The sequence below is a fragment of the Ochotona curzoniae genome, unplaced genomic scaffold (genome assembly GCF_017591425.1).
Source record: "Ochotona curzoniae isolate NIBS_2020 unplaced genomic scaffold, NIBS_Ocur_1.0 scaffold_3835, whole genome shotgun sequence".
In the NCBI taxonomy this organism is placed as follows: domain Eukaryota; kingdom Metazoa; phylum Chordata; class Mammalia; order Lagomorpha; family Ochotonidae; genus Ochotona; species Ochotona curzoniae.
The window spans coordinates 1,142,425-1,285,219 of record NW_024467114.1 but is presented as its reverse complement, the minus strand read 5'-3'; the positions used below and the strand labels follow the sequence as shown (position 1 = coordinate 1,285,219).

At 55.2% G+C, this 142,795-nt stretch overlaps 1 protein-coding gene across 1 annotated transcript; it reads right to left on the bottom strand.

Moving 5' to 3' along the window:
• Window positions 1–25,485: 25,485 nt before the first annotated feature.
• On the bottom strand, window positions 25,486–136,372 carry COBL (cordon-bleu WH2 repeat protein). The gene is made up of 19 exons (XM_040964493.1): window positions 136,345–136,372; window positions 134,281–134,480; window positions 134,011–134,138; window positions 87,292–87,483; window positions 83,707–83,917; window positions 82,757–82,985; window positions 78,841–78,935; window positions 75,259–75,333; window positions 71,052–71,222; window positions 57,808–57,940; window positions 55,203–55,373; window positions 35,531–35,819; window positions 31,729–31,823; window positions 30,085–30,282; window positions 29,090–29,787; window positions 28,532–28,786; window positions 27,592–27,711; window positions 26,671–26,895; window positions 25,486–25,503 (listed from the first exon to the last, which is right to left on the bottom strand). The coding sequence occupies exons 1-19, from the start codon at window positions 136,370–136,372 to the stop codon at window positions 25,486–25,488; spliced, it is 3,531 nt and encodes a 1,176-aa protein (XP_040820427.1).
• Window positions 136,373–142,795: the final 6,423 nt, after the last annotated feature.

Genomic DNA, 142,795 nt, shown 5'->3' with positions numbered 1-142,795 from the left:
CATTCCACGCACCAGAGACACATGCTCTGATGGCCTGGAGGCCAGAAGTCCAGAGGGAGGCCTTGGGGCTGGTTCCCGCAGAGGTTGTGAATGAGGCTGTGTGCCAGGCCTGCCTCCTGGCATCCATGCTGAACTGTGTGACCATCGGCCTCAGCATGCACGTGGGGTGGGGCAGGAGAGAACTTGGCATCTGGGTGTGTGTCTCTTCTCTGTGGAGGCTGATCCCTGGAATCACTGGGCACACTGGCACAGAAGGCAGAAGCCGGGGGCTCTGCAGTGCGCTGTGAATGGAGAGCTTGGGGTGGTGCTGTGAGGTGGGGTAGCAGGCAGTGAGCCCTCCTGCTCCCTGTCCCACTGCCATCCAAAATCAGCCTGAGCGCCTTTGTTCTGGTCCGCTGACCTCACACGCTCTCCCACCCAAGACGGTTTTTGGTACTAATAGCCACATGGGGTGATTTCATCTTTTTGCCTCTAGAGTCTCGAGCGAGCTTTGAAAGGATGAAAGGTGCCGGGAGTGGTCGGAGGGCCGCGTGTGTGCCGGGAGCTTGGTCCCAGCACCCCATGGCACTTGGGGCCCTCTGGAGGAGCTGCCCGGCCCAGGGTCTGTTTGTGTTACTTCCCCACCCGACCGCACGCAAATAAGCAGTGTGCGCCCCAGACCTGAGTCATCAGGCGAGGTAAATTACAAACTCCCGGCGCTGCGGCTTTGCAGAGAGCCCACATTCTCCTTGCATAATGAGCCTGCAGTTTGTGGCGGAGAATGACTTAACAACACGTGAACTCACCGTCTAAAGGGAGAGTTTTTATCACTATCAATTGCCCGCTGACTGACAGGCTGTTATTTCGGGGTGTGTGTGGGGAGGGGGGCAAGAGGTGGTGCTCAGAGAAACCCTGCGCCACGCCTGGCCCCGCCCTAGTCCAGGAGTGAGCTCCCGGGCTGGATCGGATGCCTGCACTGCGTCTGCCCCTCTTGAGACAATCTTGGCTCAGGAGACTTCATGACCACGACACCAGCAGCATTTGTAGCAGGAGCTGGGCTGCTGGGGCCACGAGGTCTGAAACAGGACCTCTGTGGAGGGTCAGCCTTGAGCAGGAAGAGGTGGGGACCAGGCTGTGATGGCTCTGTAGCGAGGAAGGAAGGGTCATGAAAGAGCCTTCTGGGAGATGCACTGGGAGGCCAGGGGACTGCCCCTCAAAGGCAGGCAGACTGGGGCCGATCTGGAAGCAGGAGAGGGGAGGGATGGTGGTGGGAAGGAAGGCTGGTGGCAGGGTAGGGGTGCACAGCGGGGAGGGCATGCCTCAGGAGAGAGGTCAGGGCCGGCTGAGGGCACAGCTGCAGCAGGAACATGGAAGGCATGCAGAGGCTGCAGGTGTGGCTGACGGCAGGAGCCTGAGCACAGAGCCCAGCATCGTGCTGAGGCTAAGCTTGGAAGGACAGCGTGTGCGAGCTTCCAGCGTGTGCGAGCTTCCAGCGTGTGCGTGGTTCCAGTGTGTGCGAGGTTCCAGTGTGTGCGAGGTCCCAGCGTGTGCGTGGTTCCAGTGTGTGCGTGGTTCCAGTGTGTGTGAGGTTCCAGCGTGTGTGAGGTTCTAGTGTGTGCGAGGTTCCAGTGTGTGTGAGGTTCCAGTGTGTGTGAGCGTGTGCGAGGTTCCAGCGTGTGCGAGGTTCCAGCTTGTGCGAGGTTCCAGCGTGTGCGAGGTTCCAGCGTGTGCGAGGTTCCAGCGTGTGCGAGGTTCCAGTGTGTGCGTGGTTCCAGCGTGTGTGAGGTTCCAGCGTGTGTGAGGTTCTAGTGTGTGCGAGGTTCCAGTGTGTGTGAGGTTCCAGTGTGTGTGAGCGTGTGCGAGGTTCCAGCGTGTGCGAGGTTCCAGCGTGTGCGAGGTTCCAGCGTGTGTGAGGTTCCAGCGTGTGTGAGGTTCTAGTGTGTGCGAGGTTCCAGCGTGTGCGAGGTTCCAGCGTGTGCGAGGTTCCAGCTTGTGCGAGGTTCCAGCGTGTGCGAGGTTCCAGCGTGTGCGAGGTTCCAGCTTGTGCGAGGTTCCAGTGTGTGCGAGGTTCCAGCGTGTGTGAGGTTCCAGCGTGTGTGAGGTTCTAGTGTGTGCGAGGTTCCAGCGTGTGCGAGGTTCCAGCGTGTGCGAGGTTCCAGTGTGTGCGAGGTTCCAGTGTGTGCGAGGTTCCAGTGTGTGCGTGGTTCCAGCGTGTGTGAGGTTCCAGCGTGTGTGAGGTTCCAGCATGTGTGAGGTTCCAGCGTGTGCGAGGTTCCAGTGCGTGTGAGCTTGCACACTGGCCTCACTGCTCGTTGCGTCTTTGGTAAGATTCTCAGACGCCACAGGAGAACACAGCAGGGGCAACCATGCCCTGGGCCCCTTAACTGTGAGCTCTGCCATGTGAGCACACAAGCTGGGCGCCTGATGCAAAGCCCCATGCATGGAAAGCCACTGCTCAGGTGCTCCTGTCCTGTTCCCAGACACAGAGGAGACAGGCTCCTCCCACCGAGGAGGCCAGGCAACACAGCCTGGCTCCCCTCCTGCCACGCTGCCTAGGAACGGTGGCTTCCATTGCAGGCTGAGGAGAGGGGAACTGAATGCAGAGGTGACAGACCTGCGTGAAGGCAGCAGACTGCGTGCCTGTCTCGGTGCACGTGTGTGAGTGAGTGAGGAAGGTGGAGACGGTTGCCCTACGGGAGGACAGTGACCCTGTCCCAGCGACAAAGGGAGCAAGTGCGCGTTCCCAGCGCAGGTGTGTCCTGCTCGTCTGCTCTCCCCCAGGACAGAGCTCGGGTGCACTCACAGGCGTCTCCGCCGGAAGTGTGCGGTTAGGCCTTTGACAGTCTGCGTCGTAGTGGGACTCAGCCTCGCGGCTGTCCTGATCTCAAGACCGCATGACCCCATCTGAGGCATTCCTCAGGCTGCCCCTGCTGGCCAGGGTTGCCCTGGAGCTGCCTGGATGAGATGGCTGAAGTAGCACAACTGCCTGCCCTCCCGCACACTCCAAAGGCACAGACATGGAGGCAGGACTCTGACCTGTCCTGCCTCTTGCTGCTTTCCTGGTCTTTGCCCCTGCTGCCTGCGCAGGGAAGGGTTTGTCAGTTCCTAAGTTCCCCTAGGAAATGCAACCATGAAGGCCCCTGGTCTTCTGCAATGGAACTCTCCAGGGAGCCTGGCCCAGTCAAGAATTCTCTGCACGTTCTCAGACCACCAGACCCCAGCAGGGCAAGGGACCTTGGGGCTCCAGAAGCCACTAGGCTGCCACAGTGCACGTGAATGACACTGGACATGAGGTGAGGGTCCTGGGTCAGCTCCTTCGCACCTGTTCCCAAGGGTGGGCCACCTTAGACGTGAAGTCACTGCACTGAGTGCAAGTCCACAGCGTCACAGATTGCTTCGCCTGTCTCCCCCCACCCTGTCCTCTCTGCACAGAGCAGGTGGATTCCCAAAGTTAATGGAACTGGAAGATGCATGTATCTTGTGCAAAATAACTGAAATCCACACATAGTTTTTGCATGCTATGCAGTCTCTGTGAACCTGAGTCTTCATATGCATGGACTTCAAAGCTTTTCCACAAAAGTCATCATCTAATCGCTTCATCCACAAGCTTTTTGAAGCCCCCATGTACTGTGACACACTCCTTCCCTTGCTGCCCAGAGTCCTTGCTCAGGGCCACCCTCTCCCAGCCTGCCCTGCCCTACCCACCATCACCAGCTCCTGTGCCCTTTGCTACACTCAGACAGCTGCCCCTGAGTTCCTGTGATTTCTTGGGCCTTAAAAGCTCTGTTAGAGTCGGAGTGGACATTTCTGAGATTTGGGTTTATTTTCACTACTGTTCCCTGGTATACCTGGCACCCTGGCAGCAACCGGAATCTGTCTGAGTGGAATAGCGCATGTTCCGAAATGGGAGAGGCTGTGCGTCCCTGCCTGGCCCAGTCTGTCTAGTTCAAGATAGCTAGTGCTCCAAGTCCGACCACAGCTGAGGAGCCAAGCAGAAGGCTTGGGAAGGTGGTGCAGCCCACTGCCTGTGCTGCCTCGGCTCTCGGGGCAAGGGCAGACCTCAGGCGAAAGCACGGGCTATTCCTGGGGAAGTACACTGTCCTCCTGCCACTGCCGTGTCAAGAAGCCGATGGCGTCATGCACTTGTGGGACACACAGGAGGGATGGGAGTCTGTCCCGGAACAGAAAGCATGATGAGTTAGGAATGGCAGTGTCATCCAGGCAGCCCCCTTGCTGCAGGCCAAGAGACACCTGGGTGCCATTGAAAAACTGGGAGGTGTGGCCTGGGTGGGGTTAGAACCACTTCAGGTCGGGACAGGCTGTTCCCAGAAAGGCCAGGGCTAGCAGATCAGCAAGCAGGAGCTCAGACTCGGCACAGAATAAAGCAGAGTGTGTCTCCGTACTCAAGGACAAGCAGCAGAAACAGCTCAGACAGCCACGGATGGAGCAGGCCACAGCTCATGGCACAGCAACAGGTGGTGAAGCAGAGTGGCAGGAACAGAACGAGGATGCCCACCACAGGGCAACCTTTGGCTTCAGGCACACTGCCCAGCAGAGAGAAGCCGGGCTGTGGTGGGAGGCCAGGGGAGCTACTGACAGTAACCCAAATCCAAGCAGAAAACTGGAGGTCTAAGGATCCACACATTCCTCCTTTGACAATCTTGCATTTTTGGAGTTCTTGGCAGTGTCAGGTGATGGGGCTCTGCTGAACACAGTCCTGCTGGCAGCATCTAAGGGGCCACTGGGCTTGGACACCCAGCCTCCCTCGCACCTGCTGCCCCCATGTGGCCACTGTGGGCATTTGTGACCCAAGAGACCCAGTAAGTGAGGCCTGGAGGGAGTCCCTCCCTGAGTGATTCCCCTGCAGTTCTCAATGGGATAATGAGCACAGAGTTCTGTGAGTCAACCGGCTGACAGAGTCAACACTAGTGTAGACAGCATCTCAGGACGACCCTGTCAAACCTGGCCTAGTCCTTACCGTGCAGCGGCTTGTAGGGACTGAAGAATGTGTCCAGGGGCTGGTGATGGTGTACAGGCTAATCCTCAGCCTGCTGCACCAGCATTCCATATGAGTGCTGGCTCATGTTGCAGCTGGTCCACTTCCAATCTAGCATCCTGCTTATGGTCCAGGAAAGCAGCAGAGGACGGCCCAAGTGTTTGGGACCCTGTACCCATGTGGGGACCTGTACCCATGTGGGGACCCTGTACCCATGTGGGCGACCATGTACCATGTGGGCGACCATGTACCCATGTGGGCGACCATGTACCCATGTGGGAACCCTGCACCCATGTGGGGACCTGGAGGAGGCTCCTGGCTCCTGGCTTCTGGCTTTGGCTCAGCCTGGCTCTGGCCCTTGTCTTTTTAGGCAGCAAACCAGCCAGTGGATGGGAGATCCATCTCTCTATTCTCTCCTTCTCTTCCTGTAACTTTGACCTTCCAAGTAAAATAAATAAGTCTTAAAAAAGAAAAAAAAGGAAAGGAAAGTGTGCCCAGCATAGACCTGGCAGAGAGCTGAGCCTGGCTGTGCCAAACTGAGCTGCTGCACATAAAGCCTGCTGGGCCACCCAGCCTGCAGCTCACTCCTGGTCCTAGGTGTGCTGGGCCACCCAGCCTGCAGCTCACTCCTGGCCCCAGGTGTGCTGGGCCACCCAGCCTGCAGCTCACTCCTGGCCCCAGGCGGGCTGGTAGAGCTCAGCAGGTAGAGCACCCAGCCTGCAGCTCACTCCTGGCCCCAGGCGGGCTGGTAGAGCTCAGCAGGGACAGGCTGCCAGAGAGGCAGGTCCCTCTTCACTTCCTCATTGTAGCTGCAGTGACTAGGGGCTCAGGCCACTGAGGGTATTTTTCAGCTACTGCGCATGTTTGGTTCTGTTTCCCCAAGCTATTCCCATGAGAAACTTCCAGCATGCTGGGACGTTGGAACTGTGAGATGAGTTCCTGCTTGCTAGCCCTGCAATCAGCTATCCAAGAGTTTTCACATTGCACCCATGTGTGCTTCTGGGTGTCACATATGTACAAAACAAGCATCCCACAGCCAACTGCACCCAACAGTGTCCACACCTGCTTCACATGTATGTGCAATGTGCTCTACATTTAGTTGAACAGGATTTGAAGCTGAAGATTCGAGACCAGACAGCCCCACGGGCTGGCCCTTGGTGAGGGCCCCATGGCAGAGGCCCAAGCACTTGGACTGTTTCTGCTGCTTCCCAGGGGCAGTATTAAGCAGCTGGATCAGAAGTCGAGCAGCCAGGAGCCACATTGGTGCGCCTATGGGATGCCCTCACTGCAGGCCAAGGTTTAACGTGTGGCACCACAACCTGGCCCAAAGCATCAGCACATCTGGGGGGACACAGATGTCCCACCCATAGCAGTGGTGCCACCTCCTTTGATCCTCATCATCCAAGGCAGTTGTGGGGCAAGGGTGCTGCTCTTGCTCCTGGCTCTGCTGGGGCTGCCAGACCTCACACTGTCCTCGCATTGCCCACATGCAGTCCAGGACCCTGACTCTCATGGTACCTGCATTGGCACAGGCCAAGTGGACTGGGAAGAACAGCTGGAGTCAAACCTCAGAGTAAATCTGGCGCATGGCACCAGAATTAGCTTATCCTTGAATTCTGCCCATGCGCTTTCTGAAGTACTCAAGTTATCTGGAATTACACATGTCCTCCACTGCCCACAGGAAGGTGTCCTGAGAAAAACCATGGTTGTCATGTGGGGCAGAGTGGTTGGGAGACCGATGGGATAGCAGGTGTGAGCTGGTGGCCTCAGGGCAGCTGGGGGCAGGGCCTGTTTATGATGCTGTTGCCTGAGGCACTTGGATGCTATGGGTGTTGGCAGAGTAACACTCAGGGGATGTTAATGTCCTTATTACTCATTTCAATGCATTGCTAGTTCAGGAAATAACTAGGAAGCACGTTCTGTGATGACACAGCTTTGGGGCTGGCACTGTGCCTGTCGGCAGGTGTGCTAGTGGGACTTTCAAGGGCTCTTTCTGTACAAATTTGCTGTCAGGTCAGTCCTACAAGGAATTTTCCAGGTCCCCAGGGAGCAGCCCTGGAAGGTTCTGATAGATGAGATGAAAGTCTACCCTTTGAATATTTGTTTTGATTTAGAAAAAGCTCGATGTCTCTGACGCCTCCATATTCCCGTTAGGCATCTATTTCCAGGAACAGAAGGTGAGTGCTTATACTTGCTCGGTTTTCCACTGCTGTTGGCAAATGTGACCTGTTGGTCAGTTTGCCTGCTGTGCAGCCTTCACGGTGACCAACCTCTGCGTGCTTCAGGGCACTGTTCCCGGTGAGGAAAGGTCTGTGCTCTGCTGAGAGGCTTGGAGCAGGAATCCCAGCCCCTTAAGACCACACCAACCCTCTGTGTCTGCTTCTGACTGACTCATGTGTTGATGCAGCTCAGGAGTGTTCACTGCACCTGCCAATCCCCACCCGCTCCATTGCCTTTGCCATCCCTGATTCCTGAGAGGGGAGCAGCCACTGGGACACTTGTTCTCCTTCGTCATGGGAACACTGATGCTGCGTCATCACAGGAACACATGCTCCGTCGTCATGGGGACACTGGTTCTCCATCGTCACGGGAACACTCTGGTGCTCCCTTGTCACGGGGACACTGATGCTCCGTCGTCACGGGAACACTGGTTCTCCATCGTCATGGGAACACTCTGATGCTCCATTGTCACCTGGACACTGATACTCCGTTGTCATGGGAATGCTCTGATGCTCTGTCGTCACGGGAACACTGGTTCTCTATTGTCAGGGGGACGCTGATGCTCCCTCGTCATGGGGACACTGATGCTCTGTCGTCATGAACAATCTGTCTTTATTTTTTGATCTGCTGCAGGCTCATTTTCTGTAAGTATGGTTTTTAAAATTGAAGTGATTCTTCCAAAGGTCTCTGTTGCAGCTTGGTAACAAACTTCTCCTGCACAGCATTGTGGACAGACTGTCCTGACCGACCATACTGTGGACCCCGACTCGATGCTCTGGCCATGCTCCACAGTGCCACCTTGTTAGGTCTGCCACACAGGTCTGAAGCCACTTGCTTCAGCTACTCCTAAGAGGGAAGCAGGGGTGGGCTTCAGTGATGCATCCAGTCCTGGTTTTGGGAGGCGGATTGCTGGACCAGGTATTGTTTGGCCCCTTTGGTTGGCTACTGGAGATGTCTCCCTCAGCAGCAATGACAGTAGAGATGGGCTTCCCTCTCTGTTGCCTCATAAGAGTGGTTGTGCCCTTTGCCCAGCTGCGTGCCCTGGGGCATAGTCTGCATGCTCTGGATTCTGTCCATTTTGCACACTGCGTACCCTGCCTACTGACAGGAGAGAGGCACTGGCACATTGTGGCGCACTAAGAAGTGACCTGAGCAGCCCTGCTTCTGCTGCTCACCTTGGAGCGGCATGGATCCTGGTCCTGAGGTTTGTCTCTCTCCCCATGTCCCCAGCAAGAGCTCAGAGAGGGGAGGGGCCCAGAGACTTGGGGGTCCAGCCCAGCTTTGTCAACACAGCAGGGGTCCTAGGAAGATGGTGTCTACGCCCAAAACCACAGCAGGGACCATCACCAGACACTGGTTTGTGGGAATGGCAGGGGGCATGAGGCAGGAGTGTAGGTTAGGGAGTGAGGCTCCAGCAGGTCCCCGTCTGAAAGTGTATGTGTCATGGGCTTATGTCAGGCTGCAGCAGGCTGGGCCCCCATGCTGCAAGGGGGAAGAGAAGGCCTCATCCCTGCCCTCCTCCAGTGGTGTGCTGTGGCTCACTGTGCTTCAAGTGGACTCTCCTCTGACTCCCCCAGCAGCCAGGCAGCATTTCCAGAATTTTCTGGACCCACTGTTTCTGGGAATAGCGGGAGTGGCGGCCAGATCAGGTCAAGAGGTGCCACAAGACCAGAACTGTGTGAGGAGGAATGTAAGAGTCCACCTCTGCCACCCACCGAGATGCAGGGCTGTGAGCTCACGGGCACAGGGAGGGCACGGGGCAGTAGATGCAGGGTTGTGGGGAAATAGGGAGGGCACAGGCCCAGTAGAGGCAGAGTTCTGGGGTAGAGGGGGACATGGGGGATAGTAGAGGCAGGGTTTTGCGTTACAGGGAGGACATAGGCCGGTAGATACAGGGATGTGGGGTAACGGGCACAAGGAGTGCACGGAGCTAACATGCAGTTATTCCAGGGAGGGCTTGTGTCTTTGGATGTCTTACGTGGTTTGTCCTGCAGCTGGCACCTGCAGGAGTCATCTGGTTCCGGGTAGCTGAAGTGGCCCTGTGCATCCTGACATTAACTGGGTCACAGCTATGGGGAAACAGTGGGAAGAAAAGGACATCCAAGAGGAGGAGGGAACCATGGAGGGGAGGGGACCAGCCGTTGGCTTGCCAGGTAGTCAGCTGTGGCCCTTTAAATTGAAGAGCAGCACCCTGCTCCAGCCTCTGCAGCCGTGTGAAGATGTGGAAGGCAATACAGTAAGGCCAAGTCCTTTCTTTCACCAAAAGGGGTTCTGTGCAAGCGGACAGTCATGCTTTCACCATTGCAGACTTCCCAGGATCAGGCTGGCTTCCTCAGGGTCGATGTTGGGAATAGGAGCTGTGGTACAGCCCCATCTCTCACTCCGAGAGCCGACCCTACAGCCTGGAGGACACTCAGGACGCCCCCATCCCTCACTCCGAGAGCCGGCCCTGCAGCCTGGAGGACACTCAGAGGACCCATCATGTGCAGATGCAGGAGGTGTCCAGCACACTCTAGCACCACAAAACAGGTGCCCATGGGTTCTGGATGCTCGGCTCCTCCCTACCCCTGCCCCTCCAGCATGTACAAAGGAGGTGTGTGTGTGAGCCTTGCTACATCAGCATGAAAACAGTGCACAGCGAATCATGTGGGCGGTGGCCAGACACTGTGCCTTTGTTCGGCCATTTAGTGATGTAACCCTTGAAAAATCCTCTCAGATCCTTCTGTTGGGAACAGTTGCCCAGCCATTAAAATGTTATTCTTCCAAGGTCCTCCTTCGTTGGCAACAGAGGGGCGGGCTCTGCGTCATAGCCTTCCTGCAAGCTGTCTGTGCGGCCTTTCCGAAGTCAGACCCCGGCATACAGGGTGACTGACGCGGAGTCAGGTAGGGGCACCTGCTAGGATGCCAGCTGCTGGAGGCATCACAGCTGCAGAGGAGGCACAGATGTTCTCAGCAAACTGGTGCTCTTTCAAAAGAAACATTTGACTGTGAGTCAAGCACTCCTGAGCTATCCCTTCCCACCCATTCCAGAATCCTCTGGGATGCTCCGAGGTTGCCCCCGCTCAGAATGCAGGGCCAGAAGCACAACAGATGCATTTGCCCCATTTTGTAGGAAAAGGGAGACTTGCCTAGGGTCACGGCGATGGCTGTAAGCAGAGCAGAGCAGAGCCCCAAGGGCTGGAGGAGGCCTGGCAGATAATGAAGGCAGAAGGTTCCAAAACAGACCATCAGGCATGATGGAACAAGGGATACCCCAAGGGCCATCCCAGGACAAGTGATTACCAATCAGCATTTTTCATGCACCAAATGCATGCTCTACCTTTGATCTGAACTATGCAAGAGGCTCAAGGTATGAATCTAGAGGCTGGCACGACCATCACGCAGCTTCACAGAGCTGAAACTTCACTTGGTAGCAGATCATTTACCACGTGTGTTCTCTAACAAGAAAACCAGGGGCCTAGGAGTGCTAATCATAACGCAAGAGGACTTTGAGTGTCCTATAGCTGTAGCTCAGGCTCCCCACAAGGCTGTGTGAGCTGACTCAGCAGAGCAGAGGCAAGGCTGTGTGAAGTGACTCAGCAGAACAGGGGCAAGGCTATATGAAGTGACTCAGCAGAGCAGAGGCAAGGCTGTGTGAAGTGACTCAGCAGAACAGGGGCAAGGCTGTGTGAGCTGACTCAGCTGTTTGAAGTGACTCAGCATAACAGAGGTAAGGCTGTGCGAGCTGACTCAGCAGAACTGAGGCAGTTCTGTCCAGTTGAGTAGCTGTGTAGTACCTGCTTCAGTGAGCAGCTGCAGTGCCAGAAGGCTCTGTATAGCCTAGAGCAGGGTAAGAGGAAAGGGAAGGTAGGTTTTGAGCCTGCATTGGGCGCCCTAGAACAAGTGCTCTTGTTTGTGAAGCAGCCTTGGCCCAGGTTATCTCAGCCCACCACACCCTACCAGGTCTCGACTCCGAGTGTCCTGAGGGATACCGGGCCAGCAGCCACCTTCTCAGCCTACATTGCCCTGACAAACGTCAAGAAGCTGGGGCGTGGAGAAGACAGAAGCAGAGGGGGGGCTATCAAATGCCTGGTTGAATTAGAGATTTCTAGAGATTTATTTCAGTAGTGGATTTTTCAGATATGGCCAGTAGTTGAGCTCTCCCAGGGTCCCTTGGTGCTTTGCAGGGTAGGGGGCAGTGCCAGCTGTGCTCCCACCTTCAGGAGTCTCCTCATGTCAGGGCAAGTGAGCGGGCAGCTTGTATCCTGTGGGCAGCCCCAAACACTGCTACTCTTTCTAGCACCTTCTATGTTCACTTGGTGTGGGGGGGTGGGGGGTGGGGAGGCTCACTCAGAGAGTGTGCCACCCAAGGGACCACAGAAAAAGAAGGCAGTGGGGACAGGTGCAAGGCTAGGTGGTCCCCACCAAGGATGTCTAGTTCACAGTCCTGAGCAACCACGAGCCCTGTGCAGAGCACGGAAGAGCCACGTGCCCGGCCTTGCCCTAGGAATCCTGACAGCACAGGCTCACAGAGGAGCTGGTCCTCTGTCAAGGACCAGGATCTGTCCCATGTGATTGCGAGACAAGGCCCAGCAGGTCAGAGGACAAGCTCCATGACAGGATGTCGGCTGGCCGTTCACGGCGATCTGAGTGGCTAAGCCCTCACAGCAGCGCCCAGAGCGCCTTGCAGAACCAGTGCCCGTTCACGGCGATCTGAGTGGCGAAGCCCTCACAGCAGCGCCCAGAGCGCCTTGCAGAACCAGTGCCCAGCGGCTGGCTGGGTGATCCACGGAAAAGCTGCACACATGGCTCGGCAAAGCCACCAAAAGCATCGCTCCTCCGACTGCACTGACCTGGGGCACCACCAGCATTCTGGTCCCTGGATTTGTCTCCTGTTTTCTTGACAGCTGCAACCCTCAAGCCATCAGCAACTCTGAGCACCGAGAACAGCAGGCTGGCTCCTCCTGCAACAATATATGCTATCCTCATGGCCTGGGAGACTCCGTACAGCCGTACCTGTCCACACCTCTGCCATAGAAACTGGCCCCAAAGAGCAATGACGCACTTCCCCCAACGAGAGGGTGTTGAAAAGCTCATGGCAAATCAGATTAAAAGATGAGTTATTGCAGTGGAAAGCAATGGAAATCCTTGCGAATGAGGGGTCTTTGAGATGCACATGAAAAGCACATATTGTGTGCAGCTATCCATGGATTTCAAACACCTTTGGCACCAAAATAGACACATCGTTTGATTCCATACTGCTCACACTGGTGACTGGTAGTGGGATGACTGGTCTAGCTGTGGGAGCTAGGGTCCAGCTCCTTGACCCACTGGCCACTTGATGGAGCAGCTGGGACACTGGCTTCCAGCTCACCGTGGTGAGCAGGGTTGAGCGTCTGGCTGGCAGCAGCGTTAGGCTTTGTCAGTGATGAGCCAACGGCAGCTCATTCCTTTTGCAGTGATTTGCTTTGAATCGCTAATGTTGCTGAACATTTATTTGGACCATCTGTATTTCCTGGCACTCTTCTTTTGTTTCAGCAGAAGCAGCTTATTTCCCACAAAGTGAGAACTCTTGTGAGAACTCACATCTGGCCAGGCACAGACCCTGAGACGGCAGCCGTGGGCGTGCGTGCAGGGGCAAGTCTCCATGAAGGATGCCAGCAGGTGACAGGCTGGCATCTCGGCATCTTCTGCTGTCTTCATGGGAGACAGGCTGGCATCTCAGCATCTTCTGCTCTCTGTCTTCATGGGGAAGGCAGTCTGTCGGCAGAATGGGCTTCACCAAGCAGCATCTGAAACACGGCTGTTATCCTTAGGAAAATATCCTGGCATTTACCTGCTGATAAAACTGTGTACACAACAAAACAGGAGGGAGAGGGACATGGAGGAAGAGAGAAGAGGGGGAAAGAGAGGTAGAGAGGGAGATACAGATGGAAGGAAGAGGGAGAGAGAGAAATAAAGAGAAAAGAGGGAGGGTGAGGAAGAGAGAGAGGTGCAGGCCACTGTCAGGTGCTCCTGTAGAGTGTGTCCCACTGTTGGGGACTTGTGGCTGGTTTCTGAGCCAGAGTGGTCATGACTCTGCACAGGTGGCCTACTTTTGAAAAACATCTGGATTTCTGTGATGGTCCAGCCAAGTACAGGAAACAGAACCAAGTATCACACAGCAGTGTTTCTCTCCAAGGTCTGGCCGTGAGGCTTCTGATTTCAGCACAAGTCCTGTGTGTGTTAGTGCCAACAAACATAAGCACCCAGCTGCTAAGAAGGGATGGAGGCAGTGGGGACTGCCTGGGGTGGCACTGTGGTCCAAGCATAGATGTCTGTGCATGAGGTCCTGGGGGTTCCAGGGTGGGCTTCAGCAGGAACACACTGGGCAAAGCACTGATGGGAATCAGGGGACTGCGTGCTCTATTGGATTAAACGGGCATTTTCCTAACCACCATAGGAGTGAAGGTGCTGTGCAGTTAGCGGGTAGAGGCTGTGCAGTTCTGCAGGTGGCTCCTATGTGGCACGGGGCTGGTGAGTCTTCATGGAGAGTGAAGAGAGGCCTTGGCTACAAATGAGAACTGGTGAGGGACGGAGGGCTCCTCCTGCCTGGCATGGGGAGGTATGCTCAGGGCGCTGACTGTGCCCTTAACCACATGATGGGATGCCAGACCCTGGTGTCTTCTGTCATCTAGACACCATCAGACATGACAGTTACGGGGACAAGGGCAGAGATCATGCCAAACGTGGCTGCTTATATCCTGGTCTTTCCGTATATCCTCCAAAAGTGGTCCATAGCAACCACTGAGATCCACAGCTGCACACCTGGCTCAACAAAGCCATGAAGCCTCAGAAACCACCTCTGCATACCACCTCCGCACAGAACACCCTTCTGCACACAAGGTGGGATCCCCAAAGCTGCCCAGGGGCAGGCATTCTGATGCAGGTAAGTTGCTTTTTGTGATCCCTGCATTCCCAGTTGGAATACTGGTTCAAGTCTCAGTTACTCTGCTTCTGATCAGGCTTCCTGGGCCCCTGCCAGGAGTCCCTGGCCTATGGTTCTGACCTGATCCAGCCAGGCATTTGGGGGTGGACCATCACATGCAGATCTCTCTTTTTGTCTCCTCTGTGTTTCTTTGTCTCACTGCTTCTCAAGTGGATGGAAGTAACTAAACATTAAAAATGAGAGAAAGAAAAGCTGTACAGTGGGGAGCAGAGGAACGCTGACTGACACACAGCTGCTGTCTGAACATTACAATGTAAGTAACACAGACTTCAGAAAACCCAAACAACGGCAACAACAAACAAACAGGACTGGACAGGAGCTCTCACCGTCTCAGGCACAGGACCTCAGATGATCCTGTAAAGGTAACGCTTCTGCCGTCAGACAAAAAGAAAGGAAGACTGAGGTTTTGAAGGCGAAAGAAGCAATGGAGAGTCGGGCTCTGGTAAGATCAAATCAAAGGACATACAACCACTTCCGCCTTGCTTTCCTTAAACGAATGTCAAATAGAAAAAAAAAATCCAACTCACTCATGATAAGAAAACCAAGCTGTTTAGCTGGAGTTATGCGTGCCATAAACCACGGAAACCCCCAGCCTCGTCCGCAGAAGGGGAGAAGCACCAGCACGCTGCACCCTGTTAATGACACTCATAGAAGAGCAGCACTGATGGATGTCCACTTCTCCCTCAACAATTGACTGTGCAGCAGGAAAAGCTGTATGCCAGAACCCCGAGCCACACACGATATCCCCCACGCAGTGCCGAGGACGTACAGGTGGATGCTAAAGAGGGCTGTGTGTGAGGCAGGCACTAGGACTCACATCCCCGGACTCAGAAAGCTAAGACGAAGCTTACAGGAGCTCAGACGCTAATGCGTTTTAATTGTGGCTCCAAATCTAAAACTGAGGTGTGGTGAGAGTGGATGCATAATTCACCAATGTCGCATTCTGGCAAAGTGCAAATGACGCACGAGCAGATGGCTGACACTGGAGCGTGAAGGAAGGGAGTATGATAAGCTCAATGGATGCTGAGTTGATGTTCGCTGAATGATTGATTAAAATCTAATAAACCAGTTGTGACAGCTTAATTGCAGATGTACAAATCATCTTAAGTAACAAAAATATTTATAGAAAAACATGTAAAGGAAACATATGACATAAAGAGGAAAATATCAGACAATGTGTACCAATGTTATGTTAAAGATACTTTACACTCGTCTCACAAAATAAGATATAGTTCTGAGATACAAGAAAGAATCCTACTCCCAAATGGTTAATGAAGCTGAAAGACTAAAAATAAAGGAATGAAAATCTCCCAGAAAAATGGAAACAGAATGAAAGGATGCAGTCATGATGTCAGCAAAGAATGATTCAAGCAAAAAAGAAACCCTATTCTAGAGGCAGCAATGGCACCAAGTCACATGGTGACCAGTAGGGACACCTACGTGCCCAGTCACATGGCGATTGCTAGGGATACCTACACACCAAGTCACATGGTGACCACAAAGGACACCTACGTGCCCAGTCACATGGTGACCTCTACGGACACTTACGTGCCAAGTCACACAGTGACTGCTAAGGACACCTATGCACCAAGTCACGTGGTAACCACTTTTATAAAGCAAAAGCTACAAGGAATGCAGATAATAGTAACACTCTAATGATGAGAGAGTGTGGCAGATCAGAGGACAAGAAACAAATATGGCTATTGTGTGTGCATATTACATACTACACTATATAAATGATACATTCAACAAGTAGGTTAAACATATCTGGGTGAACAGTATCTGGTTAAACAGTTTCATCCAGTTGGTGTTGGCTGAGTCACTCTGGGGTCTTCTGGTATCTGTGCAGGGGCTTCAGGCCCCTCGTGGTTCATGTCCATGTAGTTGACACTGTACTCCTGGGGTCCCCTGCCCTCTCCAGCGAGGACCCTTCCAGAGTGCTGGAACACCACTCACAAGAACAGAAGCACAGTCTTCTGGCTTGAGGACTCTGCACACCTGGGCAAGTGCCCCCTGTGAGCAGTCACTCCTGCCAGCCATGGAAACGTGAGTGGGAACTAGCAGCCTTGAACTACTCCTCATGGTGGACTCAGATTGGGCAGAGAGCATGGGTTATCTGGGGAGAGAGAGAGGAAGGGACACTTTAGGTAGAAGGACCAGTAGGAGACTCAGCTACAGTCACAGGGCAAACTTGATTTACTGCTCTGCAAATGAGAGAGACAGAGAGCAGAGGGCAGGTGGGCAGAGCAAGCTGATTTCCCTTGGGCTGGTTTCGGTTCAACCGCACCAGCTCCAGGGTGGCTGCCGTCAGCCTGAGGTTCTGACTGTCTTCTGGAACCCTGGGCTCCACCTGGACCCTAAGTCCTAAAGACCATGGCCAGGAGGGCTGACCAGCCTGGCTGGGTCTTCGCTGAGGATGCTAAACACGTGGCCTGGCCGAGGAACCTGCCTTTATCACCATCATTCATCATCTCTGGCTCCTGTGGCCCATCCTCTCACGTGCCTCCACGCCGGGCTCAGTTCCCCAGCTGTAGGGAACCTCCAACTCTGTACCTTGCCTGCATGAAAGTCCCTGCACATCCAGAGGATGTGAAGAGCGAGGCACAGTGTGAGAGGGAGCAGGGCAAAGCCCAGCCATGGTCCCTGCAGTCACTTTGGTCCCAGCAGGCACCAACCTTGGGGAGTCTCATTCTACCACATCAATTCGCATCCTCAATTATTCATGCTGGCGATGGAGACACTCAGAGTCCGTCAGCACTCTGATCCTCAGCTCTGCTCTGGAGTGGACAACCACCACCAAACTCTGCCAGGTGGAGAGTGCCCCGCAGGAACTGCAGTGGACTGCCATGTCAGAAGCCTGCATAAGAATCAGAAACTGTTAGCAGTTGCTAGGGAGGAGACACAGAGATGGGGAAACCGTCCAACCACAACACTCAGCGAGGCCTGTTCGCGGCTGGCATCTTCCAGCCTCCTCAGGGTGGGCTGGAGGGCAAGGCCTGGACAAAGCGACCAAGGCTGTGCAGGGCTGCAGAGGGCATCGGTGTTGCTTGGCACGGGGAGGCAGCTCCACACCCAGGGCTTTCTAATTCTGAAGGCGACGAGAGATGGAGCTTCCCACCAGTGCCTCAGTGCAGGAGCTCCTGCGCTCCGAGGCTACAAGGTCAGCCTGTCGGGAACGGCACAGGGCAGCCCCTCTGTCCTGGCACCCGCCTTCAGGACTAGATATGAGGATGGGGCCATTGCTGGGCACCTGCTGTCCCAACCTCCCTGACCTGCTGGCTCTGTTCAGAGCCCTGGGGCTTCCTCTGGGGTCCTGGGAATAAGGCAAGGAGAAAGCTCCGTGCCACCAGGCCCAGGACTCCCTTCTGGCAGGCAAGCTGCCATAAGGCTGAGTTGGGTAACAGGTTCACACGGCCTCAGGGCCATGCCACTGGCATACAACCAGCTGAGATCTGCATGGGTCCCACACTGCTGCCTGGGGTCTTTGGGACCTGCCCCTTTGCAGTACTCTCCTGGGTGACCTTGCGTATGTCATGTCTCTGTGCTTGCCTGAGATTGGATCACAGAGCAAGGGGAAGTGAGGAAGCAGTTCAGATGAAGAGCATATGTTGGAAAGCATTGAGGGGTGAATGTCAGGACGCCCATGATAAAGGTGCCCCGTAACAAAGGGACCCCCATATCAAGGGGACCCCGTAGCAAAGGGGACCTGTAACAAGGGGGCCCCCATAACAAAGGGAACCCCAGTAACAAAGGGAACCCCAGTAACAAGAGGACCCCTCCCAACATAGGAAATTTGTCAGGAAGAGAGCACTTGAGAAGCCAGCATGGCTCCTGTGCCAAAGCTGTTTGTCATCGTGCACTGGCCGTGTTAACCAGAACCTTCTACACACAAGGAAGTCAGCATGCAGAATGCAAAATATCATTCTCTCACCAGATTGCACTTCCAGAGCATAACACAGCAGAGACTGAATATACCCACGGAATGTTTATGAAAACGTGCCATGCTGCAGGCCACGAGGCAAAGCTCGATGGAATTCCAAAACCCAGAAAGGAAATAGCCACATTCTCTGACCTCAGTGCAATAAAACTGAAATTTGAGAAACAAAAGGGAAACCAGTAAACAAACAAGATCTCCCCACTTGGAAATTCAGAAGCCGTGTTCTCAAAGTTCTTGGAACACAGAGGACCTCCCAGTGGTCTTGGGAGAGCAGCGAGGCGTCGTATGTGGAAACCGAAGCCCTGGAAGCAGAAGGGACGGGGTGCACTGGGGCCCTCCTCGCCGGGAGCGTGAAAGGGCCAGGACAGGTCAGTGGCACATCAGCTAGAGGCGCTGCACAAACGGCGCCCTGGGCCTGTCCCCGAGCCTGTGGGCTCATGCCCAGCCACGGCAGCGATTCATGTCCAGCAGCTCATTCAAGAAAGCCACGAGCAGCTTCTTTGAAACACCCCTGGAATAACCACTGCCGGCACAGCTGAAAAAAACTGAAGGTAAGTGAACGTGAATGCAGTTAGGGTCTGGGCGGAAGTTAATGTTAGCAACATGGTCAGATGTCCACACTGGAAGCAGAGCGAGACCAGGCAAGCACACGGGCACCCCACGCACTCCACTGTGACAGTCTGAGTGCCACAATCCTGCAGCACTCCAGGGGTTCGTCTGGCTGGGAGAGCCCGAGAGCTGCAGCCATCACCTGCTTCCTCCTGGGATGCACGAGCAGCTGGACCAGAGGCCAAGCAGCCAGGATGCAGACTCACACCATGCTACTGGAGGAGGTGGGCATCCCAAGCAGTGGCCTAACCTGCCGTGTGGCCTTACCCTTCTAGGTTCTCCAGCAGTTCAGACCCAGTGCAGCAGGCCACAGTGAGAACTCCTCACTGGCTTTCTGTATGCTAAGAATCAGTTCATTAGCAGCTACTTGCTGTGGGGTAACTCTCGGCTCAGGAGGGAAACGCAAAACATTTCACAATGTCTCAAAACAGAAGTCATGAAAACACAACAGATCACCCGTGCTGGGGCATAGTGGGTTAAGCCACATGGGTGCTGGTCCAAGTCCCAGCTGCTCCACTTCTACCCTTGTTAAGGCTCCTAGGAAAGCAGCAAAGGATGGCTCAAACAATTGGGCCCCTGCACCCACACGGGATATTTGAAGAAGTTTCTGGCTCCCGGCTACAGACTGGCACAGCCTCGGCCATCACACCCATTTGGGAAGTGGACCAGTGAGTAGAAGATCTTTGTCTCTCGCTCTCTCAATCTGTAACTCTGTCTTTCAAATAAATTTATCTTAAAAGTAAAATAAAATTCTTGGCAGTAAACACTTAATGAAATAAAAATGAAAATAAATCAATTATTTACCAAGTTGAAAACTACAAGACCAACAAAGTAAACAGAAAGAAGAACCCTAATAACAAAAGCAGATTTTAAAAAAACCCCACACAGAATTAACGAGAAAAATACAGTTTGCTCTCTGAAGAGAGAGCAGCCATGCTGTGCAGCCCCGAGCCGACACTGGCAGGGAGTGACAGGAAAGGCAGTTCAAGTGTAGGGTGCAAGCAGCCAGTCCTGGAGGGAACCCCACGAAGCCAAACCTTAGCGGGTGCCACGCCTACCAACTCCAACAAGATGGCTAAACGCTTCCAGAAGCACAGTGCAGCAAAACCAACCCCGGCAGCCCAGAAGACCACATTAGGATCAATGCCCAAAAAAGAAACCGACCAAGTTGTGGGGACACTTCGTCTCCAGCCACTCGGTGGCATGCGGCTTCCTAGGAGAACCCGACCAAGCAGGTCACACCCTAAACCTCTGGACTATCTGAAACACTCCAGAGCCCAAAGGAGGGACCTGCAGTGAGAATGGCACCAAAGCTTGACATACACAACAGGGAACAGCAAAGACCCATCTCACATGTTATCAACGCAAAAACGTTCAAATCATGGTCAATAGGAGCCAGTGTCTCATTTAAATATGAATGCACCATGAACAAATGCTGCTAATTCCAGAACTGAAAAGGGGATTCGTCACCAGAGAAGCTGTTAATAAAATGGTGCATATTAAAAGTCTCCATATGAAAAATCCTGTTGCCATCTTGATAGATGTCAGAAAAGTGTTTAATAAAATTCAATGATCATTCATGATTTAAAAAAATGTAATGAAAGAAATGTGAAATTATTTTTAAAAAGATGGTATCAATCATACCAGAAAACTGCTTTTAATAGTTGGGGGAAGCTCAAGAGACGGTTCTAACAACAAAACATAGAGGGAAAAGAAGAGCAGAAACTGAAAGGTGAGGGTGTTTGCACTGTACCCTTGGTCGTGGTGTTGGAGGCCTGGCACGTAACAGGTGAGCCCACTGCAGTCTGCAAAGCGTGGAGAGCCAGGGCAGACAACTGCTCCGCTGAGAGACCTGCCAGGCGGCTCTCCGCCCTAACAGCCAGCAGGTGCTCCAGAGGAGCACGCATGAAATCAGCAGCGAGAAGCCACCGCTGGGACCGAGTCCCCAAAGCCCGAGAGCCTCCAACAGACGAATCTCCAGGCGCATGTGTGAACCAGATGTCCGGAGTTCATGCGTCCATTTCTCCAGATCAACCTCTCAAGCTGCTGCCACGTCCATCGCTGCACCACTGCATCCATGAAGCCCAGTGACCCAGCAGGAATCCTGCCAAGGAAGTCAGTTCAGGCCCGTGCACAGGTGCGCTGAGGTGACATCACTAGTGCATCAGGACCACAGCCGGTGTGCAGGGCATCCATGAGGGGCACAGCTGTCTGGGACGGACCCACGAGGCACATGGTACTGTTCTGTGAGGGACCGAGCTGGTGTGTAAGCATGACCAAGTGGAGGAAGGCAGGAAATAGAAGCGTGGGGACATGTGTGGGCATGGTCAGCAGGGTAGCTGGGACAGGGACAGCTAGACAAACCAGCACCTGGGGGGCAGTGGCTTGCCCGAGGGGTGAGGGGGCAGGAAGGTGGCCCAGCATCCCCCTTCCCGCCCCCCTGCCCCGTGAAGGTTCTGGAAGAGTGGGCTGTGCAGAAAGCTCTTTCCAGGCCACAGGAGCAAACTGCTCAAGGACACAGTGCCATCTGCAATGGGCTGGTTGTGCATACTTCCCTGAGGATGGGGGGGGGGCCTGGGCAGGTTGTTTGTATTTTCCTCATCTCACCGGTGCTGGGTTCAATTCCTCATTGAGTGGGACATCCCGGTGGGTTTGTCTGTTCTCAGTTTCAAAAGCTTTCCAGGATTCTACCTCGGGAGCCAGAAGGCCCTGCACCCCTAACTGCCCATCCCTGTCCTGGCCTCTCTAGCTTGGGAGCCAGCAACCATTTCCTCTACTGCTTTCCAAGCTCCCTGGTCTTGGGCTCTCCAGCCACTCCCAGGCAGGGCCAAGTGTCTGAGTCACCTTGGTACTCCTTCCTTTCATTGGTGACCCGGTCTCAGCTGGGGTCCGGTTGGGGGCTTAGGATGCTGAAGGCTCCTGGCTACACACATGCACCTTGCTGGGCTGTCTGCAGGGATGAGTCAGCGTCTCCTCCCTAGGCGATTCTGAGCTCGGCTCTCCCTGCTGCACTGCGCTGTGCACTCTCACCCCAACATCCTCCTGCACCTGTCTCCTCCCTTCAGCTCCCCACTAGGAGGCCCCAAACCCACTCAGCACTGTTCTCAGGAACATGGCCTGGGACTGGCCCACAAAGGCCTTCAGGGTTGCATGCATACGTGGTGTTCCAGGGAGGAGCATGGTGCTTGGCCTGAGGGTCATCCTGCACCTGGAACAAGGCTGAGCCAGTCAGCACTGGGCAGTCTGTCTCATGAGCCCTTCCCTAGTCCTTATTCCATGGAGTTGAACCAGAGAGGGCCCCCAGGGCCACCACTGTTGCTTCAGGTGGCACAGTTACATTTCCATGGCCAGAATGCCCCCTTGGGAGCCTGTGAGGCACTGCCTCCCCAGCCGGAGTCTAGGGTTTACCATGTGCACCTGCAATATGTCAGCAAGGTGACTGCTTGCCAGGGGACTGCCATCTTCCTTGCTTCTCCCTGTCACTACACAGCCTGCAGTCCTCACTGGGGGCCCAAGTAGTCCTGGGAGGTCCCAGGCCAGGGATTGCAGCTGTGTCCCCAACCCTTTGTGATCTCTGCTTCTGCCTGCAATTCCAGCGGCAAAGACTGTCCCCACAGTGGATGCTCAGGACCATGTCCCACCCAGAGCCCAGATGCCTCGGGGAGCCTTTCTGGTGCTGGCTGTGGCTGACAGGAAGCTGGCTGATGCTTCACTCCCGCTGCAACAAAGATGCGAACACTGCTGTCTCCCAGGCAAGGTGGCTGTAGTGTTAGATTTGGAGGTTATGTCAATGAGAGGCTGAACTTAGCTGTGTGATTATAGAGGTCTCTGGGTCTCCACTGAGGCAGGGCAGGTGTCGGATGCCAGGTTTGGGCCTCGGCTGCAGCATCCTGTCCTCTGGGAGGGATGTGGGCTGACCACTCCCAGGAAGCCCTGAGCTGCTCGGCTTGATGAGGTCAGGCACTCTGCTGGCTCTGGGCATACAGGAAAGAGAGCAGAACCTGAGCCAGCAGAGCCTGCCAGCTGCCCCTGTGCCCTTGCAAGCCCAGGGTGTGCTGTGGACTGCTGGGAGGAGGCCCCCTCCCCCAACTTGCTGAGAAACCATGCTTCCAGAGCGGTCATGCTGCTCAGGGTTTGCCTGACCCCCACGTCCACAGCCTCCCCCAGCCCAGGCGGCCAATTGTGGAGAGTGATGTCAATGCCTAGCGCAGGGCCAGAGCTCTGCCAGCAGCTTCATGCGCTGTGGCACGCACACTCTGGGGCGGCCGCTTCCATCTGATTCCCAGGCCAGAGCCTTCATGGTGGCTGACCTGTGTGCTGTGTATCCCCAGAGGCCCCTAGTAGGGACGGGGTGCATTCAGGGGGCCAGCAACAGCGCTGCCCATGGCCACTTGTCCACCCCTCACTCTGAGGCCCTTCCTTGACTGCCTCCTGCTCCTCCCCCCAGGCCTGGGCTTGGCACCCTGGTTGGGCATCCTGCCAGCAGTGCTGTCTTCCTCCTGCTCAGCACCCGGTGCCATCTGGAGTCTGTCCAGGAACTCTGTGCAGCCTCGCAGGGAAGCCCTGGGCATCTGCATCGAGCCCCTGGCACAGCAGGTCCTCGTGTAGATGATCAGAGGCTGGCTGGCAGAGCTGAGTTCATGATGGACTTTGGTCATAAGACTGAGCTGTACCCAGGGCCCAGGGCGCGTGCTGGGTCTCTCCTCCTTCCTCTCCCCCTCCCCAACTGCCCTTGCCTAGTAGCAGTGAGTGATGGCCCAGCCAGTATGGCAGTGTCTGGGACAGTACTACGTGGGGGACGTTTGACTTGGGGCCCTCACAGCTCCCCCAGCATCCCTCCTCCTGCTGGAACCCTGAGGGCTGTCTCCTGAATCCTGCTACTTGGGCTCCCACAGCCCGAGCCATCTTCTGTGCTTCCCTCCCTCCCCGGGCATGGTGCCACAAATCTCCCCCCCCCTCAGCAACGCCCAGCAGTGCCTGCCTCCTGGTCCTGTCTGTTTCCTGTTCTTAGAGTTGGCTGTCAGTCACACCAGGCCAACTCCTGTCCATGTGACAGCACATCCATAGTATTGGGCAGCATCCCCAGGCCTGGAGCTTCCAACTGGGGTAAGATGTGGCTGATAGTGTTCCCCAACACAGATGCTACTGGACACCAGTGGAAGTGACCACGGCAACAGCAAGAGCCATGCCCCATAGGACAGGGGGCGTGGACATGGAGGTTGAGGAGGTGTTCTACAGCAGAGCCTGGAAGAGCCCAGGAGGTTTGGGAAGTGCAGGCAGAGACAGTTTACTCTGTCTGCAGTGGGGGGCATGCTGGGCTTCACAGCTCAGTGGCAGCCTGCCAACATGGCTGCAGGATTTGGGGTGCAGAGTGCTGGTTCACCCGTTGGGATGTGGACCTCACGTGGGTGCTCCAGGGCCAGGTGCTGGGCTGAGGCATGAGCTGGCAACAAGCTTCTGTTGCTGGGTGATTGGAAGAAGCTGCACCCATCAGGAGACACCCAAGGGCCTTTGCTCCAGACACCACACTTTCTCCTGCCTGACAAGGGGAAGTGGGTTTCTACACACGGAGCCTTGGGGTGCTGCCTCTGTTGCCTGTGTCGCCAGTGATGGAGAGCTGACAGCCATGGGTGTGTACTGATTCAGTAAGTGAATCCCTCTTGCCTGTGCGGGAGGAGGCCCCAAGCAGAGGCAGGAGTGACACAGAGCTCCGATCTGATTCATGTTTATTTGTGGCACGAGGGGCAAACCCTGGACAGCTGTGACTCAGAGTATTGGCTGGCGGCTTTGGGCTCCAGAGGCAGTCCAGACGTTATGCCTGTACCCAGGTGGCAGTGAAAGCCCCATCTCACCCATGTGTTTGCAGAATGCTGAGTTCTGCTATTGCAGGTGTGCTCCATGATCTGTGTGCATCTCTCCCATCTATCAGACCCTGAGTGATGCAGACAACATGGCTGTAGAAGCTAAACATCCCCAGAACCCTGGGTAGCCGGGCAGTGGGTGCCATGAACGGATCTCTAGGGTGGCACCCAACTGTGGAAAAGGTGCTAACATGGACTCAGGCCTGCTCCAGCCATGGCCAGCAGGCAGCAGCACCCTGTGGCTCAGCAGGGTTTAGAGGCTCCGTGCATGGCTCCACTGAGGGGAGCGCCACACCTCACAGCCTGCCACCATGGGAGTGGCCACCAACGGAAAGTGGGGATGCCTGCCACGTGGCTGCTTGACTGTAAGTCCGGGTCATCAAGTTATGGCCCTTCACCAGGCATCACACCCTGGTATCTGAGGACTGAGAGCTGGCAGTTCTTCCCCAGGGTGGTGGCCATGGAAAGAGCTTCCCAAATCTCGTGCCGCAGGAGCAGGCTGCACTCGTTGACAGCCGCACGGAGGGCATGGAGGTGGAAGACAGGTCTGTGGCTAGGTGGAGGGAGCATGGGTGGCACTGTGAGCCTAAGGCCTGCAGCGTCTCACTCTGTCCTTTGACGTAGCTGGGCACAAGAGCTGGCTCCTGCAGCACATGCCCAGCAGCCTGGGACAAGGACCATACTTGGCAACGTGAATATTCAGAGGCAAGGCACACTTCCTTGGCACACAGGCTGCACAGCAGCCCCTCCCCTCTGTGGAATCATAGTGCAGCATCAGACTGAGAGTCAGCTGTCTGTGCTTTGGCCCGAAGACAAGGAAGCGACACTGTATCAGGGTGCTCATCACCCCGCGGAACCTGCGAGTGATGATGTGTCTGGCCGATGGGCTTCTGCAACGCTCCGGACTCTCAGCAACTCACACCAGCAGGGGCACCTGCCAGGAGACAGGAATATGCAAAATATTTTGTATGTGCTCAGGGTAAAATACAGGTACCCCATCTTGCTGCTGTGATGTGGCTGTGCTCCCTGCACGCAATGAGTCCTCACAGGGAGTGCTCACTGCACAGTCTAGTCCTCCTCACAGGACTTGGTGATGTGGCAGAGTCTTCCTGGGTGCAAACTGATTCCTGTGCGAGCCAATTCCTGTGCACTAAGGCTGAGTGATTGCATCTTTGAGCTTCATTCACCATATATACATCCTGAGGACACTCCCTGATGTGCACCTCAACACAAAAGCTTTGGCTCTCAGAAAAGAAAACCTTGCTCGGTTTCTTTCACCCACATCATTTCCCAAACCCACCAGCAACAGGCAATGATGGGGTCATTCTATGGCCAGGGTCCCTATAGACTCGAAGCAGATCTCAAAAGCCACTGGGTCCATGTGTTACTGAGACTCAGAAATGCTGCTGCATGAGTCAATAATTCCATTGTCTCTGAGCAGTGGTGATGGATGTGTGGATCAGCAGCAGTACTCACAGAGAAACTGGGAGCATAGGAAAGCGCAGGCTCTAAGGGACTCATATAGTGTGAGTGGATGGATGAGTGAGTGGGTGGGCAGATGGATGGGTGGGTGGATGGATGGATGGGTGGGTGGACGGACGGGTGGGTGGATGGATGGATAGGTGGGTGGGTGGACGGATGGATGGATGGGTGGGTGGATGAATGGATGGATGGATGCAATGAATAGATGGATAATGATATGGATGGATGATGAATGGATAATGGATGAATGGGTGGGTAGGTGGATGGGTAGACAGCACCATAGACAAATGCACATGAAGACAAGAGTTAGGTGGGAGGAAGAGAGGCAGCAGGTGGGAGAGGTGGAGGGAGGTAGTGGTGTCCTGAGGGCTAAGGGACTCATGCAGGATTCTCCCCAGCCTGCGTGGGCCAACCACAGGTTAGGGTGGGAATGCCTTGATGTGGAGTAGAATTTGGGCCCCAGCTCTGAGCAGAGTGGACCTGGTGTGCAAGAAGTGGCTTCCCCTTTTTGAATGGCAGCCTAAATTTACCCCCTACCACCTGTAAGTGTGAGGGATGAGGACTACAGTGCTCTGCCACCCCACTAATGACTCCACTCGTCTCACCCCCACACACTCACCTTCTTCAACCTAGCAGCTCCGGTGCCAGAACGAATGGCAGCCATCAGGGCCTGCCTGGCATCCACTGGGCTGTCGGAGGTGCCTGTGTGGGGTCTGGAGGGTGCTCCTGACCCCGGCGGGGCAGGGGCGAGCAGGACTGGCGGGGGTGGAGGAGCTTCTGGGCCTGGTGTGGAGCGTGCTGCATCCCGGAAGCCCTGGAGCTCCTCAGCGGCCGAGGATGACACCTGGTGGGTCGAGGTCACATGACTGAAATCCTGAGGTCTTGGGAGTGACAGCCTCACAGTGCAAACTGGGGCTTGTGTCTGACCCAGAGTGCCCCTCCCCAGACTGTGCTTGTCCGAACAGCCTCCAGTGGAGAGAGGAGCCCTCTGTCACAGCAGCCGGGTCCAGGGTTCCCACAGCGTGGGCAGCATGCAGCCAGCCCTGTCTCGGTACCAGGACAGTTCGTTTGCAGCAAGCCCAACCCAGGATGGTTTGTTTCCCTGGTGGCTGGGTCACCTGCCCTCAGTCCTGCCAGCAACCGAGCCACGGCTGAAGGGACCAGGATCTGGCAGCTGTGTCCCACCTGGGGACCCTGACGTCAAGCCTTGTCCTGGTGTAGAAGCAGGGTCTGCCCCAGTGACGCTGACCCTGAGACCATCAGCATCTGGACCTGGTACCTGCAGCATGACACACTGTCCTCCCCTGATCAGGTCTGCTGGGGCTGGGACCCCCACATGAGCCCAGAAACTGGGAAAGTGCTGCTCCTGGGAACAGCACGGAGCTGTCTCCATGCTGCGCTGAGTGTTCTGGGGCCAACCCCGTGTGGGAGGTGCTCCAGCCTCCTGGAATGGTGCCATCCCCAATGCCAGAGCTCCTGTGGGCAGGACACGTAATTGAGCACGGGCCCAGACCCTTGTGACGACGAGGCCCCTCCTCACCTTCCTCAGGCTGTGGGTACCACTGTGCCCACGGATGGCTGCCAGCAGCGCTGACCGCTCGCTCTCCGCCTCTGTGTAGGATGGCTTCTTGGGGCCTCGCTCCAAGCCAAGCTCTGCAGTCTAGAACATTCAATGTCAGCACAGTCCTTGGTGAGGGTGTGAGGGCTGGGAGGGCAGTGGAACCCTGCTGTCTACATGAGCACAGGCATGGCCCTGGACCACTAGCTCAGGGGTCAGCACGGCTCAAGGGCTCTAGAACACCTGTAGAAGGTAGCTCCCCATGGGCTGCTGCCAGGACCTGGAGCACATGCAAGCTGGAACACTCGGCATGCATCTGATAGACGTTTCCCACGTGATGAGGCTCCCAGGACAAGGCTGTGATGTAAATGAAGGGGCCACTGTGCTGGACTCTAAGGCTATGCACTTAGGGTCGTACCTACGACAGCCTCTCTGTCCCTCCTGTCACTAGCCCCAGCCCCCTGCAGCGGAGCTGTGCATGCCAGACCTCCTTGGGAATCTTGCACTGTGTCCTTGGCCTTATGTTGGCTCCTCACTTGCTAGACAGAGGAAATGGTTGCTGCTGAGGGAGTTTGGCTTTGGGCCTTAATGCTGACATGCCTGGGCTGCACGGCAAGCACCCAGGGACAGGGAGGGGGCCAGGGTCTTGACAGGCCTGCTGATAACCAACTGTGGGTAGACACACTTGGGCCCAGGAACCCAGGGATGCCCGGCCCTCTCCCGGCCTGCACAGTGGCCCCTTGGGGCTTGAGGGCTGTGGACATGATGAAAACACCCTGACTCCAGTCTCTTTGGCATTCCTGCTCGGTTGTTCTGGACAGAGGAGCTGCCTGGATTGCAGGCAAAACATCCCGTGTGCTCTGCTTCCCTGCTCCACCCCACCCCGTCCACCTGTCCAAGTCCCCCCCATGGGCTGGCTCACCTTGCGCAGCTTCTGTGTACCCCCTGCAGAGTGGATGGCCTCCATCAGCGCGCTGTGCAGGGACGTGTCCTCGGGGGCTGGCCGCTGCACCACAGGTCGGAACTTCTTCTTCGGCCCAAAGATGCTGAGGGGTGTGACCCCATCTGTCTCGCTCGCCCCTGAGGGTAAGGGACCCGGTGCTCCCTCCCTTTCTGGGGTGCTGCCTAGGGCACAGGCAGAGCCGTTCAGCAGCACCGAGCGGGAGCCAGAGGAGGTCTGGGCAGCTGTCAGAGGTGAGGGCAGAGGGCATGTGGGGACAGTCGCTGCGCTGGGCTTCCAGCTGCCTGTACTGGGCCTCCTGGTGGAGTTCTGCTCCACAAAAGCATGGACCCCCTGAGATCCTCTGCTTGGAGGGACCCTGGAGGGGCCATTGCAGGGAGACAGCTTCCTCTGTGGGCTGCAGGTATCCCTATGGGGAGGGGTTCCCACGGCCGATCCCTGCATGCTGCCACCTTCACATTCCCAGGTCCCTGCAGATGAGCTGGGAGTGGGGAGTGGCGGGGTGGCCGGCTTCGGTACTTGGCCTTCTCGGCCCTTCTGGGAAAGGCTGTGCAGCTTCCCAGAAGGGATGGGGGCCTTGGGAGGCCCTATTCGTCTGGTAATGGCATTGGCCACATACTGGCTGGATGTTCTCCTCTGGGGCCGGAGGAAAGTGACCTCCGTACCACCAGCGGCTGGCTCCTTTGTGTGACAAGTGACAGTGGACAGCAGCCGGCCCTGCCCTTCCTCCAGGGTCACCCCTGCTTCCTGGGTGGTAGAGTGTGGCCGTGGTGCTGGCACTGCTGTGGGCATGGGCATTGCTCTCGGCTGATGGTCTGGTTGCTGTTGAGCTGGCCAGGCAGAAGCAAGGGTTGTCAGTGGTCTCGTGGCTGGGTCCAAGGGCTTCTCAGCAGAGCTGGTTCTCCAGAATTCCCTGATTCTCTCCATGGGCTGGGGATCTGTGTCCAGGGTGGTGGGGACTGATGGGAAGGTCCTGCTCATGTTGGTGTGGGGATTCACCAGGTCCCCGAGCTCATTGATCAAGATGGCGCCCGTGGACAAGGAGCCGGCTCTGTCATACTGCCTTGTCTCTGACTTGGAGGGCACAATCTTGTAGGTGGTGAGGCCAGACCGAGGGCCAGAGCTTCCTCCCAGGGTGCGGCCTCGCTGGTGCCAGGCCAGTGTGGCTGAGACAGCACTGCCAGCCCCACTGTCCATCCTGCCCAGCGGCTCTGTACCTGTGCTTTCAGCAGCATGTGCCTTGTTGCCTTGGGCAGCACCATGCACCACTCTTTTTTCCTTCATGCTGGGGGCGTCTGTACAGAGCCTGGATGCAAGAGCTGCTGGTGCGAGCCCGACATCAGCCCGGCGCCAGTCTCCACAAGCATCCCGTGAGGCCAATGGGACATCCTTTCGTGCACTGTGGGAAGGAGCCTGTGGGCCAGGTTCTTCTTCACCTGCTCTGGGGCGGGGTTGGCTGTGCCCAGCCTGGAAAGGGGACAGCCGCACTCCCCTGCCCGTGGCATCTTCCGAACCAAAGGAGCCGGCATTGTTGTTTGTGTTGCACAACACGCCCAGGTCCACAGGATCGTCTGGCACCTCCCCTATGAAGGTCACAGGGATTGTGTCCACATCACCATTGGAGACCAGCATCTCCCGCACATAGTGAGGGGACACACTGTTGCTGGAGCTGGTCAGCGAGCTGCTGTCTGTCCCGTAGCTCTCCTCCATCTCTGCCAGAAAGGAGGAGAAAACAGTCAGTACCTGGCCAATTAGCACCCACTCTGGTCACTGCAGGGATGGAGCTGGGACCCTGGCTCCAGGGCCTCCCTTTTTTTGTTGTTTAAGATTTATTTGTTTTTTCTTGGAAAGTCAGATTTACAGAGAGAAGGAGAGACAGATTTTCCACGTGGGGTTCACTTCCCAAGTGGCTGCAATGGTCAGAGCTGAGCTGTCCAGAACCAGGAGCTTATTTCGGGTCTCCCATGTGGGTGCAGGGTCCCAAGGCCTTGGGCCATCCTCGACTGCTCCCCCAGGCCACAAATAGGGAGCTAGCAGGGAAGTGGAGCAGCCAGGACATGAACCAGCACCCATATGGGATCCTGACACATTAAGGAGAGGACTTTAGCCACTAGACCCCATGCCAGGTCCCCCGGGGCTACTTCTAAAGCACTCGCACATGCTAAGTAACACACAGCCTTGTGAGACCTATATGACCTGCAGCCAGAACCACAACTTTCACAAAGCAGCACAGGCCCTACTCGCAGACAGATGCTGCAGGCCAATGGACTGACACACTGGGCCAGTACCCGTGACACAGGCCATGGATTGCTACGTCGTCTGCATACAGGAAGAGAGTGGAATCCGAACTGGGCCTACAAGGCAGCCTACTCTGTGCTCACTTCTGAGTGAGCCAGGGGACCTCCTCAGGTGGGCCCTGACCTTGCACAGCTCCAAGGGATGCAGTGGCCAGTGGGGAGGGGCTGCTGGACATGGCACAGCTGGGCCTTGCCACCCTGATAGTCACGGTGCTAAGCAGGGCTTTGTATGCAGTTTTCCTTTTGCCTATGTATCTCTGAGACACACAGGCAGGGCTCCTGCAACAGGTGCTCTGAGCGGGGCTGAGGCCTTGCCCTCCTAGGCTGTGTCAGGACCAACTCAAAGAGCAGCCTGGGCCCTGCCATGGTCAAAAGGCCAGGTGGCTCCTAGCTGCTCCACATCCAATCCATCTCCCTCTCTGCTCATGTGCCCAAGTCCTTGGGCCCTGGCACCCACATGGAGATCACATGGGAGCTCTGTGAGTAGCCTCTGGCTTTAGCCTGGTCCAGCCCGGGAGGTTGGGGATTGAACCAGCGGCTGAAAGAGCCCTGGGACTCTGTAACTCTGCCACTCAAGTACGTAAAGCTAAATCTTGAAAAAAGACATGCAGTTCACTCTGTGCCACTCCGCATGTCCCTCTTCATTCGGGTTGTGGACCTTTCTGTGCAAACACATGACATGCAGAGCATGTGGCTCTGGGGGGTCGCTGAGGCCGCTCAGAGTCACCAACTGGGAACCCTGTCTTGAGAGTTCCACCCTTGTTCCTAGCTCCCATGTTGTCCCCTGAAGACCCTCCACCCCCAACCCTGGGCTCAGAAGGGACGCTGCACTCCTGTGCCCATGAGGATGGCAACGCTAACCTTCCAGGTCTCCCTTGAACTCTGGCAGCGTTCTCTGGAACTGTGTGGTAAGGAAGAAGTTGCCGTTGCCTGTGGCTGTGTCCGCTCTTCCAGTTCTAGGGGAGACAGGAGAAAGGCATTGCTTCTTACCATTCTTACTGCACTCTTGCCACCCTCAGAACCACCGCAGCTGAGCTGTGCATGCGTGTATCTGTGTGCATTGTGCACATGCATGCATGCGCAAGTAGGATCTGATGTACACATCATGGGTGTGTGTGCACATGTATTGGATGTGGTCCTGTGAGTAGTGTGGTGTGTGCAAGTAGGATATGATGTACAAGGCTTAGTCTGTGGTGCCTGGAGAGTGGTAGATGAGGTGTATGTGTGTGTTGTGTGCATGCCATGGTGTGTGGGTGTAGACATGTGCTGGATGTAGGTATGTATGATTTACAGTGCCTGTGCACACGTGTGCTCGATGTGGTCTGTCTGTACATGTATTAGACGTAAATACGTATGTGATGCTTGGCATACCCTGCCCACTGCTGTGTGCCCTGCTGTGCCAGGCCCCAGTTGGAAACCTCGCAGAGCCACCAACACACCTGCGTGGTCACCCAGATGAGCTGCACCAGCAGCTGGGGAGGCACTTGCAGCCCCAAGCTGGTGGCCAAGCAGAAGTGTGCAGCTCCCCACAGCGCCTGGCATCCAGGAGAAAGAAGCCAGGCAGCCTGCCCAGGGCCCAGATCTGGCCTGACTTGCGTCATGGCAACAATAGCATCCAGGAGATCACCGCTGCCAGAACAATCTGAGAGCTGTTCTCGCAGGGGCTGCTGAGCGCGCTCTCCCATGGTGCGGCAGCCACAGAGCCACGTCCACGGCTGTGTGTCTGCTGTGCAGGCTGTTAACACCCGCCAACTCTCTCTCCTGCCAACTGTTAACACCAAGGACCCATTTCTATCACCTCTAATCACACCCAGACAGTGATGCCCGGAACACAGCCCACACAGCCCACCCTTGCACAGCAAAGTCCTCATTCCAATTAATGAGGTCCTGCCGAGAGCCAGGAAGTGGCTTCCAGGGCAGCCTTGGCTAATGTCCTGTGACAGGACAGACAAAGGGGCTGGCTGGAGCTGTGTGCATGCAGATCAATGAGCAGGGACCACAGAGGTGCACGCGGCCACTCCTGCCGGGCCTCTAATTACCAAATGCACTCTGCTCAAGTTGTGTTCCTTCTTGCACAGGAGGGCTGCGAGAAATCCACAGTCAGGTGTTTGCATTCTACCACGGGATGAAATGCTACGTCAAGAAGCTGGGAAGTGTTGTGTAGTAGCACTGGACTGTAAAGGGGCTTTTCTCGGAGGCTTGTGCCCAGTCTGGGGGGCAGAGCACTGCCAGGCCAACTGATCCATGCACTCCGACCCCAGAAAGGGCCATTTGTCGAAGCAGGCATGAATGCATCTGTCTCACAGCGTGGGGAAGGGATTCATAAAATGAGAACTGAAGAGAACGATACCAGCGATGTCATCTGTGTGAAAACTAGCCAAAAACATCACCACAACATGAGGAGCCAGAGGGACTCTGAGACACCCACCTGGCAGCTGCTGGGGTTCCCTGGAAAGCAGTGTGGCAATGCTCACCGAGACTCAGAGCAGCCGAGCTGTGCTGTCTTCCTGGGGTTTGCTGTGAGGAAGTGGTGCTGCAGATGCTAAGGCCCACGAATGGCCAAGCTTGTGGCATTCAGGGGGAGGCCTTTCACAGTCTGGCTGTACCATGTGGAATATAGGGCAGGGCCGTGGGGATGCCACATGGGAGGAATCCAGATGTGCAGCTGTCACTGGGCAAGGGGGGGCCCATGGCCAAGGTCAAGGCAGGAATCCAGAGGGACTCAAGAGGAGGGGCTTAAGGTGAGCATTGGAACTCTCTCTTGAACTGCACTTGCCATGGCACACAGCAGCTGGACAGAGCTGCTGGGTCTGCGAGTGAGCAAAGCAAATCACCATGACACATGACTCACATCCTCTTGCACGACACACAGGACGCCGGACTTCCTGGTGTTGCTGGGGGCCTGGCAAGCCCAGCCTGCGGGGTCAGCCTGGCAAGGCTTGGTCCCATAGCAGGCTGCAGTCAGGACGGAGCCACCTTGGCCCCAGGCATCTTCCTCTTGCCCTGGCTGGGGCATAGCTGCCTTGTAGGAAGCATGGGACAGGTCCCCCACACAGCCCTGCTAAGGCCTGATGACATGGTGCTTGGACTGGCTCTCTTGCACCCATGCTTTCTCTCCCACTTCACTCCTTCCCCTTTAAGCCATCTAGGCTGGCCAGGTGCTGTCACTGCATCCCTGGCTGGGCAGCCACATGCCTTCTCTTCCTCAGTCTGGCCCTGCACCCTGGCACCTTCACCTGGTCTGGCTTTGGCTGCCCTGCACGCCGGAAGACAGTGCACGGATGAGAAGCTGTCAGCTGCATGCACTGGGCATGGGGAGGTCTGTTCCGCAGCCCAGGTCTCTGGCTGGCATCATCTGAGAGGCCATGGGAGGAGGCAGTAGCCTGGGGGCTGCTGCATGACTGACTCGCGTGGTAACAGGCAAAGCCCATGGCAGTGAATTGGTCAGTCTCTCTCATTCCAATTTACTCTCTTGCAAAGTGATGACCGCTCCTCCCACCTTGTACAGCGCAGGACGCATGCACACTATGCCCGGGCTGGGAGAGCAACACTGCATCCTGGAGTCCCCAGCGCAGCAAGCAAACGCACACAGGTGCTTGTTTCCCTCAGCCACACTCAGACACGCTTCCCTCAAACAGCCTGTCAAGTCGCGAGACTAAGGGACTAAAAAGCTAGTGCAGCACACACACTTGGCCATCAGGCTGCACATACGAAATGGACATGGAGTTACCCTGTCCTACAGGGTCTACTGCTGTGGAGGAGGTGGGAACGCTGGGTCCATTGGTGTGTAAGTGGGAAGGACAGAGGACAGCGCTGAAGCCAGCCTGTGGGAGCTCCAACGGGCAGGTGCGGGCCCTGCTTGGTCCCAGCGTTCTCCACGACATGGGAGCAGCCACAGCTGAACAGCACTGTGAGAGGTGGGGTCTTTGGGAGGTTTTGGGTTTTATTTGCAAAGAACAAGACAAGGGAAGCAGCCTGAGTGGGGCCTCCTTGGACTCGCACAGCACGCAGGGCTGCCCCGATACTGCTGAGGTTTCAGCAATATGTACCATGGCAGTTTAACATCCCACCTGCTGACAGCGCTGTGTGACAAGCTGATGTGCTCAAGTCGGCAGCCAGGGAAGGCCCCGGGGGATGAGCCACTCAGGCTCAGCTCCCGCTCATCCTGTGTGTGTGTCTGTAGTTGTGACATCCATCCATCCACCCACCATCTAGCTACGCTCTGTGGCATTACACATAATCCATTATCACCCCCACCCACTGTCCCCCAGGTGTTAGTGTTACACAGCATGAAAAGGATCATCAGGATGAGGGCAGCAAAGCTCGTGCACCAGGTGAGGCTTCTCTTCCTCAGTGAGCTGGACACAGCAGCAACAGCAAAGCGAAGAGTCAGGCCAGCAAGGGCTAGCGGCAAGCCATGCTGTTCTCGTGGGATCCATGCCCATCTTAGCATCCAGACAGGGACGCTGGCCCCAAAGCCTCCTGTGGTCACCCCTGGACTGCGCTGACCCAGCATAGCCTAGCCATACACGCCTCCATCTTCTCACCAAGCTGTTCTCTAAGTGTTGGGGACTGTGGGGTTACTGAAAAGTGAAGTGCCTTCTGGGAACCCCCGCTCCCAACAGGGTCACCAGGACAGCCCTCTCTCATTCCCACAACTCACCTGCGGTCCATGCCCCCAGGGCTGTTCCTGCCCCACAGTGGGCTGCTTGGGGGTCCCAGCTCTGGAGTTCCTGCCACGTCCTGGTCACTGCTATCTTCCTGGTCAGTGGCCCACTTGTCTTTGGACTTGAGGCTGTCGTGCTGTGAGTCGAGGGAGATGACATCGGAGGGGGAGCTCAGCACCCCCGAGTCCTCTGTTGTGTCCTCCGAGGCGAAGCAGCTGCCCACAGACACTGTCTCCTCAGCTCCATCCACGCCGCCCTGCCTGCCAGGGCCCAGGGACAGGCTCACTGGAGGAGACACACAGGGCAAGGTCAGTCGAGTGGTGCCAACATCCCAGGCCTCCCAAGGCATAGTGACCCTGGGTTGAACTGGGATTGTTTTAAGTTCAGTTCTTTTAAACAATATTAGGAACCTCTGATGTTTTGAGGACTGTGAGCCTGGAGATGGGCCTGATGCTTCATGGGCATCCCTCCCTGTTGTGTTGCTCACGCTTAGCATGCACGTGTGGGGCAGCAAATCCCACTGAAGGAAGGGGCGCCCGCAGACACATGGCATGCAGGCAGTGTGAGCCCGTCATGTTGCTCTGACCAGGCCAGGGCTCTGAACTCTTCAAGGCTCCATAAGCTGGAGTTTCTAGGTTGATGGCAAGCAGACCGGGGGTCTCTACGGGAACACACAGGTTATAATCAGGAGAATGCTTCCAGACATGGTCTACATGCTGGGCATGACAAGGCAGCAGATGAGGAACCCGGCACTGCAGCTCCAGCATGTCCTAAGGTTATCCCTTTGCCAGCAGTCACTGGGCACCTTTCTTGAAGGGAGCCCCTGGACACAAGGGCAGATAGCATTACCCTCATACGTGGCATCACTCACACTGTCACCAGACAGCTGAGAACACGGAGCACAGAGACCACACAAAATCCCTCCAGACCCCAACAGTAAGATGAAGAACAAGACTGACAAACATACAAGGTGAAGGAGTCAGAAGGGGGGGGGCGGGGGGGGGAGAGAAAGAGAGAGAGAGAGAAAGAGGGAGACGGGGAGAGAAGGCGTGAAGGAGAGGGAGGGAGAGCAGAGGAGGGGCTGAGACCAGTGGAATGCAGTGCTCAGTTTGTCTTGGCTGAGACCTGGAAACAGGGCTGCGGGCAGACAGCCTGCGTGTGGATGACAGCCACCCCGGACACTTCCATCCTGACCTGGCTGCTGGGCTTCCTCCCCAGGCGATCTGCGGGCTGGCAGAGCTGGCGGCATGAGACGGGACTGCCTGCTGCTCCCCGCTTGCCTTTCATTAGCGCTGTTACTAACACACATCTGCTTCCCCCTGGATGTGTGGTAAAACTGCCACTTACCTCTCAGGTCACAGAGACCCTGATTCAAATCTCAGCAGAGCAGGTTAAACCAGGGGGAAGGAATGATGCCGGCTTCAGGGTTGTGGCGATGGGCACCGAGTGTGACAGCCAGGTCTTGGCTGCCAAGGGCTGGCAGGACAGGATCTGGGAACGCAGGCTTTCAGGCCACAACCCTAGGTTCTGTGGTGACTCACAGCTCAGGAGGGGACAGGCATACCAGCAGGGATGACTGCGTCAGGAGTGCTGGCTATGGGCATGTGTCCGTGGGTGCTGGGGCAAACGGAAGTGTTTGCACATAGCAGGCACCACCTAAATGTTGGGCCCAGCCTAGCAGTCAGTCGTTCCATGGGTGGGAGGCCATCCTGAACGGCTGGGCCATGCAGAGGCTAGGACTTCTTCCTCCCCTCCCCTACTCAGCTGCAACTGAATCCACATCAGCCCTTGGTGGATGGTGGTCTCCAAGGACTTCTGGCCACTTGGGGAGGAAACAGCATGCCAAGCTCTCCTGTCCCCATGACTTCTGGCTTGGCTGGCCCCAAGAACTTCACATTTGCTGTCACATCTCTGAGGTCATGGCTCAGGAGCGGTCTTTTGTCTTCACTGGTTCTAACTGGAGGCCCAAGGAGCAGCCAGGCAGCAGGAGCTGCTTTGGTTGTGCCACGACGGCCTCACCAAGAGGGTCCAGCTGCTGCATGTCTCATCTCCCACCCTCAGCACAGACCTAAGGGGTCTAAGGACCCCAGCCTGGCAGCAGCAGGAGGTCTAAGTGGAGCTTCAAATCCACATCCTGTACTGAATCTTACCCTGCTCTTCCTGACAAAGTCTATATCCCTTCTAGATGTAGAATGTCCCATTGCTAATATCACAACCCAGTATGCAGGGTGTGGGCACCCTTCTACAAAACTGCAGAGGATGGCAACCCGTTCTTCCCCATGGAATACACAACCTTTCTGGGTCATCACGGCACGGATTTTGTAAAAGTGACTAACAAATGCTCTTTATCTTCAGCAGAAACCTAACAGAAATTCGTGATTGGATCTCTTTCCAGTGGACACACACAGCCTAAGCAAAAATATAGCCCCCCATCAGCCTACCCTAAATGATGCAGTCCCCTGGTTTAAATGCCATTATATCTGCCAATGGCTCTGAAAGGCTCCAGTTCAAGTGCAAAGATTTGACCGCAGGACCACTGGCAGCTCAGGTCACACACGATCTGTGCTGTTCATTGCTGGCTCAGGCGAGCTTCTCTTTCACAAACTCACTGGCGAACACCGCACATCGGTCATTCGCATCTTCCCAGCAGAGTCCACAGCTCTGAGATGCCGTACTTGGTGCTGTGACTCCTGTGCTGACGCCACACAGGCCTGTCCTCCTTGGGGATGCCAGGCAGTGGGCGATCCAGGCCACAGCCCTCAGCTGCCAGGGTCCTGAGGGACACCCTGTACCCCACAGGGCGCTGTGTGCTGAGCCAGGAATCCTGTAGGCCAGTGGACTCAGCGCACCTCCCACTGATGGCATGAGCAGCTTACATGGCCACTCGGTATTTAACCCATCATGGGCTGAGGAAGGCCTTGGCAATGGATTCATTCTTATTGCTGCTTCATTAAATGCAAAGGAAGACCTGGTCCAGGCTGCACTGCTGTGCTGATCATTAAGGTAGCACATTTCATGAGAGCAGTCTCACTGAGCTCATAGGTCTAGAGAACACGGCTCAGAGGTAAAACGCTGTTGCAGGCGAGCAGCTGCCGAGGCTCCCACACTCCCCTCTGGTCAGCATACCAGCCTTGTCCTGCACCCGCTCCCCCAGCTGAGCTGCCTGTGACATCCAGCTGGGCTGGGTGACATTCAGTGACTTCCACACCCTCCCACAGACAGTGCTGAGCAAACACGCACCCCCTTCCCACCCCATTAGCTGATATACAAGATTGCACCTGTTTGCCCGGCAGTGTGTAGTAACATCCAAACGACTGCAGATGTTGTGTTTGAATCAGGGCGTGCCTTGTCTTTAATTAACCCCTGGATGTTACCACCCTCACTTCAATTTGCTATGCCAGCCACAATTAAACATATCAATACTTTTAAAGCAACTGCTTCATCATGTGAAAACCATCAAGCAAGGACCCTGAGTGTCACATAGTTTCATGCCTGGAAAACTTCATGTAGGAACAGTGACTGTGCAGGGTGGAGCACGTGTCTGGCTTCCCAAACCCACTCTCCTCCAGTGCTTAGAAAATCTCATCTAAACGAAATTAGCTTCATGCTTGAAATGGGGTTTTTGTAATTAAATCCTTATAAAATTTCTAAAAAGATTTGTTTTTATTGGAAAGTTGAAAATACAAAGAGGAGGCGAGACAGAGAGGAAGAGCCTGTCTGCTGATTCAATCCCCAAGAGCTCAGCCAATCAGAAGCCAGGAGTCTCCTCCATGTCTCCCATGCGGGTTCAGGTCTCAAGGCTTAGGGCCGTCCTCGAATGCCCTCCCAGGCTACAATCAGGGACCTGGATGGGAAGTGTGGCTGCTGGGATATGAACCAGTGCCCATACGGGATCCCAGCACATACAAGGTGAGGACTTTAGCCACTAGACTACCAAGCCAGGCCCATAATTAAATCTTTTATAAAGCATTTATGTTCACTAAAATTAGAAAATTCTAATTTCAATCTGAAACATTTTTAATTTCATCTTCAAATTTCAAGATTCCCTCTTACCATAGATTGTAGCATTAAATCATTTGTAGGAATACGGAGTTGTCACTGTGATCTTGAGGAGCCAACAATGTGTATGAGCTAACGGAAACCACACAAACGTTCTAGAAACTTAGTTGTCACACCAAGTGGAAAAACGTCACAGGAGGTGTGTTTTATGACGAGCCCTGGGCTGTTGTCCTCCAAACGACTGGATTACACATTCCTGCTAGAACGAGGCACGGTTTGGCTCAAACTTGGTTCCTGCTTCCCACACTTCTATGACACAAGCACAGGGAAACGACGCACACACGGAGGCGAGGAGCAGGAAGGTGTTGTGTTCTGACTGTATCCCTGAGCTTGTTGTAAGTCTCCCAGTGGTGACTTCCTGGGTCTATCCCCAGGTGACAGCTGCTGATCTGTGATGTGACCACCAACCCAGATGAGGTCTTCAGTGCTTCAGTGCTTTTGGTGGGAAAATCACTTGAGGTTCTTCAGGATTTGCTGTCCCCCCGCCCCCAGGGCCAGTGTCCCCACCTGTCCTATGTGCCGTCTTCAGGGTGAGGTCTGCCTGTTTCAGGGAAGTGAGCCCAGGACACTGCTGATGGGTGAGGAAATGCCAGTCGATGTTGGCTTCAGCGGTTTTGCATGCAGTTTAAGGAAAGTCATCAGTTTGAGAAAAGATACAAGCAAGATCAGAACATCTACTAAGCCCTGTTGTTCTCCCGGGGGAGTGCAGACCCAGTCTGGATCCCAGCAACATACTCAGAGCCCCTTAGTCCATCTGACACCCGGATCATGGGTTCTCCTGAGAAGCTCAGGGACTGGCAGGGGAGACAGGCAGCTGCTGACCGTGATCTGTGATGGGCATATCTTTGGCAGGTGGGAAAGGACAGTGAGTCAAAGATGGGCAACTGCACAGCCCACGAGGCAGCACAGGGACCAGAGGAGGCCCTGAGTAGACGAGGTACTGGTGTGCCATGTGGTACATGAGCACACATGCATCCATGGGGTGCATGAGTGGGCGCACACACATGAAGACAGGTAGGAAGGCGTGTCCTGTGTGGCATGTTTCCTGTGCACACATGCATGCAGATGTCAAGAGGGTATGCAGTCCAGGTTTTGACTCAGAGACGCAATCACAAGACACAGTCCGACTTGGCTACCCACGTCCTTTGAGCTCTGTGCCCAGCTCTTTGGGTGCAGTCGGCTTGCTCTTGCCTCCTCAGAGGCAGAGAGATTGCTGAGCACCAGGCCATGTCAGATGTGGACGAGCCTGTCAGACCCTCAGACTCGGGCCCCCAGACACTGCACAGGGAAGCCAAGGAAAACCGGCTGGGGACCCAAGCGTCAGTTTGATCTTCTCCAGCTGAGGACGTGAGAGTTGGAGGTCTTAGTGGGTCCCGAACAGACCTGGATTCTCTGCAGAACAGGTAAAATACCCTGGACACCACTGGACCCTCCACTTTTCCGCACCTGCCCTGAACTCCAGCCCTGAGGCCTTGAGCCTGCTGGACTCTCTGTCTAGGAAACCCATCTACCCCACTGTCAGGAGAGCTGTGCTCCAAACACTGTCACACAAAAACACATCTGGGAGACAGCTGCCATCCGTACTCAGCACCATCTCCCTGCCTGCTAGGGCTAAACGGGACCCACCCTTGCACAGCAGCCTTTCTCGTATTCTGGGCGAGGCCTTGATCTGATGTGCCTGGCCAGACTGGAGGTTCAGACCTGGTGACTGGTCCAACAATGGGTGGACATCTTTGGCATCCCAATCAAAGCCTCAAGTGCCCCCCAGGGCTCCAACAGCAGATGGTGGTCTCACTGGCCAGGATGCGTGGACTGGGTCTGAGTAAGGATCAGTGCCATTGTTGGTGCTGGCACAGCATTACAGCTTTTGGCTCCAGCCATGCCCATACCAAAGATTTAAGGCTAAACTTCCAGTTATGAGGGTATTTCAAAACTTAGACAGAATTAAGACATAACGACCCCTCACTTGTAAGCTAAAATTGGCACAAATCACTGTATGTCTGAGCTAACGGCATTTTCTGTTTCTTGGGACTAAACAGTCCTAATTCATTTTCCCCATTTTTCTCACATTTCTGTTTTCTATTATAATGTTTCTGTTATAGGAAGCATTACCTGAAAAATATGGGGGAGGTGTCTTTAAAACTGTGTGGAAGATATGTATTGCAAAATATGCACAGATCTAAATTTTTTACAGTAAAATGTACTCATATTTAAAAATTAAAAATTATGAGGCAGAGAGATAGAGACAAGCAAACAGAATTCTCCCAACTTCTGGTTAACTCCACAATGCCCACAGTGGCCAGAGCTGGCCTGGGGCTGGGGTTACAGGTCAGCAAAGCATCCCAGGTCCTCAGACGGATGACAGGAACACCATGAGGTAAGGTACCGTTCCCGGCACCACCAGGAAGCTGGAGTCTGGAGACGGAGTAAGGAAATGAACCAACTCCAACATGGTACTGGGCAGCTGCTAGGCTAAACAACCAGCCCTAAATTCATCTTTTAATTCCATTTTCCAAGAGTTTCTGCATTCCTTCGGAGTGGACTGACAGCTGCACACTTTCTGCTTCCCATTGTTCAGATTACACACTTGCACATAGTCTAACTCAGGGATGGGCTCCTGGAGCTGTCATGGCTGAGGGTCAGTTCCATCTGCTCCTCATCCTTGACCACCAGTGGGGATAAACAGAGGGTCAGATTTGGATGGAAACCTGTGTGCCTGCAGACCGTTCTCAGGTCACAGACAAGAACCCAAAGGTTAGTGGGCTTCGTTTCCTGTTGTACTCACGTCCTGCACCATGTCTCCACTCACAACAGACCACGCGTATGTGGGCTGCCCAAACGCTTTCGGGTCCAGCACCATCAGTCACTGTAGCACCACAGAGCAAGGCAGCACTGATGCCTCTGTGATGCTGCTGCGGGCAGAACCTCTGGGCTACTGGTCCAAGGGACCCATGCACCTGTCTCACGCATACTGATACTCCCGGCCAAAACAATCAGCAACTGAGGTGCTAGCTGATGCATCTAACAACGAGGACTTCTACTCACACACACCTGCTGTAAAGCACGGCCAGCTCTGTGCCCTCCCGGTCCAACAGCACGCTGGTGCTCCATCTCACCCCCCAATAGCAAGGGCCTGGGAGCACCTGCCCTATCTCCAGGGCTGGCAGGACTTCCTCCCTAATTTGTAGACATCTGAACTTTCACCAGAACGTGTTCACACACATACGTGCTGACGACTGCGTGTTTCATGCCCAGGCGCAACAACCTCTTCTGTCTTTGGAGCAAGGACTACAGACACTTGTTTCACAGCTCTGGTTCACCTTCTAATTCTGCTTCCTTTTGAGTTTTAACTGCTCTGATGAAACGGGTCTTCTTCCATCCCTAGCACAGTTGCTTGTTTCTGGCCTGCATTTGGCTGGGGTGGCACGTGGGCCACACAGATGTGGGGACAGTCTCTGCTGGTACTTGGTGGCCACAACAGTGACTCTGAATATGTATAGACTCAGCTCAGCCATGCCAATCCTGAAGCCACAGTTACTGTCCTGTGCCTACTAAAGCAAGTATGAGGCTAAAATTGCTGTTGTGACATCACAGCTTGTCCACTGTGCAGACATCACGGCTCCTCCTTGATGACATCACAGTTCCCCTTAGTGATGACAACACAGCCTCTCCACGAGATGACATCGTAGTGTCTCCCCATGATGTCACGGCCCTAGGCTGACATCACTGTTCCTCTGTGCTGAAATCAGGGTTCACGGCCCTCAGAGCAGTGTGAGCTGTGGGATGGAAGGCGGATCCTGACCTTGCAGTTGCCTCTTCAGACGGCGAGTCTTTACTTTCCGCTTCATCCACGTGCTCGCAGCAGCATGGGGCATCTTCCTGCCATTTGGCAATTCATAAAAGCATCGTTTCAGCTGGCCCTGAGGCCACATGCTGTGGAAAACAGGCAAGTCCACCCGGCATCCCAGACGGCCCCGTGAGCCAAGAGCTGCCAACGTAGATGGTTCAAGAGCTGTGCCAGGTCCCTCGCTCCAGCTGTCTGCATGTTCCTCAGGGCCACTCTCGGCTACTCACCCAACAATCTTGACACTGGGAAAAGATAATGACAGGGCCTTTCCTACTCCCCTCAGGGGCATGCTTAAGGGGACAAGATGGGGAGGCCGACAGCCACCCCTTCTGGCAGGACAGATACCAACAGAAGCTGTCCAGGCCTCCTGACACACTGACGCAGGGGTTTCCTTTTACATCCACACACAGGCTCATGCTCCTGGGCCACCCTTCACTGTTTAACCAGGTTCAACAGCAGGGAACTGGAAAGGGAGGGGAACCACTGGGACCAGAATCAGAGCCCAGGGGAGATACTGGCGTGCAAGTGACAAGTCTGTTGCATCGTGCCAGTCCCAACACATGCATTTTCTTCTTTTAACAAAGTTCTTTCTGGCCAGTGCTGGGCTTTTGCTTCCTCACAGTGGGCCTCTGGGAGGTTGCTGGCATCAGTGTAGGGGTGGCCTCTCCATGGCTCCTATGCTGCCTTCAGAATCCCTGCCTGCTGCCGAGCCTGCGGCCATCTGCAGACAGCTCTGTCCATGGCTGCCCGGGGCTCAGCTAGACTGAGTGGTGTCACAGGAATGAAGTCATGATGACATGTCTCCCCTGCCAGCCTGGCCTGGGTATGAGTGACTTCCTGAGGGTCCCCCCGAGACTTCCCACCCTGTGGCAGTGGATGTGGCTCCTTCAGGTTTGGTAGCCCAGGCAGCGGGCCCAGGACAGCCATGGCCGCAGTGACTCCAGGAGCCACCATCAAGCATCAGGTCTGGTCAGAAACTTCTCTGAGAATCGGCCTGGTCTTGCTGAAGAGAATGTGGCCCAGTGCCTCAGCTTTGTGTGAAGCAGGAACCAGAAGAGGAGGCAAAAGTCAGTGGGGAGGGCACGGGACATAGCTTCAGGATCCCTGGGCTTTCACACTGGCTGGGAGGCAAAGTCAGGCAGAGTTGTGTGGCCTGAATTCCAGGGACAGTGCCTCTGCCTGCAGCCGTGGCTTAGCTGGCCACTCATATTTGCCTTACCCACTGCCGGTAAGCATTTCATGGAGCTTGGGCCAGAGAAGTCTCGTGTAATGTGGGTCTGGATTTGCGCAGGCACAGAGCTAGCAGGCATGCTCATTTGGGGAGAATTCAGAAACCTTGCAATGTCTTGCTCCCTGTCCACATGCCCGTGGAGCTCTGCAGGGCCCCTGGAGTGTGTGGAAAGAAACACACATCTCCCATTTCCCTTGCGCCTTCTGAAGTCCCTTCACGGCACGTTTCCTGCCAAGAAGAGGCTGACAGGTGACTGCTGAGATTAGCTCCCTCATAAAGAAGGCTGGATCACAGCAGCACGGGCGTGCCCTATGGGAGGAGCTGACGCTGGCACGGCTTGCACCCACACAGGAAAGAAATGCCAGGAGCCCGCACGGCGTGTGTCTGCAGGAAGCCACACCTGTTCAGCACCACAGCCAGTCATCCCGGGATCCCGGTGTGCTGGGGAACTCACCTGCAATTGTCTCTGACCTCGTCCAGGTGCACAAACTGCACGGAGAGCAGGCAAACGCTTTGTGCGCAGGCCAGCTCTCCGCCTCACTACCATGGCACCCCAATCCTTCACCCTTCTTGGGCAGAAAGCACTCAACTCTCCAAAGCCAAGCGCCCCCCGCCCCCCCCCCCCGGAACCTCGGGGAGATGCTGTGGCTATCCTGGGGCTCCAGGCCAGATACTGTCTCCAGGACGATCCTTCACCACCTGGCCACCTGCTGTTCCAGCCCCTGTGTCTGCTGAATCTCACCCACTAGGATTCCTCTGGACTCTGAAATGAAGTTTGTCCTTAGAGGCACTGAGCACAGGAGGGTATGCAAGTCTGCACATCTGTTTGTAAGGGTGCACACATGCATACGTGTAAGTGTGCAAGGCACTGCAGCTGTGCATTCTGTAAGGTCTGCACATGAGTCCACGGATGCTCAGAAGACCCAGGTAAGGTAAAGAGGTGTGCAGGAAACAGAGGGACAACACACCGGAGGCGTGGTTTCTGATGGCAGGAAGCCACAGTGCAGGCTTGTTCTCTGAGGAAGTGGGGGGGGGTCACAGGCTGCCAGCCAGGCATGGGGGGTGACACACTCAGGCCCAAGAGCAGGGCTGTCAGCAGATTGGGGGCTCCTCTGTAAGCCAAGGATGAGGGTGGGACTCGAAGTCCAGGCAGAGCAAGCTGCACACTGGCAAGGAGGCTACTCACATGGGGCCAGGACAGCATGCACGGCGGCTTTGGGCAGAATCAATGCAGCTGGCGGTAGATGGGCCAGAGCCTGCGTGTGCTCCTGTGTCCTGCTCAGCACAGCCTGGGTCACCGGCACACCGGAGGGAGTGAGTCAGCAGCTGGCATGTGCTGACACTCAAACACTCGAGCACAACCCCCAGCATATGAGAGGGCAACACTATTTGGATAAAGTCCTTGAAGACGCAAGGACGGAAGTGAGGCTGTGATTGGACAAAGTCCTTGAAGACGCAAGGACGGAAGTGAGGCTGTGATTGGACAAAGTCCTTGAAGACGCAAAGATGGAAGTGAGGCTGTGAGAGGGTCCCCAAATGGTGTCCCTCACAAGGGAAGTGATCAAGGCATGGGAGCCACAGAGGAAGGCCACGTGTGAAGCAGGGAAGGCAGTGCCTGCCCGCCTGGGGACGGGGGCCTCAGGGTGGCCAGCGCTGCCTACACTGTCAGCTGGGCTTTGGGCCATGATGGCTGTGAGATGCTCAGTATGGGGTACATGGAATCACCCACTGAGCCATGCGTCATGCCAAATGAGAGGCAGAAACATGTGAACACACAGTGATTACGCTTCTGTCCCTGGGCTCCCCTGCTCTCCTCTCCCTGCAGCCACTGAGCCTGGAAGGTGCAGGGGGTCAGCAGAAAGGCCTGGTGTCCCTGTCACCAGCACGTTCTCCTTTCTGGACATGAGAAGTCAGGATGGGCAGGAAGCACAATGCCCACACGGGTGCCCAAGGTGTGGGCGGCCTGCAGACAGGCTGCTGGCCCAGGTGCTCACTGCACTGGCTTCAGGCATGCCTCTCACCACCGACGCTGCCAGCTTCCTTGCTGTGAGATGGAGGCAGAATGGCAGCTCTGGCCCACAGCTGTGACAGAGATGGGTGGGCTGACCCATGAGCTGGGAGTTTCAGCTCTTGTCACTGGCTACTCTCCCTCGCTCCACACCAAGATGGCCATGTAGAGTGAGCTCCACGCCCAGTACAACCAGATGGTGCCTGCAGGAGGATGTGGACTGTGGTACAAGCACTGGGGTATGCACAGCACGCGGGGTGCCCAGACATGAGGGTGGCACGCCTCTGCCTCTCCACGGGGGAGCCTGTTCTTCCATACAATGTGCCCTGTGCTGAGTCCACCCCAAATCTCTGCCCTTGGTACCTTAGCGAGCGCACTCTGTGCGGGCCTCATAACTACCCAGAGCGCCCAGGCAGCGTGCTTATGCACATGTGTGGGTATAATGTTGCACACATGGGTGTGTTATATGTGCACATGTGGGCATGGCCTGGGCAGGCTGAGCATCTGTGCATCCTGTGTGCACACACACCATGCACACTGCTTCCATTTGCATGTAAGAAGGCAGGGGGTCTAGAGTCTATTTACACACATTCCCTCTAATGTCCACTAGTCATGTCCACACAGCTGAGAGAGTGCAGTCATGAACGCTGCTCTTTCTGTATGGCCACCGCAGCCTAACAGCAAAACACAGCCTGAGGCCTTTCTCCTGTTTTGTGTTTGCTTTGCACATTGGCTCTAGCCACACGATCACTGGGGCTCCCCCTGGTGGCTGTTCTGTAGCAGACAACAAAGAAATGATGAAGAGAGAAATGAGGACCTTGACCCCCAATTCACAGGTGTGTGTGCACGCGTCCACTGACACCACACCACTCTGACCCTTACAGGCGTGTGTGTGTGTGTGTGTGCACTGACACCACACCACTCTGACCCTTACAGGTGTGTGTGTGCGTGTGTGTGCCCTGACACCACACCACTCTGACGCTTACAGGTGTGTGTGTGCGTGTGTGTGCCCTGACACCACACCACTCTGACCCTTACAGGTGTGTGTGTGCGTGTGTGTGCCCTGACACCACACCACTCTGACCCTTACAGGTGTGTGTGCACGCGTCCACTGACACCACACCACTCTGACCCTTACAGGTGTGTGTTCGTGTGTGTGTGCCCTGACACCACACCACTCTGACCCTTACAGGCATGTGTGCGTGCACTGACAGCACACCACTCTGACTCTTACAGGTGTGTGTGTGTGTGTGTGTGCACTGACACCACACCACTCTGACCCTTACAGGTGTGTGTGCACATGTACCCTGACCCCACACCACTCTGACCCTTACAGGCATGTGTGCATGCGTGTACTGGCATCATTCCACACTGATTTTACACATGTGCACTGAGACATCACACCACACCCTTGGATAAATGCAATCATTGTACTTCAGCCCAAATTCATTAGGAGACAGATGATGTAGAACCACCTGTTACCCTGCAAGCTCCAATTGTGAAATCAACCCTTTACTCACTTCCTAGTTTGGCAGAGTGGGCAAGGGGTAATGAGTGGCCAGCCCATGCCGTGTATTCCAGGGGTCACTGGCCTGGTGTGCATTTCTCCCCACACCTGAGCTGGACCTCCCGGTCGGCAGTTCCTGAGCCAGGTTAGGGCAGCGGAGTAGGTGGCAGACCCAGGATAGACCAACGCAGCTTGGAACAGCCATCAGGGCAGTGTGCCCACCCTGCTGTGGTCTCATGTCACAGCCCTGCCATCAAAGTGCTCTGCCCAGCCTTGCATCCATCCTTCTCAGAGCCCACACAGTCTTTCCAGAATCATTGATTTCAGCAGCTCTGGCTTTAAAAAGTCTCCTAACCATCTTCCTGAAGCAAATGCTTCCGTAATTTAGAATCTGTTCTTAAACCCAGTCATATATTTTTCCTTCAGATTTACAGTGCTGTCATAATATGACATACAGTTTTGTGCATAAGCTTTTATTAACTTGCCTGCAGGTGTTGGCCTCACTGGCGTCTGTTATGGCTGTGACAAGAGCTGGGTTCCTAGCTGGGTCAGAGTGGGACATGGACATGCCAGTGCTTTAAGATAAAACATCTTGTTCTGTGAAGGTGTCTGATTCTTACGAGTTTCAAGGGCGGGTGAACACTCTGCTGTAATCACTGGGTAAGTCAGCAAAGATTCTGAGTTTGTCAGATTGTGCTGCCCTCTGCCCAGCTGGGGCACAGGGTCCCTGCGTGACATGGGGAGCATGGTCAGGGAGGCCAGGGGCCCCAGACAAGCTGCGTCTCCCCCAGGAGCTGGCCTGGCCCTACCACGTGCGACTTTCGACTTCTCCTTTCCATATCCACCCCGCCCCCTGCCCTGCCTGTGCAGAGTCTGGTGTGTTTTGGCATTGTGCTCGTTGCCACCCTGGACAACAATTGAATGAAAGGGTCACTTCCTGTCCGAGCCGCTCCTCTCGCCAAGGTGCTGTTGCTGTCTGGGCCTGGAACATCCATCCTTCACCATCCCAGCGCGCATGTCCACAACACCTCCTCTGGTGTGCATCTAATGTCAGTTTCCAAAGCCCTTATTTCCATGCACAAGTGGGTTCCAGCTTGTCTGATTTCTCCATGAGCAATTTCTGCAACTTTGGCTTTTCACAAGCACATGGCACTAGGGTGGCTCTCTGATGGCCTAGCTTATTTCTCCTCCTCATCTACTCTGGAACCAGCCAGTGCCACATCAGGCACAGCTGATGCCGCCATCATGGTTAGCAAGACAACAGTCTTATCAGAAAGGCGTATTCTCTTCTTTCTTTGAGCAATAACGAGGAAAAAGTCTTCTGGAGAAAGCCCAGACAGACCTCTGCTGTTCAAACAGCCCTTGGCACACTGGCAGAGCGGGGAGCTACCTGTCTCCCCCCTTGGCCTGGGGTTGTTCCTGCTGCTGCTGGGCTGCACATATCTTACCCATCATCTTGGTTTCCTCAAGATGTTTGTGGAAGAGCAACCTACACAGATGTGGCTGCCACTGCTGGCCACATGACTGCTTCATGAGCGCAGCCCAGGACAGGGCTGTCAGAAAGAAGCTAGATGTGGGGAGCCCTGCGTATCCCGAGTTCCGGGGCAGCCAGCCGGGCCTGGCTGCTCGGTATGTGAGTGAGGAGCAGACAGCGGGAGGCGCACCTCCCGTCTCTCTCTCTGCTCCTTTCTTGCCATCCAAGGGTCAGAGGGCCCATCACAGAAGGACCAGAAATGTGCAGCGACGTTGGGCTGCCCAGTTTGGACCGCACGGGGGCCTCTCCTGGGCCGGAAGCTACTGCAGCTGTCCATATGGCTCACACGCTCAGGCACTCCACCAGGTGAACAGACCATTTCGGTTCTGCCACAATGACCACAGTGGCCATCTTGTGGGAGGAAAGTAGGTAAGAGCTGCTAGAGAAGAGCATGAAGGAAGAAGAAACGAAGTTCACAGGGAGTCAAAGTGGAGCAGGGCTGGGCCGTCGTGCAGAGCCTGGCAGCTGGACACCTGCACGTATGCCCAGGAGACTTGGCCTCCCACAAACAGGACTCAGCCAGCAACCTCGTTATTTATGAATTTATATGTCAACCCCTCAGACAGTAAGCCACCTAGGTACAAGGGAGCCCCTTATCCTGAGAGATGGAGGGAAGACAGGAGAGTCAGAGCCGAGGCAGCAGAGACACCCGAAGGTCAGAGGTCATCCATCAGACACGCTTGGCATGAGTGGGGAATGACGCACAGCAATAAACTGCAGGGGGAAAGACAGGGCACAGTGTGAACGCCAACCCATGGTGGCTGCCCATCTGCCACATCCTCCTCTGAGGTCCCTGGAGATGTAACACTGCACCATCACCATGGGCCAAACTGCGCCATTTCTGCTTCCCCACTTCCTGGCTGCCTTTTCCGGTCCTGCACATAGCATGCCGACTCCTCCAGCAGCCACCTGGTAAATGTCCCGCCACTCACTAGACCAGCCTGTCACTTGGGGCAGCCAGCCATGAGCTGGCAGGAAAGGCCCATGCAGAAGGGACATGTAGTAAACAGCACAGCACTGTCCCATGGTGCCTTCAAGGTCACGTGGCTGGACTTGGGACAGCAATCCTGGGGCCGGCTGTGGTCCCCGAGTCTCATCGTCTTCCCCAAGGAGAGGAGGAGGCTCAGCATGTGGACGGGGCACCATGGGGGCAGTGGCTGAATGTTCTGGAAGGCCTTGGGGGGTTACAGGAGGGTTGTGTGGGTGTATATCAACTCCTGGGCACAGTTCAGAAAATGTTCTCTGGGAAGGATATTTAACTAAAGCCTTATTTTTAAACAAAAATTCTGTACTATTCTTGAGAACTCAAGATATTTGTGACCAATTTTGGGGGAGAACTTAAATTCACATGGATTCAGCAGTTCTCCTAACTTTTGACACTAATAAAAAAGAAGAAGAAAAAAATTATGCTCTGCCTGACTGCATGTTGCAAGTTACAGCTGCGTGCGCAGCAGCTCCTGAAAACCCAAGTGAGGCGTCCTCAGCTCTCACTGCAGCGGCACTTGTCACCGGCAGCCAAACTGCTAAGGGCCGAGACAGTGGAACCCGAAGGTGTGAGCAGGCCCTGTGTGCTCAGCCTCCCACTATCACAGCACAGGTCAGTATCCTTGCAACAGGAGCTTGGGGGAGGGGAGTGGGGAGGAAAATGAAGAAAAATGTGAAGCAGAAAGCCTAGCCCTGGACGTGTCTCTTGATCACAGGCATGGCTGACTCTGTGCCATCTATGGTTCTGACCATGGCTGGTGCATGAGTTCACACACACTCAGCCTGGGCTGCTGACTGCCCCGTCTCCTTGCACGCGGACACATGTCTCCCAGGCCTAAGGCCAAGGTGCCCTTGAGTTGGTGTCAGCTGTCGAGGGCAGTGCTGGGAGCAGGCACGTGTGGCCTGCTGCTCCTTGAGTAGCAATGACCTCGAGTGGCCAGCCATCGTAAAATGAGGCCAAACAACTGGGCGACGAGGACCTTCTGGTGTCTGCCCTCTGCTGGGTAATGCCATTTCTCTAACTGCAAGGTTCTACAGTTGAACGACATCTGTGCTTTCCCGGACTGTCAGGTGCATCCTGCTCCCGAGCTGCCATGGGTTCTCTAATTATTGCTCAGTTTGGGCACATAGTGCCTTGTAAATAAAGGGCTTCTTAAGGGATAGACACAAAAGCAGTAAGTTCCTAGGGATTTTCCTTTCATGCTGCATGTAGGAACATTCACTGCTTAGTCCACGTTGGCTAAACTCCATGGCTCTCAAGGCACAGCTGCAACAGGCAGCAAATGCAGTTTGTTTTCCCCATGTAGTTTTGTACAGGGACCCATCCTGTACAATTTCCTGCCACTTTGCAAACAGGGCTGCTCATTCTCCCTCCATTTCCTGTCCTCTCTCCTATCCAAGGGTGCGATGCCCTCCTGTGCTTGTGCTGAGCCCCGCACGCCTAGAGGCTTCAGGGGTGCTTCAGGATGAACAAGACCCAGAGGATGGGGTATGGGCTGCAGAGCCCACAGGAAAGGGGCTGGGTGTGGGCTTATGTTTTAAACAGAGGCATCAGGCAATGTGACAGGGTGGCCATTGGCCACATTCCCTGTAGTTGCATTCCCTGTGCTGGCCAGCAGGGGCTGGAATCTCTGCTGCTCTGTGGTCACTTGCTCCAAGGTGAATCCCAGTCAGAGGCTCCCTGTGCATGGGTCACTGCTCTCATTCCTGATGGCTGTTGAATGGTTCCCACCCTAAGTCTACCCTGGAGAACTGTCTGGTCAAGTTCTTGAAGAGGTGACACTGCTGTGTACATTGAGAATCCATCTTTTGGACACACAAGATGGCTATTGCTGCCGGTCATGGTGCAGGAGGAGCCCTCCCAGTGTCACATCACAACCCTTTAGTAACCACCCCAGGAAAACGTGTCTGGAAATGACTATCATTGGGTAGGTTGAGTTAAACAGCTCCAAGCCAATTATGGAGGTGTGGTGTGATCTTTAAATCTCCAGGGTCTCCTAATCGGAGTAATTAATTGATAACTTGGTAGTAGTGTAATTAGTGTCAGCACAGCAAATTCTCCACACAAACAACCTAATGCAACCAATGGGGCAAGCTCTGTTATGGCGAATGCCCTAGTAATAAGCGTCAGCACAGCAAGCTTGTTAGAAAGTTACAGTGCAGAATCCACAGGCACACAAGGTGTACCATTTACACACACGGAACACATGTGTCCACAGGCACACATGGAGCACATGTGTCCAGGCACACAAGGTGTACCATTTACACACACGCGGAGCACACGTGCTCAGGCACACAAGGTGTACCTTTTACACACATGTAGAGCACACGTGTCTAGGCACACAAGGTGTACCATTTACACACATGGAACACATGTGTCCAGGCACACAAGGTGTACCATTTACACACACGCGGAGCACACGTGTCCAGGCACACAAGGTGTACCATTTACACACACGCAGAGCACACGTGTCCAGGCACACAAGGTGTACCATTTATACACACGGAACACACGTGTCCACAGGCACACATGGAGCACACGTGTCCACAACTCGATATCCACAGGCTAAGGAGGAAGCCCACGTGCAGAGACAATGATTAAAGAGCACTATTCCTCACGCGCAGCACCAAGTCCCCCAGCTATGACCTTAGGAGCACACACTTACTGCTTTCCTCCCAGACACATATCAGGTGTCCCAACCATGGTAACACAACTGACACCTCCTGTGCCAGCCACAAGTGGGCAGCACCGTCCTGGGGTCAGATCAAGGAGGGGTACCTGATGTTGGCACCACGCAGATGCAGGCACAGATCACAAGTGAAAGAAAGGACGCTGTCTTACTGACCAAACCTCAAATTGGAGAAGCCAAGTTGTGCACTGCTGCTGGGGGAGGAGGTCCTTGGTTCAGCACAGCCAACCGCAGACTGGTGTGTCTGCTCTTCAGGAAGCCCAGGCTGGTCGCTTGTGTGTCCAGTACACATGAGGCACGGAGCGGGGGCAGGGATTTGTGGCACCTCCATGGCCTGTAAGGCACTGGCTCAGTTCTCAAGGTTAGTGCTTGCAGCACAGTTCCTCCTGGACACCAGAGAGAGGAGGCTGGGCAAGGGGCCTCTGGGCCTGGACGTGAACTTAGCAGAATGAGACCATGACAGAGTGTGTCTGGTCCCCAGTGAGCTCTGCACTAGGAGCGCCTAGGCGGTCTCCTGGCCAGGAGCCAAGTCCCACAGGGCACCTGAGTTGCAGGGGAAGCCCTGCCTCCTGGACCCTATGCCGCCACTTTCTGGCTGCTGGATGCCAGTGCCTAGCAGACACAGGCCACCAGTTCAGCCCAGGCAGGCAGCAGGTCAGACCAGGCCATGTCCTGCTCGTCCTCCTCTGCAGCAGCCACTGGACTCAGGGTCTCGTGGCCACCCTATGACTGCCAATGCGATGCACTCAGCTTCACGTTTCATTTGTTGCTTTTCTGTCACTTGGTCCCAGGGCATGAGAGCAAGGATGCAGCAGAGAGGAATAGCCCGGGAAGCCACCGGCCATGCTACGTGGGGCTTACAACCCATCCCTCCAGACAAGAAAGGGCTCCAAAGCCATCTCCACAGGTGCCACCTCTCCCTGACACAACCCTTCACTTTTAAGTCTCTGTAAGAACGGCCATGTACTCAGAAGCATTGGCCTTATCAAGGGGACTCGGAGTGCTGAAGGGTGGGAAAGAAGTGCTAGGTGTGGAGGTAGGGACTGGGACTGCTTCCCAGAGAGCACTATGGCCAACCCAATCACGGCCTTTTCAGTGGGAAGCAGGTAGTGGTCACAGACGATGTGGGCCAAGGGCACAACGGTGCCAGCTGCCAAGGGGAGGACATGTACACCTGGATACTGAGTGACTGTGGGGGACAAGCAGGAGCAGTCACAGCCGATGTGCCTGGGAGACCATGTGAATACAGCTGGGTAAGTGTGCGCTCAAGAATGCTACATCTGTAGCTGCTTCAGAAAGTGTGCGGGAAAATGCAACTATAAAATGAGCTCATCTTGTTGCAAGAAAATTTTGAAATACATATACAATTTTTTCATACCACTAATTCTCCATAAACTTTCTGCAGGGTCCTCAGAAGATGCCCTTGAAGTGTGGAAGAAATCCAAGGAACATAGGGGACAGCTTGAATTCTGCCCTTGCTGGATTCCAACCCAGTGACAAAGGCTGTCTCTCCTGCTCCTTGGTGCCGAGACCACTGACTGCCTTGCAGGTCAGGGGTACCGGGTCCTGAGCCTAACCATCCTCTTGGGCAGCCATGCCATGCGCCTGCTGCTCTCCTGAGCCCAGCAGGTCACACCTGGCCCCTTGTTCCTGCCCACACAGCTGCACTCCTGCACAGGTCTCTGGTTCCGAGCACTGCATTCAACACTGAAAAGACAGCTGCACAGGAGGGCACAGGCGCCCACAATAAGGAACGGGACACGTGGAGACCAGAGGGATGACCAGCACACGGCCGGGTGGGCACGTACGTGTGGACCTCAGGTCCGAGGCCTCGGAACCGGTGCCTTCCCCGGGAACGCCAAGAGGCTCCACTGCGTCTGTGTCTGGAGGAGGGTAGGGCGGGGGTGGGGGCAGCACTAACTGGGGTAGGCCTCGGGCAGAGCCCCTGGGAGGCTTCTGTGGCACCTGCCGTCCAATGCCTGCATGGAACCAACAGGAAGTGAGTTCAGACATGAAACTGCAAGGCTCCCTGTCTTCCAACACATAGGGTACCCCACATCCCTTGGGCCAGGCAGCAAACAGCAAACCTAGCTGTGATCCACAAACTGCAGCCTCGCTCTCTAGGGCTCGCTTCACATACGCTCACACACAATGTCTAACACCAACAGTAACCAGCACCTAACCCAGCCACACCCAGGCTTCCACACTTCACACATGGTGTGTTCTACCTCCAGCCAATTTAGGAACACCTACCTGGCTGCTGGCTTCCAGCAGGCACAGGTACACACAGGCTGTTCTGGGAAACTGCCCAGCCCCCTACACAGCTCAGTCCAGCTGACACAAAAGAAGCCCCTGTAGCCTGAGTTCCAGGGCTGCTCATCAGCCACCTCCATCTGCTTTAACCACTGTGTTGACTGGCTCTGACAGCCAAACCATCCAGTGACTGTTCTCTTCCGGGTCTGTACAGGCTGTGTACTGTCTTGCTACTCAGGGCAAGAGTTAGCAGTCTAACCTGGAGGGCTCCTGAGTTTCAGCTGGGGGTAGTGATCGGCACTGCTCCACTTCACCACTTGGGTAGTTGAAACTTGCCGAATGTGGAATTTTGCCCAAATTTCTTGGAGAGGAATAGCCAGCCTTGGAGGGATTGTGCCTGGCCTTGGGCCTCGCTCATGCAGCCCCTGAGATGTAAGGTATCTTACTGGGCTGATGCTGGCTTGCTCTCTGAGGGAGCAAATGGTGCTCTCATCCAGGGAACCTTTTTTCTCATTTTTATTCAACCAAAAGCCTTGACTTTGGCCAAAAGTTTTACATTTGTGGGCATATTTTAGGGGCATGGAGTTGGACTTGAAACTGTCAGCACAACCTTCTCCATTATCCCTGCCCTTGAAAAACACTCAGAATCCCATTTGCTTTCATTCCTCTCCATCCTCCTGGATGGTAGTTTGGGAATGGACAGACTCCCCACGGGTACCACTCTCACAGCTCCTTGGACATGTCCCCACACGCTGCAATGTCTGAACACCCTGCTCCTGTCTCTTGAAGCACCTGTGGCCCGGCCATGAGGCTCAGTGCTCTGCTGGCTCGCAGCGGGCTGTCCAACCTGGAGGGAGGTGCTGGCCCACGAGGCCTTTCCTGTGGATGCCTCATGGGACCCCAGCAAGCAGCCCTGACTACACTTGGAGAGGACAAGGGCTTAGAAGAACAAGTCTCCTTGTGAAATTGACACGTTTATTTAATGACCTTTTGATTCGACTTTCTGGAGGCAAAGAGGATTCCCCAGGTCTGGGCAGGGAGGCAGGCCGGCCTGGCCTGGCCCCTAGAGACCCCACAAAGGCCAGGCAGATGCCCATCAGGATAATTCATCCTCTGGTTGCAAGAAGCTAAAATGGTCAAGGGAGGCACTGACTTCGGAGGGGCCGGTACACCAGCAACCACCTAGGTGCTGACGGCGCATCCACTTAACCGGGACCTGGGCCCTTGGGGGCCGCACAAGTGAAGCACAAGGGAAATCTCGGGGTGTCGGTGAGCGGCGCTGGCGGTCTCGGGAGGGGACTCGGATGCAGTCAGAAGCGCGCGGTTCCCGCACAGCCCGCCCTACCTCCTGCTCCTCCTTTCCAACAATGAAGTGCCTGGCCTGTGTGCGGTTAGGTCTCATGCTCTTCCCCTGGGGCTCCCTTCTTCTTAAGGAGGGCAGGGTCAGTGTTGAAGTGAGAGCAGCTCAACGCCAGAGGGCTCGACACTAGGTCTTTTTGACCCTGGCAGAGCTGTGCACACATGAGCTCAGGCTCACCACGACACGTGTGCCCCTTCCTGATGCGCCTCACACACACTCACACACCAACCTAAACAAGCTGGGTTTCATTGTGCAGGAGCAACTGTGAGGTACCAACCAGGCCTCCCCAGCCCCACAGGTCTCAGCACTTCCGAGTCCAGGGGTGAGGGGCCCTGGCCCCTGAGCTCGCAGGGCAGCATCCGCGCCCGCCGGCCTGCAGCGACCGCCACAGAGCCCACCCAGAACCACACAGCTCCAGCCCCTTCTGCTCCAGCGCCAGCGATCCAGGGGTTAGAACCGTTACATGAGGCCACCGAGAGGGTCAAGAGCAGGAGCTGGTACCGGTGGTACCCATGCCAGCCTGAGCATTTGTAGCAGGGGCAGGCCCTCATTGCGCATGCACACGCTCCAAACACAGGCGCGCCACACGACCCACGTATGCGCAAAGCGCCAACCACGCCATTACATGCACATATGCGCACAGCACCACGCACGCATGCGCACAGCACCGACAGTGCATGCGCACAGCACCAAGTGCACAGCCTCCTCGCATGCGCAGGGCACCACCCGCGTCCATGCGCTGCACCACCTGCGCATGCGCCCCCGGGAGGCGTGCGGCCGGCGTATGCACGCCAACTCACCCACGGCGCTCTTCCGCTTCTCTTCCATGTCCTGAGTGCGCGTGGGCACCACGGGGCTGGGCGGCTGCGGTGGAGGGGGCGCGGGGGCCCGCCGCTTCTTCTTCTGCAAGTCTATCTGCGACCCCAGCGACACCTAGGACGGCGAGGAGCTCGCTGTGAGAATGGACGGGGCGGGCGGCGAGGGGGAGGGGGTATCTGGGCGGGCAGCTGGCCTTTAGGGCCACGCGACACTCGGACCTTGTGGGGTCTCTAGGGGCCAGGCCAGGCCGGCCTGCCTCCCTGCCCAGACCTGCGAGAGCCCCCAGCGTCCGTGGATCTGTCAGAGAAAGACGGGAGGGATGGCGCAGCGAAGGGCATCCCGGAACCCGGGCCAGGTGGGCCGCCCAGGAGGCTGCATCCACAGCACTTCTCACAAACCAGTGACGACCCTGCTCCACGTAGTTAGACACCTATACACAACAGGTGGGCCAGGCCTGGCAGAGCCACCCCCCACCTGTGCCTGCGGACCCAGCCTGAGCAGGGCCACCCACACCTGTGCCCGCTGCCCTGAGCAGAGCCACCTCCACTTGTGCATGCTGTACCCGACCTGAGCAGGGCCACGCCCCCTGTGCCCGCTGTACCCGACCTGAGCAGGGCCTGTGCCACCTGTGCCCGCTGTACCGGCCTGAGCAAAGCCAGCCCTCACCTGTGCCTGATGTACCCAGCCTGAGCAGCGCCACGTCCCCCCTGTGCCAGCTGTAATAATGCTGAGCAGAGCCAGCCCCACATTTGCCCACTGTACCCGGCCTGAACAGAGCCACCCCCCAATGCCAGCTGTACCCGGGCTGAGCACTGCTAACACCAGTTGTGCCAGGTAGCCAGGCCTGAGCAGAGCCACCCTCACATGTGCCTGTTGTACCCGGCCTGAGCAGAGTCACCCCCCACCAGTGCCAGCTGTACCTGACCTGACCAGAGCCACCACCATCGATGCCTGAGCAGAGCCCCCACTCCTCACCTGTGCCAGTTGTAACAATGCTGAACAGGGCCACCCCTGTCTGTGCCAGCTTTACCAGGGCTGAGCACAGCCACCCCTTCCTGTGCCAACTGTACCCTGCCTGAGCACAGCCACCCCCAGCCAGTGCCAGCTTTACCAGGGCTGAGCAGAGCCACCCCATCTGTGCCTGCCATATCCGACCTGAGCAGATCCTCAGTGTGCCAGCTGCACTAGTGCTGAGCTGATCCCTCTACCTGTGCCAGGTATACCAGGGTTGGAACTTGATGCTTGCATGTATACACGTACGGTGTGTACCGGCAGTGCACACACTCCGCACATCTACGTAGAGGCGAGAAGAAAGCAGTTACCTTCTTGGGCCTGTTAGTGAACTGTGGGCTAGATGCCCCCAATGTCACTGGATCGCATTTCACTTATCACATTTCTGGTTTAATCTATGCCAGCATTCCAAGATCTGCTAGCCTCAAAATGTTAACTATCATCTGAAGACTAGGGATAAGGGATAATCGGCTAGTGCTATCAGCTGGCCCATGTTCCTCTCACTAGGATCTATAACCATCCTGCCCTACATGGCCTGTAGAGCATGCACAACGAATATACTGATACTGCCCCCCCCACCCCAGTTAGAGTCCAAACCATAAATGCATTGCCCAGCCGTCTGCTCCTGCATACCCACAGGATTGTTTGTCTTCTGGCGTTGGCTCTAGCTTTCTAAATCTTATTGTTCAACTTCCTGATTTTTGCTATTACTGTTGTTCTACTCCAGAAATGGGGACGAGGGTTTAGTCAGTCCCACTCTTACTTTTTCTCTTGCATGCAGACACGGACTTTAATGTTAGCTTCACACTATTTAGGTACATTCAATTAATTCAAATGTAGTTCTATAACAGTTCACCTGTTACCGATGGTTTTGCTTTTTGCAGTTTGTTTGCTGTGGGCAAGTGTGATTCAAAAAAATGAAATGGAAAATCCTAGAAATAAGCAGCTCCCACAGTTTATAAATTACATACCATCCTTCACAGCAGGAAGGGGTCTGCCTTGGTCTTGCCTCTGCTGTACTGGAGATCCACTGTGGACAGGAGTCATCCCCTTGTCCTGTGTGTCCATGCTGTGTCTGGCACCCTCCCATCAGTCACTCCATTGTCAGTTTCCCAGTGTTTGTGTCCCAAAGTTCAAGAGTAGTGTGGCTGGCAGTTGTACTCCAGCATATTGCTACAACTATACCATCTTAGTTGCTAATTCATCATACATTACTTATAAACTGAACTTTATCAAGGAGGCAGTGTGTAAGAAAAATCATCGTATATATCAGGGTCAGTTTTGTACACCCACTGGGGTCTTAGAATGAACTCCAGAGGAGAAGGCAGGCATAGTGTAGATACAAAGTTGTAACAGGTGCTTTAATATGGAACAGGCATCCCCTTTGAATGAGCAGGAGGACTGCGCTGTTCCCTCAGGACCTGCTTTGCTTTCCAACCTTTTCCCTGTTCTTCCTTGTTTTCTGGATCTACTTTCTCCCATTTTGAAAATTCACTGTTTCATTTCAGTAGTGCATCATCTGTGGCATTCTGGGACAGGATGTTACCAGAAGGGTTTCTGAGTCCTTGAACATCTGGAAGATGCCCGTCAATCCCTGCTGGGGGTTGTACATGCCTACGTCACCTCCTGTTATGGAGGTCCCCCAACGCCTGAGCCTTGAGGGCCTTTGCTCTCCTCAGCAGCACGGAGGCAGGACCTGTGCCTTGTGGGTTTACAGCTTGTCCAGATGCAGCTCGGTGTCCAAGCTGTCCTGGCAGACGTCACTGCTTTGCCTCTGTATCCTCATGAGAGTGAGTCAATAATTTCATGTCCATTGGGTGTTAGAAGGGAAATCTTATTAGCTGTTTCTTTCCAAGTTTTCAGCCTCACTGTGAGGTATGTGTGTGTGTGAGAGAAGAGATTTATTTTGTAAAAAAGATTTATAGAAAGAAGGAAAACAGAGAAAGCAAAATGGATTGATTGATTTTTTATCTGCTGGTTCACTCCCCAAATGGCCACAATGGTTGGTGCTGAGCCATTCTGAAGTCAAGAGCCAAGAGCTTCTAGGTCTTCCCTGTGGATGCAGGGGCCCAAGGACTTAGGGCATTACTGCTGCTTTCCAGGTCATGAGCAGGGAGTTAGATCGGACTTGGAGCAGCCAGTGCCCATATGGGATACCAGTGCTGCAGGCTTACGATTAGCCTGTTATACCATCCTGGCCCCTCACTGTGGTGTAATTGACAAACACACACCGTAGGTATGTGGGGTACATGAGTGGATATTCACGTACACTGTGAAATAATCCCACCATCGAGCACATCTACCGCAACACACAGCTGCCACTTTCTTTGTGCTAAGGACATGGAAGATCTACTTTTTTTAGCAAAATGTAAGCTGCTTTTCAATAAAGATTTATTTATTTGAGATGGACACACAGTTTTAAAAGTATCTGTTATTTCACCAGACTGATGGGCCGTGATTAATTTTCCCCTTTGTTTCAGTCACATATCAGGCTAAGTTTCTGCCTGTGATGCTGGCACCCCACGTGGGCCAACAGTTCGAGTCCGAATTGTTCCACTTCTGACTCAACTTCCTGCTAATGACTGGCCCTGGAAAGCAGTGGGGGATGGCTCAAGACCTTGGGGACCTGCACCCGTGTGGGTGGCCCACAAGACACTCCTGGCTCCCAAAGTTGGACCGGCCAAGTTCTGCTGGTTTTGGCCATTTGGGAGAGTGGACCAGTGGATAGAACACTGTCTCCCTCTCCATAACTCGTTCAAGTAAAACAGATCTAAAAAAGTAAATCCCTTTGCCCTTAGCTAAGGACTAGGGTTTGTCTTGCCTATTGAAAAGTCAAACTTCTCAAAGCACTCTTGTAGTTTTGTTTTTCACACATTTCTGTTTTTGTTCTTTTTGGACTTTTAAAGTAAATTCATTTATTATAATTCTTGAAGTGAAAAATATGTTTATTGATAGTTGGTCACTGGATTCTAAATTTGCTAGCCTGGTTTTAAGAATTATTGTCATGCAGGAGTGGCATTAGCCAGATGGGAACAGAGTAACCCCAGAGAGACCATGAACTGGCAAAAACATACAGTACAGACCCTGTCAGTGAGAAAGCTGGAAATCAGCAGGTAGTCACAGTACCCCTGCCACGCTCAAAGCCAAGAACAGCTACACTGAGATGCTACAAGAGCCAAGAACAGCTGCACTCAGATGCTACAAAACACCACTTCACCTTGCCTGTACTGCCAACTCAGATTGGCAGGACCGGACACGGGCCCCAGCAGGCCTTCAGATTGGCAGGACCGGACACGGGCCCCAGCAGGCCTTCTGTCTTGGGAGAGAAGGGGTACAGGACACTTGTCCATCTTCCTGGTTTCACAGGGGCCTTCTGAGGGCTAGACCTTTTGACTTGCCTGCTTTGCAGTGCTGATGAGGAACTCAAGTTCTTCAGGTGCTGGGCCCACTGAAAAAGGAGGGCTCAGAGGCATGTTGTGGCAGGAGAGATCTGGTAGTGCCATGGAGAGAAGGAACCTGCCCCGCAGTTTTGCCCTGTTCCAGGTCTCTTGACTAAGAGTACAGAAGGGACACTGGATTGTCTCAGGGACAGCAGAGATTAGTAGCAGAGCTAGAAAACCTACAGTACCAAAGACGGCCACAAGGTGGGGCCTGTGACAACACCCACAAATCTAGGGATGAGGCACTCCAGAGAAGCTGTGAGTCCTACAGAGATTCTAGGTGGACAGAGTGACCTCGAATGATCTGTGACAAACCACTCTAGAACGACTGCAGAAGGCGGCTTTGTTTTTAGAAGCACATATCCCAAAACATGAACAAGGTTCATGAAGAAACAGGAAGAGCCCAACAGGAAGAGTCAAATCAATTTCTAGGAACCAGTCCTCTTACGGTGGATATGCATGACCCGAGCATGGCTCACTTAAGGGGCATCTGAAGTTGTCAAACTGCAAGAATCAGAAAGCGCAGCAGTGGCTACTGGCACCGGGGTGGGAGGAGGGAGTGATTGATGAGAGGGTGTGTTACTCAAGATGAAAACACGCTAGAGCTGCTTTATGAAAAGTACATGCAGTTAGTACTGCTGCACAGTTAAAAACGGCTAAGACTGCAGTCACTGACTTCTTAGCAGAATAATAAAAGGAATCCTTGTCATGCAGTTGAACGACTGAGACTCCAGTAGACACTTGTCACAGCTTTCAGTTTTTTCTGTTAACAGTAACTTGTTCCTTTGGCCCATGGTGCCAACTTGTAAGGCATTTCTGAGATGGGAGTGGGTATGGAAGTGTACCTAAGAAACTCAGGAACCCAGGTTGGCCCTGCACCTATCCAGTGGAACATCTCAGGTAACAGGATGCTTGGCCTTGTCACCACCTGCACCATGATGGCCCTGCCTCTGATCCTGTGCTGCTGCTGCTGCTAACACAGTCCTGCTCTGGAACCTGCACTTCTGCCTTCAGCATTGATACCCACCCATCAGTGAACTGCAGAGGTGAAAATGCTGTGGACTTGCCCATCTGAACTTCTTCCTAGTGTCCATTTCTCAGCCTCTTAACTACAGTGTGAAACTGTCCTCCCACGTATCTACAAGCATTTCCTGATCCTATGGAAGAAGTCACAGGGGCTCCAACGAAGCACATGGCTGCTGCCCTGCGGCTGTCCACTTTGCAATGCATGAAAGAATATACAGCTCTTCCACAGTCTTGTAGTCTGGAAACACTGCCAGAGCAGAGCAGCATCTTGAGACTTGTCTGCAGACTCTGCCATCTTTCACTAACGCATGTCTACACCACAGCATCCCTGCTCAGACTCTTGTTTTGCATCTGCACAAGGTCGAGACGATCAGAGGATGGGGCAGAAAGCATTTCCAGTTCACACACTTTGGAAAAAGTTGTGCTTGTTGAAATGGAGCTCTGGCTTGCTCCTTGGTACAAGATTTGGAGAAGCATTAAAGTTGGGGAGCCACTGCCACTTTGGCTACCAGTATTTTCCCCCTAGTTAACCAATGCCCATGCAACATTTACTGAACATCATGTGGTTTTCAGCCATCATACTAATAAATGAATTAAGATGACTGGCTGTACAGGTTCTTGGTTAGGTCTGAGTCCAGCCAATACAGACTAGATCTAATGAGAGAAGCTTTTTCTGAAACTTCTGTTACTCTCAGGTGCCTAAGCAAAAATCTTCCAAGAGATGTAGTTACAAGAAAGCATCATTACAATGGGCAGCAGCAAAATTCATGAACCATGGACCAAGGCAGCTAACCCTGTGTCATGAACCATGGACCAAGGCAGCTAACCCTGTGTCATGAACCATGGACCAAGGCGGCTAACCCTGTGTCATGAACCATGGACCAAGGCGGCTGACCCTGTGTCATGAACCATGGACCAAGGCGGCTGACCCTGTGTCATGTGCCATGGACCAAGGCGGCTGACCCTGTGTCATGTGCCATGGACCAAGGCGGCTGACCCTGTGTCATGAGCCATGGACCAAGGCGGCTGACCCTGTGTCATGAACCATGGACCAAGGCGGCTGACCCTGTGTCATGAACCATGGACCAAGGCGGCTGACCCTGTGTCATGAGCCATGGACCAAGGCGGCTGACCCTGTGTCATGTGCCATGGACCAAGGCGGCTGACCCTGTGTCATGAGCCATGGACCAAGGCGGCTGACCCTGTGTCATGAACCATGGACCAAGGCGGCTGACCCTGTGTCATGAACCATGGACCAAGGCGGCTGACCCTGTGTCATGAACCATGGACCAAGGCGGCTGACCCTGTGTCATGAACCATGGACCAAGGCGGCTGACCCTGTGTCATGAACCATGGACCAAGGCGGCTGACCCTGTGTCATGAACCATGGACCAAGGCGGCTGACCCTGTGTCATGAACCATGGACCAAGGCGGCTAATCCTATGTCATATGACTTCCCTCCTTCCACTTCAAAGGAGGCAACTTTACCTTGAGGAAACAGTATGGAAGGTCACTTCCCAGACCATGTGACCAGTAAGTAGAAGTGAAATTCAGTGGAATTTAACTTTGGTTTGATTCTTAAGTCCATGCTTTTCAGTCCTGTCCCTGCTGTTTTCCCTTCCCCACTGGAGGGCAACAAGTCCAGCAGAAATCACTTCGGAGTTCCAAGTGAAAATGTTAGGGAAATTGTAAATGACCAAAGCCATGATTTGACCAGTTGTAAATGACCAAAGCTGGGGTACCACCTCCTGGCCCCCTTAGAAACCACTGTGTGTTCAAAACATTGCTGAGGAAACAGCGTTCCCCACGAGGCTGAACTCCATGAATTTCTCAGCATTGCACACCCTGGTGGTTCCTGAGCCTGCTTTTAACCCCCTTTCCTTCCTGGAACCAGGAACCATGGTGCCCTCTTCTTGGCGTGGAAATTCCTGTGTTGACGTTTCTATCAAACCACCACTTTCTCTGTCCAGGAAGTTCCATAACCCATGGAACATCAGGGATTCTGCCTGGCTGTTCCATTCTCACACATGCCGCATCAGGATTCCTTTCTCTAACAAAATACCCAGAAATATGTGGAGGCTTAGAGTGCTTTTGCATTTTAATACAGGGAAACATTTTTCTTTTTAAAAGTTAACACTGATACCGTTTAAAAAAATGTTGCCTTCCACTGGTATCAATGCACCTTAGGCAAAGCCCTCGTATCCCGACACTGAGGAGGCTTGAGATCCAGGAATGCTCTCATACACGGGCAAGGTGCCAGCAATCCATCATCACACGGGGGCTAACCAAGAGTGTCCTGCAGGATTAGGAGTTCTCTGCATGAAGTAGGACCAGGAGGTGTGTCCTGTGCATGGGGTGGGATGATGCGGTACATTCTGCAGGTGGAGTTCTTACTGTGTGTGCTGCTGGGCTCTCCCTCTCACATGGCTCTAGTTCTGGACCTCACCTCTCCTCCTTGTGCTTTCTGTCTCTGTGTAAGTTAAACTTCATGGTGCCTATTTGTGTCTGGCTCACTACAGTTAGTGTGGTACCCTCAAGGTTTATCCACCTGGCTGCTTGGTCATAACTTTCTCCTAAAGGCTGACAGTAACCGGCTGTGTAGACACATACTTCACCCTTTTCTTTGCCATTCATCCAGGGAAGGACCTGTGGGGTGCTCTGGCTGCTGTGAACACACTATCAACACAACAACCTCTTTGAGCTCCTACCTTTTTTTTTAAGACTTACTTATTTTTATTTGGAAGTCAGATTTACAGAGAGAACTAGAGACAGAAAGATCTGCTGGTTCACTCCCCAAGTGGATGTCATGGCCAGAGCTGATCCAATCTGAAGCCAGGATCCAGGAGCTTCTGAGTTTCCTACATGGGTGCAGGATCCCAAGATTTTGGGCCATACTCTACTGCTTTCCTAGGCCACAAGCAGGAAACTGGATGGGAAGTGGAGCAGGCAGGACACGAACCACTGCCTACATGAGATCCTGGTACATGCAAGGTGAGGATTTAGCCACTAGACTATTGTGCTGGGTCCAGAGCCCCTGCTTTTGACAGTACATTTCCAAAGGTGGGACTGCTGGATCACCGCAAGATAAAATGTCCCCACTTGCTCTGGAACTGTCACAGTGTTGTCCAGTGACTGGTAGACTTTGCACTCTCGTCAGAGGCACACAGGTCTTTCCTTTCCATCCTTGCCAACATTCCTTCTATTCCCACTGACGGCTTGAGGGTAGTCCCTTTGGATCTCACCAGCATTTCCCTCATCATAAGGAGTGATGAGCATCCTTCCATGTGCCTGTTGGCCCCTTGTTTATCTTCTTTGTAGAAATGTTTATCCAAGTCTTTCATCTGGCTTTTTGGTGACCCCCCCTCCACTGGGGTCACCGAAACACAATGAGGTACCCCTCTCCAAATCCATATTTGATGGCCAAAGCTGAGTACTTCCTGCAATGTCCCAGCTTACCAGACTAGGAAATGGAATTGCAGGGAGTGGAACATTCTATGAATTTCTAAACACATGACCACACTAACTCTATAGAAGACACAAAATACCCGACCCTATTCCGATTCTACAAGGACACATCAACGTGATGTCACTTTCGGATGGCACAGACCGAGAGGCCACAGTGATGGCATTGTTCCTTGTGCCTCCACACACAATTCACTGATACCACAGTGACGACATCATTTCCTGTGTGTCCACTCACTGCCCTGAAATACCAGTGATGGCCTCACTCCCTGTCTTCACACAATGCACTAGATACCAATGATGACATCACTGCCTTTGTGTTCATTCACAATGCACTGAGATATCACAGTGATGACGTCATTTCCTGTGTCGTCATACAATGCACTGGATTCCACAGTGGTGACATCATGCCTTCAGCCTCCTATAGGCTAGATAATGAAAGGCAGAGTCCTTTAGACTCCTTTTGTATCATCCCAACTGGGGTCATAACAGGTCCATTCTCACTCGATGACATCATTAGTGTTACTTCAGTCCCACAATATCAACATGAGGCCATTTTGGAAAGTTCTGGTCAGTTTAGAACCTTAACTATTATACATTATCACAGGCCTGGTGTGATGGTTCAGTGGCTAAATCCTCATCTTGAAAGTGCTGGAGTCTTCCTTGTGTCCTGGGAAAGTAGCGGAGGATGGCCCAAAACCTTGGGACCCTGTGCCTGTGGAATGCATAAAATCTGTTCTCTTCATAGTAATAAGCCTCAGAAAGCATCTATTTCAATATTGCAGGAAAAAGGAAAGTCTGAGTAACTTTAAAGTATTTTTGGAGCCACTTTCAAATCATAATCAATACAGACACACCACCAGGTACATTACAACCACAGCAAAAGACGAGTTGTGTCACTGCTCCATTTAGGGGAAACATGGTAACCTGCACAAGTCACTTATTTTTAATTTGCTGGTAGAGACAAGGGGTGGGCACTGCTCTGAAGCACATGGGTGCTGGATGCATGCAGGTGTTAGCAAAGGCTTGTGACGTTGCTCAGCCCTCCCAGGTGAATCCGGACTCTGACAGGGCCCCCCACTCCTCTTTGTTCCCTGTGACTGTGTGGTGTGCACTAGTGCGCCACCCACTAAAACAGTAGAGGATGCAGGGCTATTAGAGTGAGCCTGTGCAGGGCCGGGCCAGGTGTGCTTCCTGCGCAGTGTGGTGTTAATAGCCAGATAATATTTAGGGTCTACTCTTGCTCTGCCACTTGGCTCATGTAGGACCCTTGCCAGGCCCTCGGAGTCTCACCTCCCTCCCTCAGCCCTCACTGCTCACTCTGAAACCTAAGAAAGGACATGAGGCACAGAAGGTGGTCTTACCACGTTAACTGCCCAGCCAGGCTCCTTATCCAGGAAAGCTGAGCCAGAGCCCACTCTCTGCCACTCTGACAAGTACCCATCTGTGTGGATGGAGCAGGAGGCCTGAGGGCCAGGGAGTGAGCAGAGGTTAGCCCACCAGGGCACCTTAACACTTAACACACTTAACTGACTCCCCTCCCCGGATCCCCTATGGGAGAACCATGATTAAGGGAGAAGGCTTGGACACCAAGTGAGCTCCAGCCAGAATCTGGTGAGTGAGGCCAGCAGAGGGCAGAGATGGAAGAATGGGAGTCTAGGACCGAGGTTCCTTTGTCTGCCCCACTCCTCCTCATCCATCCCCAGGGGAGCACAGCCTAGCTCCCAGACAGCAAGGAGCTGTTGGGGTGTCTGCACACAAGCTCAGGCCGGCTAGTTCTGGGGAATCTGTCCAGCCATCTCTCAGCACTCATGGGGGAAGTGGTCCCTGGAGACCATCCTGATACCTAAAGCCACTGGACAGGCTAGAGCTCATATAGAATGAATCGCCATGCACTGTGCCCATAGCACATAGCCCAGGGGTCTGCCCATGTATGGTACCATGGCCACTGCTCTGCAGATCTGCTCCATGTGAGCAGGGAACTTCCACAAGTACCTGGGAATCATGGGTCTCAAAGTGGGGGTCTGCAGGCAGTGGCTGAGGCACCACAGCTGGGGATACGCTGGAGCAGGAGAGTGCCCAGCCAAGTGAGAGAACTGAGGGCTCAGCAAGGAGACTTTCATGTGCTCATGGGTCACCCCCGTCTGCTGCTCCAGGGCTGTGCCCAATCCCTGTGTCTGCCCAAGCCAGGATCACCCAGGGCACCTTCACACACTCCACCTGCTTCATCCCTGCCAGGGAAATTCTAGAAAATGCTTCTAGAAGTCGCAAATCCAAAAGCAGGAATCAAGTCCGGAGCTTGCGATTGGGTAGCAAATGCTAACAGAGGAATTCTATCTTTCAAATCAAGCTTAAGGCGTGCTGGAAGACAGCTCTAACTGCCACTGATTCAGAGGCAAGTCAGCACACTGTCCTCCCACCCCAGACATGGGCCGCATCCCTGCTCAGGACCCCTACGTAAACTTTCCCACAAACCCTCTTGGCACGGAAGGAAGTGATGCTCTTCCCCAGCGACGTAACAGTCCAGCTTGGGATTTCTTTCCCAGAAATGTGTAAATAACAAAATAATCTCTCATTCAGAAAAAGACATGCTCCCAGAATACAGGTGCTTCTAACCACACCCCTCCAGCATGTTCCCCAGGGGAAGCCTCATGCCCAGTGGATTCCAGTTAGACACTGCCCCAAGGGACTCCTGACCCAGTGCAGGGAGAATCCCTAGTTCTCCAGAGTCCCACTGCTCTCCTACGGTGCCTTCCCCCTCTTTAGCTAAACACATGCAAAACAAACCAAAACAGCACAACTTCTCTGGAAGGAGGAAAGTTACCAAAGGCTGACAAGGTTCAGCATGTGCATTTCTGTGGCACTAAGAAAGTGCAACTTCTACTAACTAAACAAAAAAAGCTTGTATAATATTGGCCCCGAAACTCATGCTCTTCATTGATAAAGGAATAGCAGCTGATCAGATGTTGAAAAGATACCCTCATGTCCTGCTGCTGAACACACCATGTCCTGTGGCGAGAGCAGCATGAAGGAGGAGATGGAATTTAAACCCCAGCACCTGGCAGGATGCACAGGGCAGCATGGTGTGGGGATACCCTCGTGTTCTGCCTGTGACAGCAGCCTGCAGCACCAAGTGGACAGGACAGCCAGGAGGAGCCAGAATTTAAACCCCAGCACCTGGCAGGATTCACAGGGCAGCATGGTGTGGGGACACCCTTGTGTTCTGCCTGTGACAGCAGCCTGCAGCACCAGGTGGACAGGACAGCCAGGAGGAGCCAGAATTTAAACCCCAGCACCTGGCAGGATTCACAGGGCAGCATGGTGTGGGGACACCCTCGTGTTCTGCCTGTGACAGCAGCCTGCAGCACCAGGTGGACAGGACAGCCAGGAGGAGCCAGAATTTAAACCCCAGCACCTGGCAGGATTCACAGGGCAGCATGGTGTGGGGACACCCTCGTGTTCTGCCTGCGACAGCAGCCTGCAGCACCAGGTGGACAGGACAGCCAGGAGGAGCCAGAATTTAAACCCCAGCACCTGGCAGGATTCACAGGGCAGCATGGTGTGAGAGCCATGTGCACCCAAAACCACACTCGCGAGGGCATGAGATGGGCCAGTGTCATCCAGACTCCCAGGCAACTCCAACTGAGGAAAAGCCATCTAAAATGCTCAAGAGGTACTTTCTTCTAGAACATGCCACACTTCCGGCTTTTCAGACAGATTTCCAATGGCATGCTATGAAAACTGTGGACAGGAGCTGGCGGCTTCTGAGAAGCCACTGGAGGGACAAGAGGAACAGCAACTGGGCTTGCAAAGGGAGAAAGACACACCAACAGACAGTGGCTGGCCCCGGTCCCCAGGCGCTGGTCCTGCCAGATGTTACCCAGGTGAGGCTGCATCATGAGCTAGGCTGGACAAAGAGGTCTCATGGTGTTGCTGCCTGCTTTTGGGCACAGGGTCCATGCTCAGAGGGACACCTCAGACTGCAAGTGGCAACAAATGTTACTTCCTAGATACCTACATGAGCCACAGCACTCCTATTCTCATTTCACAGGAGCACCCTGCCCATGCGCAAGTGTGTCCCTAGACAAAGACCTCAAGCTTGTGCTGCCACAGCAAGCGGCAAGCACAGGTCAGCAAGGACTAGTAACCGCAGCAGCTCCCACCTGCAGTATGCGCAGGAATGCAGTGCTACTCCTCTCATGTTCGCCCCACACCTGCAGGCCTGTGTTTGCAGGGATGCCTCTGGGCTCAATGGGGCCATCTCAAAGTCGCCAATGCATGCTTACCTTTTCTGACACTTTGTCCTGTGCAGGTGGTCTGGCGCTCGGAGGGGGTGGGGCCCGGCGCTTCTTCTCCGATCTCAGGGACACTCCTGAGACATTGCCCAGAGAGAGGGACGGACCTAGCGTCATGGAACGGGAGGACATGGATGGGGAGTTGGGTGTTGTCAAGCAGCCCTGCTGGGAGAGAAAAGGAGAAAGCCCCTGAGTGTGAGATGACCACATCTGCCACACTGCCAATCACACGGACTCAGCAAAGGACGGGGCATGAGAGATAGCTTCTTTGTTTTCTAGGCTCTGATGTCTAGAAACGTGGTGGTGTGGCAGCAACAACACCTGGGCAGCCCTGGCTCATAGCATTAGTGCCCCTAGCACCAAGTCCTCTAACAGGGCAGGGAGCAGGTTGGGGGACACACTGTGCTGCTGAGCTCTGCTCAATAGAAAACCTGTTAACACAGAGTGCTCAGAGACCAAGTGCTGATTTCCCAAGAAAACCAGAATGGTGGCCACCCCTGCCCCTGGAGGCCCTGGCCTGACCGCCACATGTGAACAACACCGGGACAGCCCATACACCCTGGAGATGCAGCTGTGCTGACCCCTGGCTTGGCGACTCAGAAGCCACATGGTCTCATCAAGTTCTGCCTTCATTCACATCCCACACAAGTGGGGGTGAACACGCATGCCTGTCCACATGTGGTGGGTGCCATGACCAACACACATGTGCTGCTGGACATGTTGCCTGCACATCTGCCTGTGAACTCCACAGACATCCAGACACCCACGGCTATCCCCTGGCTTGTGGCAGCTCCACATTTGTGGGAAGGGACAGGTACAGAAAGAGGGTTTTATATAATGGCCGAGGGCCAGGTTTACTCCAATGATTGCTTCTCCCCACCTCAGCTGAATGGGCAGGCAACTATGAGATTTGGAACACCCAGTGTTACTTGTTCTAAGATATGAATTCTAGTATGTCCTTCCTGGTATTCTATCTTTCCTTTGTCTTGTATTTAAATGTGAAAATCAAAGACTGGGGGATGAAAACCTGAGGGCAGCAGGGGGTTGTAGACTGCTGGTGGTGGGGTTTTCCAGTTGTGCCCCCCCAGAGTTCTGCTGGATGCGTGGGGCCTTTCCGAGCAGAGGTAACTCAGTGTGGGGTGGACACTCAGACTGCCATCCTGTGACAAACCGGCTGCCACTGCATAGTGGCCATGCATCTGTGACATGCTATGCCCTTGCCAGCACACATGGAGGGTTCCCCCAGGCGCAGGGAGCCTGGCACGCCAGCTGCAGAGGCTGCCATACAAGTGCTGTATCAGTCACTCCCCAGTCCTTGAGTGCAGAGCCTTTGCTCTCATCGCTGAGCAAATGTGCAGCGCACACAGCTCCCTCAGGTATCCAACCCTGCCCTGAGTCCATCCCCATCACGGCTGGGAGGATGAGTGGGACAGACTCAATTGCCTAGCAACGCTGGACCCAGTGGCTGGAGTACAAGAGGCGCAGCCCCAGGGGTGGAGCTTCGCTGGGCAGCTGCTCATGCAAGGAGCCCCACTGGAGGAAAGAAACCCCAGCTTCCTGCTCAGACTCAAGCACAGGCTAGACGCAGACCCTGGGACCATCCACTCTGCTCTATTTCCTCAATCCTGGTGTCTGCTGATGGGGAATGTACACCACACCTGTGGTCTCACATAATACCTGCACATACAAGTTGCCACACATGCACATGTGCTTACGTCTGTACATGTGCAGACACATACATGCACTCACATCCCTTGCAGTTGCTGGGGAACTGTACCCTCTATCACTTGGCACGTGCCCCACACCACCCCAGTTCTAAGTGTGCCCGTACTCACCCTGACCTGACAGAGCCCCCAGGTCCCCTTGCCAAAGCCCTTGCACACACAGGCTGCCTGTCCGAGTGGCCACTCCAGGACACTTGCCCTCTGCTCTTGAATGCCCAGGGCGCTTCACAAGGCTCTGAGCAGAAAACACATTTAAAACACCTGCGCCTTCCTGCTCCACATCTGGTCCAGGTGTGTATTCTGCAACCCCTTGTCCCCACAAACACCCTGGCATGGTGGCTGAGCGTGGCTGGGTATGGACTTGAGGGCCACACCTCCTAATCTTACCACGCCAGCATTGCAAGGATGCTAGCGTCGTCAGCATGGAGGAGGCCGTCTGGCCGGGGTGCCCAGCTCTACACGGGGGAAGGCTGGGTGATGGCAAGATGAACGCACACAGCAGATGATGGAGGCTCAGTGTGTGTCCACCCAAGACACCCCAGGTGTCTTGCAGCTTTGGAAGTGTGTCCAGGTTATTCACTGCATGTCTCTTAGGATAACCAACATTGCTGGGGAAGCTGGGACGTAGGTCTTCAGCTTAATGTATGAACTTCAGGGTAATGATCATTTGTCCTTCTTGAGGTTACAACTGATTGGATTGGGGGCCTGGCGGCGCAGCCTAGCGGCCAAAGTCCTCGCCTTGAACACGCCGGGATCCCATATGGGCGCCAGTTCTAATCCCGGCAGCTCCACTTCCCATCCAGCTCCCTGCTTGTGGCCTGGGAAAACAGTCGAGGACGGCCCAAAGCCTTGGGACCCTGCACCCGTGTGGGAGATCCGGAAGAAGTTCCTGGATCCTGGCTTTGGATCGACATGGCATTGCCATTGCGCTCACGTGGGGAGTGAATCATCGGACGAAAGATCTTCCTCTCTGTATATCTGACTTTCCAATAAATAAATAATCTTTTAAAAAAACAATTGATTGGATTGCCACATGGACTTGTGATTTGTTAATTCTAATGCGTCCTGTTATCACATGTCCGGCATGATCTCACTCATACTTTGCAACATGCTCACTCCACCCTCAAAACTTCCTGTATGCCATGTCCTTCACAATTTTAATCACACTTTCTAAAACTTGAAAAGCAATCTCTACAAAAGTGATCTGTAACAGCAAAGGGCTCTCGGTCCCAGGCACCAGCTCAGCCCTGCACCTAGCAAAGGGCTCTCGGTGCCAGGCACCGGCTCAGCCCTGCACCTAGCAAAGGGCTCTCGGTCCCAGGAACAGGCTCAGCCCTGCACCTAGCAAAGGGCTCTCGGTGCCAGGCACCGGCTCAGCCCTGCACCTAGGGGCCGGTTCTGCTTTGGGAACATCCCTGAAAGAGAATTTGAGCTTTTCCAAACCAGAATGGTCCAGTCTCTTCTGAATCTTAGGTGCTTGTGATAACACTGCCACCCCTTGGCAGCACTAGGGAAGGCCATGTGACTGCCAACGTGGCCAACTGCTGGCTCCAGGGTGGCGAAAGGGACCCGAGGTCCCTTCCAATGAGGTTTCCTTGACCACCTCCAGAAGCGCTGTTTCCTGGTGGGCTTCCCTGGACATTCCTGTGCTCCTGAATGCTGGACCTGATGCTGAGGTGGCCTCCCAGGGCAGGAGAACCAGGGCCCCTCACGGAGGTCCACCAGCTTCAGCAGAGCTCTCGCTATGGCAACCACTCCAAACAGACAGGGGCTCTGAGGAGAGCATCTTTTGTCGCCACGGCAACAGGGTACACCAGCAGCAGCTCCAGCTCATCTCTGCACAGAAGCAGCGGCTCTTTTGTGAAATCCTTCCTCCACAGCACGGGCCTGCTGCAGTGCAGGCTGGCGAGCTGTGAGGGGATGGGCAAAGGCTGAAGTCCAGAAGCCAGCTTGCTGGGAGCGCCTGCGGACACAGGTCACCACGGCCATGTCCCTCAGCAGATGGCTTTTAAAACACAGCTCTGTTCTCCAGGTCATCCCATGACGCCACCTTTTCGGTGGAAGATAAGCAAGAACGTGTGCATGTCGGCCAGCACAGCTCCCCACATGATGCTCCCCTCCCCGACGCGGCATGGCCAATGCACAGTGGAGAAGGGGGCAGTCCCCACTGTCCCAGCCACTGTCCCAGCCACTGTCCCAGCCAGCCCTGCCCCCAGCCCCCTACGCTTCCCTATCACTGGGGCCTGGAAGAAACAGCATGCAGGAGCAGCAGCTGAGAGGCAGGCAGGCCTCACCCAGGGCGGAGGGAGCCAGGAAACCCCGGTGTGCTCTCTGTGGGGCCTCCGTCCACGTGGCAGTCTGGGAACCAGCAAGGACGCCTTGTGTGCACAGCGAGCTCCCCATGCCACTCTGTGGACAGTGGCATCTGGCGGCAAGACGCCTGCCTGTTGGCACAAGTGGCTGCTGGTACTCACGTTCAGGCCTTGTCCCGTGGCCGGCTGCGAGGCGTCCTCATCACTCTGTGCACCTGAAGGTCCGAGCTGCTCAGCCTGCAACAAAGCACACAGGCGCCCGTCACCTCTGCTGTCAGTGACTTCACGAAGGAGGGAAGCCTCCTCAGCAGCAGGACCTGGCCAGCCCGGCAGCTGGGAGCGGCTCCGAAACAGCCTGAGCCCAGGAGTTCCCAGGTTGGGATGCCAGCAACAGTCACATCTGGGCACTGGAGCGTGCTTTCTTCTTTCCCGAAGTAGCTTAGAGCACACACACAGTTTGTGAACAGCCATGGGGCGTGGGCCTTAGCTCAGCCAACGGGTGAGCTGACTGCCTCGTGAAGCCGCAGGTCAGCCACACAGACTCGTGGAAGAGGAAGCACACCGCCATCTGCAGGTCAGTGCTGGAACTTCCCAGCCACACAGGTGAGCCTCTGGAGCTTTGTGAGCATGGCAGCCAAAGGGGGGACTGTATTAGTGTAACGGCCTGAACGTGGCATGTAAGAGCTTCAGAAGGAAGGGCTCTGCCCTCATTTACTTCAGCCCTGTTGGAGTCGGCGCTGTGGCACAGTGCATTAAACACTATCTGCAAGACCCAGCCCCTTGGCGGTGCACTTCGGAGCTGCAGAGGATGGTCCGAGTGCTTGGGTCCCTGCACGCACTTGGGAACCCCGATGAGGCTCCTGGCTCTTGTTTTCAGCCCAGCCCAGCCCTGGTGGATGCAGCCATTTGGGAGTGAGCCAGAGAATGGAAGAGCTCTCTTTCCCTCTCTCTGTAACTCTTTCAAATAAATAGTCTTAAATAACTAACTACATACCTGAAGAGATTAAAACACACATATGCAGACACAGCTCTGTGCAATGCACTAGAGTTGTGTAACTGTTAGGTGCAGTGACAACTCTCCCTGCTCAGTTGCTCAGACACGTCTTTAGATGGTCAGCCGGCTCTAAAGCACGTAAGAAACCATCTGAAGAGTCCTTCATCCCAAAGTCTTACTGACAGAGATGGAAGCCCACGCTAATCCATCATGGCGCTGTGCAGACAACTAACAGCAGGGACTTTGCAGAGCCACCCTGGGCACAACACTACCAGCTCAGCGCTGCTCTACCATGCTCTCTGATCAGCGAGATGGAGTTGGGAGAGTTACACTTCCCAGGAGGTGAGCACAGCAGATCAAGCTGCAAAACTGGGAAGGAAGAAGCAGAGAAACCAAAAGGCAGCCAACAGTCAGTGGCAGTCAAGATGGGGCAGGGGTGTCCACTAGTGGTCAGTGGGGTGACAGGGGCAGGGGCGTTCATCAGAGGTCAGTGGGGTGAGAGGGGACAGGGGTGTCCACTAGTGGTCAGCAGGGTGACAGGGGGAGGGGTGCTCACCAGCAATTAGTGGGTGAGGGGGAGGGGCATTCAGAGCAAAGTGAAAAACATGAGTATGACAGTGGCAGAAGTGTCTGAAATGTAAGGCAGCCCTACCAGACTGGCCCCGAGGGGTCAGTGTGGCACCACAGCAGGCTGATCCTCCTCCCTGCAGCACCACTATCCCACGTGGCTGCTGGTTTGTGTCCCAGACACTCCCTTTCCCATCCAGCTCCCTGTGTGTGGCCTGGGAAGACAGCAGAGGATGGACAAAGCCTTGGGATCCTGTACACTCAAAAGCCCTGGAAGAAGCTCCTAGCTTTGGATTAGCACAGCTCTGGCTGGTGCAGCTAAATGGGGAGTTAGCCAGCACATGGGAGGCCTTTTCTCTCTCATCATTAAATGCAATTTTCAAATAAAAATAAAAAAATCTTAGAGACAGGGAAGGGTGGGCAGGTACCCCGTCATTGCTGAGGACCATACCCTGCCTCCCAGGTCAGTCTGGTGGGTGGCAGGCAGGAATCGAGTTAGGAACCTGTGGGCTGGGACATCTGCCCGCTGTGTCATCTCCGCAGCTCTACCCCTCCTGTCGGCCCCAGGCAGCTATGTTCCCAGGATGCACCTGTGCCTCACCTGGGGCAGGAAGGAGGGGGAGCCATGGAGCTCCTGGGAACGCTCTGGTGCTCCGGACCCTGCCAGGTCCATCCCAACCTGTGTAGTCTGATGCCAGCTCTGCCTCCCACCTTGGCTCTCCACTCACACCCAGGCTGGTTCCGCGAGGCGCTGCCCACAGTCCTATGGCCCCGCACTCTCCTTCACCCCAGTCCTCATCTCCAGGGGGGCCAGAACTCCAGGTGAAAAACCCTGGAAGGACATTCCACGTGGTGGCGGAGCTGGCAGCATGCAGTGCTGGTCATGTTCCCTCACACTCCTCGGCAACAACAAGAACCTTCACGGACAGCCCACAGTCAGATTCCAAAGCTAACCGAGCAGTCGCTTGTCCTCTGCCCAGAAGGGTGAGGAGGCTGGGAGGCGCTCAGAGGCCACCTGGGGAGAGGCGTTTGCAAGCACACAGGATAGGAGCCAGATCCAAGACAAGCAGTGATGCCTCCAGCAGAAGGGAAAGGGAGCTGAGCTCGCACCAGTCTCTCAGAGCCCTGCCAAGCCACACTGGAACCCCCAGCAAGATCCAGGGTGTCCGTCTGCAGCCTGGGCTCACCCCCAAGTCCAGCAGTGGAGGGCACAGGGCCAGGAGCCACCAGCCTCAGGCCCAGCGCGGGGACCCACGTAAGCCTGGTCAGGAGCCTCATGGCTGCAGCACACCAGCTGGCGGCCCCGAAGCCTGGCATGCAAGGGATGCTTCTTTTGAATAGGAAAAGTACAAGACAATAATAAAACACGCCCTTTCTGGAGGTTAGAAGACACCAGGGTTTGGAGATTCCATGCCTGATTAGTCATTTCTACTTTTTGTACTACATCTTTACATACTTGCCTAATATTGCTGAGGAATTATTTCAAAAAGACCAGCCAGATACACACAACACGAACCCTGCCCAGATCCTACTGTGGATCAAAACTTCTCAGAAGCACTGGGGACGGGCCAGTGCCCAGGCCCTTGGGCTGGCTGTTCCAGATAGCCATGGCTGCCCAGACTCTGGCTGCTGGGTGCTGAAGTGGCTCCGCATGGCCAAATGCAAACGAGGGTCAGGCCTCCCTTGCCCCAGGGGACACCTCTCTAGACCCCAGTGGGTGTCCAGAATGGCAGTCAGTACTGGCCAACCCCTGTACATTCTACCTGTTTCTTATACATTAACATTATGCTGTAATGACAAGTCATACAGACGACAGCTGGTGCTGCAGGCGTGATGTGCACGTGGCCTCCAGCCCCCAGGTGCCACCCTGCACGGCACTCCCCATCCTGCCTGAGACCTTGCAATGGAAGCCCCAGTGGAGGCTTGCTGCGGTAGCACTCCCTCCTTCCCTGGGGGCGGGGGAAGCCAGGACCGCGGTTCCTCATGCTCGGAAGCAAACCAGCACAGGTCTGGGACAGACCCCTCCCAGTCAGAGCCACGCTCGCCAAAGCCACCACGTCACAGGGACAGACCCTCCCAGTCAGAGCCACGCTCGCCAAAGCCACCACGTCACAGGGACAGACCCTCCCAGTCAGAGCCACGCTCGCCAAAGCCACCGCGTCACAGTGCACACAATCCATTACCTTATGACTGCTTCTTCGGTTAGCTTTGAAAAATCCCAGGATTTTCTTCTCTTTATCGGTCTCTTCATTGCCAAGTGAGGATTTTCTGAAAGTCCCTGGAACATCAAAAAAAAAAAGAGTGCAAAGTTCTTCTTCTGCCCTTGAAACAATTCCAAACTCTTCACTTGGGAACTATCGTGGAGTGAGCAGCCTCCTCACAACCCTTTCACGGCTCTGAGAAAAGAGAATCTGCTTACTGCTTCCAGAGCTCCCTGCATCACCCAAGGCCTTCAGAACCACGACAGACTAACAATCACTTGGCCCAACCCAGCCCCATCAGCTCTTCCATCCCGTGGTGCAGTCACACACTACCTACTGACAAGAACGCTCCTGTTCCGGGCTCACTGCTGATTTCAGAAGTGGCACAGCCCAGCAGCCAGGCACCATGTGTGGTGCTGAACCAGGGGAGGTTCAAGAACAGCTGCCCAGGTCCACAGCCTTGCTGCCCAAGTCCAGCACAGCTGGGGCCACCCACGGCTCCCTGAGATAGCCCATGTGGTCTGAGCTCACTCCCTCTGGGGGCAACTGTTTCTTTTCACCCCCAGGGCTCTCAGTCCTCGGTCTCCCATCTTGGCGTTCTTGTCATCGGGATCTAACAAGGAGGCCAGGCCCTCTCTATGAACAACAGGCAACCACAGGCCTGCAGGGAAGGTAGAGCAGCCCACCAGCCAGCTGGCTTCGGCGTCTGCTGACACGCCTCCTCGGAGTCAGGGTGGGCACAGGTCAGAGCGTGGGCACTGCAGCCGAGATGGTATCACTACCTGGCAGCCCCCTGGTCACAACAAAACAAACTCGCCAGTCCTCATACCATCCTGAAAGGCACACAGGCTCACACTGCCGGCAAACACATGCAAGGGGTCTCAAACACACGCATCCAGACGAGCAGACGGCTCAGCACGGCGCGAGTGGGAGACATGCGCTCACACACATGTCCTGCCGGGCCATTTGGTCACAGGTCCACAGCAGGGAGAACCTGAACCTCGGACATCAACATGGCGCTGCATGGTGCCTGGATGTGTGAAGTCACGGAGGTGCTGGGGTGGCAGACACGAGTGCACCCCACGGAGGGGGCTCCCTCTGGGGGCAACTGCACAGAGGCTGTGTCCTAGCAGGCCCAACCCATGGGCACGGACAATGCCAGAGCAAATGCCAGGCTGCCGTCTCTCCCTCTCTGGGCTGAGGACTGCTCCATTACAACACAGGCCACCTCACCCCAGCAAGGGCGCAGGGGTGACCCTGGCTCCAGAAATACTGTGCCTGCCCATGGCTGTGTGAAGGTGGCAGGGCCCAGGCTCACTGCTGCTTTCGGAAGTGGCTCTTCAACAGGCTCATCTGTCTGTGGCTTCAACGTGCCCCTTGGGCATGGCAGAGCCCACAGGAGGCTTGGTTAGACACAAGCTGGGGACATCATCCTGGCATCAGGCGCCTGTTCTGAGCTGTCAGAGCAGACTGCAGGGTGGGCTAAGTGCCCATGCATGGCCACGCCAGTGTAACCTGGTCTGAGTCTGCCCATCTGAATGGGCTGCTTGGCACCATCATGGGGCACATGAGTATGGAAGAGGCATCGGGGGTCCCTGACACCCACTCCACTCGCAGTCCAGACTCCGGACCAGCACTGCTGGACGTTTCCCTCTTTAAATACTTTCTTCCTGGAAATACTATCTCTGTTGTGAATGCTTAAGAGATAAAAATCTTTCTGCAAAATCAAAGATACATCATACAAGATGATTTTAATCAATCTTTCACTGCATGTGTGTATGTGCATGTGTGTGTGCTAAACCTGTTTCCGACCTGTGTGTGCACAGGAACACATGCGTACAAGACTCTTACGCTGATGTGCGTGTTTCTCCACACATCCTTCCTGACACAGATCTCTGCCTACGGAGAAAACTCTCACCAACAGGATCTGAACAGAAGCAACAGTCACTGGCATGCCAACTAGGAAAGCTTCAACCTCACACTCAAGTCCGCCACATGCAGGAGAAACCCCAAGGGCAAGTTAGCACGGGTCACAGAGGCATGGCCACTTTCTGCACTCGCCACTCCACCAGCCCCAGGGACACCCAGGCCTTCCGCTGCGGCATCCCTCAGGGCTTCCACACTCCAGCTGCACAGCTGAGTCTCAGGGTGCGGGGACACAGCACACTGCAGCAGCACCTAGGTCAGCTCTACAGCGCCCCCAGGTGGCCTGCAGGCCCCCACGCAGCATCCCGCCCTTCACGGTACCTCCATGGCTCAGGCACGGCTCAGACTGCGTTTTGGTCAGAAGAACTGGAAGAGGTAGGGAAGCAGGAGGTGAGCACCCAGCCCCAGACCCACAGCAGCCCAGTCTAGGCCGCAGATGTGATGGGGTGTGATGGTCATGAGGCCAGGCATGAGCTGGCCGCAGGTGTGATGGGGTGTGATGGTCATGAGGCCAGGCATGAGCTGGCCGCAGGTGTGATGGGGTGTGATGGTCATGAGGCCAGGCATGAGCTGGCCGCAGATGTGATGGGGTGTGATGGTCATGAGGCCAGGCATGAGCTGGCCGCAGGTGTGATGGGGTGTGATGGTCATGAGGCCAGGCATGAGCTGGCCACAGGTGTAGTGGCCATGTGTAGTGTGGGTCTTGGACCTGAGCTCCCGGCGTTCCGGCTGGGTTGCGCAGGCCACGAATTCAGGTGTGAGCTGGCCAAAGCCTGGCACTCGGCCTTCCCAGGGAGTCCTGGGGAGGGTGGCGTCTCCCCAGGGTCACCCAGAGGGTCAGTCAGATGGCTGCTGAGGTTGCCTGCAGGTAAGGGACTCCAGGGACAACTTCCAGATGTTTTTTTCCCACCTTTTCAAGGGCTGGGGTGGGCAGCAGGACCCCGCGGGGCCTTTGGCAGGGTAGAGGATCAAGCGTGCCCAGCTGGCTCACCTCAGGCTAGGTCCAGCTGAAGGGCAGGGCCCCTCACCGGGGGTCTGGGAGGTATGGGGAGCGGGCTCAGGGGCTGGGGAGTGGCTGACATCTGATAGCTGTGTGGCTGCCTCTGCGCCAGGAGGCCAGGGGCCTGCCTGGGTCCCTCTGCAGCAGCGGGCAGGTCTCGTGTGACTTCTGCCATGCGGCGGGGTTAACAACTGTCTTCTGGAACAGGATGTGCGGCACACAGCAGAAACGCCTTCTTCTTTGGACTGGAGTGTGAGCTTGCTTTGGCTTAGTGGCTTGCAGTTCTGCTTCCACAGGGGCACCGAAAGCAGAATCAGGGCTGGCAGAGCCAGGCAGAGGTACTGAGCAGCTGGGCAGAGCTGTGGACGCTGGGAGAGTTTCTGTCTGCACTGTGTGCAGCATGGCCCCAGTCAGTGCAGGGTTTGTCTTGGCCAGTGTGCTGGCCACTGAAGGAGCACAGTCCATATGACTCCCATTCCACTGGGACACAACCCCTTCCTCAGAGTCAGGTTATGCAGGGGGCCTAGGAATGTGGGGGCTGTCCTCTGAAAATGGACATGGCACCATCCCTATCCTGTCTGGTCAGTGAACATGAAGTGTGCGATGTGTGCTGTGTGATGTGTATGTTCTGTGTGAGGTGTGTGTGTATGTGGTCTGTGGTGTGTGTGTGGTTTGTGATGTGGATGTGTATGGTCTGTGATGTGTGTTTGATGTGTGAGGTGTGTGGTCTGTGGTGTGTGTGTGTGATATGTGTGTGTGTGTGAGGTGTGTCTGTGGTTTGTGGTGTGTGTGTATGTGTGATATGTGTATGGTGTGTGTGTGTGAGGTGTGTGGTCTGTGGTGTGTCTGTGGTCTGTGGTGTGTGTGTGTGAGGTGTGAAGAGTGTGTGTGATGTAAGAGGTGGATGGTGCACCTGTCATGTCCATCATGTGATGCCCTGGCCCGTGTCGGGCAGCAGGGGGCAGCGCTCACCTCCTCTGTTGTCCCAGGCGTACAGCTCCTTCAGTCCCAGCTCGTTCAGTGACTTGGACAGCTCCAGCTCCTCCCCGTTGATGTTGTCCCTGAGCAGAACCACGTGGTCTGGACTAACGTTACACTTTGCACAAATGATGGGCAGAATGTTCTGGAGTGGGACCTCAGGGCTCACACGCACAACAGCTTTCTGTGTCCGCAGGTAGTTCACCACCAGGCGCATAGATTTCTGTGAGAGCAGAGCAGATGGGGTGGCTGTGTGAGCTACCATGGGTGTCCGACGCAGCAGGAGGCAGCTTAGCCAACTGCCCTGTGACACCCACCTGCATACTGTGATTTGAAAAGGCAGAGATATTCAGTTGACCTTTCAAGAGTGCCAAAGGACTGAGCAGCGTGACTTTCAGCTGGGGCGAACTGTCCAGACTACATCCTTACATGATAAGCCCCAGGAATTGATTTTCATTAAAATTCCCAGCTCAGAAGAAAGCTGTGGATGCGATGAGGAACTCCCCAGACACAGTGAGCAAATATCGATGCCCCGACTTCTCATGGGGAAAATGCCCTCCATTTCCCCTCTCTCTGGGAAGCTGTGCGAATGTTCCACAGACCCTGACTGCCTGTGGAAGCATGCAGATCCCCACAGGTGCACCACACCACAGGACTGGCCATGTTGCAGGCATGCGGAAGCTACCTGTGGCCAGCAGCTGCTGCTCCGGAAGTCACAGCACCAGGCCATCTGAACAGACTCCTGACAGTCAGCAATGTGCAACAGAGCAATGCCAATGCCACAACACAGCTCAGCGTTCTGCAAACTCTGACTCCTTGGCAAAATCCAGGCCAGGGCCCAGCTCCATCCATCCTGGGGAACAGGTCTCAGCCACGCAGTGTGCCTTGGCCCTCAGAGTCCCCGTTCCCCGCCACGCCCCCGCGGGCCCGGCACAGCCACTGACCTCGGGCACCTTGGGAGGGACAGCTGTCACCTTCTCCTCCGCGACCTTCTCTTTCAGATGCACTGTGTGTATGTTCAGAGTCCCGAGCAAGGTGTTGGGCTTGAAGCTCAGCGCCTGCTGCGTCTCTGCAGACCGGGCCTCCAGGGCGTGGTGAGACGGGTTCAAGTGGTTCTGAAGGCACAACTCAACCAGAAGGTCCATCATGGCCTGGCTGCAAGCGGAAACAAGTGATGATGATGGTGACGGCTTCCCGCCCAGGGACGCCGGGGGCAGAGCAATCATGCAGATGAGAGAAGACCGCCACAGTGCCTTAACGGCTTACAGGTGACCGTACAGAAGGACACCGCCACCTTTAATTCCAGCATTGCCATGAGAAGAGCAAGCAGGTGACAACTGGGAAAACAGCTGCATATCTAGTTTAATGTGTGGGTCTGCAGTGTGAGGTCTCAGGCTTAACACGCCATGACTGACGGGTACGAGACTCTGACGCTCAGCTATTCCCCCACACGTTGTTCTCGTGGAGGCTGGGTTCTAGGCTGTGGGGGCACCACAGCCCCCCAGGCACACACTCTGACCAAAACAGAATCAGGGGACCGGAAATCCTCGACACAGGGAGGCTAAGGCAGTGGCTTACAAAGATAACTCCAGGGCCAAGTGGATTCTATGGAAACTTCTACCAGATATCAGTGAAGTCAATGTGACCTGAAACAACAGTGGGACAAAGACTCCAGGTAGCAAAGGGTCGGGTCACTGTCCCCAAGGAACAGTGCTGAAGTTCTCAACAAATGGCTGGAGCAGAGCTAACCGCACATTACAAATACTCTGCACCAGGAGCAGGTGGGATCCACTGCTGGGTGCAAGGATGGCTCAGCAAGGGCCAGGCCCTCAACGGAGCTCACCGTCACCACAAAGGGGCCTGGACGACCACACAGTCAGGCTGGCAATGCTGCCACTCCAGTGAATTAGTGGGCGCTGAAGCACAGTCCAATCAGCACATGGATCCCGTGCCCAGGTAATACACAGCAACGGATCCTCTGAGGATCCATTTCCCAAGACCTCAGAATTTGTGCAAACGCTGTTTACAGCCTCTGCACCGACCAAGTCTCTTACAGGCCTCACAAATGCCAGCAATTTGGTACCCACTTCCATCAGTGGACAGATAGCCACATTCACATCTGTGATCCTGAGAGCCCAACAGGCAGGCACCCTCCGTAGGGGCCAGCGGGTGCTGTGTTCACAGCAGCTACTCCGCGAGTCATGCCACACAGAGCCAACCTCACCAGGAGAACGGAGCATTAAGAGCATTAAGCAGACATCCAGTGGCCTTTGCTCGAGGACACAAAGGAGGTGGACACATCTCCACAGGCAAGGCAGGTGGCTGGCAGAAGGTGTGTCGGGGGAATGGCTGTGCATTCCAGGAGCTGACAGTTTTCCTAGTATTCATGGGACCAGAGGTTCTGTGGTCCCAGCATCCTCTGCACCTCTAAGGGGGTGGCTCAAATGAAGACGCAAGTTAGCCAGATCTAACTGCAGGCAGCTCCTGGGAGAGCAACCTCCTCCCAAGGGTCAGCATGGGGCCCCTCCTCCAGCCCTGGGGAGAGGGACCCAATGCGAGGGCAAGCTGTGGCTGTGACTGCTCAGAGCTGCCTCCATCAGTGCCTTCCTGACAGCCTGGGGCTGGGGGCTACCAGGAACTCCTCCCCTTGTGCCTGGAAATGGGCAAGCCCAATGTGGGGGGCTGCCTGCACCCGAGATATTCTATAGTGACCAGTGCTAAGGAGCCTACCGCTGCAGAAACACAGTGGCGACCGAGAACCAGGGCAGGCATCCCCAGCTCTGTAAAGGCTGAGTCTGGCTTCCCTGCCTAGCCCCAGGGCACCTCAGCACAGCACACACAGCCTCATGCCACTTCGGCTAGCTCTCCTCCTGCTCCAGGACAGCACGATGGGAGCAATGAGGTCCTTCTAGCTACAGGTGGCATCCTCCAGCACTGATCTGAGGACCTGCCTCAGCCCCCACATGTATTTTCTTAAAAATATATATGTGTGCACACAGCCAGAAATGTTAAACCCACATGTGAGAATGTGAACAAACTAGAATGAACTCACTGATAAAGCTCCATACACATTCTAGAATCATTCCAAAGCCTGTAATAATCCAACATGTTTTGAACTCATGAAGTTTCATGGAGCATGTGCTTAGGAACACGCGGTCCAAGAGCCTGCTGTCTGGCACACAGCCCCAGGACACCGAGGCTCTGGGCCTGGACCCCTCGGCTGCTGGGGCACTCCCCTCCTCCTCCATGGCACAGCAGGCCCCACTCTGTGCAGGTGGCCCAGGGAATGTCTCGGCCTCCCCCGATGCAGCCAAGGACTTCATGTCTGCTGAGAAGCCTCGGCCAGCTCCAGGTGGACCCTGAGGCCAAGCCAACAGCCCTTGTGTCCCCCATGCCTTCTGCCTGTGTCCTTCTGCCCACTGGACAGGCATCTGGAGTACCCCTCCTTTGGTAGCCGGCCACTTCAGGAAACAGTTGAAAGACCCGTAGGGCTTCAGGCGCCATCTAAGTGCCATGCCATGAAATCAGCATCCTGCAGATACCCGGTGATGCAGGCTGCTTTCCAGGACCAGCCCTCACGTGTGGATCTGTTATCCTCTCCATCCCGATGAGGCTGTGGACACTCACGCCTGCCACGGGATCCCTCACACACCTCTATGCTGCCAAGGTCCCTGATGTCATCTTTCTGTCGCCTCCAAGCCCAGAGCAGGCTGCTTTTCCAGGGCCAGTCCTCGAGTGTGGAGTCTGTCATCTGCTCGTCTCAGGATCCCACACACACCTACCTCTGCATGCCGCAAAAGTCCCTGGATGTCGTTTTTCTGATGCTTCTCTTCTGGGTGTGCTATTTTGTCACAGCAGTCACAACAGCCAGCAATGGAAATAGTACAGGACTGACAGCCACGGAACCGTGAGACTCTGATCGACACCAAGCGTTAACTTGAAATTCCACTGGTGCAGGTACATCACAGCATGGCAGGTGGTTCTGCTGGCACTTGAGCTGTGCCCTCTGAGGGTGCAGCAGCTGCTGACACCAGGTCACAGTTGGGCACAGCAGCCAGTCAAGAGGGTGTTCATGGTGCTGAGGACCTAGAATGTTCCCTCACATTGGAAATCAAGGCAATGAGTTTCAGTCCTCGATATCACTGCCTGCCCCTGCTTGCCAGCTGCTCAGGAGGCTCAGGGGGCACCTGCACGGTCCCCCAGGAAGCTGTCCTCCTGGCTGTGGGACTGCAGAGCTAAGGATGCTGTGACAGACTCGGCTGCTGCTCCAGTCCCAGGGGCCATGACTTTCCTGGAAGTGGATTGGGTTTTCCATCTCAAGCCTACCGTTTGCAGTAGGGAACCACAATGTCCCAGCTCTGTTATGGACTGAGAGCTCATTCCAGGTGACATGGGGTGGGCATCCCAGTCTGTCCCCGGTGACAGGGGGAGGCAAGTCCTGCATTGCTCCCAGAGCTAGCACAGGACACATCATATCACAGCCTCCTTTCCCCTCTGCAGTCCTTGGGGGGTATGGGGGAGACCCTTACCTGCTGCTGACCACACTCTGCTTCTCCAGCCCACTGGGCAGAACCACAGTGAGGGTCAATGGCCCATCCCTAACCGGGGCCAGGTTTGACTGCAGGCTGAGGTCAGAGCTTCCCAGAGGCCTCTGCTTGTCCAGGGTGTTCAGGAGGGCCGGATTCCCCGGGGGTGGGGGAGCCCGGGCCTTCATCTTCTTCCTGCAAAAGAGAGAGGCACTGAGCGACAGTCCCCACTTTGCACAAACCCTCCTTGCCAGAAACACCACACGGCAGCAGCTCCAGCACATTCTGGTCATCTAGAAATTTGTTTATTTGGAGAGACAGAAAGCCCCACCCACTGATTCACTCCCTATTTGCCTAGAATAGCTGGGGCCAGACTGGGGCCCGAGTCTGGAGCTGAGAACTCTACAAAGGAACCAATTTTTTGAACTTGAAGCTGAGTTTGGAACACCTTCTGCACCTACTCAGGAGCCTCTAACCCTTGACGGGAGCTGTCCTTGCCGACTGAAGCCCATGGCTAGAAGCTCTGTGGTTCTTGCAGAACAGCCAGCAAAGGTTAATGACCCCGCTTCACAGAGGTATCCTATTTTACACGTGGAGCACGTGTATGGATGTCTACACATGTCCACATGGCCATATACGTGCACACATGTTATAAATACATATAGAAGGATATGTGTATACCCATACGTTGCCTGTACCTCGGCAATCTCAGAAGAAACGAATCAAAGCTATGAGTTCCTTTAAAATACTAAGGCAGATTTGAAACCCATAAGTCACTTGTTCATCAGATGCATCTTCCACACCATGGCAAAAAAAAAAAAAAAAACCTTTGCACTAACATAAACTCCCACCTTAATCCCATCTTCCCACAACCGTTCTGAAGCACTTTCCTGTGCGTAAGCGCACACACACACGCACACACACGCTCCCATGTATAAATGTCTGCATGCCGCTTTGTGTTAGTAAACACACAGGCTCACACACCCTCACAGACAGATATGCACTTTCCTGTGAAGACCTGATTTCTTATGCCTTGCTGTCACCTTGTCCTCGGGGTGCTAGCACAGGACCGACTTGACTGTATGGAGCACTCACCACTTACAAGCACCTGTGCCAGCAAATGCTTTGGGAAGCCTTACTTGTTTAGCCCTCTGAGTGCTTCGCAGCTGGGAACAAGGAGCCTCGGGGAGATGTGCAGCTCCCTGCTCGTGCAGCATTGTTGGTCTTGGAGCCCACATGCAATCAGAGCCGGCAAAGACAGCTGGCTTGCTGTGACCATCTCCTCCCACCCTGGCTGGACCTGCTCTGCCTGGACATTCACCAGTGGCCCTCTGAGCACCTGGCACACTCACCCCTGGCAGCACTGACAGGAGGTGAGTGCAGGAGCTGTGCTTCTAGGGCTCTGCACCAGAGAAACAATGTCACAAGTCCATGTGGCAGGAGGCTCAAAGATGCCCCTTACAAGCCGGCTTCTGATGCAGATACACAAACCATCTAAGCACATAGCAGCAAGCAGGCAGGCATGCAATGGAACCATCCATCAGAAAATGAACAAGCCACGCTGTTATACCAGCACAGGGCACACAGCCTTCCAGGGCACAAAACCGATTTCCTCCCAAAAGGAAGTCTCAAAACATGACTTTTCAGAGAATCCCACCTTCAAAATTTATTGTCATTGTATCTGAAAGCAGAGAGACAGAGACAGGGAGAGGAAGAGAGAATATCTTCCATTGGCTGGTTTGTTTTCCAAATGCTAGGAACAGCCAGTCTGAAGCCAGTCTGGGTCTCTCATATGGGCGGCAGGGACCCACAGACTTATGCCATCCCCTGCTGCCTTGCAGGGCACAAGGGAGCAGAAGTGGGATGGAGACTGGAAGGGCCAGCACATGGGCCAGGAAGGGGATGGAGACTGGAGGGGCCAGGACATGGGCCAGGAAGGGGATGGAGACTGGAGGGGCCAGCACATGGGCCAGGAAGGGGATGGAGACTGGAGGGGCCAGCACATGGGCCAGGAAGGGGATGCAGACTGGAGGGCCAGCACATGGGCCAGGAAGGGGATGGAGACTGGAGGGGCCAGCACATGGACCAGGAAGGGGATGGAGACTGGAGGGGCCAGGACATGGACCAGGAAGGGGATGCAGACTGGAGGGGCCAGGACACGGGCCAGGCCCTCGGTATGGGATGCAGCAATCCTGGGCATGGATTTTCCACTGAACCAAACACCTGCCCCTAAAATTGCATTTCTGCAAGAGGATCATGTGTTGCAGCGTAGCTCACATTCTGGAAAGGTAAAAATGCCCAGCTGTGGCCTGCAGGTGACAGATGGTAGGACAAATGCAAGCATTTGGCTGCGTTTACTTCTACACACCTCCCGGTTGTTCTGTAACTGTGCCACCTGTACAACGAAAGTGATTGTTTACAACAGAGACGACAGCACCAACAGGGTTCAGATGCAGCTGCAGAATCATTGGTGCCACACCACAGGTCAACCCTGATCCTGAGCTAAGCCTCAGGTCACTCCTGTCACATTACAAGCTCCAGAGGAACATTGTAATAGCGCTCCATGCTGTATTCTTACAGACAGCAAAGGGGTCAGAGTGCCACCATCACAGTTCTTGCTTATTTACTCCTCACTGGGACAGCCTGGGCATTCCATCCAGCATGGAGACAGCCTGGGAGCCCCATTTAGCACTAGGACAGCCTGGGCATCCTGTCCAGCACTGGGACAGCCTGGGCCTTCCGTCCAGCCCTGGGACAGCCTAGGTGTCCCATCCAACACTGGGACAGCCTGGACTTTCTGTCCAGCATTAGGACAGCACTGGGGCAGCCTGGGCGTCCCATCCAGCACTGGGACAGCTTGGGTGTTTTGTCCAGCAGGAAAGGCATATGGGCCTAGCTTTCCCTAGCTCACACAGAGCCCAGACAACATGTGCCAGGGCCTGGAACTCTAACTACACATGATTTGGTTCCTGCTAGTAAGAAGAGATGAAAACAGAGGGAAAAAGCTAGCGACCTTCCTCCGGACACTGTCTGCCCTGCTGGGGGCTCAGGTGACATCTGAACCCCAAGGATGAAGGTCTGCACCAGCTGCCTGTTCATCCCACTCTTCAACCCCATCTGCTCGCTGGCAGCAACCCCAGCCATTCACACCTGCCCTGGACCCCAATTCCGGGAGATGGGGTTGTCTGAGGCCCCAGCCCCACGTGGACAGCCAAGGCCAGGGAGGTCTCTGTGGCCTGCACAGACCAGAAGCACTGCCGTGTGTGGAGCTATTATGCTGGAGAATCTGAGGATCATGTTGCTAGACAGCAACGCCCCCTCGTAAGTGGGCTGGGATTGTGGCTGCAGTGCTTGCGTGCCGTCACGAACGCACCTGGCATGCGAGCTAAGCCTGCAGCTAACACGTAATGACAGGTGCACGCCTTTATGTTTTCATGTGCTGGGAGGCATACACGAGAGCTCGGTATGCACAAACAGCACCTGCAGGGTGCATTAGCTCAAGAACTGCCCCCTCAGCGCTGTGCCTGTGAACACGGGGGCTTCGGGCTGAGAGGAGCTCAGTGCGGGGATCGCCGAGGGTCTCCCTGTGGACTGTCACATGGGTGAGCCGGGTCAGTCTGTCTTCCTGCCTGCAGAGGCACACCATTCTGGGAGCAGCAGATGTCACACCTGCTCTTCATGCACCTAGGTCCGGGCTACAACTCCCTTATCCGAAATGCTCGGAATTAGCACCATTCTGGGGTTGGAGTTTTTCAACTCTGGAATATCTGCACTTGCTTAATGGGGCTAGGAGTTCACTGTGGCTCCTCTGAGTCTCACGTACGGCCTGGAGGTGACTTCATATGACATGCTCAACAGCTCTGTGCAGATAACAAAGTTCTGGGTGTGGAATTTTCCATGTTAATGGGTCAGTGCTTAGAGAGGTTCCGATTTCAGATGCGGAATCTCAACCTATAATGAAACTGCTTATGGGTGATACTAGCCAGGCAGCTCCTGTCCTCAGGCACCGCAAGGAACATGGAGGAGTCTGAGACAGCAATAAAAAGAACATCACACTTGAAGGGACAGCGTGCACAGAGAGGGAGAAGTCACATAACCTGTGGGTGGGTGTCCACCCGGGCAGCGCCCTGGAGCCTGGCCCACTCTCCCTGGGAGGGGCTCAACCTGGGAGAGTGAGCCGGCTTGCTCTGAAGGCAACTTGCCCCATCTGGTGGCCTGGAAAAGCAGTGTGGCCTTTCTCCAAGGTCCTCACAGAGGCCGGGTTGAGTCTGGGGAGCACACCCAGCCCAGTGCAGGTGCTGCTGGCTGCAGCAAGCCACTCAGCCTGGCAGTCCTCCTCCCGCCCACTGCCCAGCAGGGGCAACGCAGGTCTTAGGACATGCCGAGTTGAGTGCACCTGACGGGAACCATCTATGAAGTGAAAATGCATACAGAACACGGCAACATTCCTGGCCTCTCTTGGACCATCAACATCATTTCAGCATCTGCAGCTGGAAGCCACCAAGACTCACTGGGCTCAGGTGATGTGTGTTCCCACACATGCTGGGCAGAGGTCAGCCAGCATTGTGAGCCTTCCAAGAGCCCTCTGCCACGCAGCAGAAGGATGAGAATCCGCCTCCCGCAAGGACCCAGGACGACGTGAGCTGAACGATTCTCTGACTACAAACTGCAGGCTTGGTTTCCAGGCAGCTGAATGAGAACCAGATGGCAGGCCTGGGCCGGGCAAGAGTGCAGATGCAACAGGCAGAACCCGCGGCTCCCTGTGGGCCCCAGGGCACGGACGAATACCCTGACGTACATCTGAGTTGCCTCCGCAGGCAGGCAGCAGACCTGACCCCGCTCACCTGTGTGACAACACCAGTTCCACCCATTTCTCATACACAGCAGCTGCCAGAGAGTCTCAGAGAGCAGCCCGGGCCACCCAAGCTGCTCCTGGTGACTGACCCATCATGAAGCAGGCCTGGTCAGGCTGATGGGTGCATGTTGTGGGCCTCAGGCCATCGCTGTCTCCCTGTCCGCTCAACTCGGAACAGGCAGTCTGCAGATTAGCTCAAGCTGTCAAGCGCTACATCCAGGGCTCAGGAGTTGGCCTGCTCCAGACAGAATCTAACGGGGAGCCTCTGCTGCCCCTGAGAACAGAAGAGGGACAGGGAGATGGGGAACACACCCGGAGGCGGCCGAGGGCTCTCATGCTCCTCCAGACACAGGCATCCTCTCAGCTGCAGAGGAGGGCACCCCAGGCTGGGAAGCCCTGCCACTCCTGCCCTCCCAAGCTCAGGGCAACATCCCTGCTCAGACAAGAAGAGGCGAGCCTAGTGGGGCCATGATGCTACCTGGGTAGCGACTGCACAGTTCCTGGAGTGGCCCTGGGTTGTGGGCAGTGCTCAGGACTGGTGGCTCACTGCAACAACTATTACTATTGCCATCAACTGTTTCCACGTTCACAAAGTCTGTTCTTGCCACTACACTGACTGCTACTGTTACAGCCACTGCGCTGTCACTCCTGTCATACTGACTGCTGTTCCTCCACAACCATGGCAACTCAGTGCACCTGCTGTTACCATAGTTCTAAGGATTACTACTGCTGCAACCACTGCCGCTGCTGCTGCACTGTGACTTCTGTCAGCCACAAGGAGAGAGAAGCAGCTCCTGCTACTCCCAAGCACAGCTCATTTATGAAGCCAATGGCATTCAACACCGGCATAGCCTGTGCTCACAGGAGTTTCAGTTTGGACCTGGGGTCAGGGAAGCTTTCAGTAATCCAACCCCAAAAGATCAGCCTTCTAGATAGGATTCCCTGAGACACAATGACGGGAGCTATCCATAACATTGGCCAAGCCACACAGGCAGGAGCCTTCCATATGGGAAAGTGCTTATCTCCACGCACATCAGGTAAACGCTGAGAGGAACATCTGAGAGCCGAGTCCCACAGCTATTATCCAATGCCAATAAGGGAAGCAGGAGGTACAGGTGTGGCTCGCTTAGCTATTGGCAGGCCCTGCCTGCAGGTGTTGCCCATAGCAACCCCTGCTTCAAGTATCAGATACAAACAAGAGTCTACACTGCCGTGGCCTGTCCAGCCTATCGCCAGCACTGGGATGAGGCACCCAGTCCTCCCACCATTCACACAGGGTTCTGGGGACCAAGCCTTCAGCACCTAGTACACATAAGTCACAGGCTCACTCCCAACTCTGCTGCGGCATGCCCCCTGCCCTGCACCTGCTGCGGACTGGCCATGGCCCGAGCCCATCCCAGCAGACATACTGCTCTGTTTGCCCTGGCTGCCGCCTGCATGGCCACCGTGGGGGCGTGCTTTTCCCAACACCTGTTGTCCTGGGGGCTCACTTGTGCCCTGCAACACATATCCATAGCCTCCATCGAATGCCCCTGGACCCTGCAGTGCCCATGGCCTCCAGGTGCTGCCTGTTGGCCAAGGCAGCCTGAGTCAGCCACCCTGTTTTGCCTGGTAGCTGGGAAATGGGCAGAGAACACTCCCTCAGGCCCCACAGAGAAGACCCTGCTCCTCAGCCCACGCCCAGCAGTCAGGTAATACTCCTTACAGACCGCTCAATGAGCAGATCAGTGGAGGAAACTTACTGCTTCCGCAGCCACCAGGCAGTGTTCGCACACATGGCACGTTGCGCCCGTGCCCTGCCCTTGTCCGCAGTGCCTGCTTTCCTCCCCCAAAAGACGCGGGCTTCTGAGCTTGCCCAGCCTGTGCTGTCCAGGATCTGCAGTGGGAGGCAGTGCCTGGAAAGGCAGGAGAGGCCTCTCTGTGGGGCAGCCCAGCTAGTGACTTATTCATGCAGGTGCCACCTGATGCGGCATGCCCCAGCCCGGGCCCATCCTGCACACATGGGGGCCCGCTGCACCCTCACAACCAAACCACAGGTAGAACTGTTCCAAGTCACAAACCGTCAAAATTCAGAGAATGAAGAGCACAGTGAGTGAGGCGGGAGGAAGCACAGAGGTCTCTGGCCTGAGGGAGGGGCTGGGAGAGGGTAGCACGGCTGGGGAGGGGGCACGGCCTGTTACTCTGCAGGGACCAGCATGTTCTCTGCTGCTGACCCACTGGGCCCAAGGGCATTCCCATGACCAGGCTGCAGCCGGCATCTCCTTTCCCAGGGGTGGGTCTCCTGATGCATCTCTTTCTCCCCAGAGGCCTGTTTCCTGGTTGTAGACATTCCAAGTTCAGAAACCATGCAGTTTCCACCAGGCATGGTGTCCAGTGCCCCTCAGGGTTGCTGCCCGACGGACACTTCACAGGCCACGCCATCCCTGCAATGCTGTCCTCAGAAGGAACAGTGGCTGTCTGGCTCTCTTCCTCTGTCACTGGCTCCTCAGGGTGGGAGAGACGCCAAACGGATCAAAACAGCAGAGGGGCAGTGGGTGCTGAGTGGCAAGTCAGGGGCTGCCTGGGACCACTGGAGATACGATTCCTTCCCTTGGCCTCTCCTGGAGGGCCAGGAGCCCTCTGGCCATGAGTTTTGAGAGGCCAAGGACACTGACCCATGGAGGAGGCCTGAGCTGGGATCTGGGAGAACTGCGAGTTCTCATTTTGTAAGCAGAGCCATGCATTTGGCGCACAAAGCAGCTGACACTCCACGCGGGAGGCCCACATGCTGTGCCACTGCAGTGTCAGGGCCTGACTCCTGGCTCCCTCCGTATGCGCTCCTCGGGAGCTGCAGTGACAGTTCCAGCAGCCTGGCTCCCAGCCTGCAGCAGGAGGTCCAGGCTGCCAGCTCCAGCCTGGTCCTCTTTGCTTGCGCAGGCAGTAGGGGAGTGAACCAGCTCATGGGGGCAATCCTGATGCTTCCCTCTGTCCCTGGCTCATAAATAACAGTGAACGGCTAGCAGCCAGGTGTGTGACTTCTTGGGGAATACTCAGCTTCTGCCTGGCCCTGTGGCTGGGGCACATGGCTAAGGCATCAGATGGCTCAGGAGGAAAGGAGCCTGGGGCAATGAGCGCCTAGACTGAGACGCAGTGGAGGTCTGGAAACGTTAGTGAAGAGGAAGCCCGCTCATCTTCACAGCACACTGAGCTCGCAGCAGACGCCCAGTGATGGAAAATGTGTCTAACGGGAGCAGCACTGATTTCAAAGAGAAGCCCTGGCAACTGTGACAACTTTCCTGGGTCCTTACGAGGGGGCAAGAAGGACCCCTTCCTCACAACCTCCACCAGCTTCCCAAGGACAGCAGAAACATCCATCATCGTGGATGGAGATCTACTTTCAAGGTGCTCCCAATTCAGTCCTCTCCTCCAGGGAGAAGAAAGGAGCAGAGCTGTATTGAGTTCCTTCCAGCAACGTGTGAAAAACAACCTGAGCCGGAGCAAGCAGGAAGTTGAGCCAGGCCCAGTGCCGGGGCCAGACAGGAGAGTGTTTCTCAGCTGGGACACACACTGGGCACTTGGGTGCTGGCGATAAGCCACCTGCTGCTACCTGCCTTTGTGATGGACTGGAAAGTGTTGGAATCTGACCAGCCTGCTCCCCACCCTGCCAGGAGCCAGTGGGGCATGGCAGACCTGGAAGACCTCTCAGGAGGACGATGCCTGCTCCCATGCTTGGGGCTGATGACGCACCCAGGGAATGGCTGGCCCAGACGCAAGGCTGGACTCTCGCTGGATGGCTGGGAACAGGTGATTCTGGGCCCGCATTTTGATGGTTTCATTAGGATCCCACAAATCAGCATGGCGCCTTGCTATCTAACAGCTCCAATTTCATCTCTTGGCCTCGCTTCTCTGCCTGTTGATAAATGTAGTGTTCACTGCCCAAAACAGACAGGAAAACAGCCTGTGTTTTGGACAGCACCGAGGTGGCTGAGGAGGCATGGCACCACCAGGAATGCATGCCCATAGCTGGCTACCAGACAAACGACTCCTCAGAGAAGCACCTACGCCTTTAATTCTTGGGCAAAAATATGACATTTGATAACCTCCCCAGAGCTGCTTCTCAAAATAGGGCCCGGGCCTGAGCCTGGCCATGGCTGCCTGGGCTGTGAAATCTGAGCTGAGCGGCCCCCGGGGCAGCTGGCTCAGCCTCTTGGCCCCTTCTGTCCACCCTTAGCTGCAGAACTGCCTGCCTGGTAAGGCCTGGTCAGGGACAGTGCTTTGGCCCACATCCTACAGCAGTCCTGAGAGCAAGAGTTCTGAATGGGTCCTGGGCCTCAGATGCTGTGCCAGGAAGGGAGAGGGGGCTACTGACTACAGGGCTCCATGTCTGCTTCCTCTTACAGCAGGCCCTTCTGTGGCCATGGCTCTCCAAACACAAGGTGTTCCTGATGGCCGCCAGGACACTCGCACATCCTGTGAGGCATCTTCCCACTGCAGACTCAGTCCAGACCACTGCAAGCACCCAGAAACGCTAGTGTCCTCTCTGTCCCAGCGAAGCTCACCCCCAGGATCCCCACTGGCTGCTGAAACAGAATCCATGCAGTACACATGGTTCTGCACAAGCTTCTCCCACCGCTGTCAGCAGGGACCTGGCCTCCTTCACTCCAAGATCCAGAAGACAGGACCCAGATGCTACTACTGCTCCACACCTGCAGCAAGGAGCTGTTGTTCCACCCACAGATCAGGGGCAGGGGCTGGAGACCTTATGAAGTGAGCAGGCAGACCCCAGGGAGACAGCCCAGGCCTGCCTGCCTGCCAGCGACCTGCAGCAAGGGAGTGGTACAGTAGGTGGATCAGGGACCAACAGACACTTTCCATGCCTGGTCAGACAGTCCACATCTCAGGCATCTGAGGCACATCACAGCCATGGCATGAAGGATGTGGACAAGGCCAGTGTTCTGCCTGCCCCTTTAGAGGGACACAAAGACCCAGCCTGGACCAGACAGAAGCCAGGGGCCTTTTTGGGGTCTCCCACATGGATTGCAAGGACTCAAGCACCTGACCCATCATCTGTTGCTTTCTCAGGCCAATAGCAGGGAACTGGATTGATGACAAGTGGAACAGCTGGGACACCAGAACCAGAAGTAGAGGCTTTACCTGCTATGCTGCACTGGCTCCTAGTAGGTACCTTCTGTGTGAGTGAAACATATAGCAAGGCTACCATGTCTCAAGAGAGCTGGTACCCACCACTGCCTGGCCCCTCGGGGCCTGAGCCCTGTACGGCTCTCCCTCCAGGCAGAGCTTGACTGGGAGGCCCAAGTGTGGTGGAGATTCTTAAGGTCCCCCAAGAAGCCCTGAATAAGAACCCTGGATCCTGATGGTAGCACAAATAGATGAATGAGCGAACAGACAGCCTCAGCCCCGTGTGTGCTGAGCCCCTCATGCTTGCTGTACAGCCATCATAGATTGGTTAGTCCAGTCTTCCTATGTGGGAACCCCTGAGCAGGTGCGAGACATTGTCCCTCAAGCCAGTACAGACTACGCAGCCTCAACTCGAAAGCCAAAAGGTCTCAGACCCCAAAACTCTGGGTACTGATTTGTACCACAAGTGGAAAACTTACCCTTGACCTCAGTCACAGCTTGGTCAATGCTGTCAGAACGTAGGCACGCTAAGAACATGAAAATTGGCTTTGAGCTCTATGTATAAAAGATGTGTATGAAGCATAAACGATTTTACATGCAGATCGGGGCTCCAACCCCACAGCACCTCAATACCTTGGCGCAAATACCCAGAGCTCTGGAAACATGTGAAGCCGCGGCTCCCTTCTGCCCCACACCGGGGGTCACCGAACTCCCGGGCAGGACCTGCTGCCTCTTAGCTGGAGCACGCTCAGCACAGGAGCTCCACCTACTCTGTAAGTACAAAGGGACCAAACCCCAAGGAGAATGCCAATTCCCCCGATGGTGTAAAGGGTGGTCACCGGGGGACAAGCACTGGAGTGGCTGATCCCCCTGCAGAGGCCCCATGGGGGCCAACAGGGGTCCCTTTTCACCCCCCCAGGCCACCTCCTCAGAAGTACCTGCTGCTGGAGTACTGTGTGCAGCACGGCCTCATGTGAGTCCTGCAGCTGAGTGGCTCAGATGGCTGTGGGAGCCGTGGATGGCGCTACCACATGCCCACAATCTTGACCTTGAACAGTCACCTTGGAAAGTCTGGCACCGATCACCACATGCACCTCTCCCCGCTCCCCGCTCCAGCAGAGCCAGCTGTTTCACAATGCACTGGGGGTCTCCTCCTCACTCCCTCTGGGCCCACCATTCTGAAACTTTCCACTCTCCACTCTCCACTCCACGGCCCAGTCCCTCTGAGATCCCAGGTCAAGCTGTAGGATTCAAGCTATGCCCCCAGAGCCCACAGGGGCTCCTCCACATCTCCACAGCCTTGTCACATTGGTCGCTGCCATTGTCAGGGTCCCGGTGGCCTTACCACCAACACTCTGAGCTCTGACCTCTCCGTCCACCTTGCCTGGGAACCCCGAGGGCAAGGCAGTGCCAGGATAAGCTCGGCCTCCACCTCTGCCAGGCCTTACCCCTCTCCTGGCTCTCTGTATTCGCTCCCCAGGCTGACGGGCAAGGGTTGCCCTTCCTCTCCTTCCAGGCCCCTGCCGTTGTACATGGAAGTCCATCCAGGAGTATCCAGCCTTTTGCCAGTCGCCCCGACTCCCTTGTAACCTCCACAATGCAGGGCCTTTAAAGGTGGGCTCTGTCTTCCTGCTTTGCCTGGCAGGGGTGGAGGCTCCTCCCTGAGGCAGCCCTCCCTACTCTCCCCTAGCCACCCCTCCACAGCCCCACGCCTCCAGGGACCTCTCCCTTCAGACCGCCAGGGTCGCACTGCCCTGCGCCTGCCTGGAATGCCTTCAGAGACTAGCAGAGACATCCATCCCGCCAACCCCACCCACGCTCTGTAGCCCTTACCCCTTCCCCAGCCAGCTCAGCTGTCACTGCTACATCTGTCTCACAACTGCTACTCTGCTCTGAGTGCCTACTCTACCAGGCAAGAGCCTCCATGCCCGGGGTCACTGACAGCACTAGCGCAAGACAGCCATCTGGATGAAAAGTGCCCAAAGATCAAAGTGCCAGCCACATAAAGTCCTCGGGGTGTCTGCCGCCGGCCTTCCTGGGAGTGCCCTGCCTGCTCATCCTTCCCAGGCAGCCACCGGCTCCACATGCCAGCAGGTGCACACCTAGGATGTGTTCCTGTCAGTGCCTGAGCTCCTGTCGCCACGATGGGTTACGGGATATCCTCACTGTGGCGAGATCATCACTACTCAGGAAAACCCAGAGTCCACATGAGGGTGTGTATGGGGGTGCTCACACCGGCCCGGCTGTCCTGGGGGCTTGTACATCCATGGATGTCGGTATCTGCGGAGCTCCCAGGCAAGGGTCTCAACACTGGGCTGGGGACCCTTTGGTCTGTTAATGGGCCATTTGGATATTTACAACGTTATTTGTGCCAATTGTGGCCACAGAGAATTAGCCCCTTCAAAACGAGCCTGCTGAGGATGAGGGAACTTTCAAGTCATCACAGTTGCCTTGGCAAGGCCACACCCAAACAATTCAGGAGCCTCCTACAGTCCATGGGCTGGACATTCCCTGCCCCTGCCCCACACTAAGGGAAGCCATGGTTGACATGGTGTGGGGTGGGCAGCAGTCTGCACGAGACACAGGTCACTGAGCCAATGTGACTGTGTTCAGCCAGTTCTCACCAACCTCACTACATGACAACCAAACTGACGTAAGCACAGACCCTGCCTGCAGGGTGACGGACAGTTCCGCCAGGAAACGGAGTTAGCAAAGGTGGGGCCGAGAATTCTGCAAAGGCAAAATAGGATGCCCATGAATAATGCCGCGTGGCATGTGTGACTCATTTATTTTTGTAGAGAAAGACTAAAAATACCTAGTGGCATTTAGAAAATATGTCACACTTCTTTTATCAGTCCATGAATTTAAAGCTGAAAAAAAAAAACCAACATGTATTCCAGCCTGAGTGCAGATAAGCAAGTCTCTAAGCATCCTATTTAAAAGGAAAGGGCTCAGTTAGCAAGGCACCATTTTACAGTGTGAGCTGGACCAGGGGCTTGGGCGGCTGGTGGGTCCCCCGACCAGGGGACACACCTGCCCACACGTCCTGCCACCCTCTCCTTTTGCCTCCAGCCATGGGTCCCTCCACAAAGCTCCACAAGTGAACAATGGCCCAGAGACTCTGGCCCCAGCATCCCATTTGCCATGCCACCAGCCCCCAGAGGGCAGGGAAGAGGGCTCAAGTACACAGCACTGATGTGCTGCCGACCTTGGCCATACAGATTCCTGGCGAATCCCATCAGATGTGACTGGAGGCCGAGATGGCTGCTATTCCAACACATCCGGGACTCGAGGGTAAATCCTCTCTCACACACAGCCATTGTGTTTGCATTGAATCTGCAGTCTAATACGATTTCTGCACTGATTTCCATTTTGAAACAGGGAGAAATCTAAACACTGGAGAACACAGAATGCCTTCAAGCTCACATCAGTGTCAGTACCCTCACTTCTCCTGGACTCAGGACAGCTCAATACGAGTGGTTTGTAAGAGCCACAGCAAGATGTTTAACTACTAGTAATCACTACGATGCCTAGTGCTCTGGCTTTATTTTGGGGGGGGGGGGGTTCATTTATTTTTATTGGAAGGGCAGATCAGGTTTACGGAGAGGAGACACAGAAAGATCTTCCATTTGCTGGTTCACTTGCAGAATGGCTGCAATGGCTAGAGCTGAGTCAATCTGAAGCCAGGAGGCAAAAGCTTCTTCCAGGTCTCCCATGTTGAGTACAGGATTCCAAGGCTTTGGGTCATTTTCTACTGCTTTCCCAGGGCATAAGCCGAGAGCTAGATGGGAAGTGGAGCAGCTAACACCCATATGGGATCCTAGTGCTTGTAAGGTAAGGATTTAGTTATTGAGTCATCATGCTGGGCCTGGCCAGATTTTTAACCAGAAAGTTTTTGAGCTTCTCCTCAAAGTACGGATGCATTTTAGATTAAAATGTAATCAGGGGAATATGGTAGCCTTTGTCTCCTGTAAAATTGTTCACTTTTTCCAAGCTGGGGCTGGTGTTGTACAGTAGCTGGTACAACTGCTGCCTGCAGAGATATGGGAGACCTGGGAGCCAGTTTTATCCCAGCTGCTCCACTTCTGATCCCAATCCTGCCAATGGCCTGGGAAGGCAGCAGAACACAGCCCAAGTGCTTTGCCCTGCCACCCACATGAAGCTCTTGGCTTTGGCAAGGCTCAATTTTGGCCAATTACAGGTACACTTGGGGAGTGAACCAGCAGCGGGAAGATCTGTGTAGCTCTCTCCTTCTGTAACTGCCTTTCAGCAGGCTGCCTGTAAGTTCCCCCATGATCAGTTCTCTAAGCACACTGGTGTGGACGCACACGCACACGCACACACTCAGACTTGTCTTGCATCATTTGAAAGTGCAGAGACGAGGGTGCTGTACCCCACCATGCTTTGGCAATCCTCATCAGGAATGACCACATGCCGTAAACCCCAGGACGCTCAGACTCTGAAGAAAACACACCCAGCAAGCAACCCGAACTCCAGTGGCTCGGCTGTCCCAGCCTACCTCTTATGGAGATCATTTTTCACCCAAAGACATCACCACGGCTCATACATGGTGTTTCACTGTTAGCTCTCTTTAAAACTAGAATCATTGTTACACTAACTTTAAAAAAAATAGCTTTGTTGCGATACAATAATAATATATCATATGATTTTTCCCATTTACATTAAATAACACCGTAGTTCACATATTCAGTTTTAAAGCCATAATCTCAGTGTCTGAGTATTTTTGTTATCCCAAGAGGAACCCTCACACCCATTAGCAGTTGCTCCCCTCTCTCTCCAACCTCTGCAGCCCATGGCGACCACTGACCCATGCTCCATCTTTATGCACTTCCCTGTGGTGGACATTTTCAATAAGTGGAATCCTACTATGCAGGCTCCTATAGATATATATTTTAAAGGCTCAAACAGATGCATATCTTAAAGAAGAGTTAGAGGGAGAGATCTTTGATTTGCTGGGTCATTCCCCAAACAGCAGGGCTGGGTCAGGCCAAAGTCAGGAGTTTCATCTGAGTGTACCACCCCGGTAGTAGTGACTCAAGCCCTTAAGCCATCTTTCACTGCTTTCCCAGTAGCATTAGCAGAGAGCTGGACTGGACTTGAACGGATGCCCAAATGGGATGTCAGCAAGCCTGAGTGTATCAGGGAAGCTCCTGGGATGCCTGTCTGAAACCCTTCTCCTGGGAGGGATTCCTACTATGCCCTGATAGAGCATGCCTACCCTCCCTCGCCTCCCCCGCAGCAGGATGCAGTCAAACTCTCTCCCTGCACTGCACACAGCACAGAGGCAGCCAGAAAGCCTGAAGCGCAGAAATGAGACGTGTGCCCTGGGGTCTGTGTAGGTCAGATGCCACTCATCCTGCAGCTGCCACAAGCAGCAAGACAGGGCTGTGGGCATCCTTGTGAGCATGGCGAAGGTGTGAAGTGTGGTCAGAAGCAAGCCCAAGGGCTACCTCTCTGTAGCCATTGTACTGAAGCCAGGATGAGGAACAGGGAGTTACTCCCCAAACGGCCTCTGGAAGCCAAAGCAGCACCAAAGCATTAGAACAGCCACCCACTGCCTGGACACACAGATGTCACCTCACCAGGCCCACCTAGGTAGAAGCCAGAACATGCAGAGCCCAAAGGACACAGCCAAACTGCTCCTTCCAACTGGGCTGCATCAGTGGGCGAGAGTCCTGGAAGCAGAGGAAGATTACATGGTGGCAGCATGCCCTGGGCAGACACCCACACCGTGGGCTGGGACTCATACCCTGGGCTGGGACGCACACCGTGGGCTGGGACACACACCCTGAGCTGGGACACACACCCTGAGCTGGGACACACGCCCTGGGCTGGGTCACACACCGTTGGCTGGGACGCACACCATGGGCTGGGACACACACCATGGGCTGGGACGCACACCCTGGGCTGGGTCACACACCGTTGGCTGGGACGCACACCATGGGCTGGGACGCACACCATGGGCTGGGACACACACTCTGGGCTGGGTCACACACGCCCCGGGCTGGGACACACACTCTGGGCTGGGACACATGCCCTGGGCTGGGACACACGCCCTGGGCTGGGACACACGCCCTGGGCTCTGCAATCACCCTAAGCATTCAGACAGTTATGGGCTCATGGGCACAAGCAGTACAGGAGTGCTGTGAAGGTCTGCTCTTTACAATGGAGGTGGGCCTACACATCTTGTGCACTTGCATATTCTAACAGTGGAAATTTGTCACTTGTTTTCAGATCTGGTTCACATCTGAAGTCATCAGCCCATGGCTGTGGCTCAGTCACCCAGCAGATGCTGCTCTGTGGGCCAGCCTGGAAGGGGACAGAGAGCAATCTCCCAGGAGTACATACAGTCCTTCCTGAGTGCTGGTCCAGCACCATAGGACACAAGGCCTGTGGACACCTCTAGGCAGCATGACTTGTGCTGAAAGAGGCTCCGGCAAATGCTGGGCAGTGGTGGCTTCAGGGGACAACCTGGGAGTGGTGGAGCTATCAACAAGACTATCTGACCACACAGTGAAGGAGCAGGGGGTCTCCAGGCCCCTCCAAATCCAGCCTCACACTCTCAATATTCCAGGCCTGGGCCACAACAGGGCTAACCCCTCCCAGGAGAGGGGGCCTTCCAGGAGATCCCAGGCCATATTCCCCTGCCACCCAATCAGGAGCTCCAGTGAGCCTGATCCACACCTCCTAGCATGGAGGTTGAGGGATTAGAGTCCTGGGGTCCAGCAAGCGCCCCATCACACTGCCTTGAGCAAGAAGGGAAGTCTTCCAGCTAGGGCAGCTGATCTCCCAGGGTGTGGCGGGCCAGGGTGCTCCAGCTGACTGATCAGGCTCTACAAGAGCCCCGGGTGTGGGCTGTAGGCAGCCTGCCGGGAGAGAACCAGCCAGACAGGTTCTGCTGCATTATACTGCCTGGGTGACAGGGCCCTGCCCTGCCCTGAGTGCTGTACAGGCACCAGGGAGAAGAGGGCTGCCCTGCTGGAATGCCATGGCACACCTGGCACCGCCTCGGGGGAGGTGCTGGTACCCCATTCTCAGATAAAACTGAGGTGCTGATTCAGTGACCATCAGACACAGCAGTATTCCCAACAAATGGGCGAGGACCCTGCCCGAGTCTGTGAGCTGCCAGGAGACACTGCCTGCATCCCAGGCCCAGCTCCTCAGTGGAAGGATGGAGGCCCCACAGGCAGCCCAGGCACAGCCACGGAAAAGCCATCTGTCAGAGGCAGAGCAGAAATGAGGGGGAGTGCTTTCTCAGGGGCGTGGCTGGACGCGGAGGTTGAGTGTCGGCCAGGGACAGAGGAACCAGGCAGGCAGTCCATGACCTCCCCACTCTCTGCCCCTCTGCCACCCACCCTGAGCACTCAAGAGCCTGCAGAGGGCGCGGTGACCTCACACACTGGTCCCAGTGGCCAGCCCTAGCCGCCACTCAGTCTTGGCATGGCCAGAGGCCTCTCATTTGCAGTAAAGGGTCTGTGGGAGATGGAAGAGGAACTGCTGAGGCACAGAGCCCCAGCTCTCAGAGGCCACCCTCGCCCTCCATGCTCCCCTCTGCTGTAGCTCTGTAGCCTTTCTCCAAGAAAGGTGCCACATCTGTGTCCCAAGGATGAGGGGCCAGGGCTTTAGCAGCTCTCCCAGTGGGCAGGAGGAAGAACTGAGCTTCAGGGGACCCAGGTGGTCCCCGAGATTCGGGGAGGAGGTCCACCCAGCAGTGACTGACCAGTCAGGTCTCACCTTTGCTCCCGCCAGCTCACAGCCGGAAGCGAGGTGGGGACTTGCACCCTGGCAGCAGCAGAGCCTCTGTCCAAAGATCTAAACACACAGGATTGTGGAGCAGAGCAGACAGCAGGACCCCGGCAGTGGCTCTGAGGAAGGCCCGGCGTGGCGTGCCCCCTCACAGGTGCTTCCCTTCCTCCACGGCGGGCTGGGAAGGGCTGACAGGGAACTCCACACCGGCTGCCATGCTGCAGGTGGCGTGACACACGTGCAGGCTGTTTGACCTTTGCAATCCCACAGAGCAGGCACCACCCGATGCCCTTTCACAGATTAGTGTTACAACCAGGTTCCCCAGAATGTGGGCGCAGCAGCCGTCAGCAGGGAGTGCAGGCCCAGTGCCGGCTGCAGAGCCGAGCAGCTGTCACAGCCCAGAAGGCACCTGGCCTGCCCGGTCTGGCCAACCCGAGGTGTGCGCAGATCTGGGTGCCACAGGTGCAGACTGCATAGCGTACTTGAGTCCCGGCTTCTGGCTCCCCTGGCTGCTTAACTGATGCTGCTGCACTGGCCCAACATCCCCGGCTTGGGAAAGGAAGCTGCTGCCTCCTCCTTCACAGACCACCAGCAGCATGACGCGGAGCACAGAGAGCAGGCAGTTCTGTCTGTGTCCACTCCCCTCAAAGTGGCTCAGTCTTGAATCTGCAGCTCCAACCCAGGCCAGAGACCACCAGGGTCCTCAGGGTGGCTGCTCCTGACCTCCAGCTGAACTAAATCAGGTCAGCCAACTGAGAAAGCACAGAGACGCCCACCTACACCAAAGGACGCTCCACACACCCCCTGAAGTCCACTCTGCCCCTGGGAAGGACCCAGCGCCCCACAGCCAACAGTGCACCTGAGAGCCTGGCGGGCAACACAGACAGGTACCGTTCACGAGGGCAGAGCAGGCGGCAGCTCTGTGAAGGTTGTTACAGAGCTGAGCCATCAGGCAGCTCACCCCGGGAGGCCATCACGGAGGAGGTTTCTTCCAAACAGGCACGTTTGTGGTGCCAGACCTGCATTTACTCAACACAAGTGCTCAATGCTGCCCCGTGTGCCTACTGTGTGTTGGCTGAGGGCAAGAACCTGTGGCTGCTGACACGTGATCAGCCCTCAGGGACACACTGCTTCTCACTGCGTGCAGAGGCTGTGAGGGCAATAGTCCAGGATGAGCACACGCCCTTCCTGGTGCTATCTGGCATGACCTTGGGACCATGGTTTCACGGAGAATATTTCCAGAGAAAATAACAGTGCCGGGGAGAAACAAAATCGCAGACATGGAGGTGACACACGGGAAAGTCTGACAGGCCTTTCTCCTCAACATGGCTCTAAAGCCAGCTTCCTCAGTAGGTCACTGTCTGCCTGTCTGTGAGCATTCTATTACTCCACTTAAAGCGCACACCAACAGGACAGGCATGTGACACAGCCATTAAAATGCCTCTGGCAACCCAACTCACACTGGAGAATGCCCGGGTTCAAGGCCTGGCTCTACTTCTGATCCCAGCTTCCTGTGTAAAGGTCCCCCTGAGCGCCCGCCTCCTCTCCCCTGCTCCTCCTCCTCTGCCCACCTGCTCCTCCTCCTCTCCCCCGTTCCTCCTCCTCTGCCCACCTGCTCCTGGAAAGCACAGGGCTGCTTTCTCACAGGTGGCTGCTCAGTGTCTCCTGTGTGCTCGACCAGGGCCTGCCAGTGTGCGTGACACCTCCTCAACAGAATGTGACACTGACTTTCCTGGGTCTGAAGTGTGTTAGCTTCTGATGACAGTGAGGGGGCGGGGCAGTGTACCCCTGGGGGACGTGAGGTCTCTGATGAGGGCTGTGAGGAGCCTGCAATGCCAGCAGGGCGCTGCACTCAGAGTATACCAGCCCCAAGAACTACTTAGAGCAAACCAGGACAGCCCCAGGCCACAACCTCTGGGTGTGGCCGTTATGAAAACATTGCCAGGAACTGGTGCTGTGGCACGACGCATTAAGCCACCATCCACCATGTGGCATCCCATGTGTCCACATGTGTCTGCTCTCCTGAGCTGCTGTGCCGTGTGGTACCCCGCTAACCTGCAGTGGAACCACGCTGGGCACAAGGCCTCAGCTTGCAGCCCAGGACACTGACCCTGCATCTGCACCCTCCCTCACCCATTGTTCTCCACAGAGGAGTACAACCTACCTGTGTGCATGCGGCACCCTGCTATGAACAATGTGAGGGAGAAACGGTCTAAACTGGGCACTCAGAAAGGAGAACACACAGACCCAAGAATCCCTAGCTCTGTTCCAGGCTCCAAGCAAACACAGGTGAGCTCTGCCGTCCACGCCTCAACCAGCCAAAGCCTTCCCTGGGACCCGCACACCCATGGTGGCTGGAAGGGGTGAGGACACGGTGACATGTCACCCTGGTCTGCAGGCGGAGGACGACACGGCAGGGTGTCACGTGGCAGTGTGCAGTCAGCCAACAGCTCCCTCCACGGAGCCAGACGTTGGACACAAGGCTGAGACACAACCTCAGACACCAAGTTTCAGGCCGGGGGCGTCTGTGTGCTCCAGCTGTGGCCACGCTGTGGGCTGCCCTGTCTGAAGTTCCCACTCACCACCCAGCTTTCCTGAGAAAATTCTCCCGACTCTGAGGATTGGGGGTCTGCAGCCACCTTACCTCCAACACTTGCCCTGCTCATAGACAGAGAATGACCTCCGAGTGACCAGGCCACTCCCCTGCATGCCTCATACTGGTGTTTGCCTGGCGACAAGAACAGGATCCTGAACAGTAAGTGCTCACTTTACTTCTGCAGACAGTTGGACTAATTTTACCGTTTTGAAAAGAGTCAATGTGCCTAAATGGCACAGTATCAAGTACAATTCCCAAATTCCTCACCTGCTGCAGTGGCTCTGGCCTACCAACACCTTAGAACACCCAGCTTAGGTACTGAAGTGTATCACTCTCCCAGCTGTTGCACCTGGCTCTCCCAGGAGCAGTGGGGTCTGCATCGTCTGCCAGCCTCAGTCCCTCTCACTGGTCCCTGGCTCTCAGCTGACCCTTACCCCCAGCCTATGTGACAAGATGTCATGGCTCCAGCACCACACCCAGTCCGTGACACCACACACACCCCAGGATTGCACGCTGTCCCCACACATGCATGAGGACTGATGTCCAACTCCTGTCTCCCTGCCTACCACCCCTGGCACACGTGCAGGGTCCTGCCCTCGTGGTCTCCCATGCAGGGATCACAGCTTCTTCTTGTCCCAAGTTCTGAGAGTCAGCCCAGGCCGGCCGCCACCGCCGCTGGCAGAGTCTCCACTGTCCCTGGCTATCGAGTCCTGGCTGCAGCCCCGGGTGCTTCACTCCATACTGCCCAGAGGCCTGTGGCTCCCACGTGTGCTCAGGCATCACTCAGTATTCTGCTCGCAAAGACTGGCTGAGCCAGACTTGTGCATCCTAGTCACTGTGGAGCCAGCAAGGGAGACTTGCTGTGAATGCCCACCGCTGGGCATGGAGGAGCTGCAGGCTGCGAGCTGGGGCCCTCGTGCCCAGTGTGCTTCCATCTCTGACCCACAGTGACCTGGGGCATCAGTGGGAGGTGAGATTAACGCGGAAGCTCTGGCTTCACTGTTGTTTGGAATCCACACCTAGACTTTCATGACTTTTCCAGATCCCTTGTGTTGCGTGGGTTTTGCATTTTTTTCTTCTGCGTCACAGTAAACTTATCTCTGAATTTGATCTCTACAAACATTTGCAAGGACACTCCCAGGCATGAATGGACTTTGGGGCGCTTGGCCCAAGAGCTCAGTCCAGCACACCCACGTGCTTGGCCTCAGAGGGTTTCCCATGGCCTCCCAGCAGGGAATGCTCAGAGAGCCTGAGTGTGGGGTGCTGGGCCCTGCACCATGGCCAGGAGTGCCCTTGGCTCACACAGACATGTAGGCTCTGGAGTCTGACTTAGGGTGGAACTGGGCCTGGGAGGCCCCCGAGTTGCCCCGAGCAGAGCCTCATCTCTCCATACTTGCACACAGGCATTGCACGCCCTGTCAGCCACTGCCCTCGCAGAGGCCAAAGCCGAGGGGCCTCGTCAATCTCAGCCTGAGGACCTCCAAAGCTATTGCCAGAGCGAACCCTCCTTCTTCCCTCAGGAACTGCTCTCAGGTGTCAGGTACGGTGAGAGGACAACGGTCCTGCTGGGTTTGCAAGACAAAGATAAGGGAGTCCAGCATTCAGATGTGAGCCAGGTGCACGGCTCTGTCTGAAGCAGAAACACAAGTGTTTTCAAGTTAAACCCAGGACTAGCTGGCTATGCAGTGGCTGCAGTCAGGACCAGGTCAACAAGAGCAAGCAAGGGCTCTGTGGGGCTTCGGGGAGCTGCAGGAACGTGGCCCAGGGTGTGTGCAAAAGCAGCTCAGGCACCACAGCCACGAGGTGTCTGCCTTGTCCCCTGGCCTAGAAGATCTGCAGGCAGGGAGAAATGGGGAAGCAGTGCCTGAGGGCTTAAGGCTCCTGGGAAGGCACAGAGAGCAGGTGCTCCTCGCAGGTGCCTAAAACACACATCCTGGCACTCAGCCCTCAAGCTGATCCAGAAACTGCCAAAGAACATAGATGCACATGGACCCCTGGCAGAGTGGACAGGCCACGGTTCCCTAGGCAGGCCTCCACCCCTGACATCAATGAGAAACTGGCTACCATCTGGCAAACCTTGGCCCTACAGAAAAACCCAGAAGGCTGACAAGTCTGGTTCTGACCTCACAGTGGGCCCTGAGAGGCAGCGACCCCACTCCTGCCCTGGGAGCCCAACTTTCTCCTTCCTCTGAGCTGGGCTGTCTCCTCAGCACAGGCCTTTAATTTTCTGACTAAAAGCTCCCACGACTGACACAAGGGAAGAGTGTCTGCAGACATGAATGCCACACAGCATGGATGCAGGCACCTGCCTGGGCGCCTGGGAACCACGGGCTCCCTCTGCTTGCAGTGAAGCCAGGGAGACACCCGTTCTAATTCATTAGCACCACAGAGTGGATGTACCATGCTCCGCCTGGGCAGACACTCCCCGGGCCAGGCGATGGCTGCTCCAGGTAAGGGCAGCAGCTTCCAGGCCAGGTGCAGACCCCGTGACTCCTGCGTGTGGCGGCTGCAGACAGCAACAGAGTGTGCTGCTGTCCTGCTGTCACTTCCCAGGAGTTGTCCATGGAGACTCCTGTGGCACCAGAGCCTGTCCACTCTGGGCCTACCTGCTTTAGCAGCCTCCCTTGCCCACTGGCCAGCCCTGACCCATACTGGTCCCCGAGACCTCCAGGAATTGGCTGGCTCCTGGCAGAGGGCCATGTGGCAGGAAGCAGAGCATCGCACTTGCCAGGGCAAGGGGCAGTGGTGAGAGCAGGGCCATGTGCGGGGGGAGGGCAGGAGAGAGCAGCAGGGAAGACCCCTGGGACAGGAACACAGAGCTGGGCATACCCTGAGAACCGGAAGCTGGCAGCTGGGCTGGAGGGGTGCATCCCTGGACCCCAGGAAGAGGTGGCTTTGGCACGCAGGAGAGGCTCAGGTGAAAAGGAGCGCCTGGCCAGATAAGAATCGTGACACACAGCAGAGCAAACCAAAGTCCAGGCAAGTCGACTTCCAGGAGAAAGCACGGGCTAGCACTGGTGCGAGGGCTGTGGCCTCTCGGCTGCATCCATCACCAGCCTCTCTAAGGCAGCCCGAGGGCCCTGGGTGTGGACGCTGAGTCCTAAAGTAGGGAGGGTGGACACTGATGTGCTAAGGTCCAGGACAGTACCGAGTGTGGACGCTGGGCTGAGTCCTAAGCGGAGAGAGCAGAAGCTGGGGTGCTGGGCTCTGAAAGGACTCTGCGTGCGCAGGTACACCTGCTGGCTGGGGTTTGTGAACTTATTAGTCGGAGTCTGGATGAAGAACACATGGAATTCTCTATGAATCCTGTTACTTGTCAGCAAATGTGACATTATTACAAAATATGTTGAAACAGGTAGGTAAACGACAAAGACAACACTACCAACGCACGCAACAAGCAGTGACGCCTGCCTGACGCTGCAGCCCACTCACTGTGTGACGTGATACACCGCTGTCCAGGCCCTCAGGGCCCTTCCTGGAGCCCTGTCACACGCCTGAGGCCCACGCTGTTTCCTTGCCTCCCTGTGCCTCCAGGCAACAGGGACTCCCCACACACACCACAGCCATCTCAGACCTGCAGGGACAGTTGTGTCTCCAAACTAAAACCACTGTGCCAGTGCCACCACGGTGGCAGCGTAAATGCCGGCTCAAGTGGTGAGTAAATTTAGAGACTCTCACCCACACACAGAAAGGTACACCTGATCCAGAGAGGAGCTGGGTCCAGACCAGACCTGCCCCAGGGAGCATGCCCACAGGCGCACTGACCAGAGCACACCATGTACGGTCACTGGGCTCTCTCGCTCACCCACACCGGCCACCGCTATATTTAGGCAGCTTTAAGCCCAGAGCTGTCGCAGCCTGGGAGCTGCAAGCCTGCCTCTCCCAGAGCCAGGCTTCTGGCCTGTGGCAAAACCAACAACAAAACCCACAGCCACGGTCCGCAGCACAGGGAATCACCCCTCAGCATGCTGTGCTGGGTCCTCCAGATGACCGGCGTGTGGCAAGCGGCTGGCAGTGCCAGCATGCCATTCCCTTACGGCAGCCATGACCGGGAATGCCTCTGCTCTGGGACACTTGGGATCCCGGGTGGGCCCACACAGCTGCTGTGCTATCCAGTTACCCCGGCCCCGCCTCGCCAGGGAGGAATCCTAAGGCTTAGCTTAGCTTCTCCCAGACGCCTCTATCCTGATAAACTTCTCTGAGTCCTGGCACACCTTTTAAATTCGCTGCAAAGCTTCGGCATCCTTCCCATCACTGCTAAATCCTGACAGTCCTAAGAGGGGCTGCGGCAGCTGCCAGCGGGGAGTCAGGCCCGGACTGATGAAGAGTTTGATCCCAGAGGAACTTACAAACTGACCCAGGCCTCCTGCGATGCCTGTCCCTTCTGTGCCTTTAATTCCACCACTCAAAATGCTCAACTATGTTTACTGAGTCATCTGATGACTTTAGCAGGTCTCTGGTGCACCTAATTTTCCAGAACAGACTTTTTGAAGTAACGTTAGACTCAAAATGGCGAGGGGGCACGCTGGGTTCTGTGTGCCTCCTGCCCTGAAATGCATGGGTCCCGCACGGCCTGCACCCTACCATGGGGGACCTGTGAGGCTCTCCTCTGCCTATCCCCCAAAGTCCCTGCATTACACTAGGGTCACTCCTGGTACTGCATCCACTGTGGGTTTAGACTACATGCGACAGCCTGACCCCAGTGGTCTGTTGGTCACAGCCCCTCCCCGCCCACCCCGGAAACCCGTCTGTCATTCACCGTCTCCACAGCTGTGCCTTTGCAGGTGTCACAGAGCTGGAACCACTTGGACTGTGCATGTTTTGTTTAGACTGGCTGCCTTCACCTAGTGACATCAACTCCAGACTTCCTCATCTTGAGTTGGTTATTTCTTTTTCGGTGCCCAGTAGAATTCCATCATCTCCACACACCAGGCACCTGCAATGTGCTGTAGTGTGCCGAGCTGACGATACAGCACTGGCATCATACAGGGGTGTCCGTCTGAACCCCAGCTGCTTCCAGCTAACGTACCTGGGAAGGCAGGTGCAGCTGGCCCAAGTGCTTGGGTCCCTGCATTTGTGGGGGCATAGATGGAGTTCTGAGGTCCTGGATTTAGCATGTCCTAGCCCTGGCTGTGTGGCCCTTTGGGGACATGAACCATTGGAAGGAAAATCTGTCTCTCTCCAACTCTGCCTTTTAAATAAATACACTTTTTTAAAAAGAAGAACAAAATAAGAAACACTCAGAGAAAACAAACCCAACAGCCCAGGAAATGCAGCTACACTGCCCCCTTTCCCATATGGTCCACCGGGAGCCGGCCAGGACGTGGGCAGCAGTGTGACTGATGGGGGATGAAGACCAGAATCCAAAGTCGGCCACACGGCGCTGTCTAGTCCTGGACCACATATGGCCTGAGCTCTAAAGGCAGCGATGGCTCAGCCAGCCTGAGTGCTGGCTCAGAGAGGAGCAGGGACCATGACATTCACCAGAAAGGGGGTCCTCCACTGTGCTCATTCTGGAGTGCCCAGGACTCAAGTGGTCAAGGGGTCAGCTGACAGTGCTGGCCCCAGGACCCAGGAGCCTAACCTCTCAGGGAGGAACACACCTCCCTGTAGGCAGGGAGTCACTGCAGAAGGGAAGTCAGCCTCTGCAGTAATCCGGGCTGCACAGGTCCAGGGTCGTGGCAGGCAGCAGAGGCCAAGCTGTGTGCAGTGGGAGGAGGGAGCAGAAGAGCAGAGTGAACAGACTCTACGGGGGGTGGCGGGCCTGCGCTGTGCCTATGTGCACCTGGGCCTGGCAGCTCACCCTGGCTATGCGATAGCTGGCCAGCCAGGCACAGGTGGCATTGGCCTCTTACACACACACAGGTAAGGGAAAAGCAGCATCACAATGACTGCTTAAGCTCAGCAGAAACACATGTGCGACTCCAAATTCGCACCAGAGCAGGCAGCCTGCAGTCAGTAGCGCAAGATGGTCCACACACTAGAACAAGTCACGCTGAGTCTGACAAAGACTCAGAAGCACCTGCTAGACACACCCTCTCAGGAGTAAGAGCAAACCCACTTGTGCTGAAATAGTACTGCTTCTTGGCCAAGAAGAACTTCATGGACATGTCAGTGCAAGCTAGGGACCCCTAAAAGCCCCTGAACTGGCTCATCTGTCAGCAGATGTGGCCAGATCTGAAGAGCTGAGAGACTGGTAGAGACGAGCAGACTCCATGCCCCGAGGATCTTCTGCAGCTCAGCAGGGTCTTAGGCAGAAAGGAAAAAACACAATACACAAAGCAGGTTTCAAGAATTATTCCAGAAAACTCCCCTTCTTTGGCAAAAAAGCATAAACCTGCAGATTTCAAAATTCGGCAAATCCTATACAGAATGAAAACATCACACTCAAAGGCAGCTAGATGGAGAGTAACCTGAATGATGACAGAAATGACCACGATGGAAGGAAGTTATTGACTTCTGCCAGGACCAGACGGCCCAGATCCCAGTGCCAGTGAATGTCTCCTTCGGGGATTGGGTGGATCAAAGGTGTTTTCACATGATGGTACACATAGTGAATTTGCTGTTAGCAGGACTTAATTATCAAAGAATAACTACAGTTAAGTTCTTGGGGAGAAATGAAACAGTATGCCAAGGAAGCACATGAGACAGACATGGGAAACACCCAGGCCAAGGTTCTGCCCTGGCACAGAGGTGACACGTGACCAAGGAGGACACGGGATGACACAGAGGTGACACGTGACCGTGGAGGACACGGGACAGCACAGAGGTGACACGTGACCGTGGAGGACACAGGACAGCACAGAGGTGACACGTGACCATGAAGGACACGGGATGGCACAGAGGTGACACGTGACCGTGGAGGACATGGCACAGGGTAACACGTGACCGTAGAAGTCATGGGATGGCATAGAGGTAACACATGATCATGGAGGACGCCAGATGGCACCAAGTTCTATTCCAAGGGAGTCGCAGAACAGATTCTAAGACCTGACTTTTGTTTGTAGGCCCAAGTGGCTGATGGACAGAGCTGGACTCTGTTGGCAAGCACACACGAGTGAGGTCTGCGATCACTTCAGACGAGATTTCTTCGGGGACTCCCCCAACGGAACTGCTCCAACCATGGGGAGAACAGGAGTGGTGGTCTGACTGTGGAGTGCATGTGTCAGAGCTGGGCCTTCTCAGTGGTGCAGACAGAGCAGTGGAGGACATATCCAGATGCACATGGAGACGGTGACAGTCCGTTTGGGCCTGCAGAGGACCACTGGCACCATAGCAGAGGATGAAGGGCAGAACAAATTGTTCAAGTATCCCAGTCAAGAGTTGAAAGCAAGTATCTAGGTGAACGGAGACTCTAAGGGGGACTATGTCAGCCAATGGGTGTTGGAAGGATTTCCTTATCCTTGGAGCAGAGAGATCAACAGCACTTGAGAACTCTAGAAACCACTTGAGCAGACTTTTGGGGCATGGACCACACTGGGATCTTGGGAAGACATCAGGTGGTATTTCTCATCCCTTTCTCTCCCTTCTTGCCCCAGATACAGGAAGAAGAAGAAAAAAACTTGGAAACAAGGGCCTCACTTACTTTCTCCTCATCCTTGACCCTTCCCATCCTAACCAACTATGTAAACATCATCAAAATAATTTTAAAAAATGCACTGTTTTCTAGTGCACACAGAAAATTCACCAAGACAATACCCCAGGTCTAAAATAAATTTTATTAGGTATTGGAACAACTTGAGGCACACAGACTCTGCTCTCTAGCCTGCTGGGCCCAATGATGACAAAAATCCCCTTAAAGTTAATCAAGACTGTGATCCGAGAGAGAGGGAGCCCAAAATATGAATTTAAAAATCATAGTTGGGCCCAACGCTATGGCCTAGTGGCTAAAGTCCTCGCCTTGAATGCACCAGGATCCCATATGGGCACCAGTTCTAATCCCAGTGGTCCCACTTCTGATTCAGCTCCCTGCTTGTGGCCTGGGAAAGCAGTCAAGGACAGCCCAAAGCCTTGGGACCCTGCACCTGTGTGGGAGACCCGGAAGAGCTCCTGGCTTCAGATCAGCACAGCTCTGACTGTTACAGTCACTTGGGGAGTGAATCATCAGATGGAAGATATTACTCTCTTTCTCTTTTACTCTCTCTATATATCTAACTTTGCAATAAAAATAAATAAATCTTGAAAAAAAATTACAGTTAGTAGATGATGACTAATTACTCAGAAATGTATAGCATGAAATACTTACATTAGAAAACAAAGGACTCAAATCAATAAACTGAGTATGCACCCACGCAAATATAGAAATGCAAGAAACAAACCTAAGTCAGCCTGAGTACATTATTGTTTATGTTATTTGCATAATAAATGAGCAGAAATGAATGATATAGGAAACAAAACAGCAATAGATAAAATAGTACTAATAGAAATTTATTGAAACTTCAAAAAAGTTGCTAAACCAATAGCAAAAGTGAGAAGAGAAAGGGGAGAAGGGCCCATTAACACAGGAAGAATCACTAGGCGGCCAAGGGGTTGCAGGCACTGCAAGAATTGAGGGAATGAGATGCAGGTGGCATTGTAACACAGTAGGTTAAGTCACCAACTGTGCCAGCATCCTGTATGAGTGCCAGTTTAAGTCCCAGCTACTCCACTTCAAATCCAATGTGCCTGGAAAGCAATGGAAGATGGTTCAAGAACTGGGTTTCTGCTACTCAAGCGAGACTTCTGGATGAAGCTCCTGGGTCCCGCTTAGCTTGGCCCAGCCTCATTTGGAAGTGAACCTGCAGATGAAGACTCTCTGCGCTCGCTCGCTCGCTCTCTCTCTCTGACGCTGTCTGTGTCCCTCTCTATTACTCTGCCTTTCAAATAAACAACTTTAAAGACAAGGACATTATGAAGAGTAATCATCAGATCCATGCAGTTTCACTAGCAAATTCAATAAAACACTTATGATAAAAGAAATACTAATTCTATAAACCTCTTGTAAAAATAGAAGAGGCAGAAGTATTTCCTAATTACACGAGGCCAACAAAAAAATTTCACAAGAAAAGACCAAATCAAGATTGTTCACAAACAGAGGTGCAAGGATCCCCAAGTCCACCAGTACACAAGGAACCACCTACCACAGCCGTGAGTGTCCTAATCACAGGAATTCAAGGCCGGCTCTGTGACCACTTACTAACAAGCAAGCAAAACCATATACACACTGGCCAAATAAAGGAAGAAAGACACACAGCAGAACCTGATACCCAAAGCAAATGAAAAACAGAAGGGCACTTTGTTGATCCTTAGGAGGCAGCTCCCAAACCCGCAGTCAGTACCCTGCAGCAGCAGGAACAGCGTGTTCCCGGGACTGGGGACAGGGATGGACGCAGACTCCCACTGCAACTGCCGCCCAGTGTGCTAAGGGGAACAAAGAACACACGTCTGCATGGAGAGGAATCAGACCACTACGGCTTTCCAGGGACTCGCGGAAAACTCCATAGAATTTTCAAACCAAATGTCCTCACAGAATAAATGAATTCTTAAGCACTTTGAATATAAAGTCAACATAAGAAAACCAATTCTAGTTCTATATTAATAATCAACATTTGAGAAACAAAATCTTAAAACATCATCAAAAAATGTTACCAATACGAATAGGATTTTTATGCTGAAAACAAAAAACTTGTAAAAGAAATGAAAGAAAATCTAGAGAAACAAAGAGACACACATTTATGAGAAGACCAACTGGACCCGGAACTCACGTGGGAGACCCCAAGAAAGCTCCTGGCTCCTGGCTTTGGATAGGCTCAGCTTCGGCCATTGCGGCCACTTCGAGAGTGAATCAGCAGATGGAAGATCTTCCTTTCTGTTTCTCCTCCTCTCTGTATGTCTGACTTTTCAATAAAAACAAATCTTAAGAAATAGGCCTAACTAAGACCATTTTGAAAAGCAATGTCAGAAGAATCAGACTACACAGTTTTAAGATTTCCTATAAACTACTGTATTCAAGACAATACAGAATCGGTGAAAGAACAATTACAGACCAATTAACAAAAACAGAGGAGAAACAGCTAGGTAAAACCAGAGCAAGTAAGGCACAAAGAACCGAGACAAATGGTCATCTTTTCAACCAGTATTAGAACAACTGGACATTCTGTGCTTAAGGAAAGGGGGGCTGAGGAGAACTCAGAGAGAAATGTCACACAGTGCAGAGAAATAACTGGGAACGGCCCGTCAGAGAGACAAGGAAATAAAGCTACACAAGCTTCAGCAGGAAACAGAAGACGATACAGTTGGTTCAGATTTAGGCAATTCTCAGGCTTGGCACCCAAAGTATGTCTAAGGCAAGAAGTTAGGGAAAAAAGCTGATATCCTTACAATTAATAGCTTCAGTGCTTAGAATGCACTGCTAATTCATGACAACACAAGCAACAAGCTAGCAGAAAACATTGCAAAGCATATCTGTTACCTAGCAAGTATCCTCACAACACAGAGAGGCCTTAAAATACGCCCAGTTTAAAAGCAGGCAAAACACCTGAAGACAGATTCCAACAGAAAGACACAGTGGGAAACAAAGGCAGAACACTCACAGGGCCAGCCCGGCCTCTCAGTACCACGTCCTCCCGTGCTGGCCCCAGGGGGCAATGGAGACGCCTGGAGAAGCGGCAAGGCCAGGAGAGGCGTCGAGCAACACCGGCTGACAGCAGCACAACTCAATACAGCCAACACAGAAAACAGTTTAGAGTTTTCTTGTAAAGTTAAACATTTATCTACCATATGACTCAGCTGTCCTGCTCCTCAGCATCTACTCTGGGAAATGAAACCTTACATGCACACCTATCCACAGCCATAAAGCACTGGACAGTACGTGGGCACGGCACAGGCCGGCAAGCTGCGGGGACCACAGCCTGGGAGATCACCTGCGAACAGAAATGACGGGCGTGCTGGCTCGGCCAGGGACAGACTCAGGCACTGTGCGAGAGTCCCACCCAGGCCTCCCACTGACACCTGACCAGGCTCCTGCCACCTTCCTGCCCCATTTCTCAGTCTTGCACTGCCTGTAGCGCTGGCTACCCCCTAGGTGCCAGCAGTGTCCACCTGTGGCTTTGCCACCCTCTCAGCACACACTTTCCCTGACTCTATCAACTCTCCAAACAGCAGCATGTCCCATCAGGAAGTTGTGAGACAACACATCTGTGTCTCCATGGAATTCTTATGTCGAAATCTTGCCCTTTGTGGCCTTTGGAGGGGATGAAGGAGCGAGAGGACCCCTGTGACCAACATTACTGTCTTAGCAGACTTGGGCGTTGCCTCCCTTGCCCTCTCTTCCTACTGCAGATGCAGTCAGGCAGGGCATCCTCACCAGGAGCTGACCATGTCACATGGCCACATGAAAGCAGAGAGCAACTCACTCACCTGAGCACCTCCTCCAAAGCAGCCTCCCAAAGACCCAGGGGGCCTCCACCCAGAAGGACCACACTCCCATTACCCACACCTGTGGGACCAAGGCTTCCCCCGCCCCAGGAGGACCTTGCTCCTAACACCCACACCTGTGGGACCAAGGCCTCCACCCAGGAGGATCATGCTGCTAACACATGCACTTGTGGGACTACACCCGTACTAGTCCAAACCACAGACAGGCTTGTAAAGCCACTCGGTGCACACCCTCCCAGCTGTCCTTACTGTCTCCACAGCAGTCAAGCAGCACCACCCTGGCTCGAGTCATCCTTTTCACTCCATTCTCCCTTGCAGGTGGCTACCTTCTCCATCCCTGACTCAGGTCTCAAAGCCCTTCCTCCTTCCACTGTAGTCTCAGACTTTGGACTGGAGTCTGCTCCGAACCACCTCCACTGGACCAGGACTCTCCCTGTCCCAGCTGCCCCGAAGGTCCACAGTACCCGTCCTCAGGCCTGTAGTATGAGATTTCTAAAACAAGCATGGGTGCCTCTCCCGGCTCCTGTGGCCTGCAGATGCTCAAGGGCTCACAGCACTGAAGGGCTTCACATCCTGGTCCTGCCCTCACTCCCCTACATGGGCTCCCCTCAGGGTGCAGCTCACGGCTGCGAGAGAGGACCTCGCGCTCCAGCAAGGCTGTGCTGTTGATGCAGATGAACGGTCATTTGTTTCCTCCTGTGGATCCACCATTGCACCCAGCTGCTCCCACACAGGCAGATAGGTTCTCCCATCTCAGATGTGCTGTGGCACTCATGTTCACAGAATGTGGCTTCACAAACCTGCCCTTCTACCCCTAGAGACCCCACACGGCAGGGGCATAGCCAATGCCCGCGGATTACAAGTGAGCATTTCCCATGAGACTCTGAATGTGTGTGAGCAGCTGCAGCCCCTCTTCATGGCAGGAAAGATGCCGCCTTGTCAGAGGACCTGTGCTAACAGCCACCGTGGAAACGCTCACCCAGCTCGTCGGAAACAGACTCGCTTCCATGGGAAAAATACCGCTCCACCTGCTGCCTCTGCCTGGCGTGGCCTTCTGTTCTGACTTTTCTCAGCTCTCCCGCACATGGGCTCTGTAGCAGGACCTAGGGAGGATGCTGCAGAGAGCAATAGCACGGGAAGACAGGGCCGGTACCTGAGCAAGCAACGGGCAGCACAGGCTCCAGGACGGGAAGATGTGGAACCGCCTTTACCAGGAAATCTGATGGCAGGAGCCTGCGCTTTGAGGCTGACGCGGGGCGAGCACCAGGCTCTTTTCCGGCCAACACGCCGTGGAACCCACCACATCCCAGCTCAGGCAGTGGCCTGGGTAAGTGTGTTCAATCTGCCTTCCCATCTTGCCAGATACAAACTGGGAAATCTGCTCCCCCGACCCCAGTGCTCATACCCTGCAACTCCAGACAGCAGCTCCCTGCACTCACACTGGACTCACAGACTACAGGCTGTGGCTGCAGGCAGAGCCCCTAGAGGTGGTAGACTCCTCTGCAGCAACGCGACAGCCCAGGTCTTGCTGTCCTGGCCAGGGTTTCTGAGGCCCTGAACACCCAGTCCACGTGGACTCCATCTCATGCCAGGACTTGGTTAATATCTGGGCGTGAGTGAGGCATGAGCAGCCCCCTGCAAGGATCGCCATGGAAACAGAGAGGAAGCCGGGTGTTTGAGCAATCTGAGGAAGGGCCAGTGCTGGGGAGCAGCAGGTTGGGCCAGAGCATGCAGTGCTCTGTGAACATGTGAGCATGCCGGTGAACATGTGTTTGAGTCCTGGCTGCTCTACTTCCGACCCAGCTTCCCGCTACAGCATCTGGGAAAGCAGTCAAGGATGAGCTGAGTGCTTGGGCCTCTGCACTCAAGTGGGAATTCTAGATGAAGTTCTGGACCCCTGGCTCTCTTCATCCATGTCTGTCCCTTCAGGATTCCACCACAAGGGATGTTGCAAGATTTGTTTAAGACTCTGATTATCTGGGAGGAGTCTGTACCAGCAACTAGAAGCACAGAGCTTACATGATGTGAGTCAACCGCCCAGCACCAGGCCCCCACAGGCAGGTGTTTCTGAGCAGCTAACAGACTCCTGGCACCTGTGCAGGTACTTGCTCTCTCAGGGCTCCCCCAGCAGTGCCAGTGTACACGGCATGCTGGCAGCCAGGCGGGGCCGTGCGAGCATCCTGGTCTGTTTCTCATTCTGTCTCTGTTCTTGCCTTGCCTCCTCTAGCTCCCTGTGGCTGCCTCAGGGCAGCTCTCTGCAGCTCTCTGTACCTCCTGCAGACCCCAAGGGGCTGGACCTGGACCACAGAAGTTATCTCTGGTCCCCTGACCGCACACAGCCCTGGTCAGCCCCTGCCTGGCACAGGGCTGGGGGCACAGGCAGAGCAGGTGGGGGGCTGCCTGTCACGTGCCCCCGCCCACTGTAGGTCTACTCAGATGGCATGTCCAGGAACAGCCCTGGATCCTTGGCACAGCCTCTGCTCGTCAGTAGCCCAGCCGCCTGCCAGACACACCCCAGTCTGGTTGCTCATAGACCAGTACCACTCCAGCCCTTCCATTCTCCTTTAAGGTCCCTGAGAAAATTCCCCTCTGTGTGAGGCTCAGGGCTAATCCTGGGGTGCTGGCAGCTGAGACCCCCGCTCAGGGGGTCACACACAGACGCTCGGGTGGACCACTCATGGAACACACCAGGGACTCCTGGCTCCAAGGCTCACAACCACCAGCCCTGTGCCGCCTTTGGACATTCCAGAAGCGTCCTGCAGCTACGCATCGACTGCCCTCATAGTAACTGCCCTTGCGTCTGTCACAGTGGGGCACCAACATCCGGCAGAGTCAAAATCACGAGTCAATTACGCAAATGTTAAAAGGGCTCCAGTGAGAAGCACCATGGTGCGCAGAAACACAGCAGAAACCTAGCCCAGGGATCATCAGACACATGGCGGGAGCTTCCCAGAATTCCCTGGACTCACGTTGGCATATGATTCCATTCCTCCTGGAACATTCCGAAGCCCTCCACAGTGAGGCTCGCTTAGTCTGTCCTGCCGTGGACAGTGATCCGATGAGCACAGTCAAGACTCAATGTAAGCCTGGCTTTCCCTCCTTTTCTGCCTTTGCCCTTCCTGACTTCTGTTTGCTTTAAACAGAGCAGGCTACTTGTTTCTTCTCTCTCTCTTCTCTTTTTTTGAGCAACAGTTTAAAGAAGCCTGTATTTCCAGACAACATTGGGTAATAGAAAAAAATGAAAATACTGCTGGTAACTGCTGGAGCTGGCTTCCTCGGGGGAGCATGCACAGCCTGGCAGCGCCCAGGATGGCTCCTACTGGGCTCTTCCTCCAAGCCGGGGCAGCCACGGGCACCTAGGGGACTGCTGGGTGGGTGGCTCTGTCTGAATCATGGCATATTCCAGGCCACACCGGCTTGGGCCCTACCCTACCAGGGCTGGGTCTGGATGTCTGGGTGGAGTCAGGGTGTGTCTTCATCCAGCAGATTCCTGAGACTGTGACATACACCATGGCCACCCGCCTGCCACTATGCCCCAACTCCACCCCAGGACAGAGGGAGACCTCACGGTGCTGTGGGTGGGCTGGATGGTCACAGTCCAGATGGGGCAGCCCACCAAGTGCCCCATGGGCCAAGTGCCATGGGCCAAGGGGGGACCGCCCCACAGGCCAGATGGGCAGGCTTCCTGCTAACTGGGTATGCATATGTGTGTGCGAATCAGTAGTAGGAAGGTAGCAGGGTGTGTGTGTGTGGGGTGTGTGTGTGTGTGGGGTGTATGTGTGTGTGGGGTGTGTGTGTGTGTGTGGTGTGGGGTGTGGGGTGTGTGTGGGGGGGTGTATGTGTGTGTGGGGGGTGTGGTGTGGGGTGTGTGTGTGGTGTGTGGGGTGTGTGGTGTGTGGGTGTGTGTGGGGATGTGGTGTGTGGTGGTGTGGGGTGTGGGTGTGGTGGTGTGGGGTGTGTGTGTGGGGGTGTGTGTGGGGGGTGTGGGTGTGGGGGGTGTGTGTGTGGGGTGTGTGTGGTGTGGGGTGTGTGGTGTGGGGTGTGTGTGTGGGGGTGTGGGGGGTGTGGTGTGGGGTGTGTGGTGTGGGGTGTGTGTGTGGGGGGGTAGTGTGGGGGGGATGTGGTGTGGGGGTGTGTGGTGTGGGGTGTGTGTGTGTGGGGTGTGGTGTGGGGTGTGTGGGGTGTGTGTGTGGTGGTGTGTGTGGGGTGTGTGTGTGGTGTGGGGGTGTGTGGGGTGTGTGTGGGGTGTGTGTGGTGTGGGGTGTGTGTGTAGGGGGGGTACGTGGGGGGATGTGGTGTGGGGTGTGTGTGTCTGGTGTGTGTGGTGTGGGGTGTGTGGGGTGTGGGGTGTGTGTGTGGTGTGTGTGTGGGGTGTGTGTGGTGTGGGGTGTGTGTGGGGTGTGTGGGTGGGGTGTGTATGTGTGGGGTGTGTGTGTGGGGTGTGTGTGGTGTGTGGTGTGTGGGGTGTGTGGGGTGTGTGTGGTGTGTGTGGTGTGTGGGGTGTGTGGGGGGGTATGTGGGGGTGTGGGGTATGTGTGTGGTGTGGGGTGTGTGTGTCTGGTGTGTGTGGTGTGGGGTGTGTGTGTACATGATGGCTGGCTGCATTTTCATCATTTTCAGAATCTCACACAGGCAGCTGTCACACCTGTCTAAAGAGATAGCCACATGTGGCTGCTGGTGTTACGAAGGCCTCTGCCGATGCACATCTCAGGACTTGTGGCTGTAGTGGTGTCCCACCCTTGTGGGAGACCGAATGCAGTTCCAGGCTCCTTCCTGGTCTAGTCCCAGGACTGTGGCTATTTGGGGGAGTGAATCAGAGCATGGCAAATCTGTTAGTCTCTGCCTCTCATATAAGTAAATCAATCTTTTTTAAACAATGTCACAATTCTATGCCTTCAAATACAGGAGCCTAAGCTGAGTTCACGTTCACTTTCTGACAATGAACTCCTATTTCAAAGAGCATGCTATTGGGGCACCAGGCAAGAGCCTCCACCCCCACCGGAGACAAGGACAAGATGACTCACCCAGTGGCAGGTGCAGAACTCTTGGCTCTGCTCCCCAGAGTGATGCTAAAACCATGACAACAAAACACCAGGCACAGGGCCCTGTTCTTAGAGCCCTGTGCCAGCCGTTTCCGGCACTGTGATGAAACCTGCATGCACACACCGGAATCGAGATGACCATGAACACAACCACGATGTGGCTTCCGCAGCCGTTTGGCTCAAATCACGGTTCCAGGCTTACACCGCGATCTGCACTGGCAGAGGGTCCCAGGGACAGGGTAAGTGTCCCCACCCCAGTTGGGACACGGGCAGGGCAGACCCGCCCTGTGAAGTTTCTGAGCACAGTGTGAGCCGCCATTGAGCCTTCAGTGTCCCCTTGCCTCAGGGAAGACACAAACAATCTCTGGCCCTCCTGCTCGCATCTGTCCCACACACGCCCAGTGGCTAACGGGCCTGCTTGATCACCCACAATGCATTTCTGCTCTTCCGACAGACAAGAAGCCCCTGTGCCTACTTCCGGGGTGCACTGTGCTATTCCAAGCCACACGGGGGTGCAGCACAGAAGCCACGGGTATATCTGTCGCCTGGGATGTGTGCCGCTGCCTTCTGACCATTCAGCATATTGCCAAGGGCTATTCTGAAATGTTCATTCATCACCACGGCCAGAGCTGCCTCCCACACTGCAGAGGCTCAGAGCTCTGGGCACACATGACGTGGGACTGAAGGGCACCACCTCCCAGGCCACCTAGCATTGCATCAAAGCTGTCAGTCCAAATGCCAGCCACCCTTCACTCCCGGGAGCTCTTCAGCTGTAGTCCCAGCCCAGACAGGGAAACAGTCGTTTCTGAACCCCAAAGACAGAAAGCCAGCACCCGGGGCCAGCTTTGTGGCACAGCTAGCTGCACTTCCCCCTGCGGCGCTGCCCTCCCACACCACAGCACCAGCTGGAGTCTTGGCTGCTCCACTTCTGCTCCAGCTCCCTGAAGCTGTGCTTGGGAGGCAGTGGAAGACGGCCCAGGTGCTTGGAGGACCAAGATGGAGTCCCTGGCTCCTGCCTTAGATCTGGCCTAGACCCATCTGTGTGGCCATATGGGAAGTGAGCCAGCAGACAAAAGATCTTCATCTCTCTCTCGCTCACTCTCGGGATATGTGCTTGTGTGTGTATTATTGTTTTGCAAATAAATAAGCAAATAAATAATCTCTGGAGAAGTCAACATCAAGAAGCCATTGCAGACACAGAACTTTACTCAGGGTTGCCACAAAAACGCCTTTTCGACAATCAGATAAACAAAGGCAAGGGCAGACCAGAGGCCGTGGGACAGCAGCTTAGGGCAGACCAGAGGCCGTGGGACAGCAGCTTAGGGCAGACCAGAGGCGTGGGACAGCAGTTAGAGGCAGGTGGGACAGTAGCTTAGGGCAGACCAGAGGCCAGTGGGACAGCAGCTTAGGGCAGACCAGAGGCCGTGGGACAGCAGTTAGAGGCAGGTGGGACAGCAGCTTAGGGCAGACCAGAGGCGTGGGACAGCAGTTAGAGGCAGGTGGGACAGTAGCTTAGGGCAGACCAGAGGCCAGTGGGACAGCAGCTTAGGGCAGACCAGAGGCCAGTGGGACAGCAGCTTAGGGCAGACCAGAGGCCGTGGGACAGCAGCTTAGAGGCAGGTGGGACAGCAGCTTAGGAAAGACCAGAGGCCATGGGACAGCAGCTTAGGGCAGACCAGAGGCAGTGGGACAGCAGCTTAGGAAAGACCAGAGGCCAGTGGGACAGCAGCTTAGGGCAGACCAGAGGCCGTGGGACAGCAGCTTAGGGCAGACCAGAGGCCAGTGGGACAGCAGCTCTGAAACAGGAGATCGCAGAAACTCACACACCCATGGGCCTTTCCAAAAGTTGACAGTAGGAAAAGGCTGTGCCCACATCTCACACTGCTTTGTACCAAGATAAACTTATTTTTTTAAACTTTGATTTCAATGGACTTTGTGAAGTATCCCATCTTCTTTCAACTCTTCCTATTTCCTTTACTGCCACTGGTTACAGGAAAGAAGCCAGAGAAAATTCCAGGCAGGCAAAGCACCTTAAGGTGGATGAACTCTTCTCCTCACAATGATGAAAGCCAAGTTTAAGAGCAAAGAAAAGAGATTGTGGGCCATTCCACATATACAGGACCTGGGAGAGCCAAGGACACACACCGGATGCTCCCAACCAGAGAGAGCCCAGATGGGAGCCAGGGTCCAGGGGAGGAGGATGGTGGGCGCCCCCAGAGTAGAGGCAGGGGGAAGCAGCTGCTGCTCGCGAGGCTTGGCAACTCTCCTGAGCTTCTCCCTGGACAGGGCACATCTGCTGGGCAAACGGAGCTCTGAGCATCCACAGAGATAGTGAGCTGCATCACAGCCGGGTAAAAGGGGAGCCCGAGAGATGTTTATTAATTCATCAGCCGAGATCAAGGCAGAGCACCTTGCTGGTGGGGGTGGGAGCGAGAGTCCGGGTCAGATTCCACCTGTTTGTTCAGAAGCTTTCTGCTGGGCTCTCCAGGGCTGGTGGGGGTCTTTCTGAGCATGCTGGGGGGGGGCGGTGGGCAGGGCATGGAACATCCGGGAACACAGCTGTGCTGTCACCGGCTGTCCACACACTGGTCTTTCAGCAACGCACTGCTGAACAGTACAGCAGAGGCAGCCCCTGCCCCCAGCTTACCCCTGTGGTGTGGGAACAGCAAGGTGACCAGAGGAGAAAGAGCTGGACCCTGGACGAGAGTCCCATGATGTGGCCTCACCCAGTGCGTGCATGTATGGGGGCGGGGGCAGGATGCTGGGGTCTCAGTGCGCATGCCCAGTGTGTGTTGTGAACAAACCTACTGCTGCAAAACAACACGGCTGCGCTGGACTCAGGCGCACACACAAGGCCCATTCCTGCAGAGAACATCTGTGCTTCCTATCTTCAGGCAGATTTGTAACCAAAAGCTACCATTCCAAAACCCTGAAACACCACAGGAAGTAAACAGAGATTGCTAGATAACACAGGGAACTTCCAAAGTGAGACGCTTTTCAGTGAGAACTAACCTGGTTTCTAAACCAGCTAAGTCCAGACACCCAGGTGACCACAGATGCCTCAAAACCGAACATGCACATCCAGGGGCTGGCAGAGGGCTGGCACACTGGGCCGCAGTCATGCTGGATGGCTTGCAAGAGCTGAGCTCGGCAATCCCAGCCTGGGCAGTGCACAGGGGCAGGGCACAGCAACGGGTCAGCACACACAGGGGTTGAAGGAGAAGCCCCCCCCCCCCCAAGAACGCTCCCTGATGCAAGATAGGCAGGGGTGTGGGCATCGCGGCAGCCACCCTGGGAGCGCCAACTCTGCTCTCTGGCCCCAGCCATTCTCTTTCCAACCTAATGGTTTGTTTATTGGACATTAGCTGGTTTTGCTCTTAATTAGTGGGGTTCTAGCCAACCAAACTATATTTAGCAACTAAAAAATCAGCCACATGAACAGAAGCATACACAGTTGCTGTGGACTCACTGGCACCCAAGCAGAATGTTAAAAGCAATTGCCAAACTCTTGAATTGGGAAGAGGGGAGGACTGCCAGAACGGATAGGGAAAACTGCTGCTTTTCCAAGTCCTGGTGCCACATGCAAACAGACGCGTGCTATGCCATGTACACACGTGCATTCATGCACATCGTGGTATACACACTCCTGAACTCACGCAGACATTTCACTCCCAAAGTCATGCGTTAATGCCCAGTGATGGTATTTCAGAGGTCGGCCCAGGCTTCAGTCACCCACGAGGGCGGTCCTCATGAGAGGGATTACAGAGGCTCGGATGTGCCTGATTACTCCGTTTCCTGGCTTCTCACAAGACCCTCAGTGTCATCTCTGATCTCGCAGACGGCAGAACTGAGGGAGCCCCTGGTCTTGACCTTGGGCCTCCTTCACTACAAGCCCAAGTAAACCCCCTTGCTTCATAAGAAGCTTGGTAATGACTAGCCGACTGATACACACTCAGCTTGCTTCACCATCAAGTCCCCACCCTTGGCTTCGCTTCCCATTCCCTTGCCAACTCCTGAGACAGGTGTTCTTCCAACATTCCTCCCTATGCTCCGGAAGCTTTCTCCACCCCACCCACCTCCTCCAGGCCAGCAGGGAGGCCAGCTACCACGACTTTCCCAGGCTTGCCGGACTAAGGACTGGTGTGAGCAGAGCTTCCACTGTCTCACCTGGCTGGTGCCCAACAGGAATGACCAGAACTGGGCATGGCATGGGTATGGAGCACAGGTTTCATAAAAAGTGAAGAATGTCAGCCAGAAAGTCTGCAGTGCCTCGGCCTTTGAGGCTGCAGTCTGAACATCCTTCCTCCCGGAGGATGTGTGGGGAACGTGGGCCCTGCAGACCAGCACTCTCTGGGATGTGCTGGGAGTGAATGACCTGCTTTCTTCCTGGGGCCCAGGAGCTGGCAGGGAGCCCTGGGATGACACAGGGAGCTACGAGGGACTCCTTGCCCTGCAGAGGCCAGAGTACCACTATTCAGAGCACCTGGGGTCTCCAGGACCCGCAGTGGGAGGAGATGCAGCCAGTGCTATGCCCACTCGCCTGCATGCCCTAAGCCTCACCAGCCTGGAGCGCTGATTACGCCAGCACAGGTGTCCTCCCCTCGCCTCCAGGCCTCTTTGGATGGCATGGGATTACAGCTGTGCCAAGAGGCCCTGAATTGAGTGGAGACTCCTAAGGACGGCCCCTCAGGCAGGGCTAAGGTGTCTGAGGCTGCACACCAGCATGGCAGCACAGCAAATGGTTCCCTAACCAGCAGCAGTTCAGCTCAGCTCTGGAGGACCAGCCCAGAAAGACCACAGCTTCCTCTCCACACACTGCCACCACCCTCCACCTGCCACCCTCCTCCCCCAACAACCACAACCACGACCATAGCCCTACCGCAGCTGCCTCCTCCACCACCACTACACTGCCTGTTCCTCACAGCAGGGCAGCTGACACGCCCTCAATTCATACAGAAGGCAGCTCCTGCCACTCCTCCCCTCAGCTCTCCCCAGCCTCTTCCCCTCAGCCTCCCTCCCCTCAGGGGGGCCTCCCTCCCCTCAGCTCTCACGTCTCTTCTCAGGCCTCACAAGGTTCTCCTCACCCAAATCCTCACTCTATCATCCACTGAGTAGCACTCAGGGAGAGGGAGGATGCTTGGTCCTAGTGGAAAGTTCTGTGGACATGTGGACCAGGCCCACGTCAGGAGCCACGGTTAGAGGGCAAAGGCAATCTTGTGTGGCAGAGAGACCCAAATCTCATGCCAGCATTCTTTCTACTTCCCCTCTGGACTGCCTTTGATAGGGAAAAGTCAGGCAGAATACCCTGCCTGGCCCACAGAGGGTGAGCACACCCAGGTGCCCGGGAGAAACCACAGCAGGTGCCCTTGTACCTTTGCTGGAAAGCTATGGGAAACTCCTTCAGGCCAAGGCCCCTCACCTGGTGTCAGGTGGTGAAGACTGGGGCGAGGATGGGGTGACTGGTTAGAAAAGCAGGAGAGACAGGTAAGCCTGTCTTCTCTTTGGTCTCTCTGGGAACTTGAACTCTTTCAAGGGAGAAACATGTCAACAGCATCCACGTGCTTTCGCCAAGAGCACTGGGGTTGGTGGAGGTCGGAGTGCACCTGCAGAAGGATTTGTGCACACGTGTTTATAGTCTGGGGATCTGCCTCATCAAATGGGGCCGAGGGAAATACACTTTGACAGCTGCTGGAAAAGCCTTTTCTTTCATTTTTCATTCTAGTAATGGAAATGTTCTTGGCAGGGGAGCTTGTTCTAACTGGTCTTGGCCTGAAACAGGGTCCTGGCAAGCCACAGCTCACCACCTGACGAAGGAGACCAGAATAAAGAATCGGAACCCTCAGGACCACGGAGCGGTGTCTGCTGCGCAGGTGTCCAGCCAGACCACACCACAGAAAACACACATGCGGCCGGGGACCCAGTGCCACCTTGTCGTGCCGGAGTGTGCAGAATCGATGGCATCAGACCTTAGGGGTAATTATCACCATCACCTCTGTCGTGGTGAGGACAACCCACCCACCGGCGACGACCTACCCACCATGCGTCTTGCAAAGCAAAGAGGAAACACAAGGAGAAGTGCCTGCTGCAGAATCCCAACTCCTGTGTCATGGACGGGAAGTGCCTGGGATGCAATAAACGCACCACAGGATTCAGCCAGACTCAAACAGTGGTTTTGCACGTTGGTTGCTCCACTGGCCTCAACCTGCGGGAAGCCAAGTAAGGCTTGCAGAAGGATTTCCTTCTGAAGCAAGCGGACTAGAAGCCTCAGCTCGCCGAATCAATGCAAGAGGACCAGGGAATGGAGGTGTGTGGATGCCATCACCGGCTGGCTCCCAGTCCTACCCAACAATCCATTCTACCTGTGCACGGGACAAGGTCATGAGAAGAAAACCTCACAGGGGCTGAAAGCTGAGCTCCTAAAGGCAGGAGGAACACAGTTAAAAAGCACCCTGAGACCAAATTTTAACTATGCTTTAATTCCACCATCCTTATCCAACCACTGAGGAACACTACAAATGTTCAGACTGTTTGATACTGTGGCAGGAAATACCTAAATCCTGTTACTGATAACGATTATAATAAAAAAGAATAAAATCCATAAGGATACCTTCCACTTCACCATAAGCCATGCTCAATCCTTCCACGCTTACACAAAAGGCCAGAAGTACCTCAGACACCTTTAAAAACACAGCTCAGGGCCCGGCGGCGTGGCCTAGCAGCTAAACTCCTCACCTTGAACACGCCAGGATCCCATATGGGCGTCGGTTCTAATCCTGGCAGCTCCACTTCCCTTGCAGCTCCCTGCTTGTGGCCTGAGAAGGCAGTCGAGGACTGCACCCGTGTGGGGGAACCTGGAGGAAGTTCCTGGCTCCGGATCGGCACAGCATCGGCCGTTGCAGTCACTTGGGGAGTGAATCATCAGACGAAGATCTTCCTCTCTGTTTCTCCTCCTCTCTGTGTATCTGACTTTGTAATAAAAATAAATACATCTTTAGAAAAAAAAAACACAGCTCAAGCAGTGTGAAAATTTTAATGTTTCGGTTAAACAAGATACAAACTTACGTCTGGAAGTATGTAACCCCATTCTCGGACATGTCAGCCAAAAAAGGCAAAAGGGCGTAGGAAGCCAAACTTGGCGCTCCGAGGAGCTATTCCTACGCCCTTCACTTCTGTACTGCCAGGCTGGGTGGCAGGTGTCATGCGGTGGCCCCTACACTACTCCACCCTATGCAGCGACGGTAGCGCAAGCTGCTTTTATCTCAAACCACTTTCGTCTCACAACATGATTAAATAAACACAAATTTATGCCGGGAAATGAGTAACAGCCGCGCCTGCGGGAAGATCGCATTCCAACAAAGCCACCCAGCAAACCTGGGCTGGCGTCTCCTGAAGACAACCGCTTTCACGGAGCCGCTGGTCAGACACGCCAGCTGCTCTGTCATGCACATCTCTGGAGACTGTTCTACAGAAATATGTGCTTCTCCCATGGGGAATACTGGAAAAAAGGAAGCATCACCTGGCAGGCTCCAAACGCTCTGTCAGGCCCAGAGGGAGACGGGGCCCCACGGCGGGAAGGACCCACCAATGCTGAGGGCGACACAGGAAAGGTGAACAGACAAGCTCCCAGTACAGACTTCAGATCTCTTTTACAACTTCATCCAATGGCAAGTGTCTTGGAGTTCTAGAATATTCTGTCAGTTATTGCACTTTGGAGGAGCTCTAAGACTCCCTATGTCATAGCAGGTCTGACCCATCAGTTTCTGCGCACAGCAAAGCCATCACAGTCACTGTTTTAACAATCATATTAACACAGACACACAGCTTCAGTGTAAGAGAGGCTGAACTGTGAGTCCCAAGCAACCATGGAACACACACGCCCCAACTGCTCTGGGCCTCCAGGAGGCTAGGAGACAGATCCAGCGGGGAGGCTGGGAGACCCCAGTGGGTCCCAAGTTCTGGCTCCCTTTGAAAGATCTCCCTAGTTCACACTGTGCACTCTGCTCCCTCTTCCAGAATGAGGTAGCAGCTGTGACACATCTCCAGCCAGGCCATGCTGCTCCCTGGGGCGCGGGCACTGCACCCAGCTGTGACAGCTCCAGCCAGGCCATGCTGTTCCCTGGAGCGCGGGCACGGCAACCCAGCTCCAGCCAGGCCATGCTGCTCCCTGGGGTGCGGGCACTGCACTTGGGGCAGACCCTGCCTGACACCCTGACAAGCAGGCTGATGAGGAGAGAGGAAGCCGGATTTCCACTGCCCCCGAGGTGCTTCAGCCAGAAACGTCAGTCAGCACCCCGCCTCCTGTGACAGGCAAATCACACACACAGCCCAACAACACAGAACGTTGAGACAGCAGCACCATTGGTGTCCTTTATTAACTGCATAGCTGCTCCAGCAGGGCAGCACGGTACTGACTCTTTTCCACTGCTCACTCATTTTCTAGCCTCTCGATGCCCTCCCCCTAGAAGTGTCAACACACAGACGCCAGGAGCGGTCTGTCTACACTGCCTGGACGCTGTTCAGACAAGGCGCGGGAGCAGCAGGGACTGGCGCTGGGCATGGTCTGGGCTCTCCTTTGGGGAGGAAGGCAGCCCAGAGCTTACCTCCCCTCCCCGCACCAGGCGGGAAAGAGCCCGGCTCACAAGGACTCCTCCCACCCCTCCACACCTTGGGACGCAGCGCGGCCAGCCTCTTCAATGTTCCTGCATATTATTTACAAGGGCACTGGCCAAACACTTGGGGCTCCTCAAAGGAACGCATTTCACTGGTGGAAGCTACAGATTCAAGGCTACCGGGGTTTGGATTTCCCAGGCATTTGGGGATGCCCATTAGCATGAAAAAGGACTTCCTGCATTTGGGTTCTTTATGGGAGATCAGTTAGTTCAGAGAGAATTACATAACCACCACTAAGCCTATTGCAAAAAAAAGTTCAACATTCCAAGGTCAGGATTATTTGATTTGCTAACCTGGCTCACTTTTTCCTGGCATTAAAGGGAAAGTTTTTAAAAGGGCCAGTTCGCACAGCTCACAAACTTTCTGCTGCACAGCTCTCAGCTCTCAGCTTGAGTCATTGGGGCCCCACCGGAGAGGGGCGAGCTGTCCTCCGCGAGCTGCGGGGGCAGCAGGTGCAGGACCCACCCCACGCCCTCATTCCATTTGCACGACTCAGAACCCGGCCGCCCGCTCAGGGCCTGCGCGGAGGTCGAAGGTCCGCCCGGGACGAGCGGACTGCGCGGGGGCCCGAGGCCTGGTGCGGAGCCTCATGGCCGCAACCGGCTGCGAGTCTGAATTCAGAGCTTTGGCTGTCTGTCCCACGGGGGGAAGTCACTGTTTTTGCCGGCAGAATCCAGACTGTGACGCGTGGTTCGTACACGCCCGGTGCAGGCACCGCTACCTGACCCCAGGAAGGGCTCCGCGGAAGTGGGATCGCCGCAGCGGCGAAGGCGGCGCTGGGCTCAGCTCAGCTGGGCTCTGCACCTGAGGCCCAGCTCGCGCACCTGACGCCGAGGGCAAGGAGACCTGGGAAGCGCGTCGGTGTCGCGCGACGCCAAGGTGGCCTTCGGGGCCCGGGATCCTCCCGTTGACTGCGCGGGCGACAGAGGCCCGTGGGCAGCTTCCGTGGCCAGGGAGGGGAGAGCGACGCCGGCAGCCGCAGCTCGGCCACGCGGCCCGAGTCGAGCGCCCAGGGTCCCGCAGCTTCCTGAGCAGTCGGCGCAGACCCGCACGGGCAGTCCTGCGCGCTGGGGATCCCCAAAGGTCTCGCGCGCGCACCCAGCCCCGCAAAGAGCGCGCCCAGCCCGGCTGACTCGGTTGCCTGGGTGACGACCCGGGCGCCCGAAGCTCACCGGGCGCGCTCGCCGTCTCCCGCACCGCCGCCCGCTCCGTCTCCACCCCAGCAGCCGGCCAGACCCCGCCGGCCGGCCGCCGCTTACCCGCTCGGGGGCTTGGCCGCCGAGGCGCGCTGCGCGTCCATGGCGCGGGCCGGCCGGGCTAGGCACTGGCCGCGGCCGCCGGCCTCATTCACTTTTTCCGCGCTGACCCATCGTCCTCCCACGCGAGCCTGGCGAGCACAGCGGCCGGGCCGAAAGGGCGGCCGGGCCTGGGAGCGTCCCGGGCGGGCGGGGGCGCCTGCCGCGCGGGGAGGGGCCGGCGGCGCGGGGCGGGGGCGCCCGGAGCAAGGTGCGCCGAGCCCCCGCCCCGACGGCGCCGCGCCCCCCGAGCGCCGCCTCCGCCCCGCGCGCGCCCGCCAGGGCCGGGCTGGGCCGCGCGCGTCGGCCGGGGTCGCTGGGCGAGCGGGCGGACGGCCGCCGCGAGGGTGCTCGAGCCGCTGGGCTCCCGAAGGCGGTGTGCTCGTCTCGGTACCAGAGTCGCCGGCCCGAGTCGGGCAGAGCTGGGCAACCACCTGGCGCCCGGAAGGGCCTTCGGTGTAAGGTTGGCGGACCGGCTGTGAGCAGGGGGGCGCGGGCCGAGGACCAGGTCTGAGGTCAGGTCCTCAGTGACCAGGGTGGCGCCGCGTTTATCTACGTGGGAAATGTAGTGCGACTCCCAGGACTCTGCAGCATCTGGGAGTTTGTCAGAAATACGCACAAGCCGGGGCTGGAACTTAGCCTGGCCTGGCCACCGGGACACCTGCGTGGGTGCTCGCTCAAGGGCGCTCGCCTCATCTGCCTGCCCGGCCGTTCCGCCAGGCTGTACGGAAGGGCAGTCCGTCCCACACAGGCAACTCCACTGCCTGCTTCACCGAGCGCTCTTTGCTAGTTCGGCCCATGTCCTGCAGAGGGTAATTTCCTCTGGGTCCAAGGCCTGGACACCCAGTGTCCGCTCCTGCCTGTTCTCCCAGCCCCTGTGTGCCTTGGGGGGTGCTCTGTGCCCACTGACTCTGATGTCCCTTCCCCCAGGCAGCACTCTCCCCTGCTTCTCTGCTGCTGGCCCCTCTGCTCCTGGGCACGGCTTTGTCCCTGGTGTCCTGTGCATGGTGTGCTTGCGTGCATACCAATGTTTATAGAGAAAAACGTGTCACAAAGTACCTGTTAAATAGGCAAGTAATCTGGATACGCTCATTGTATACAGTGGAGCATAATCACGCAAGCCCGGAGATGGCATTTGTCCTGTGTGATGTCCACGCATGTGCCCACCGTCTCTGAGGGCACTGATTGTCAGTCTGAACACAGCCTCTGGGTTCTGCGCCCGTGCTTGGGAAGTAGGGGTCTTTCTCATCCCCGGGGGGAGTCTCTCTCTGGCTCCTTCCGCCTCTGCCTGTGGGCAGGCTGCTTTGGACAGTGGGAAAATGCAGCCTGGTTGGGGCCAGAGCCCAGATCCCCTGAAGTCTCCTGCACAAGTTTGTGGGGACCCATGCCTGCATCACCCAGGCTTCTCATGGAACTCAGAGAGTACCACCTCCAGGCCCAAGTTCGACTTGTTCTGTCTGGCCCACCCCTATACCAGGCATCTCTGAGCTAGAAAGCAAAGACCAGTGCCTGAAGTGGGGTGCAGGAGGAACAGAGCTGTCACCCCAACAGAGGGCTGATCGCCACAACGGGTCGGCCAGCAGTCTGTCTGCATCGCGGCCCAGCCTTCCGCTTCTGCCAGGACTTCCACGTGCTCTAAGTCGCTGCCCAGACCTGTGCAGATCAGCGGCTATTCCCAAGCAGCGGCCTCATGTATCACGCTGGGTTAGCAACGCACCACACAGGATCCCTGCTGACACCACAATCTGGGTGTGTCCAAGTCCCTCTGGAATAGCGGGGTGTTTTCATCAGCCATGCACATTGCAGGCCATCCCCAGGTGATGGTCCGTGCCTCCTGCAACAGATACAGTGTCCACAGGGAGGGTCTGTGACCCTTGAGTGGCCGAGCATGCGTGTGGGCCCTGGGTGTGCCCAGAGCTGTGACCTGTGGGAGCAGTGTGAACATGGCCTCCAGAGACAGCGAGCTGGGGAAGGCAGAGAGGTCAGGAGGATGCTTGGCTGTTGGGACAGAAGCTAACGAGCAGGTAGGAAGCAAGGCCCAAGGGGCTCTGTGGAATGCTGGCCACAACACTGGCCTACCCTTATGTGGACACTGCATTGCCTGTTTCCTTCTTAACCTGCTGTCATGGGTGCGTTGTGCGCCTTCAGCCTTGTCATTTGTGAGGGCACATGATCCTTATTGTTCTAGAAGCCATGAAGCCCAGGAGTGTGGCACCGGCCGCTGGAGAGAGCCTTCCCAGTGTCGCGATGTGCTCAAGTGTGTTTGCACAGCGATGGCATCAGCTCGGCTCTCCTCACCGCTGATGCCTGATGCTGGCATGGCCATGCTGACTCCAGACTTCAACCCCATGTGCTGGCATGGCCATGAAGACTCCAGGCTTCACCCCCATGTGCTGGCATGGCCACGCTGACTCCAGGCTTCACCCCCATGTGCTGGCATGGCCACGCTGACTCCAGGCTTCACCCCCATGTGCTGGCATGGCCATGAAGACTCCAGACTTCAACCCCAGGTGCTGGCATGGCCACACTGACTCCAGGCTTCACCCCCGTGTGCTGGCATGACCACACTGACTCCAGACTTCAACCCCATGTGCTGGCATGGCCACACTGACTCCAGACTTCACCCCCGTGTGCTGGCATGACCACACTGACTCCAGACTTCAACCCCATGTGCTGGCATGGCCACACTGACTCCAGGCTTCACCCCCGTGTGCTGGCATGGCCATGAAGACTCCAGGCTTCACCCCCATGTGCTGGCATGGCCATGAAGACTCCAGACTTCACCCCCATGTGCTGGCATGGCCATGAAGACTCCAGACTTCACCCCCATGTGCTGGCATGGCCATGAAGACTCCAGGCTTCACCCCCGTGTGCTGGCATGACCACACTGACTCCAGGCTTCACCCCCATGTGCTGGCATGGCCACACTGACTCCAGGCTTCACCCCCATGTGCTGGCATGGCCACGCTGACTCCAGGCTTCACCCCCATGTGCTGGCATGGCCACACTGACTCCAGGCTTCACCCCCATGTGCTGGCATGGCCACACTGACTCCAGGCTTCACCCCCGTGTGCTGGCATGGCCATGAAGACTCCAGGCTTCACCCCCGTGTGCTGGCATGGCCATGAAGACTCCAGGCTTCACCCCCGTGTGCTGGCATGGCCATGAAGACTCCAGGCTTCACCCCCGTGTGCTGGCATGGCCATGAAGACTCCAGGCTTCACCCCCGTGTGCTGGCATGGCCATGAAGACTCCAGGCTTCACCCCCATGTGCTGGCATGGCCATGAAGACTCCAGGCTTCACCCCCATGTGCTGGCATGGCCATGAAGACTCCAGGCTTCATCCAGAGGACACACCTCCAGAAAGGGACCTCTGGCCCTCTGCATGCTCACCCGGCCCCCTCTCCCTGCAGCAGAACTTCTCTGCTGGAAGGGCAACACTGCACATGCCGACAGTAGATAGTAACGGGAGCAGCTAATGCCACGTGCCGAGTCAGAGCTGCTGTGGCCCGGGGCTTCCGCAGGTGCCCCTCCCACCTGTGCACTCCGGGTGCTCCTCCAGACAGGGACATCTCCGTTTCTTGGTAATGCAAAATGAAAGCTGAGACCTGCAGATGCAACGGGGCCTATGGTGTTCTATCTTCTAATGCCATTCACTGTTGCCAGGAAAAGCTGGAACGGGGCAGGTTCTAGAGAGAACAGTGAAACTATAATTCTATTTTCTTTTTAAGATTCATTTATTTTTATTGGAAAGGCAGATATACAGAGAGAGGGAGATACAGAAAGAAAGATCTTCCATCCGCTGGCTCACTCCTTCAGTGGCCACAATGGCTGGAGCTGAGCCTATCCTAAGCCAGGAACTAGGGGCTTCTTCCAGGTTTCCCACATGACTGCAGGGTCCCGAGGTTTGGGCTGTCCTCTTCTGCTTTCTGGCCACAGGCAGAGAGCTGGATGAGAAGTGGAGCAGCTGGGATAAACCAATGCCCTTACGGGACCCTGGGGCATGCAAGCCACCAGCCTATCACGCTGGGCCTAGCTATTTATTTTAGAGGCAAACTTACAGAGAGGGAGGGAGAAAGAGTGGGAAAGAGAGACGAAAAGACAGACTGATCTTTCCCACGCAGTGGCCGCTCCCCAGAGGGCTGCAATGGCCGGGGCTGAGTCGGAACTTCTCTGCTCTCTGTAGCTCCAGCTGAGGAAGACACACAGAAGGGCAGCAGCAATGTCAGAGGCAAGAGCACAGCCGGGTCCACCTGAGTCAGCCTTGCTCAGCCTGCCCCGCGTCCTCTCACTGGGCATGCTTGCAGCTTCTGAGACTGGGCTTTCTTCAGATTTTGAAATATGTACTGAGATATCTTGGATGGGACTGAAATCTGTATATGAAAATCGCTCTGGCTTCCCTCACACAGGTGATGTCATGTGAGGCGTAAGTACTTTTTGGCATGAAACAGAGTATGAGGGTGTGGGCTTTCCCACAGTGCTCAGTGGTCAGCCGGTCAGTCACAGGCTCAGGTTGTTCTGATAAAGCAGCCAGGGCAACTGATCATCTAAAGAACCCAAGAATCAAATACCAAGTCAGATGGTTCAAGAGGCTCACCAGGGCTCTTCATCCCGTGCTCTTCATGGCTTCATCAGGGTAGCTTCCTCCCTCCTCGAGGGCAGGGTGGTTGGCTTCCCGTTCTCTGTACTATGGACTGGGCACTGTCTGAGGGAATGTGCTGCCCACACCGTGGACTGGGCACTGTCTGAGGGAGAGTACTGCCCTCACCATGGACTGGGCACTGTCTGAGGGAGTGTGCTGCCCTCACCATGGACTGGGCACTGTCTGAGGGAGTACATTGCCACATGTGGACTGGACGCTATCTGAGGGAGTGCACCATGCACCACTGGCACCGTGTGGACTGGGCGCTGTCCTGTGGGAAGTGCACTGCCACACGTGGACTGGACATGGCATGAGTGAGTGCACTGCCACACGTGGACTGCATGCTGTCTCAGTGCACTGCTGGCACCGTGTGGACTGGGCGCTGTCCTGTGGGAAGTGCACTGCCACATGTGGACTGGACATGGCATGAGTGAGTGCACTGCCACACGTGGACTGCATGCTGTCTCTGCACTGCTGGCACCGTGTGGACTGGGCGCTGTCCTGTGGGAAGTGCACTGCCCCAGAGAAGTGCATGAAGAAGGACCCAGGTGAGGCCAACAACCCTCCCCTTGAGGAACTGGAGAATGCTAACCTGAGGAAGCCATGAAGAGCTTGGGAGGAGAAAACACACACTTTGAAGTCGTCAGTGCAACCTGACACTGGTTCTTTGAGCTTCCAAAGAGATGAAGCAGAACAAGAGAGAAGAGATACGAATTATTGGTTGGTATTAAGAATGAGAGTGGTCACATAACTACAGATTCTATACATACTATCAAAAATTTCAAAAAGTCTTCCAAACAGAAGACTGGAAGATGATGAGAGAAGCCAGAGAGTGAGAAATATTTGGCAATGGGTGTATCAGATGCATGATTTATATTACATGTAATATATGAATTATAAGTTCTATATAGATACACAGGAACATTTCTTAAAGCTCATTAATAAGCAAAAAAACCACCTGATAACAGTGTAAACAAAAGGGAATATATTTCACAAAAGGCAAATGTGTCGATTCACAATAAGCAATGAGGAGATGTTCAAATCTCTGAGGCTTGATGGTCATGCAACTTGAAGACACAAAAATGGCATGCACACCTCTTAGGGTGGTGAGCACTGGAGAGCTGGGGCTGCTGAGCGCTGGGGAGGCCCTACGGAAGTAGATACTCCGGCTAGTTCTCTTGGGAACATGTGATGATGGTGCCTGGAAGATAGTTTGGAAGTCATTGGAAAGGAGCGTGTGGCCACAGAGACACAGGCACTTCTCTGCCATGTGTTTGTCTAGGAGATGGGAGCATGCATTCACATGAAGATACACAGACCGGTGCTCTCAGCAGGCTCAACTGTAACAGCCCCATGCTGGGCGTAACCCAGGAGTACAACAGGTAAACAGAAAAACTAAGCACAGCGAAATGCCACTTATGAAACAATTAACTCTGCATGCAACAGCATGAGAGGGTGGCACTCCCTCCTGCCAGGGCCCAGCGTCAGCCACACACCAGGGACTGGGCATCCATGGGAGGAGCTGTGAGGGCCCACAGCATGCTCAACCACAGCTGAAGGATTCCACATGGAGATGTGGGGCATCCCAGGGGCGGGGAATGGAGGAATGGTTGCTGGGCAAAGCAGCAGGAGGGAGCACTTGACGAGGAGTGATGTGTATCTGTGTCAGGATGGAGCTCGGCAGACTTGGGGAACGTGTGCCGCTCGTCACATGCCAAGTACGCATCAATGACACTGGATCACAGTCTGTGGACCACAGCAAGCTTCCCTGGAGTGGACACCCTGGTTGCCAGCTTCTAACCTCTGAGGGTGCCGAATGCCAGAGGGAAACGTCTCCCTTCCGAGGAACTTCTGGACCCTCACCACTGACGGGGACGGGCTTGCCGCAGCTTCTATCTTTTCCATCCGGCTTCCTGCCGTCTCCCTGGGCTCTGGAGCAAGGGGCCACGTGAGGGACTGCACTTCTAGCTGGCTGTAAATATTGGCTTACACCACGTCTACAAAACACCTGCTGTTGACTGAGGAAGCCTCCAGCCCTGTGTCCTCACGGCCTGCAGTCCCAGAGCTTCCACCCCACACTAGGTGGGCAGTTGGCCCATGCCCCTCCTTTCGATCCTTCCTAGACCAGACAACGTTCGTTCATGGAAAACAGTCACATTTCTCAGGAACTTTCCGAAGGCCTCGTGAGAATTCACTGCTGGCGCTTCCTGTACTGGTGCAGGTTCTTGCTGTGGGATGACAGCCAGCTCTGGTATGAGGCAGCCAGGAAGGCTGTCCGTGGCTGTGGTCTGGCCTGCTCAGGTGTTAACTGTGAGAGCACGGGCAGGAGGCTTTCTTTGGGAAGTAGCTGGACAAGCGGAAGGGCTGCTGGTTTTCAAATCCTGATGTGTTTACCGATTGTGCATGAACTCGGGGAAAATGACAGGCTGCTGCCACGTCCAGGGCCCTCTCTAGGCAGCTCACAGGCGAGAGAGGGTGGCACCCCCGCCTGCCTGCCAGGGCCCAGCGTCAGCCACACACTAGGGACCAGGCATCCGTGGGAGGAGCAACTGCAGAGGAGCTGTGAGGGCACACAGGCTCTGCCCTGCCCACAATTGTCCAGATGACTCAAAGTCCCTCAACCAAGTCGTGCTTCTCCCTCTATTTCACAGAAAGGAGAAGTAGGAAGGTAAGTCATTGCTTATGTTTGCACAATTGGGAGAAAGATGGGGCCTGAGCCCAGCCTTGTTACAGGTACTGGGTGTGCCTGAAGAGCTGCGGGGAGATTTGGAGATGGAGTTGGGCTGAAGGCAGAGGGGCAGTTATCAAAGCAGGGATCCCCAGCAACAGCGTTTGACAGGGGATACCTGTGGCGTATCTGTCCCCAGAGCCCCTGTGACCACACTGGCTCCCAGAGCCTCGCCAGGTGGTGCTGGTGCTTGCACACTCAGAGGACCTGACTCTTCATGCCGCCGTGTGTGTGCCTCTCTGGTTGGATTCAGGTCAGGGTTGTGCCCTATGCAGATATCCCTGACTCAGGAATGTGGAGATGTGAGCCCCTCAGGAAGCCAGGCTTCCAGGCACAAAGGGGAGAGTGTATGGACTGCAAACACAGCACCATTGTCACGTGTAGGGTGCACTCCCTGGGGACAGTCCGCACAGCCTGCTGGCTGCACTCTTCGGCTCCGTCCTCTTGTGCAACAGTTCATTACCTGACTGCCTCTTACATGTGAATCAGTGCTCGCGGGTCTTATCTTTGACAGAGCAAATGACTTGACATCCGTTATATATTGATCTGCAATTATAACTGCTGTGACTCAGCCACAGAACACTTGGAGAGAGATGGACATGGCAGGGCTTAGGACCTCCAACCAGAGCTCCAAGGGAACAGAATGGCTGTCTCCTGATCAGTGAGACCTGCACTGAGAGAGCAGGTGTTCTGCAGGGCTTGGAGCTGTGCCCAGTATCGTTGAACAGCTTTATCAGCGACCTGGGCAAGGCAGAATGGAAAGCAGGCTTGGTACACTTGCAGCAGACAGTGAGCCATGCTGGGACAGGAGTTACAGCTCAAGCCAACCTTGTTCAAGGTGGCTGCACCTGCCTGGCAACTTGTACTAACTACCTCCCGGGAGGGGAAACCAACGTGGATGAGCTTGTTGGGAGACACTCTGCCCTCTGCAGTTTGCCAGCCCAGGGGGAGCTGAGGTTGGTACAACTGCCCCACAGAACAGGCGACTGTTGTGAGCTGAGCAAGGAACTCGGAGACGGGTGGCTTGGGCTGAGCAGCGTAGGGTGGCGCCCGACAGGGGACACAGAGAGGCTTACAGTAGCTGTGGGAGGGTGACGGTCGTCCAGAGCGTGGACCACTAGAGAAGGACATGATTGTGTCCATAGAGTAGAAAATGGAGATCACAAGCAAACAGAATCATGTAGCTTGCCTTAGGACATGAGAAGCCAGGATAGGCAGAAGGCAGATGGGACATGAGACGCCAGGATAGGCAGAAGGCAGATGGGAAGTCTGCGAGGCAGTCACTGGGTTGAGTGAGTCCTGGGAACACAAAAAAGTCAGCGAGCGGGGATGATGCCCTGAGTGAGAACCAGGTTTGCACCCAGGCTCAAAATAAGAGC

Bases quoted from the DNA above. Each gene is read 5' to 3' on its own strand.
- COBL (XM_040964493.1), bottom strand. From the start codon at position 136,372: ATGGCCATGCCAGCATCAGGCATCAGCG. The intron at 82,986-83,706 runs GTCAGTGGCTGT...CTGCTCTCACAG, and splicing joins TCCCTCCCAAGGTGCCCGAG to AAATCTATGCGCCTGGTGGT. The intron at 31,824-35,530 runs GTGAGTTGTGGG...TGTCTCCCCTAG, and splicing joins CCTGGGGGCATGGACCGCAG to AACTGGAAGAGCGGACACAG.